Source organism: Chiloscyllium plagiosum, unplaced genomic scaffold (genome assembly GCF_037043375.1).
Source record: "Chiloscyllium plagiosum isolate Xiang-an unplaced genomic scaffold, Cpla_swu_hap1 HiC_scaffold_15, whole genome shotgun sequence".
Taxonomy (NCBI): domain Eukaryota; kingdom Metazoa; phylum Chordata; class Chondrichthyes; order Orectolobiformes; family Hemiscylliidae; genus Chiloscyllium; species Chiloscyllium plagiosum.
The window spans coordinates 35,847,399-35,991,577 of NW_028270153.1; the positions used below are offsets into that span (position 1 = coordinate 35,847,399).

The 144,179-nt window shown below is 39.7% G+C and overlaps 2 protein-coding genes across 2 annotated transcripts; both read left to right on the forward strand.

Moving 5' to 3' along the window:
* Nucleotides 1-2,530: 2,530 nt before the first annotated feature.
* On the forward strand, nt 2,531-54,125 carry prpf6 (PRP6 pre-mRNA processing factor 6 homolog (S. cerevisiae)). The gene is made up of 21 exons (XM_043710399.2): nt 2,531-2,700; nt 7,438-7,603; nt 10,313-10,431; nt 12,949-13,027; nt 13,398-13,574; nt 22,130-22,285; nt 22,485-22,579; nt 23,831-23,987; nt 24,784-24,946; nt 28,567-28,685; nt 28,841-29,059; nt 34,072-34,194; nt 35,070-35,191; nt 40,618-40,756; nt 42,790-42,909; nt 44,828-45,004; nt 45,237-45,370; nt 45,654-45,745; nt 49,711-49,825; nt 52,080-52,206; nt 53,498-54,125. The coding sequence occupies exons 1-21, from the start codon at nt 2,531-2,533 to the stop codon at nt 53,648-53,650; spliced, it is 2,922 nt and encodes a 973-aa protein (XP_043566334.2). The 3' UTR covers nt 53,651-54,125.
* A 9,020-nt stretch (nt 54,126-63,145) lies between these two features.
* Nucleotides 63,146-87,960, forward strand: LOC148147642 (uncharacterized). Its single transcript, XM_087994612.1, has 5 exons — nt 63,146-63,382; nt 72,923-73,065; nt 73,159-73,233; nt 82,306-82,458; nt 85,461-87,960. The coding sequence occupies exons 1-5, from the start codon at nt 63,373-63,375 to the stop codon at nt 85,641-85,643; spliced, it is 564 nt and encodes a 187-aa protein (XP_087850738.1). The 5' UTR covers nt 63,146-63,372; the 3' UTR covers nt 85,644-87,960.
* The last annotated feature ends 56,219 nt before the right edge of the window (nt 87,961-144,179 follow it).

The following is a 144,179-nucleotide window of genomic DNA, read 5'->3' on the forward strand; positions in this document are numbered from 1 at the left end:
GCCATCACAATGAGGGCAACACTAGGTATGATTTCCCCCCATCCCATCCAAAGTTTTGTACATGGAGTCTCAGCTGACCCTGTCTATCTTAGGCTTTCAGATGAAATGGAAGATGGATCGGGTGACTGGAACAGCGCAGTTTTGGGGGATGGGTCAGGACTGTGCTACGTATAACAGAGAGAGTGCCTTATACCTGATGACCAGGTTGTTGCCTGCAATGGAGAGGGACCAGTGCTCCCAAAGGACCAGTTTCTGCTTCACTTCTGCTGCACTCCTCCCATGATTTTGTGCATGCTCTGGCCCCTCCAAATCATATTCCCAGTGCCTTCAGATAAACTGTCTTGATGGTGAAGGGAATGAAGGATCAGTCGGCCCAGTTCCCAAAGAACATAGCGTCGCTCTTGCCTCGATTTATCTTGGCACCCAAGACCAATTTGAACTGGTTGCACATGCTCATCAGTCTGCACACTGACAGTAGATCTGAGTAGAAAACGGCAATGTCATTCATGTACATGGAGGTTTTGACTTGCTGACCTCCGCTGCCAGGAATAGTCACCCTCTCAGGCTCACATCCTTCCTGATCGACACAGTAAAGTGCTCTATACAATGTACAAACAAGACAGCAGAGAGTGAGCAGTTCTGCCTGACTCCAGATCTGATTGGGAAGCTTTTTGATTACCACCCATTGATTGAGACTGCACTAATTATGTTGGTGTAAAGCAGTCAGATCCAATCGCAGATTCCCACCCCAAAGCCCTTTTTGGAGAGAACCTCTGACCTGTTTGTGTGTGATATCCTGTCAAAGGCTTTCTCCTGGTCCATGCTGATGAGGTAGGTGTCCACCCCTCTTGTCCTGTACGTAAGTGATTGTATCCCTGAGGAGCACAAGACTCTCAGCGATTGTCCTGGTTTGACCGGGGTGGAGCAGACCTAACCCAGTTGGCAATGACCTTTGATGAGATTTTGTAATCCACATTTAACAGTGAGATTGGTCGTCAATTTCTGACGTCCTTCCTCTGCCCCTTTCACTTGTAGATGAGGGTGTTGATACCTTTCCTCATGGATTCACTCATGGAACGTGCTAGATGCATACTGTCATGCACCTGCAGCAGATCTTGGCTGATAAGTTCCAGAGAGCAGAATAAAAACTCAATTGATAAGCCATCACTTCCGGGAGTTTTATTCATTTATAAGTCTCAAGGGCCTTAGTCAGTTTGTCCAGACATAGCGGCTAGTTCAGCCTCTCCTGCGCGCTGTCATGTAAAACTTTCGGGACAAAGGACAGGAATGACTGGGAGACAGCACTATCAGTGGGCATCGTGTAATACTGTCTGGCATAGAAGGATTTGCTGATCCTCATGATGTTGGACTGATATGACATTACTGAGCCATCTTCTCCTTTCAGGCTGCTGAGCACAGAACTCTCCTTGGGTACTTCTGGAAGAAGAAACATGAGCACGTCTTGTCCTGCTGCATGGAGCAGACCCCAGACCAGAAGATTATCTTCCTGATTCCCATTTTTTTTTATTTATCTCAAAAATATACTTTGTTCACAGAAAGAAATTTTTGGTACATGTACAGTTGAAGCCATTCAAGTATATACGGTCTTTACTTTCAGAGTACAAATTGAGTTATTGCTGTTCACCATTCTCTCTGTTTACCATCAACATCTTGACATTTAGCTGAGGCATCAGTGTGGCCCTATTACTGTATGAACCCGTGTTATTCTTCAGCAGAAGGACATTACACAGTAATCTTTCCCTATCACATTTTGGTGGCAGCTGCCCCAATTTTGCTTATTTCAAAAATACACTTTATTCATAGAAAATAAATCTTTGGTACATTATCAGTTAATGAACCTGCTCAGATCTGTACTCTTTTTATTTACAGATGACAAATTAAGTCTTTGACGTCCACCATACTCTATAGTTACAGATGACCTCTTGGCCTGCAGCTAAGGTGATAGCAGGGCCCAACTACTGAATGGGGCACCCTTATTCTTCAGCAGAGGTACCCTACATGGTGGTCTTTCCCCATGGCTCACCAACAACTAACACTTTGGCTTTGGCAAAAGTGAGGACTGCAGATGCCGGAAAACAGAGTTTAGATTAGAGTGGTGCTGGAAAAGCACTGCAGGTCAGGGAGCATCTGAGGAGCAGGGGAAGCTGCCTGACCTGCTGTGCTTTTCTCGCACCACTCTGATCTAAACTTACTTTGACTTTGATGATCATTTTGTAAAATGATTGTTTTTCCTTTGGAGACAATCTATCCCAGTTACATCATGGTTATTGGTTTTGGCTGAAAAAAACTCAGATTAGAGACAAGAATTCCCCGCCAATATTTCAGGGGGTTGGTCATTGCAATCACCTGGTAGCTGTACCTGCTGTTCCGTTTCATATCCAATATCATAGAGCAGCTCAGATATGTTAATAAGATGCAAACTAGGAGCTCCGATATGTTAATGAGATAATCACGTGTCTCTGGCCGTCGCCTGCCGAAAAGGCTGCTGGAACAAACTCTTGGTTGCAAGATGGCGGCGGCGGCAGCAGGGACTGTGGTAGCATCTGGTGCTGGTGCAGCTGCTGCACCCAGTGGGGTGGGTTCGGGGGGCCCAACTCTCACCGGGACCCTCAACAAGAAGAAGAAGCCGTTCCTGGGCATGCCAGCGCCGCTCGGTTACGTGCCGGGTTTGGGTAGAGGGTGAGTTTAATTTCCCTGTTTCCTTCCTTTCAAGGCGCTTTCTGTAAGTAAACAGACCAACGCAATTCACCAAAGTGCATGATGTAAGAGGGGGGTTGAAACTGATGAACAGATCGCCTGAACTGTTCAGATAGGCCCTGAAAGATTACTTTAGAGTCGGGGAGACAATGAACTGTATTGTTTCTTAAAAATGCTAGCCTCATACTGCTATTTTATTCTTAAAAAACTTGACACATGCGAAGATGTCAGCTGCCATTGCACACCTGGGCAAGTAGTCTTCTTAAGGAACATGACACTGTAATCAAACATAACTTAGTCGTATCCTTTTTTTTCTTGCACTCGCAATTTGCAATAAGGAGCTGCAAGCAGTGTAGACACCAAGCAGTTAGAAAGTCGAACATATGGCATCTGTAATGAGGATCTGTTTCAAGTACCAAAGTCCTGATCCCCCAATAATGCCTGACAGATGTCGGGTGAATTTGTTTCAATATATTTTTCAACATGTCCTCAGGCCATGCACAAATACAAATGAATTTATCAAAAATATACAAGATAATGTTGACTAATTTATCTAGTCAGTGCACTATGTGGGTATTTAACATCGTAATCCAGAATTGCTGAATGTATCCTATCCAATTGTTTCCTGACCTGAGATCAGTCAACATGAATCTGGAGCGGAGGCGAGGAAGGAGGAGTAGGCCATTCAACTCCTTAAACTTGCTTTGACATTTGAAAAGACAATGGCTAATTTGATTGTTTCACTTCCACTCTGTTGCTTGCCATATAACTCTTGATTCCTTTGTTAATCAAATTGTATTTATCTCAGTTTTGAATGTTGTCAATGATCCAAATCCCACTTCCCTCTGGAAGATAATTCAACAAAATAATAGTTATCTGAGAGAAATGAAAGATCTCCATCTTAAATGGGCAACATCATATTTTAAACTGTGTCCCCTAGTTTTCGTCTTTACAACAAGAGCAACCATCCTCTCAGCATCCATCCTGACAATCCCCTCAGGGGTTTTTATGTTTCATAGGATATAGATATACACCTGTGAATGAGGGACAGGATTGTGCCTTATAACCCCTATAGCTTGCTTTGTCATAACAAAATAATGGTTGATTTGATTATGAACTCAACTCCATATTCTCATTTGTCGTAATAACCACAGACAGATTCTTACTCAAAAAGGAGTCAATCTCTGCCTTAAAAGTGGTCAATAATCCTGCCTCCATTGTTCTCAGGAAGAGTTCCAAAGGCTGTCAACCTGCTAAGAACATGACCTCCTAATCTCCACCGTAATGAGAGACCCTTTAGGTTTAAACTATGTCCCAAGTTCTAGTCTCTCCTAAAAGGGTGGACGCTGAAAGGATGTTTAACTTATCAGGTCCCCTCAGGATCTTGAATGTTAAAATAAGATCACCTCATTCTTCTAGCGTCCAGTGGGTATAGTCTCAATCTGTTCAACCTTTTCAAATAAGAAGAAATAGTTCATCCCCCATTCACACCCAAGTATCAGTTAAATAAGCTTTCTCTGAACACATGTACGTCCTTTCTTAAATTAGAACTGTGTACAGTACTTCAAATGTTGCCTCGTGAACACTTTGCAACTGCAACAAAATATTCTTACTTTTTGGATAAGATCGGTTCTAATTCTTCATAAGCCTCAATGTGTACTTGCCTAATCTTTCCTCATAACATTGTCCCTTTATCCCAGAATCAACTAGTTGGACTTTTTCTACGGTGCTATTAATGCAAGTGTATTGTTTCTTAAATAATAAGGCTGAAACTGTATGCAATACTCTAAATGTAGCCTCATCAATTCTTGTATAACATTCACAACCCCCCCCTTTTTATAATTCATCTCTTTACAATAAACAAAACCATTTCATTTGCCTGACTAATCTTTTGATTTACCTACATTTTAACCTTTTGTAATTCATGTACTGAGGTACTAAGAGTCAGACTCTTCTGTACTGCAGGGTTCTATATATATCTCCTTCATTTATATAATATGCTGCTTTTCCACTCTTCTTTCCAGATAGACAAGTTCACATTTTTTCACCTAAACTGTATCTGCCAAATCGATGCCTACTCATTTAACCTATCTATATGTCCCTTTTCAGACTTCTTGCGTACTTTTCATAATTTACTGTACTCCCTATGTTTGTGTGATCAATAATTTTTAATAAACATGCATTGGTCTCTCCATCTAAGTCATCGATGTAATTGTTCAGTGCAGCCATAATTTCTTTACTTTCCATTATTAATTTTTCCAGACTCTCTCAAATACTTGTAGAAAGTCAAACCATCTTTTTTTAAATATTTCTAGCTGGCTTTTTTCTTATTCTCTAGGTTCCCTAAACCTTAATCTTTTTGTCATTCTCTGCTAATCTTCATAATCTGAACAATTTTAAGATTATGGCTCATGTTAATTTTTTTTCCTTCAGTTTGGCACCATTTTCTCATGAATCCAACAATGTGGAAACAGGCCATTTGGCTATTGAGTCCACAGTGCCCCTCCAAAGCGCATCCCACCCAGACCCATCTCTCAACCCTGTGACCCCGCATTTCCCATTGCTACTCCATCTAGCCTACATATCCCTAGATACAATGGGCAATTTAGCATGCCCAAAATACCTGACCTGCACATCTGTGGACTGTGGAGGAAACCAGAGAAAACATACACAAACACGGGGAGAATGTGTAAACTCCACACAGACAATCACCTGAGGCTGGCATCAAACCCGGGTCCTTGATGATGTGAGGCAGCAGTGTTAACCACTGAGCCACCATGCTGCCCTGTTAGCCACAAATATGTTCTTTTTTTAAGAGTCTTTCTTATGAATATATCTTTACTGAGTGTTATGAGTATTCTTTAAATATCTTCCACTGCACCTCTAATGAGTTCCCTCTTAACCTGATTATCCAGATGGCTTTAGCGAGCTCCATCTCTGTTGTCTTTATTTAAATTTAAAGTAGTAGACTTGGACACAGTCTCTCTTCCTCCAACTGAATATGACATTCTGTAATGCTGTGATCACTACTACTTGGATGCTTCTTTGCTGTAAGGTCATTAATTAATCCTTCCTCATTGCACACTGAGATCCAGAGTAGTCTGCTGTCTGGCTGGCTGTAGAATGTGCTACTCTCAGAAACTGCCCCAAAGCACACTGTGAACTAATCTTCCAATCTACCTTTAATCTAGTTAGCCAAATTTGTTAAACTATTTAGTTTAAAGCCCTCTAAACTGACCTAGTATATAAGTTGCCAGAGCACTAGACCCAAGTCAATTCAAGTGAAAGCATCTCCAATTTTTGTACCCCAATATCTGAAACTAATTTCTCTGATAGTAATCTTTGAGCCACATATTCAACTCCCTAATTTGACTTCCCTACACCAATTTGCTTCTGTTCTTTTGTTATTCTGGTTTTTAAATTTAGCCTTTAGCTGCTCATACTCCCTGTGCAGAACCGCTCTGTCCTTGTACCTATGTGGACCATATCAATTGGTTTTTGCCTGTCCCATGATAGGTTACCTTCCACTGGGGCAGATGTCCCAAACCCTGGCACCGGACAGGTATTGCAGTCTTTCGGATTCTCATTCCCGGTTACGGGGAACTATGTCGGCCTCCCTGTCTGTGCTGTCCCATACTACCACGATGTTTATACTTAATCTCATCATTTGAATGGCTGCCATGCATCATGATGCCATCACCAGTTTGTTATGCCTTCAAACAAAATGCAAGAACCTTGAGCCTGTTGAAGAATTGCAACAGCTGACGTTTCAACATGTATTTGTACCCTTCTTTCCTGTACCACGGATCAACGTGGAACTACAAGGTCTGAATACTTCCTGAAATAAAATGTCTACGTGATGTTACTTCTTTCTGAGGCATGATAGTATCTGAAGCTCAGACTTTGCCAAAGTTTCTTGACTACAGATTTTTTTATCACACTGGTGTCCACAAGCTTCCACATTGTGCAGCTGCAGTACATCACGGGCCTTGGCACCTTTATAACATTTTAATTGTACCAAATATGTTTTAATGTCTCTGGTCTTGCCTATGCTAAAGCTGTGCTTTCATCTGGCTTAGCTCTATCTGAAGTTTAGCTGTCTTTAGGACGCATAAGCTCCAAAGTGTATCGTCTGGCCACATGTCACTTGGAGTTTTATTGCAGCAACACTGTTGCAAGATACTTGTTCCACAACTCTCCAGCAGTCTCAATATGGCAAATCGTATAGAAAAGCAAAATTGAATTAAAACAGTTTTGTGACCAAAGGTTTTGACAGTGGCACGTTAAAAGAAGAGTGCATCTCATGCAAAGATTTTTAATAGCCTGGAAGTAAATATGACCCTAAATAGCATTGAGTTGTGTGGATTTCATGAGTTTGATAACCAGTTTTGTTTAAACGTATGTGCATTAAGAGACTTCTCAAGATTGTAGTCTGGGAGGGTATACTAGCAAAGGATCAATTAAAAAGCGTGCAGTATTTAATAATGAAAATACAGATATTTGATTTTTAAAAATATATTGTACAGAAAATGTGCCAAGTTGAAATAAAATTACAAGTAAAGCACCTCTCCTAACAGATAAAGCATTACTTGTGTTACAAAAAAAGAAATTGCATGATTTAAGAAACAGAGTCCATGTTGACCACTCAAGACAAAGTCATTGATGAACTGTCTATTTGTTTGTGACCTACTTGTTCATTGAAATCTTGTTCTTGTTCAGTGCCACTGGTTTCACAACACGTTCTGATATTGGTCCTGCTCGAGATGCCAACGACCCAGTTGATGACCGCCATGCTCCCCCAGGAAAAAGGACTGTTGGTGATCAAATGAAAAAAAATCAGGCAGATGATGATGACGAAGATTTGAATGACACTAACTATGATGAGGTAATAAACAGTGTATTTGTAATAAAGAATATTAAGATGAAGTTAAAAATATCATGTTTGCTTCAGAAGATGCAGGAAAATTAGAAGTTACAAAAATAACATATTTTTGATGTGGTAAGCCAATTGGAAGTGTTTGTTTTTGTTTCATTCCGTAGCGTGCTTTTCTTTACTTTGCTACCATTTGTGTAGGATGACTTCTAAAGTTTTGACTTTATATGCTTTAAAGTTTTTCAAATATTATTGTCACCTGAACTCAGTATTCAAGCATACTCAATGTTCCAGAAAATAGATGAAAAGGAGTTGGGCGAGTATATCTAAAAAAATTAGTGAAGTGGTGAGTTGTGATATAGGTCCAGTAGCTCATGATGTGAAATCAGTTTGGGTGGAAATAGGGATAACAAGGGAAAGAAGTTGCACTATCCAAAGGCCCCTGAAGAATTGCCTCGCTGGAGAGTCAAATATAAATTAAGAAATAATGGGTGTGTAAGAAGGACACAACAGTTGTTATGGTTAATTTTAATTTGGATATGGACTGGACAAATCAAATGAGCAAGGCAAACATGAAAGACAAATTTGTACAGTGTACAGCCTACGTGGGAACTGGCTATATGAGCTCTAGTAATGTGAAGTGAAGTAGGAGTAATAAAACAAAATCTTGGTGTGGGTGATGAGCGGGTAGCAATTGCAATATGGTAGAAGTTTCAAGTCCAGTTTGAAGGCAAATAACTCAAGTATCCAACTAGTGTTCTCAAATTAAGTAAGGACAGTTAGAGACATATGAAAAAATATTTATCTGAAATGGCCAGGAAAATAGATTACGGGGAGGGTCGGTGGTCAAGCTGTGGTATACTTTTCATTACAATCAGGCAAAATTCATCCTTGTCCGAGAAAAGAACTCTGACAAGAATCAATTACTTGTGGTTAACAAAGGTATTAAGGAATATATCAGTAGGATCGATTGCAGGAAATCAAACCTGGTATTTTCAGAGTCATCACAAAAATTAAAGATTTTGAACAGTATGCAGAATACCCCAATTTCAGATCCAAGTTGACAGAAAGCATTGGACCAGTTTTCTATACTTAATAAGAATGGCTATTTGTTACAAATAAACATATTATAGCTATAGACAAACAATTCTAAACCATTGGTATGCAACTCTTCCTAGTGAAAATTCAAGACCGTTTATAAACTCCTCCCCGCTGTACACACACATCAGGACAGGCATTCAAGTCAATGTGTGCTATGGGTGGTGAGCAAAACTTCAGAGGCAGTCCACTGGTGCCACTCTTCCTGGATAACCAAAAAATCCTCTTACTGATCAGATTGCTGCTTCTCAATCTCATTTTCCAGATACTTTCGCTTGTTTGCAAGAAGCACCGGCAATCTGGTTCACGTTTATAAAGGTCTTTGACTTATGGATTAAAAGTCACAGTTTACTGCAACAAGAAAGGAGAAATAAACTGGCTACCCTCAGGCTTGAAATGTTTATTTTTACTGCAGAACAAAAACAGCTCCTTCTCCGCTAGAGGTCCAGTGGTTTCTACTAAAACATTCACAAACCCAAGCTGTTCAGCTACCGGGAGTCAATCACAAAGTTGGTGGTAGTCAAAAAGCCTTTATCATTGCTAGCTACTCATTGTTCTGCAGACCAATTAGCTACTTGTTTCCAGTTAAAGAACCATTTGAATGCACTCTTTAGTCTGAACTTGTCTGTTGGACTTGCCTTACGCTACTGTTTGAGCAAGCAGCCATGTAAACAGTATTTACAATCCAAGGATGTGCAGGTCAGGTGAATTGGCCATGCTAAATTGTCCATGGTGTTAGATGCATTAGTCAGGGGTAAATATAGGGCCGAGGAATGGGTCTGGGTGGGTTACTCTTCAGAGGGTTGGTATGGATTAATTGGGCCAAATGGCCTATTTCCATACTGTAGAGAATCTAATCTACAATTGTTTTCAGGTTATTTGCTTTTGAAAAGTGCAGTAATCGTTTGACAACAGTTATTTTCCTATTTTAGTCCACATTTAAAACTGCATAAACATAAGACAGTTATTACACCAATCCAAAACTGAGGAATTAAGAGAATTGGGATTTTTTTATAAACCAGCAGAAAAGGAATTCCTTCTCCCAGAGGATAGTGCATTTCTGGAATTATCTGTCCTCCACAACACTCTGGGCTAGATCACTGAACGTGTTTAAAATGGATGTAGATAGGTTTCTGTAATATCAAGGAGTTGAGGTTCATGAGGAAGTGGTATGAAAGAGAAGTTGAGGTCTGGGGTAGATTAACAATCATCTTAAAGAATGGTGGGGCAGGCTTGAGGGGCTGAATGGCCTATTCCTGCTCCTATTTATAATGTTTTTCTGTTCCAAATTCCATAATATTTTATCTTCATACTACATCTGAAGCATTACCCTTATCTAAAATTATTTTCAAAGTATTCAGTAAGGTTATTCAAACCCAACTTCCTTTTTTTTTGGAATCCGTAATGATATTTTAATGTTTTCTCAATAGTTTTCAGTTACATATTTGAGTGAAAATTCAGTTCCGTTTGCCATCAAGATTGATATACTTAGGTGGAAGCATTGTACATTCAGCATTCTTCCTTACCAACCCAATAAATCACAAAACTGTAAATCTTATCTCATTGTCTGATGGTTTTCACTTGATGTATTGGAGATATTAAATAAATTATTTTCTTTTTAAGTTTAATGGATATGCTGGAAGTTTGTTCTCAAGTGGCCCATATGAAAAAGATGATGAAGAAGCTGATGCAATCTATGCTGCATTGGACAAGCGAATGGATGAAAGAAGGAAAGACAGAAGGTATGAAAATTTTATATAATTTACAGCAGCAACAGGCAATTTGACCCAACTAGTCCAAGCTGTACTTGGACCCTCTCCCCTTTTTTCTCTCAAGTTGATTTGCATGCCCCTCTAAATCTGTCATTCTTACACAAATTCCTCTCAAGTATGTCTATACTATGCACTCTCTGTGGGGAATGAGTTCTGCAATCTTACCTCTCTGGATAAAGAAATTTATTTGGAATTTCCTATTTGCATTTTTGGTGACTTCCAATATTTATGATTTAGTAGGTAACCCTTTTTTTAAAGTGAAGAAATCCAGCCTGTTCATTATCTCCAATACGTATAACCTTGCAGTTCTGACTTCATCCTTTGCGATCGTTTGCACCCTCTGAAATGTCTATGCATCCCAGCAACTAGAACTGAAAATGGTATTTCGATTCAAATTTTTAGCCCGAATTATCGATTTTTCTGTTTGACATCTTTAGCAATAAGCTCTCCACGTAGGTTGCCTTCATTATTATCTAATTAGCCTGCCTTACTATTTTTTAGCGATTGTATATGTGCTCCTCCAAATTACTTTGCTCCCATGCCTCATTTAGATGCTAATTTTCCAAATAATGTTGTCTTTCTTGGCAAAATGTAATGCTTCATGTTTTTGAAATTAATGTGTCCATTCTGTAATTTTAGTAATGTATTCATTAACGTTGTTGCAGCTTCCCTAGTTATTGACTTTACCTCCTCCCTGCTTCATCATGACACTAAACAGGGAAGACACAGATAATTATTAATCGAAATCCATAATGAATGGATAATTTAATAAATTATTTTATTCTTGAATGCAGAAATTTGATACATTGAAACTCATGAGAATACTGTAGCTGAAATGTGAACAACATTTCAAGGCATTGTCAAATATTTACCACTGATTTGTAAAAGATAAAATTTTGTGTACGGTGCAAAGCAAATTTTGTTTTGTGCAAAATATTGGATCAATATTACCTGCAGCTTTTTAATTGCATTTCCTTCCAACAATCAAAGATCTTGTGCTGCGCATTTAGATGCAAGGTATAACACTCTTCATTTAAGCATACAAAACAATTGTATCCACAAGATGGGACAGCACAGTGGCTCAGTGGTTAGCACTTCTGCCTGACGGCGCCAGGGACTCAGGTTCGATTCCAGCCTTAGGCGACTGTGCAAACTCCACACAGACATTCTCCCAATGTCTGCCTGGGTTTCCTCCGGGTGCTCCAGTTTCCTCCCACAATCCAAAGATGTACAGGTCAGGTCAATTGGCCATTCTAAATTGCCCATGGTGTCAGGTGCATTACTCAGAGGGAAATGGGTCTGGGTGGGTTACTGTTTGGATGGTTGTGTGGACTTGTTGGGCCGAAGGGCCTGTTTCCACACTAGGGAATCTAATCTAATCAAGATACTGGACTATAGGTTGCTGCAGTGCTTGCATATCTGTTGTTTAGATTTGTTTCTGCACCACACAGTTCAAAATTAGTTTTTTTCACTCTGAATGTTGTTGGAAGTGTGAACTAACAATGTCTGGGGAACACCAATAGAAACCATAGTGAACATCAGATCCAATAATGTTACCTCTTAACCAGTGAGAATTAAATATTGAGAAATATGCAGTGGAGGAATTAAGAATATACTAGAGTGGATAAATTTCATGTCATCTTGGGTACTGAAAGATAAATTGGATAGTAAGATTGGATTGAGGGAGAGAAGAAGAGATTTTAAAAAGGCAAGGTTTCTCAAAAAAAAATTCTCCCAAGATTTCGGTGCATGTAAGAATGAGAATCTATATTTTCTGGTATTCAGGACCAGAGTTTGAATGTTGCTCACTAATAGCTGTCATGTCACTAAAATGCACTAATGCTACCAGTTATTAAGCTTCCTGTGCTGAGCTTAGGGGTCAATTAATGTGCACAGTAGTAGTGACCTACCTTTGGCCCATAATGTTGTCTATCCCCACAAAAGGTGACAGTTGTAGAAAAAGTTACACAGAAATAGTAATGAGCCTGGAATTGACTGTTAATTCAATTAATGCTTAATATAATTTCCTCAAGGGGAGATGTCTGAATGTTGGTACCAATGGAATAGGTACCAAATTAGTAGCTAAAGATCAGTTCTATATACCAGCCTGCTTGAGCATTGTCACATATTAGTTAATGTAAATATCCTTATTCTTGTGTTTATTAGCAAATGTTGCTAAGTAAGTAACTAGTTGAAAGAATTTATTAAAATGTTGGTTCCTGTAGAATTGCCCCTCGACATATGTCCTTTCAGTGGAAGCTGTATGGTAATTTGAGAAGTCTTTAGACCATTTAATTGCAGCAACTTCTTGTCTACATTAGTTAAATGCATGAATTTTTCAAATTAAGTTTGATTTAAAAGGTTACGTTTTGAATTAATTTTCTTTCTACTATATTTCTTGTAGTTAATGGAAATTTGTTCAAGAAGGTAAGTATTTTGTATGGAGTATGTTCATTTTGAATTTACAATCATCTCCTCACTGAACAGGGAACAACGGGAAAAAGAAGAAATTGAAAAGTACCGTATGGAACGTCCAAAAATCCAGCAACAGTTTTCTGATCTGAAGGTAAGTCGTCTTGTCTTTCAACAGAAACTAAGGCTTTTCTTTTCCCCTTTTACCCAGTTTATCGACTTCTCTGTGCAATGCAACATTCCAGTTAAGAGATTGAGTTTGATTGCAAGAGAGTGGTGCAGTAATGTCTTAGTTAGACCTGCTCCCTTATTTTTGTGGACAAGATAGTTTGCCTCAACTTGAGGAGACAGCTGAAATTGGGTGTCCAAGTGAGCTAGAGCGTCCACAGGTGTTCTCTCTGGTGTGAATGTGTTAGGGGTCTAATGCACTTCTTATGGATTGATTAATTTATAAGTAAATTATGTTGCAATTTTAGGAATATTTTGAAGTTTATGTAACACATTTTGAAAAAAATTCTCTTCAGAGAAAACTTTCAGAAGTTACAGAAGAAGAATGGTTAAGTATCCCTGAAGTTGGAGATGCTCGTAACAAACGTCAACGAAATCCTCGCTATGAGAAACTGACGCCTGTACCAGATAGTTTCTTTGCCAAACATTTACAAACTGGAGAACAACACACATCTGTAGATCCCAGACAGACGGTCAGTATACCTGTGTATGTAACTGCTGTAATATAATGTGTGTGATTTATATATATTCTGTTATTTAGTTTGTGTTTGGATTTTCCTTAGTGGTTTGTGGGTTTTGGACTCTGTGTGATGGAGTGTGTTAATGAATAACTTGCAAGTGTTTCTATAGTCACGGTGATTTCTTAAAAAAAATATGAGACAGAGTTCCTAGTATACAATGCAGTTTGTTTTTATTGAAGAGTTTTTATGGCAAGTAAAGTCAATAGTTGTACAATAGACTTCAACTTTAGAAGATCAGAGATTCTGTTTTGATTAGGGAAATATACAAAGCTTGGAATAAAGTTTGTAGATTTTAGTTTGGTGGGTTTTGCAGAAATCCAGGCTGTTGCTGTACGTTGGAAATAATCTTTCCTGCAAAAGGAACAGTTTAAAATAAAGCAGATTAACTTGGTGTAAGCAGTTTCATTTTGAAGTTCCAGCCCAGAAGTGTTTGGTTAAAATTCTCGAGTTATTTGAAGCTGAAAAAGTCTTGGGTTCAGTTGTATCAAGGTTCCTCAAAGATGCTATCAGATTTTCAAGGCTAGGAATTGAAGCCCTGTTTAAGAAATTAAGCTCTATAGATGTGAAAGAGAAGAAATTCTGAGAGTATTGTAAAATAATGATTCTGAGAGTAATGGCATTTCACCTCATTAAAACCAAAATAGAAACAAACTGATCTATTGATTGAGATTTCAGTTGGGGAACTGATTTGGCCAGTAATAGTATCAGCTGGGATCAGAACAGTATCACAATAAAATGTAGGTACATGTGACTACAATAAATCAAATCAAGACGAATTAGGATATTCAGAGCTCAATGATCTTAAGAAAATAACTAAATGTATTAGTTAATGTTGTGACAGCATTACTGATTTTGTGTATCTTCTTGTTCTGAAAAATCTAATCACGGAGAAGTGGAGATGAATCATGCTGTTCTACAGATGTTAGTTCAAATATGTGTCACATAAAAATACTGAATATGTTGGAAACATTTTTAATGTGTCTCACTAGTACATTGTTGGGAAACTGACGAGCAAAAAAATATGTATTTTGCATGAAAAATGTTGTTGGTTATTTCCTTGTATTTTCATTCATGGGATGTAGGAGTAGATGGCTGGACTAGCATTTATTGCCTATCCTTAATTGCCCTGGAGAAGGTGGTGGTGAGCTGCCGCCTTAAACTGTTAAAGTCTGTGGCCTTTAGGGGCACAACAATGATGGAAAGGAGGGATTTCCAAGACTTTGTCTAGTGACAGTGAATGGTGACATCGCTCCAAGTCAGAATGATGTGTGACTTGGAGAATTTGCATTTGTAAGCATTCCTGTTGCATCTCCTGTCTCTGTCCTTCTAGATAGTAGAGATTGCAGATTTGGAAGGTGCTCTCAATGGAAATTTGCTAAGTTACCACAGTGCATGTTGTGGATGGTTCGTCACTAACGCTGCATATGTGGTGAAGGGAGTGAATGTTGAAGGTGATGCCAGAGGAGTCAGCCAAGCAGACAGGTTATCCTAGATTGTGTCAAGTTTCATGTGGTGTTGGAGGTGTACTTATCCAGGCAAGTGGAGGACATTCCATCGCACTCTTGATGTCTACCTTGTAGATTGTTGATGGCATTGAGGAGATCGTAAATGAGTTACTCATTGCAGAATTCTTGGCCTCTGGCCAGCTCTTATGGGCACAGTATTTAAATATCTGGTCCATTTTAGTTTCTAAATAATGGTAATCTCAGGATTTTCACAGTTGGGGATTCAATGCTAGTAATACCATTGAAACTCCAAAGGACTACGGTTAGATTCCCATTGTTGGAAATGGTCAACTCCTGGCATTTGAACTTGAGGAATTATATAAAGTTCCGAGCATTATGCAGTCATCAGAGGACATTGTTAGATCTTATCATATGATGGAGAAAAGTCGTTGAAACCACTGAAGATTGTTGGGATCAGGATACCATCCTGAGGATATGATACCCTGGGACTGAGATGATGGCCCTAAAACAGCCATAGCCATTCTCCTTTGTGTTGTGCATGATGCTAGCCAGCATATAGGGTGTTCCCTATGATTCCCATTGACTCTAGTCTTGTTCCTGATTGTTGATGCCGTACTTGGTCAAATGCTGCCTTGGTGCAAGAGTCAGTGACTTTCTTCAGACCTCTGGATTTCAGCTCTTGTGAGGAGGCCAATGGCACTGACGGAACCCAAATTGAGCATCAGTGAGCAGGCTGTTGCTAAGTGTTGTCTGATAACAGTAAAAAAATCTAATATGTTATAACTAGTGGCTTGTTTGAGTAATGCTGTCATATGCAGTAGTTATTCTGATTAAGAATAGACCAATGTAGCAGCAGTTGACTAGATTGAATTTGTTCTGTTTTTTTGTGCACGTTTTATTCTTGGGCAATTTTTACATTGTCAAGTAGATGCCCATTGACTGGAACAGCTTGTCTTGGGACGCAGCTGGATCTGAAGTACGAGACTTTGGGATTATTGCTGTGAGGTTGACAGGGCCCATTGACTTTGTAGTATCCAGTCGTTCAAATGCTTTATAAATGATTTAGATGAGAATATAGAAGGCATTGTTAGTAAGCTGGCGGATGACACCAAAATTAGTGGTTTAGTGGACAGTGCAGAAGGTTATTTAAGAATACAAAGAAATCTTGATCGATTGGGTGAATGGACTGAGGAGTGGCAGATGGAGTTTAATTTGGATAAAAGCAAGGTATTGCATTTTGGTAAAACAAACAAGGGCAGGACTTGGGCAAGAGGTTGCAGGATGACCTTATGGAGGTTTTTAAAATCATGAGGGTTATAGATAAGGTGGATAGTAAGTATCTTTTCTCTATGGTGGGGATTTCAAATTTGGGGGGCAAATTTTTAAGGTGAGGAGAAAGATTTGAAAAGGACATGAGGGACAACTTTTTTACACAGACTGGTTTGCTGTGGAATGAACTTCCAAAGGAAATGGTGGGTACAGTTAACACCGTTTAAAAGACATAAATTAGAGAGGTTTGGCAGGATGTGGGCCAAGTATAGGCAAGTGGGCCTAGTTTAATTTGTGATTGTGGTCGGAATGGACTGGTTGAACCAAAGGATCTATTTCTGTGCTGTGTAACTATCAAAACTGTGAGTGGGGAAAATATTGTATTAAATGTCAAAATATATTTCAGCCTAATGGATTTTGTGAATGTGCATCCTTAACACAGCAGTCTGCTAGTGATTTTCTTTCTCTAATTTTGTTTTAACCACCAGGTGGCAGTGGAGGTTTTAGTTTTGACATTTGGCGGTTAGTTCTTTGTATTACATGTAATTGTCAAAGGAACTTCAGTGCATACTGCCGTTCAGAGCACTTCTTTTCAAACCTTGGAAACTCAGAAATAAACCTGCAGATACCTTCAAAAAATCTAATATGTTATAACTAGTGGCTTGTTTGAGTAATGTTGTCATATACAGTAGTTATTCTGATTAACCCTGATAATCTTTCAAAGTAACAAATGAAAATGGAAGTAGTAATTTGTAAATTTTGAGTGTAATACTTGAGATATTTGAATGTCTATCAGTCCAATTCAACAGGCAGTAGATAGCCCTCAGTTCAAGGTCAAGCAAGGCTTAAACACTTGCAAATGTCTGGAATTTGATTTACACTGAAGGAGTGCTGCAATTTCTTTCAAAAATGCAGTGCTTTGTGTGACATATTAAACCAAGATCCTGTTGGTCTGTTCTGGTTAATGCAATTGTCCAGTACATTGAGGTTCTTGAAACTTGTGTGGCTGAGAGCAAGGACTGAAGGAGGGATGTGCAAACTGACCAAAGCACCCCTGTGCAGGGAGCCATAAAAGTGGGTTACATGAAAGAATGCAGTTGTAGCGGGGAACAATATAGTTATTGGGTAAATATGATTTTCTGACCCTAGGTCCTGAAATCTCAGTGCCAACTTCTGCACTGGAGATAAATATGGGGTGGAAGGATGAAAATCAGGTGGTTGTGTGCATTGGTATCAATGACATACTGACAGAAGTTTGGCTAAGGGAGTCTTAACAGCTCGAGGCTAAATTGAAAAGCAAAACCGCAAGATGATGATCTCTGAATTACGACCTGAGTCTCAAGCGATTTGGCATGAGATAAATAAAATGAGAGTTAAATACATAGGAAGGGTTTAAAAGAATGTGGGCCAAACGCTGGCATATGGGACAAAGTCACATTGGACCGTCTGGTCAGTGCGGACGAGTCGGTCCGAAGGATTTGTTTCTGCGCTGTATGACTCTGACTATGGAGATTTCAAAAGTTAAAAAAGGGTAAAGTGGTAGTGCAAGGTAACAATGCAAATGCTGGTGACCAGTGTGTGACAAGAAAGGGGCAAAGCATACAAACAAAAATCTTAAAGCCACTTACTTAGGTATGTGGGCAGAGCTAGCTAAGTTTGATGGGTAAACCTGCTAAAAAGATGTGGGGCAAATAAACTGTGGGAAACATTTCAAGAAATATTTTGAAATGTTTGAAAAAAATTGTTTTCAAATAAAACTGATTGATAGATCCAACTGTGATTTACTAAAGACATTAACTGTGTAATGTTAAAAGATTAAATTGGAATATCTCTCTGGACTAATGTAATATTAAAGGGTTAAACTGCACTGACTGAATATTCTGGAAGTGGGTGGGGCTGATATTCATGCAGGAATGCGGACAACTCTCACTCCATGTAGACAGTCATTTGCTACTACTTCCCCTACTATTATCAAATTAAACTATTATTCAATTTCTTCCATTCAGAAATGCTTTCATAGCCATCCCCTGAAACTAGGTATGTCGCACCTGCATTGTCTTGGGGAATCACCGACTCTGGAAATTATTTGCATAACAATTCCCCAGGATTGGGCATTTAAATTTACATTATCTCTGAGGATGACCTCATGCTACCATTGTACCTGTGGTAACATGTGATTTGAGGGAGTGACTGGGGGCTGTCTTGAGTGGCATGTGACTAAGGGAGTGGCCAAAGTATCTGTGAGCATTATGAATTGACCTGTATAAAGGGAGTGCGTTTTCTTTGTTCAGGGCCTCACTTTGACCCAACTTCACATGCCTGTGAAGAGGGTCGAAGGGGTCACCTAGCTTGTACAAGCATTAATAATCTTTAACTGTTTACATAAATTGGTGTATGCGAATTGCATCTCATGTGAAACCTCGGGAAAAGAACCTAACAACTGTATTATTACATTGAGAAGGGTTATAACGTTGCAAACAATAGAAATATGCCTGATAATTGGAATGATTTAGAAACTAATGAAGAGTCAGCAAAAAGTTTAGTTAAAAACATGAAAAACCAGGAAATGAAGGTAATCTAGCCAGGAGTACAGAAATAGATTGCAAGAGCTTTATAATTATATTAAAATTACGACAGTAGTTAAAGTAAACATTGCCCCCATACAAGCAAAAACTAGGAGAAATTATCATGCAGGATAAGAAAGTGGCAATGATATTGAAAGGAGGTGAAATATTTCTTCATGGTAGAACACACTATTTGCATACCAAAAATAGATAAGCTTGGGGCTGATTAGAATGAGGAAATTAAGGTGACTAATGGCAGCAAAGTAGTAGTAATGGAGAAACTCCAAGGAATAAAATTTGACAGATCCAGGTTCTCATGGCATTCTTCCTCGGATTCTAAGGGATGTCTGAAGATTTAGTGGTTGTGCTGGCTATGATTTTCCAAAATTCCTGGATTTTGGGAGCAGTTCTAGCAAATTGAAAGTGAAGAAATGTGATAATGCTATTCAGTAAATGAGGGTATGAGAAGACTGGGAAAAATACTGTCATGAGCCATTGGGAGCAAGCTAGAATTGATTATTAACAAAGTCTACTAGCAGTGCATTTGGAAATGTGTAGTGTGATTAGAGTGAGGCAGCATGGGTTTAGAAAATAAAGACGTTGTTTGACAAATTTTAGTTCTTTTGAAGTTATGACTAGTTGGTTGGATAAAGGAAACAGATGTAGTTTACTTTAATTTATAAAATGATTTTGGCAAGGTGTCACACCAACGACTCATTGAGTTGGGGGCAATAAATTAGCAAGGATAGATTGATTAATGGACATGAAACAGAGGAAGGAAAAGTTACAGCTTTTCAAGTTTACACACTATGACTAGTGGCATATTGTAGAAATCTGCCCTGGAGGCTGAGCAGTTTACAATTTATATTAAAGACAGACTGAGATATCTAAGTTTGGTGACAACACAAAAGTAGGTTGGAATGCAACCATGAAGATTGTTATGGACCCCTTCAAAACAGCTCAAGGAAGTAGCCCAGACCCTAACTTTGCTAGTTGTTTTAAGCAGGTGTAAAGTGGATATTCCGGAAGTGATGCTATTGGCCCAACCAGTTAGTTTTAAACAAAACAAAATTTATTTGCAAGATTACTGAATGAAACGCAAACAAAAGAGAACAGAAATGAATAACATAACTATTTAAAAACCCAATCGACTCTATTGCAACGTAATGATGCTGTTCCAAATTCCTGCAACAATCCACATAGAGTCATAGAGATGTACAGCATGGAAACAGACCCTTCGGTCCAACCCGTCCATGCCGACCAGATACCCCAACCCAATCTAGTCCCATCTGCCAGCACCCGGCCCATATTCCTCCAAACCCTTCCTATTCATATACGCATCCAAATGCCTCTTAAATGTTGCAATTATACCAGCCTCCACCACATCTTCTGGCAGCTCATTCGATATACGTACCACCCTCTGCATGAAAATGTTGCCCCTTAGGTCTCTTTTATATCTTTCCCCTCTCACCCTAAACCTGTGCCCTCTAGTTCTAGACTCCCGACCCCAGGGAAAAGATTTTACCTATTTACCCGATCCATGACAAAAAGTAGAGGACCCAACACCGATCCTTGTGGCACTCCACTGGTCACATGCCTCCAGTCTGAAAAACAACCCTCCACCACCACCCTCTGTCTTCTACCTTTTGAGCCACATGAACCCCCTTTGGCAAAAAAGGGTTAAATCAAACACAGGGTCTTGCAGGAGAGAGAGATTCAGCATGGGACACCTTCCAAGTAGTTATTTCATTGACCAACAGCCTAAAAAAAAAACTGTTTGTTTGCTAAAACCAAACCAAACCAGAGAGAAACTGAGCAGGAAGAACTGGCCACTCCCCTTTTGTTTCACAAGTATTTGTTTAAAAATTTAAAAGCTTCAAGTCGGTAAACCCAGGCATTTCGGAATCGATGTGTTTCTGACCTCTCTGGAAGAATAACCAAAAACAACATTACCTTGTTAAAGGAGCAGTGCAAGATGACACACACAATCTGCAAAGAGACAGTTAGAATAAGTGGGCATCAAGGTGCTAGGCTAAGTATAAAAAAGCCAAAGTGAGATCATTTATTTTGATTGTAAGAATGGAAAAGCAAAATCTTTCTTAGAGATATGAAACATTTTTTTTCAGATTTGGATGACTTTTGCAAGGATCTCAAGTTAGCATGCAGAGCCAGTCAGTTTTGAAGGTGAATGCCAGTTGGTCTTTGTTGGAAGGGGATTATATAAATTTTTTTTTCAAAATTGCTGCAGAGGTACAGCACATTGGAGAGGCCACACTTGGAATACTATGTGCAGTTTGGGTTCCATGTTTAGGTAGGATATTCTTGCATTGAAAGCATTACAGTGAAAGATCACAAGATTAATCTGTGGGATGAAATAATTGCTCAGTGATGAGAGGCTGCGTAAATTGGGCCAATATTTTCTAAAGCATGGAAGAATGACCGGCAATCTCATTGAAATCTTCAAGATTCAGAAAAAAACTTGATGTAGTAGATGAAACATTGTTTCTGTTGGCTGGGAAATCCACAGCAAGGATGCACAGGTCTCTGTTAACAGCAGGATCATTTATGGTTTTGAAGAAATTTCTCCTTATCTGAGGATTTTGAAGTTTTTGAATATATTACCCCAAAGGTATTGTGAATGCTCCATCATTGAATGAATTTAAGGTTAAAATAAACATATTTTAGATGTCTTGGGAATTAAAAATCTGGGGAGCAGAATTTGAATTTGAATAGAAGATCATTTCGAATGGTGGAACTGGTTCAACATAACCTTATTTTGAAATTCTGTGTTCTCATCTCTTGCAATTATATGGGTAAACAGAATGAATCCTGATTGAGTAAAACAGAATATAAATCTGAGATTGTTCTTTAACTGAGTGAACAGGATGTGCCATGTTTGAAGAAAAAACTGAAAATAAGTTATCATGTACCTAACATTACTTTGTTTCCACTGATAGTCTTGTCAATGAGTTGCTTAAGTTTGAAGAGTTTTTAATAACTTACAGTTGGATATTTTTAATTTTCAAAATAAGTTTACTTCGAGTTGAATCTGATCTGAAATAAGACAAACCTAATTTTAGATTTTAATTTATTTAGTAGAAAAAGTAATTTTGGTGTAATTTGTAAAGAAAGTATTGGATTTCTTACTACGGTTACATATTGTTTGATATTTCAATGCAGAGTTTGATATGTGATGTTTTAATTGTAGCAATTTTCTGGTTTGACATCGCCTTATCCTGGTGGCTTGAATACACCATACCCAGGTGGAATGACACCCGGCCTTATGACACCAGGATCAGGAGAACTGGACATGAGAAAGATTGGTCAAGCCCGAAACACCTTGATGGATATGAGGCTGAGCCAAGTAGGTGAATTACAGTCTGGATAATGTACCAGACTAAAAGTGACTAAGTGTATGCAGTAAAACACAAGATGCTTTGTTTCCAATATTATTAAGAACTTAACTAGATTATTGAATAGAACTATAGAACCTAAAAAATACACTTTTTTATAAAAAAAAGTTGTCCTGGATAACGTAAGTGTAATTGTTTTCTTTATTTGAGGTGTCCGATTCTGTCAGTGGACAAACTGTTGTTGACCCTAAAGGCTATCTCACCGATTTGAACTCGATGATTCCAACTCACGGTGGAGATATTAAGTAAGTGGATATGAATCTAAATTCAAACAACTTCGAGTCAAAAGATCACATTTGTATCTGACTGCATATGTTATACACAAGTAGTTCAGATAATTAATCTAAATTATTCTACTTTTAAATTCACTAGCAGTGTTTTCTGTTTACCACTTGTGTACACACAGTAACCAACCATTACAATAACAAAAATCATATTTTACCTATTTTAATTTCCTACATTTGTGCAAGAAGAAAATCTCCAGTTCAGAAGGTAAACCTAAAATCACAGTAGCAAAGGTTTTAACTTTTTTTGTATTCGCATGCTGTTGAACATACAGCAGAAACATTGCAAATTATTTAATAGGATCTTTGGCCTGGAAGTGTTGAGACATTTACCATTGTGTTCTTGGGGACCTGAGGAAAGCACTGAGTCATACACAAGTGGTTCTTGATCAGGAAGTTTCAGCTTGATTCCCTGAGCCTCGCCAGAAATTTACCCAAGATTCCTCTGCTATTAACCATTGGATTAGCACCCGGCTTGATGCTGATTAACTGCTGTAGCTTTATGGAAAGGCCTAAAAATTTATTTAAAACTAAATCTGAATGATCCACGGTCTTATCCACCTTTGTCCATCATGAGAAATTCAATTGTGCAATCTATTGTGATGTGAGACCTGTTTTGATTTTTTTTACTCATTCTGTTCCTTCCTACTGTTAAGCAAGCACAGCAAAGTCTTATCTTGTTCTTGACAGTTGCTAGTGTTATTCTTTTTCTATTCCGTCCATTTGCATGTAAATAATATGTACAAGCTTAAGTCAAAATTAAATGCAAACAAGACTTAAGATATTTCTGTTAAAACTTTGTAGAAAGAAATTAGTAATATTAGCAACAGTGGTAATATCTCTCAAATATATCTCAGCTATATTTGCAGGTAAAGAATTTTAATAGTAAGAGCCGAAATGCCGCTTTAGCACTTGTTTTACAAAATAACAATTAGCATCATTATACTGTGAAGAGGTTAAGTAGGAAATTTGTGTCTGAATGAATGGAGCAGGTTTGACAAACTGACTTGCTTCGTCAAAATTGATCATGACTTTGATATTCTTGATTTTTTTTATTGCTACTTTTTTTTTTACAAACGAGTGACTACTACTAAAATACACCAACCAGAAGTGCAAATGTTTTCATGATTCCATTTTAAATGTGCTACTTCATCAGTAATATTTAAGAATTTGGAAAAAAGAAAAATGTTAAATTGTATATTCTTGTAACAGTGACATTAAAAAAGCCAGATTGCTGCTTAAGTCGGTACGTGAGACCAATCCTCATCACCCTCCAGCATGGATTGCATCTGCAAGGCTTGAGGAAGTAACCGGAAAACTGCAGGTGGCCAGGAACCTAATTATGAAAGGAACAGAGATGTGCCCAAAGGTATTCAGTATTTTCAGGTGCTTGATATTTGCCCTTGAATGTGCTTTTCACTTTGGTATTTCATTTGAAGAAGACTTGATTTGATTTCTTTATCAGATTGTATTTCAGGGTATGGTAGTATGTATTTCATTTTATAATATGTAATAAGTGTCATATATATATTTATTGATAGCTTTGTATTAGTTGCATTAAGAAGCTGCAGTATATTCCAGTAATTTCTATATATATCCATAACTTTTTATTTCTTGTAAGTAATTGCTTGGCAGCAGAAACTCAGCGAAAAATTCTGGTTCTGACTGTGTTTTCTGAGTAATTGATGTTGTGACATCAATTTGTTACAGTGACAAATGCCACAGACCCCCAGGTATTCAAGAATAGTTAGCATGAACAAATAGCTAATGGATATACAAATTATTTAGTTACGAGATTGGGGTAGTTTGGATGGCTTTTCAATAGAGGGCTGTGTTATAAAATGGAAAGAATTGTCTTTAACCAGTAATCTGTAGGAACCTGAAACAAAATATTTTTTACTAATCAGAAAATTTAAGTATTTAATAATATAAGTAGCATGAAGACGAATTGTCTTTTAACTCACTTTGAATAAGCATTATGAATTTATTTTATGATCACCATTCCATGAAATATTTGGCAACTCTTTCTGTGTTAAAGGTGTTTTATATATTTGTCAATGTTATAAGGGTGAACAGATACCTTAATGCAACATTATGGTTGGTTGGGAATTATGAAGTAAACAAAGTTGATTTTATTTCTGGTAAATTGTGTTGTATGTTTCTAGAGTGAAGATGTTTGGTTGGAAGCAGCCCGACTGCAGCCTGGTGACACAGCTAAAGCAGTAGTAGCAAATGCAGTCCGACATCTGCCACAATCTGTGCGTATATACATACGAGCAGCAGAATTGGAAACTGACATTAGAGCCAAGAAACGGGTTTTGAGAAAAGGTGAGTACCAGGTTTGCATTTAAACTGTTTGTCTTATGTATCTGAACTTATCAAAACTCCAACCTACTGAGTAGGTAGTACATTATTCACCATTGTATTACGTAACCAAATCTCAGGTAGAAAGTCTTCTTTCTTAGCAGCAAGGGTCCTGTGTAAAATAATCATCCAATTTCAATCGAGTTGTTATGGGTGCCATTCCCCAGCTATATTGTCAATTAATAGGCACTAAATTGCCAATATCAGTGATAGATCAAACTGATATCTGTTAAGAATTAAAAACAATTGCATTGCTGCAGGGACCAATGGAAAGTAAAATCAGCAGAGTATAGAATGGGTAACAAATGGATGATTGAAGCCTACTTTGCACCCCCTCCCAAAGTGAACCTGTACCAATGACTTCCAACCATGACGGGGTAATGCTACTGAGCCAGTAAACGAAAGGCTCGTATGCTGCAAAGATATGAGCTCGCTTCCCTCCAAGATTGGATTTAAATTCAATTAATTAATAAATCATGATGAAAATTAAGCTAGCTTCAGTTGCTGTGACCATCAAGATAGGTTTTCCTTTTTCTCATTTTTCCACTCCTCATGCCCCCATACATACTCTGCTCCCTAATCAGATCTGGTAGAAAGTGAGGACTTCAGATGCTGATGAAGGGCGTATGCCCGAAACATCGATTCTCCTGCTCCTGTGATGCTGCCTGACCTGCTGTGCTTTTTCAGCACCACACTCTCGTCCCTAATCAAATCTCTCATATATACATCACTAATTCCAAAATTCCCTGTTCCTTAATGAGCTCTATCACAAGCTGCTCTGAAAACACCATCTCGTAGATATTCCATGGATTCCTTTTCATGAAGTGCCCTACCAACCTGATTTTCCCATCCACCCGCATATTGAAGTCCACTATGATTATTGTAGTAGTGCCTTTTTTACATGCTTTTCTCTCTCTCATGATATATTTTCTTCCCCAGAACCTGACTACTACTAAGAGGCCTCCATATAACACTGTCTTTTTTTTCCTTTCAACTCTATCCATATAGATTCCACACCTTCCAAATCTATATCTTTTCTTGCCATCGATTTAACTTCATTTCCTAATAACAAGGCAACGCCACCCCCCTCTGTCCATCTGCCTGTGCTTTTGCTAGGACTCATATTCATGGATATTTAGTTCCCAGTCCTGATACCCTTGCAGCCATGTCTTTGATATCTACAACATTGTACTTGACAATTTCAATCTGTGCTACAAGCCCATTTACATTTTTCCATGTACTGCATGCCTTTAAGAACAATACCCTCAGTCCCCTTCTCATTGGTTTCCCCTGCTATGGGGATAGTTGTCACTGACTGGGTGATTGTATTTGCTCTACAAGGCATTGAGACTAAAGCATGAACTTCCGCTGCTTGTTATTTCAACTCTCTACCTCCTTCCGTGCTGATCTATCTTATTCGCTGCAATGACCCCTCCCACCCTTTCTATTCCAACCCTCTTCCTACCCTCCCCCCACTCAGTGCAGTCATGCATGCACCCACTCACTTTCACAGCCACACCTCTCTTACAAACTTGAATCTGTTTAAATATGCATGTAAAAGTTTAAGAAGGTGCATAGCGCATGTGCTGGTGTCAGCAAGTGCAGCCTAAGTGATCATGCTATCTCCTTGATAGATGCTGCTTGATGTAACGAATTCTTACCATTTTTCCTATTTCAGCAATGTTTAATTTTGCTTTTGACCATCAAGCTATTGTTATAAAAACTCATTTAGTTCACTGTTATCCTTTTAGGAATTTAAAACTACAATCTTTACTTGATCTTCTGTCCATGTTATTCCAGAGCAAAAGCAATGTGATTAATTCTTAACTGTCCTTTAAATTTGGTGCTGCAAGCATTGGTCACTTGCATTCCATTAGTGAATAAACAATGTCTAATTCTAATAGCATTTTACTTGTTCTCCTCTATCATCCATTTCATGTTACAAAACAGATCTGAAGGACAGGTAGTTAAGTACTTTACTGAGAAAGCCCAAGAAAGCATTTCATTTTAGCATGAAGAAACAAAAAAGAAACACTCAACTGATTTGGCTTTTCATTTTTGACCCTCCCTGAAATGTATGTCAATTTCTGGCACCATATCCTTCTTCACTGTCTGGCATTTAGCAGCGGTGTGTCCACTGAGCTGATTTGGACAAACATGTTTAGATAAAGTTCAGAAGAAATCTTGTAATGTTGGGAAGAATTGATTATTTATCATGTAGTTAAGAGCGTGGTGGATAACATGCATGCTGTATTTTGGAGGCATTCATTTGTTAGTTTTTACTTTAGGTCTTCCAATGTTTTAATTATTTCTTCAAGTTCAATTACTTCCATTGTCTCAAATTGAGGATGGTTGTTATTTCACTGGCCAATTACAATGGTGCATGATTTGTAACTTTATGGGGTGGATTTATGTGAAAGAAACTGAAGAACATTTCGGGTCTTCTTCAATTGCGAGAAGTGCAACCACACGTTTTTATATAGAAAATCTTTTGTTAGTCATGACTCTTTTGCAGTGAAAATTTTCACAGTACATTGAGGTTTTGAAATAAATGGAACATGCATAATGTATAAGTAGAAGCATGATTGAGAGTGAAACTAATGAAAATCAATCTCATGAGTTTTGTTTGTTTTGTAAACTTAAATTATGCAATGATTTGGTGATTCCTACTTCTGATGTATCTTAATTAAAGTTAATCATGGGAAGTCAACTTGCATTCTAGTAGTTCTGATAGTATTTAATAGCTGTATGCTATCTAGCATCAAAGATGCATTTAAAAATGTTTCAGAGACTTGAAGAAACATAAAAGAACAGTTTCAAAATTACTTTGTTTAATTTGGTTTTAACACGGACACATATGAAGCATTGCTTTTGACCTAAAGTGCAATTATGACCCATTGAAGCTGGTTCAAATTTGTTTTAACTGGTTTATATATTTTTCTAATTGTTTTCGCATAGAATCAATAGTTGGTTATACAATAGAACTAAACTCTGCATGAAAAATGATTTAACTGTAAATGTTTTTTTAAGCTATACAATAGTTTATTTGGTAACTTAACTTTTAAGCTCTGTTAATTCTGTCAACTTGCAATCACTGTTACTTGGTTGGTTTATGATGGTGAAACAAATAATAAATTTTTAAAATCCATTCTGGTTTCAGAAGCAGGATTTCAGGTTTCTAGATTATATTGCAAATGATCCAGTGTGACTTTGGCTGATTAAGAGTTTCAATGTAGGAAATTTGCAATCTGAGTTCATATCAAAAACCTGATGTTTATTTCTGTTAAAATCACTTAGTGTTCTGGGGATCTGGCAGTACAGTGAAATTTGAAGTAATCTACAAAATATATGTTACTTTGTTCTTGTGCGGTTTTTGTTATGTGGGAGCTTCTGGTATGTATTGAGCCGATATCATTCAAATCAACATGGCTTACATAAATGTAGTAAATATTCTAACCTTTGTTCTAAATTTCAAACTTGCAGTTTGCTAAGTGATCTGTACATTTCCAACACCGCTTTTTATCAGAACTATTTAATGTGCACGTATCATGTTGCTCAATAAAATGAAATGGTTTTGTTTTCAGCCCTGGAGCATGTGCCCAATTCAGTGCGTTTATGGAAAGCAGCAGTTGAACTTGAAGAACCTGAAGATGCACGTATTATGCTCAGTAGAGCTGTTGAGTGCTGCCCAACAAGTGTTGAAGTATGTATGAAGGAGTAAAAAGATCCTATTTTCTGAAAATTCATAATAACAATTCTTTATATTTTGTTTAGTGAGTCCTCAAACTAAGGAATAGTCTTTTCAAACAGATGTTTCAGAGTTGTGAACCTTAAATTTAAATTATTTTTCTGTTGTAGCTTTGGCTTGCTTTAGCAAGATTGGAGACCTATGAGAATGCACGAAAAGTGCTCAACAAAGCAAGAGAAAACATCCCAACAGATAGGCATATTTGGATTACTGCAGCAAAGCTAGAAGAAGCTAATGGGAATACCCAGATGGTTGAAAAAATTATTGACAGAGCTATTACTTCACTAAGAGCTAATGGAGTGGAAATTAATAGAGAACAATGGATTCAGGTAATTGAATGTTGGTGTGAGTATCAGTCAGAGCTTTTCAATTGAGTTGAGTCAAATGTTGAATTAAGTTAATTGACTCTGATATATTTGCAGTGTAATAGTCCTAAAGTAAAAGTTCATGATCTCCTACCATTATATATTTCTCAGCATAATCTGCTTAAAGCAAGTTGTGATCATAACATTTCAGGTGTTAGTAAGCAGAAAGTGTGATTTTGGTGATAGTACTTGACCATCTTAAATTCTATTAGCTTTGAAGATTGAATTAGTTCTCTCTCATACCTCAGTGTGAAGGTAACTTGAGTAACCTGCAAAACCTTTTCTCAAAAAGGGAAGCAAAGGGCATCAGCAGATTTCATGTTTTTTTAAATATTTGAGATCTTTCCTATTTAGTTTCTTTCAAAGTCCAGTGTATATTGAAACTCCCAGAATCTGATTGACCTTTTACCAAAATATGCTTGCATTACATTAGTTTTTACAATACCCATGAAAATATTCAATTTTGGGTTCGAAGAAAGAATCATAACAATTCTCCCTTTATTCTTACAAATTACAAATACTTGGTTATTATATCTCAAGGAACACCGTCCCTTTGCACGGCACATCATAAACTGCAACTGAATTGGTAATCTTGACTTTCCAAAAACACTGGAAAATCCCCAAACCAACCTCAATGTAAATGTATTTTTTTTAAGTGTAATTTTGCTCTCCTTATTGACTGGAGGCTTGAATATATATTCTATACATAAAATGATAAATATATGTTTTAACTTTACCTCTGAAATCCTTCAGTCACTATACCCTTACCACCTTGATTTAAGTTTTAATTTTTTGGATGCTTCGAGCTGACAGAAATGCTTTGTTTGCGATAGGATTGGGCAGATGTTGTGGAGAATATGCGATTAAAAGTATTTGTTTTGTTATAAACAAATTCTTCAAAGAAAGGAAGTAAAAAATTTTATTAGTGCCTTGTATCGTCCAAAATGTTTGATAGTAGACCAATATAGTAACCAAATTACACTCAATCGTTTTAGTTAGCTATTTAGAACCACATGATCTAAACAGGGTGCAATCAGCAGTGGGTGGAGGGTGGCAGTTTAGTAAGTGTGGGAGTTGGATGAAGTTGGGTTGGAGGTCTTTTTGTTTTTTTGCTGTCTTGTTTTCTTAATTACTTTCACAGATCAGTGTTGAAAGGAGCATACAAAGGCCCAAGAGCTGGGATATTATTGTGAGATTAAAAGAGAAGCACCAGGGATAAGCAAAAGGTAGTGAATAAGAAGATCAAAGTTGAGTAAAAAGGAGTATCTTTAAGTAATTTGAAAAGTTAGCAGTTAAGTTTCAGTTTGTCATTTCAGGTAAGGTCAGCCAGGGCGAATGTGTGACCTGTCACATGGGGGAAGTAATAGATCCTACCAGTGTTCTAGATGACCTTTCTGAAGTGCTCCCAACTTTAAAAGCTTGAGCTTTGTGTTTTGGAGATGGAGTAGTGGCTGCAAATATTGTGGCACATCTACAACCCTGAAAGTTACATGGATCGCAAGTTTAGGCGGGTGGTCACATCGCAATTCAAGGTACAGGAGGAAAGAGAGGAATGGGTGAAAGCCAGGCAGTTGAAGAGAATCAGACAGGTAATCTTGGGTCTGGGTCACAAATTGGTTTTCCATTTTGGAAGCTGATAAGGACTGCAGAAAGAGGCAGGCTCTGGCACCACAAGTAGCCTGATTATACAGGAGAGGAAGAAGAAAGCAGGAGCAATACTGAGAGGGGATTCATTGGTTAGAGGAGCAGGCAGACGTTTCTATGGCACAGCCATGATTGCAGGATGGTGTGTTGCCTCCCTGGTGCCAAGATACGTTGCTACCAATGATATCAGTAGAATGAGGCATCAAGAATTTAGGGACTGCAGGACTAAAGAGCAGGATTTTAAAGCTTATAAGGTCTGGATTACCCCTCGTGCCATGTTTTTGCGAGTAAAAAAAAAGGCAGATGAATGCATGGCTCAAGAGTTGACGCAGGAAAGGAGGGTTTTAGATTTCTGAATCACTAGGACTATTTCTGGGAAAGGTGAAATCTGCCCTCATGGGTGAATTTACTTGTGCTGTTGGGAGGAATTTAAACCAGCTAGCAAGGTTGGGGGGAGGGGTACGAAGAGTTGATAAAATAAAGACATGACATATGTTATTAAAAGAACCAAGGCAAAGGGATTTCAGCCATGTTGAGTTCAAGGGAGTAGGGCAAGGCTAATTGACCTCCATTTTAATGTTCAGAGTGTTACAGGTAAGGCAGATGAGTTAAGGATGTGGATTGACATGGAGTTGTGATGTTGTGGGTGGTGGGAATTTGGAACGTACTGCCTGGGAGGGTGGTTGAGACTGGAACTCTCATAACCTTTAAAAATTATGTGGATGTGCACTTGAAATGTGGACCAAAGTGCTGCAAAGTGGGACTAGTGCAGATTTTTTATAACTTTGCACTGACAAAAAAAGCTAATGGACTGAAGAGTATCTTTACTGTATGATTCAAAAAGAGGAAGTGTGCCATTTTAGTGAGAAGCACAAAGATGACTAATTTCTCTTGCCTGCTGAGACATTTTTTAGCTTGTATGTTAGAAACTGCCCTATGCACTAGTTGTACTTTTCTGAGTGTCATCTAACATCTTGTATACCTAGCAGATTGGACCTATATTGTAATTGAGGCTAGTAAGATTTTTTTAAAATGCTTATTAATAAAGCAATGTAAAACTTGTTGCTCCCTGGCAATTGCGTGCAGGATTGATTGTCATACTTTTAGATTTGGCTCACTGCTTCAGTTAATCAAAGGCACATTTCATGGTAAAATGTTTGCTTAGTGTCTGACTCACCAGTGAACTTCCTCCAGATGTTCTGACAGTCTTTGGATGTTTTGAGAATTTTTTTTTCATAACATGTCATTGGTTTATTTTCTGTATTCATTGGGTTTTTTTTTTAATTATATGTTTAGTTGTGTTGTGACCATGCAATTGTTTTGTAAATTTTATGATTTGATATTGACAAAGGCAAACAAATTTGTTACCAAACTTAGAATTGACAGCAAGTCAGTTATTATGAAATAATTTGTACCATCCAAATTTGTAAATAATCTGGCACAATTGTTTTGTAATACGTGCACTATTGTTGTGTTTTTTGTACAAGCTTTGGTCGAAATATGTGTAAATTAGTAACTGAGAAATTGCTGTAACTGATAATAGCAGAGCTTGTGTGAGAGTTATCTATTGATTGTTTTAACAGAACCATTAATCTGTTTGTAAGGAATGTGTTATTTTCCTCAGTTGCATATAGTGCTACAATTGTTGCCTTGCCAGTACCTTATACAGTTTCATCATTAGATGTCTGCTTTTGTACTCTATACCTCTGCCAATGAAGGAAACCATATGTCATCTTTACAACATTATCTACCTGTACGAGACCTTCAGGGAACTCTGCATGCCAAGGTCTTTCACTTCATTTATCTGCCTCTGTATATTCTTGTTTATTATATATTCCCTTTTACTGTTTGACCTCCCTAAATGCATTACCTCATACTTATCAGAGTTGAACTCCATTTGTCACTTACTTGCCCGTTTCACATCACTTTGGAGCTTACAGTTATCCGTTACACTATCCACTATACGGCCAATTTTTCTGTCATCTGTGGGTTTCCCAAATGTGCAAAATGTTCAAGTCTAAATCGTTCACTTACAAAACAAATAGCAGGGATCCCAAAACCAATCGCTATGGAACACCACTTGAAACAGCTTTCCATTCTCAAGGGTAGCCATTGACAATTACCCTTGGGATCATGGGTTTTTACTTATTGTCTAGTCTGCCATGTGGGACTTTGTCAAGTGCCTTACTGACGTCCATATAGACAACATAATCTGCACTTGTAAATCGTGACCTTCCTTGAACAAAGCCATGCTGACTATCCCTGACTAGTCTGTGCCTTTAAGTGACAATGTATCTGATCTCTCTCAATTGATTCTAACAATGTGCCCACCACTGAAGTAAGACTAACTGGCTTATAATTCTTTGGCATTTCCCCTTAAACTATGGTGCAGTCACTTGCACAACAATGGAATTGAAATTCATGAAATTCAGAGAATGTTGGGTCTCTCAAAAAGGCTTCATTTGAGGTATTGGGAGGACCCTTGCTTCATTGCTTATTGCAAGATCTAGACCAATATCTGTTTGTTGTATATTCTGCGGTACTTCGTACAGAAGTCCTGGTTGTATGCCGTAAATGATAAAATGATAATTTGAAAAGCTAGAAATGCATAACACAGATTTGCAATAGTTCCTTTGTTTACTTCCGTTACCTGAGTTCTTGATCAGAGTTTGTAGTTCCTGTTTTCCTCAATTGTTTATTGATCATTTCTGGAAGGGTTTGGTAAGTGGTCAATGAGCAATTACAACAAAACTTTAACGTAACCATTCGTGATTGTTTATAGAGGAACAATTCTGATTTGAAATATCCTACTTTTGGACATTATTCATTTTAGAGTCATTACAATTATTAAAGCATTTTCATCAGTATACTGGAATCCGATGGGTTTCCATTACATAGCATCAGGATGTATTTGTTGTTCATATTTTAATCTATGCTCTCTTCTGTATAGCACAAGGTTGCAGCAAGAAGATACTCTGGAAATTTCTACAGAATTAAAATGAATAAACAATTTCTGATACAATGTATACTTTGGACAAATCACGCTCTAATACTTAGGTTTTATTTTAAATCTGTCTTGGAAATCTTGGTGACTATGGGTGGATGTGAACTGCGACTTAATCTGAGGATCTTGTTGCACAAATAATATCCTAAATAACTATACAAATAAATTTCCGTATTGTTTGTTGAAATTCTATTTAATTACTTGAGTAAAAATTAACAACTGAAAGTTTTAAAGTTTGTTCATTCTACATCACTGGTTTGGTTTATCTGTAATATAGATCTTGCTTTAATTCTTTAATGTGGCTCACATAGTTTTGCTGCCTTTGCAGGATGCAGAAGAGTGTGATAGAGCAGGAAGTGTTGCCACCTGTCAGGCTATTATTCGTGCAGTTATTGGAATCGGTGTTGAAGAAGAAGATCGAAAGCATGCATGGATGGAGGATGCAGAAAGTGTAAGTGAGGAGAATGTTTTTATTAAAAACCATACTCTAATTTTAACAAGTTCGAGTATCTCCACTTGATATTAAGGTTGCATTTAACCAAGTATGGTATCAGAGGCCTTAGCAAACGTCAGTGGAAATCAGAAGAAAGCTCTCCAAAGAGTGGAGTCATACTTTCACAAATTTTGTTGTACATCTCAGCCGATAACATCCCTCTAGGAATTCTTCAGGATAGAATCCTAGGCCAAGCCATCTACAACTGCTTCATCAATGACTTTCCCTCCAATCTAAGAAGTGGGTATGCTCATTGTGAAGTGCTAAATACTATTCCTGATAATTAAGCAGCTTGTTAAAAGCAGTCAGACCTGGAAAGTACTTAGCCTTGAGCTAATAAATGATAAGTCACTTGGTTGATGCTTCAGAACAATGCTGAGAGAGTGCTGCAGTGTCGATTTTGCATGCAATGTTAAACTAAGGCTAAAGGCTTTCTAAGGTTGGCTTTGAGATCCAAGATCATTATCTGATTGCTGTTTCTGGGAATTTGTTTAATGTCAATTTTTGTTTATTACTGTAGCAATGACTGCATTTCAAAAAAGCACTTCACAGGGTGTAGCTGTTTGGAACTTGTTGAAATTTTGAAAGCTACTCTATGAATGGCAGACATCTTTATAATTCCATTGGAACACATGAAATAAACTCAGTAGCAAACATACTGTCATTTGTAATTTACTTTTTGACAAAATTATTCCTGTACAATTGTATGTTAGTTCAGTTTAGTAAGTTTGAATCCAAAACTTTTGTAAATTTGTACAGTGCTTATTTATTGCTTTTTATAATTTGTAAGATCATTTTAATTTTTTCATGTTTGTTTCTGTCTTATTATTTAGTGTATTTCCCATGGAGCACTTGAATGTTCAAGAGCAATTTATGCACATGCCCTCCAGGTTTTCCCAAGCAAAAAAAGTGTGTGGTTGAGAGCTGCGTACTTTGAAAAAAATTATGGCACCAGGTACTATTACAATATTTCTATTTCACTGGTATAACTGTGCTTGGCAGAGGTGATTGAAAATAATTGTCTTGTGTTCATCTGAGAACCTCCTTCTGTTTGGCTAACTTCTATTATGCGTAGTCTAGATCTGATAACTAGTCATATAAAAACAAGTTGCTATCACATTTAAATCATGATCATAGTCTGTATGACTACATTTAAAAACCATCAAATTCGACAATATCTTGCAATTATCCTGGTCAGAGACATTATGGCACACCTCTAAATTGGGAGAGACTTGAACGTAAACGCCCCAGTTTGGAGGTTTGCATGCTACTACTATAAGGTCCTTCCCTTAAGTTAGAATCTTAAGGTTTTTTTTCACATGCATTTAAATGTTAAAGTGCAGTTTCCTATTGTGAGAGATCTCATGATTACGTGAGGTGATGGCGTAATTTCATACCTGAGATTTCGGAGAAGATTTTAGCTCAGGTTGTAAGTTTGCTTGCTGAGCTGGTGGCTTTGTTCTCCGGCATTTCAGCATGCTGGGTAACATCATCAGTGAGCCTCTGGTGAAGCATTGATGTTCTGTCCCGCTTGTTATTTGTGTGTCTTGGTCTGTTGTGGTTGGTGATATCATTTCCGGTCTGTTTCTGAGAGGTGGGTAAATGGGGTCCACATCTATATGTTAATGGAGTTCCAGTTTGAATGCCAGGCCTCCAGGAATTTCCATGCATGTCTTTGGTTTGGCCTGACCCAGGATGGATGTATTGTCCCAGTCAAACTGGTGTCTCTCTTCATCTGTGTGTATGGATACCAGTGATAGTTGGTCATGTCTTTAGGTGGCTAGATTCCTGCCCACCTGTCCAACATAATGTTTGTTGCAATCCTCACAGGCTATTTTGTATATGACATTCATTCTTCTGGCTGTGGATACGGGGCTCTTCAGATTCATCAGGAGCTGTTTCAGTGTGGTGATAGGTTTGTGCACCACCATGATGTCTAAGAGCCAAAGTAGTTTGGGCGTCATCTCTGAAATGTCTTTGTATATAAAGTGGCTAAAGTCTCAGAACATGGTGTGTCTTATGTTTAGGTCTGTTGAGCAGGAATTGGCGGACTGTGCTTATCGGATAACCGTTGTTCTTGAACACATTGTATAGGTGTTTTTCCTCAGCTTGTCATAGTTCCTGGAAACCGCAGTGTTTTGTGGCCCATTTAAATAATGTCCTGATGCAGCTCCGTTTGTGGTGTTTGGGTGGTTGCTTCTGTAGTTGAGCATCTGGTCTGAGAGAAAGTGAGGACTGCAGGTGCTGGAGATCAGAGTTGAAAAGTGTGGAGCTGGAAAAACAGCCGGTCAAGAGGCATCCGAGGAGCAGGAGACTAAGCCCTTCATCTGATCAGTGTGTGTGGCGTTCCTGTAAATGCTAGTCTGCAGCTCTCCATTGGCTTTTCGTTCTACTGTGATGTCTCTGAAGGGGAGCTGTTATTATTCTCTTCCTCTTTGGTGAACTTTATAGCAGTAAGGGAAGGGTGGAGAAGAGCAGAGCAATAGTAATTGGGGACTCGATAGTTCAGGGCACAGATAGGCAGTTTTGTGGGGGTGAGAGAGACTCACGTTTGGTATGTTGCCTCCCAGGTGCAAGGGTACGTGATGTCTCTGATTGTGTTTTCCGGGTCCTTAAGGGGGAGGGGGAGCAGCCCGAAGTCGTGGTCCACATTGGCACCAATGACATAGGTAGGAGGAGGGCTGAGGATGTTAGGCAGGCTTTCAGGGAGCTAGGTTGGAAGCTCAGAGTTAGAACGAACAGAGTTGTTGTCTCTGGTTTGTTACCCGTGCCACGTGATAGAGAGTTGAGGAATAGGGAGAGAGAACAGTTAAATGCGTGGCTACAGGAATGGTGCAGGAGGGAGGGATTCCGGTATTTGGATAACTGGAGTTCTTTCTGGGGAAGGTGGGACCTCTATAAACAGGATGGTCTACACCTGAACCTGAGGGGCACCAGTATCCTTGGCAGGAGATTTGCTAGTGCTCTTTTGGTGGGGGGGGGGTTTAAACTAACTCTGCAGGGGCATGGGAACCTAGACTGTAGCTTTAGGGTGCAGGACCTGGAGTGGAGGGAGATTAGGAACATGGCATCAATCTCAAAGGAGGGTGCCTGTAAACAGGAAAGTGGCTTGAAGTGTGTATACTTCAGTGCAAGAAGTATACGAAATAAGGTAGGTGAACTTGCAGCGTGGGTTGGTACCTGGGACTTCAATGTTGTGGCTATTAAGGAGACATGGGTAGAACAGGGACAGGATTGGCTGTTGCAGGTTCCAGGGTTTAAATGTTTTAGTAGGGTCAGAGGTGGGGGTAAAAGAGGGGGAGGTGTGGCATTGCTTGTCAAAGATCGTATTACAGCGGTGGAAAGGACGATGGATGAAGACTCGCCATCTCAGGTAGTTGGGGCTGAGGTTAGGAATAGGAAAGGTGAGGTCACCCTATTAGGAGTTTTTTACAGGCCTCCTAATAGTCCTAGAAACGTAGAAGAAAGGATTGCGAGGATGATTCAGGAGAAGAGTGAAAGTAATAGGATGGTTGTTATGGGGTCTTTAACTTTCCTGATATTGATTAGGAAAGCTATAGCTCTAGTTCGTTAGATGGGTCGGTGTTTGTCCAATGTGTGCAGGAGGTTTCCTGACACAATATATAGATAGGCCAACAAGAGGTGAGGCCATACTGGATTTGGTTCTGGGTAATGAACCAGGCCAGGTGTTAGAATTAGAGGTAGGTGAGCACTTTGGGGACAGTGACCACAATTCGGTGACTTTTACTCTAGTGATGGAGAGGGATAAGTGTGCACTGCAGGGCAAGAGTTATAGCTGGGGGCAGGGAAATTATGATGCGGGGAGGCATGACTTAGGATGCGTGGCTTGGAAAAGTAGGCTTCAAGGCAAGGGCGTAATTGATATGTGGAGCTTGTTCAAGGAGCAACTATTGAGTGTCCTTGATAAGTGTGTACCTGTCAGGCAGGGAGGAAAGGGTCGTGTGAGGGAGCCGTGGTTTAATAAGGAATTGGAATCCCTTGTTAAATGGAAGAGGGCGGCCGATGTAAAGATGAGGCGTGAAGGTTCAATTGGGGCGATTGAGAGTTATAAGGTAGCCAGGAAGGACCTGAAGAGAGAGCTAAGAGCAGCCAGGAGGGGACATGAAAGGTCCTTAGTTGGTAGGATTAGGGAAAACCCTAAGGCTTTCTATAGGTATGTCAGGAATAAAAGAATGACTAGGGTAGGAATAGGTCCAGTCAAGGATAGTAGTGGGAAGTTGCGTGTGGAGGCTGAAGAGATTGGGGAGACACTGAATGAATACTTTTCGTCAGTATTCACTCAGGAACAGGACATTGTTGACGATGTTAATACTGAGTCACATTTAAGTAGAATGAATGGCTTTGAGGTATGTAGGGAAGAGGTTTGGAAATTCTGGAAAGGGTGAAAATAGATAAGTCCCCTGGGCCTGATGGCATTTATCCTAGGATTCTCTGGCAAGCAAGGGAGGAGATTGCAGAGCCATTGGCCTTGATTTTTATGTCCTCGTTGTCTACAGGAGTAGTGCCAGAAGACTGGAGGCTAGCAAATGTGGTTCCCTTGTTCAAGAAGGGGAGTAGGGATAACCCTAGTAACTATAGGCCGGTGAGTCTCACTTCTGTTGTGGACAAAGTCTTAGAGAGAATTGTAAGGGATAGGATTTATGAACATCTGGATAGGAATAATGTGATCAAGGATAGTCAGCATGGTTTTGTGAAGGGCAGGTCGTGCCTCACAAACCTTATTAAATTCTTTGAGAAGGTGACTAAGGAGGTGGACAAGGGGAAAGCGGTAGATGTGGTGTATATGGATTTTAGTAAGGCATTTGATAAGGTTCCCCATGGTAGGCTACTTCAAAAAATACGGAGGTATGGCATTGAGGGTGAGTTGGAGGTTTGGATTAGGAATTGGCTGGCTGGAAGAAGACAGAAGGTAGTAGTTGATGGTAAAGGTTCATCTTGGAGTGCCGTTACTAGCGGTGTTCCGCAAGGATCTGTTTTGGGACCATTGCTGTTTGTCATTTTTATAAATGACCTGGAGGAGGGGCTAGAAGGTTGGGTGAGCAAGTTTGCGGATGATATGAAAGTCGGAGGAGTTGTTGACAGTGAGGAAGGATGTGGCAGGTTACAGCGGGATATAGATAAGCTGCAGAACTGGGCAGAAAGGTGGCAAATGGAGTTCAATGTAGCTAAATGTGAGGTGATTCACTTTGATAAGAGTAACAAACAGATGGGGTACTGGGCTAATGGTCGGATACTTGGTAGTGTGGATGAGCAGAGGGATCTTGGTGTCCATGTACACAGATCTTTGAAAGTTGCCACCCAGGTAAATAGTGCGGTGAAGAAGGCATATGGTGTACTGGCTTTTATTGGTAGAGGAATTGAGTTCCGGAGTCCTGAGGTCATGTTGCAGTTGTATAAGACTCTGCTGTGGCCGCATCTGGAGTATTGTGTGCAGTTTTGATCCCCATACTATAGGAAGGATGTGGAGGCACTGGAACGGGTGCAGAGGAGGTTTACCAGGATGTTACCTGGTATGGTAGGAAGATCGTATGAGGAAAGGCTGAGGCACTTGGGGTTGTTTTCATTGGAGAAAAGAAGGTTTAGGGGTGACTTGATAGAGGTGTACAAGATGATTAGGGGTTTAGATAGGGTTGACCATGAGAACCTTTTTCCACGTATGGAGTCAGCTATTACGAGGGGGCATAGCTTTAAATTAAGGGGTGGTAGGTATAGGACAGATGTTAGGGGTAGGTTCTTTACTCAGCGAGTCTTGAGTTCATGGAATGCCCTGCCAGTAGTAGTGGTGGACTCTCCCTCTTTATGGGCATTTAAGCAGGCATTGGATAGGCATATGGAGGATAGTGGGCTAGTGTAGGTTAGGTGGGTTTGGATCGGCGCAAAATCGAGGGCCAAAGGCCTGTACTGCGCTGTATTCTTCTATGTTCTATGATATTGTTTATGTGCTTGTGGTTTCTTCTAGCTTGTGGTTTGTTGTGTTTCGTGATGACAAAGGTGTTATCCACATAGCAGACCCAAAGCTTGGGCTGGATTGTGGGAAAGGCTGTTTGTTCTAACCTCTGCTTCTGCTATAAGTCCTAGTATTGGTGATCCCATAGGTGTCCCATTGATTTGTTTGTAGATCTTGTCGTTGAAGATGAAGTGGGTTGCGAGGCACAGGTCTAGTAGTTTGAGGATGCTTAAATAATTTTATGCCATTTTTACAATTTCTGGTAAGCCTCATTACATGTGAACCTGTAATGAATGACTGACCATAATTAATTATATTTATATCTAGTTTAAAAATGATGGATGATTTTCCCGGATTAACCATGAAAATAATGTCTAATCGTACTTAAATGAAATGATCCTATCTTATTTCAGAGAATCTTTGGAAGCCCTTTTGCAGAGAGCTGTGGCTCACTGCCCAAAAGCAGAAGTTCTTTGGCTAATGGGAGCTAAGTCTAAATGGTTAGCTGGAGATGTGCCTGCAGCTAGAAGTATTCTTGCACTTGCTTTTCAGGTCTGTATGAACAACATTATCCTGTTTGATAAGAGTTTTAGAAAGTGCTTTGAATTGCCTCTTGATATATTGTTTTCACAATGATGATCAAAAAAGTAAAATGCTATGGATCCTATAAATCTTGCATCAAAACTACAAGTCCTGGGAGCTGCAGCAGTTCAGAAAGCATCTTGAGAGCCAAACAGCTGCTTTTCTTATTGACAACTTTGCATCAAAGGTTGATTTGGTAATTTGGTTTTAATAACCTTTTAAAACTGTATTATACTTTACCTCCTATTTTCTCCCTTTCACATCCCTCTACTACTCTGTCATAACTTTTAGTTTGAAGATAAAGATAAGATAGACCAGAAGTCCCTGACTGCTACCAGGGTGGGAATTGGATCTATCTTTTCTTATAGTAGACATCCCTTGAGAACATATTAGAAATTGTGTAAATTCATAAAAAACAAGTTCTACTTAGAAAGATTTTTTTTGATTCAGATTAGGACTCCCTTTGAATAAAAGTTTAGTTTTAAAACACAAAATTATTAATTGCCTAATTCAGTATATATTTTAAATTCAGTATAACAACAACAAAAATAGTGCTATGCCAGGTTGGATCACTTAACAACACTTCTCTCAGAGTAAAACTAAACAGGAACAAACTGCATTTCAGGCAGGTGCACATATTTTAGTTGTCATACCAGTGCATTATCTGAGATGTTATCTTCCAGCTTAGATATTAAAGCTGAGGGTCCATCTGTCCGTCCTTGTGATTCAGCAGGATATAAAACATTCAAAAAGTGGCGGTGCGTTCAGGTGCTCTGGCCAAAATCTCTCCCCCAGTTTTCTTGTGATTGGCAATTGCTCGCTAATGACTGCCTTTATGACCCCAACAGCTCAGATCTAAACTTGCTGTCCTGCCACATTGTACCCTACTATTCACAACTCAATGAAACAAATAGGAGGTGGGGCTTAAGCAAATACCTCTACCGTCAATGGTAGGAGAACCTGGCACATGAGCATTTGCAACCATCTTTAAATGAATCCATTTTGGCCCCCTTCAGTGATGCCCAGCATCACAGATTCAGTATTGGATCAATTCACTTCACTCCAATGATATCATAAAGTAGCTGAAGACCTGAATATTGCAGAGGTGATAGACCCTGACAATATTCTGTTACAAGTACTGAAGACTGGTGCTTCAGAACTAGCTGTGTTCTGAGCCAAGCTGTTCCAGCACAGTTACAACACTGGCATCTACCCAATAATGTGGAAAACTGGTCATGTTACAACCTTTGCATTAAAAAATAGGGCAGATCCACTCCATTAAATTACTGCCCTATTCAGTTACTCTTAATGGATTACCATTACCATAAATTGATCTGGATCTGGACTAGTGATAAATATACTTTGGCCAAAAGAGCAAATCAAAGGCTAGAAATTCTGCACTAAGTAAATCGCAGACTATCTCACCAGTGCTTCCTAAACACTTGGAAGGTGATGTGTTAGAAGTGTAATGGAATACTCTACACTTGTCTGTATGCAGCTGCAAAAATACTGGGGCTCAACACTATCCAATATAAAGCAGTTTGTTTGATTTGCGGACTATTCACCACCTTCAACATTCAATCCATACACCAGTGACAGAGGTAGCAAAGTCTACCATCTACAAGACGCACCAAGCATCTGTGAACCCTATAATGTAGAAGGAAATGGACATAAGGTGCATGGGAGCACCACCACCTGCCAGTTCCCCTCCAAGTCACATACTGTCCTGACTTGAAACTGTGTCACAATTCCTTCACTGACATTGGATCAAAGTTCTGGAACTCCCTTCGTAACAGCATTGTGAATGTTCTTCCACTGCAAGGAGTGCAGTGGTTCAAGAAGACAGCTCATCACTTTCTCAGGACACACAAGGATCGGCAATAATGGCTGATGTAGCCAGCGAAGCCACATCGCTTGATTGAACAAGGTGAAATATTGGTGATATAGTTCTTTAATTTCAACAAATATATTTTGGGTTGATTGTATTTTTTATTTTGTAACAGGCTAACCCAAACAGTGAAGAAATTTGGTTGGCTGCAGTTAAGCTGGAGTCTGAGAACAATGAATATGAAAGAGCACGAAGACTGCTGGCTAAAGCTAGAAGCAGTGCTCCCACTGCAAGAGTAAGTAAATACAGAGCATTTCACATTTAAACTTAAAATAATCAGTACTCCTTTGGTTGGATGTATCAGTAATAATCGCACAACCTACTGAGTTTTGAGAAGATTTGTAGCACAGGTTGAGGTTCTGGATGTAGGTTCGCTCGCTGAAAATTAACCTTCCAGCTCAGCGAGTAAACCTATGTCCTTTCCACAATCTACTTTGTTGCTTTAAAGGAATATGTTGTGTTATATATTTTAAATAATATTATGTGACTAACATATATTTTTCCAAGCTATGGATGAATTGAAAATATTTCTAGTCTCTACATTACCAATAGTTAGGATAATAATAAATTTAATCCCCCACTATCAACATCCTTGGGATTACAATTGACCAGAAACTCAGCTGGATTTGCCACATAAAGACAGGTCAGAAGCAAGGAATACTGTGGCGAGTAATTCACTTCCTGACTCCCCAAAGCCTGTCAACCATCTGCAAGGCACAAATCAGGAGTGTGATGGATTACTGTCCACTTGTCTGAATGTATGCAGCTCCAATAACGCTCAAGAAGCTTGACACTATAACAGGACAAAGCAGCTGCTTGATTAGCACCACATCGACAAGCATCCAATCTCTCCAACAGTGACCATATTACATACCGCTGCTACTTTCTACAGGATGCACTACAGAAATTTACCAAAGTTCCTTAGACTGCACCTTCCAAACCCGCAACCAGTTTGATCTAGAAGGACAAGTGCAGCAGATACACGAGAATGCCGCCACTGTCAGTCCTGACTTAGTAATATAACTGTTACTTCACTGTTGCTGAGTCAAAATCCTGGAATTCCTTCCCTGATAGTATTGTATCAAAAAGCACACAACACCTGGTTATAGTCCAAAAGGTTTATTTGGAAGTAATAGCTTTTGAAGTGCTGCTCCTTCATCGGGTAGCTGTGGAACAGAATCATATTTGTCTTTGCTGATTACATACACTCACACCCACGCATACACACGCTGTCTCGTGTACATACACACATACGCCCCCCAACACCCTCACCGACACACAGTCACACTCACGCACATACTGTACCAAGCACGCACACATACACACACCGGTCTATGGGGTGAATTTGTATTTGCAGATCCATTCTATTTTGCTCAGAAAGCTCATAATCTGCAGGTAGTCAATCCATATAACATTTTATAAATTCCTACTTTAAAAATAGAACCAGTCTGACTCAAGATCAGGAGACAGACAGACTCTAACCTCACACCTTTAATGCATAGTCCGAGCAGAGATGTCACCTTTTTAATAAAACCTAAAGTTATCTCAAGAATGTGACTTAAAAGAAGTTCTGGGATTTACATATTAATGAACCAAAATCTGCAATCCATTCTGAAAGGTGAAAGACTTAACAGTAATCTAAGTTCGTTTAATATATCGTTTCAGTTGCATGACCCTGTAATCTTTTGCTATAAATTATGTGTCATATGATCCTGCTCCACAGCTACCTGATGAAGGAGCAGCGCTCCAAAAGCAAGTGCTTCCAAATAAACCTGTTGGACTATAACCTGGTGTTGTGTGACATTTAACTCTGTCCACCCGAGTTCAATCCCAGCACCTCCAAGTCAAAAATAATGAAGTTGAATCAAATGAGTAAGACATTGGGTCTTTGCTTACTTCCACAGTTTGCACCTGAGAATAAATAGCTCTCATTTTAGATACACAAACTTGCTGCTCAGTTACTAAAATTTTCCGAATTTACTTGAACAGTAAGAAAACATAAAAATTCTCATTCCAGTATATTTCATTGTGAGAAAGTAAAAAGTGACACAGAAAAATTGAAAATCTGCACTTTATATTTCAGATATTTAATTTTCTTTCCTGTCCCACTCCAGACAAAGTAATGGTTATCGATCTTTCTCTGCTTTTTGTAGGTATTCATGAAATCTGTGAAATTGGAATGGGTGTTGGGAGACATTCCTCGAGCTCGAGAGTTGTGTGATGAAGCACTAAAACATTATGAAGACTTCCCAAAACTGTGGATGATGAAGGGTCAGATTGAAGACCAAGTCGAAAATACAGAGAAAGCCCGTGAATCTTACAATCAGGGGGTGTGTAAGTTTGGTAACCATTAAATGTACAATGACTTAATAAATTGGGTATTTAAAGAAAATTTACCTGCATAAAGAGATACAATTTACCTTTTTGTTAAAAATTCTGAAATGATGCATAAATCATCTCTCCTTTAATTATAAATTATTTTAATAACTACTGTTTGAATGTGATGCTGCTGTTATATATTTTCATTAAATTTTTTTTGTATTGTATATTTTTTCTGAACAGTTAAAGAAATGTCCACATTCCAGTCCACTGTGGTTGCTTCTATCCAGACTTGAAGAGAAAGCTGGTAATCTTACAAGGGCAAGGGCTATCTTAGAAAAGGCAAGGCTGAAAAATCCACAAAATCCGGAATTATGGTAGGAAGTAAAGCAGTACAAAGCTTTAATTAGCAACATACAGCTCTATAATTAACAAGTGCCCGTGCAATGTGTAACCATTTTGTAAAATTGAAATGACGCCCCAAGTCTATAGAAGTTGCTCACTTTTTGAAATTCTAGTTAAGAGCTAGGAAAAGATTTCCATGGCCATCAACTGTATTTAGCTCCATTAGTTTCATTTACTTAAGAGTAGTTTTGGAATTTTTGATATTTAATACACTGAGTAACTTGCTTCTGGAAAAATATTTCTGTTGTTTCTCAGGTTGGAATCTGTAAGATTAGAGTACAGGGCTGGTTTGAAAAATATTTCAAATACTTTAATGGCAAAGGCTCTTCAAGAATGCTCCAATTCTGGTAAGTTCATTTCATGTACTTCCAAAGGAAAGCAACAAGGTGCCTGGTGCTTCCGTTTACTAACTGCAGCCTTCTTTCAAATTGGTTATCTTTTTGATGTTTGAGTATGTTTTCTTTTTTGGAGTACTTAATTCATTCATTTATAAACATTAGAGACCAATACTTGATACCAGTTTGCCACTCAAATTATTGGCATTGCTGTTGAAATCAGAAGAAAATTATTGCACAGTTCCAAGAAAGGATACACTGATCACAATGCATTCAGTTCAGTGTAATACAGGTAACATGTCAACTTTGTGCTGGTGTTCATTTCCACAGTTGCTTCATGTAGTCATTGCTCAGTTCAGTGTTGGTTGGCTGTGTTCATCACCTGTGGGAGGGAGATCGAAAACTGTAACTTCCCAGCACTGCTTAAAAGTAATATATAGATTTTAAAATGAGGTGCACTTTGGTGGCCTGATCCTAGCCATTATAGGGCAAGTGACAACTTGGGAGAGAGTGGGTGCCAGAGTTTTCAGATGGTGCAATGGAGGCCTAAGTGGAGGAAGTAGAAAGGAGGATAGATTTCCTGAATCCACAAGAGGCAGTCCAGATTTGTGGAGAAAACAGTGCTACCAAATAACTGGAGATCAATGGCAAGAGTTGTGCCCAGAAGAATCGAATACAGTGCTGCAAGTACTGCAGTGATTTCATGTGAGTGGTGAACGTCAGTAGATGCATCTTTAAATGCCATATTCTATTGACTGCACCACTAGCCTCTGATATTGTCCAAGTGACCACAATCGCATTACTTGCCTATCAACCATCTCAATTGTAGCTCACATTGAACATTCATTTACTCCACCTCCCCTTATGTACTCAACACTCCTGCAAGCCTCTCATCCATATCTCAAACCTTGCATGCACTGCCAACTAATCAGCCATGACTGGTATGCTTTCATTGAATGGGGCACCTCTGTCACCTTTATGCGCAACAATCAATGGCAAGTTGCAAGGCAGTTCCAGTCTAGAAGGAGTCAAACACAAAACAAATCAGCAACAGTTCAGATTTCACGTCAGAACATTCTATATTCTGTCAAATAGCATTGTTTAAGTAAAGACATGTTTATTTATAATGTTAGCAGCATGAAGGTTCATGTTTTTAAGCAGAATAATTAAACTCTTTTAAAAAAGTATTCTTCATGAAATAAATTCAGTTTATAATTCAGCCTGTTATTTGTGTGATAGTGCTGGCTTCCCTGTCTGGTAATTTTGTCCGCTTTGCTTGTCATTAAGTAGTATGGCTGGTTACACCTAGGTGCATTTTAGAATGGTTTTCTTTCTTTTCCTCTGGGAAATTGGTTTACTTTTGCTGCGTGTAATTGAATACTAGTGAAGCAACGTATTTATGGTAATCAATCAAGATCTCTGTCACAATCAAAACGTCCTATAGTTAACAACCCATTTGGAGTTTCTGAGGTGTCAGCCAATTCTCATTTAACTTGATGCTCAGGAAGCTTCAGAGAACCTGTCAATAAATGATTATTTAATTTTTTTAAGTTGTTGCCTTACGTTTCTCAGACTTAAAGCTAATTTTGACAGTAAGTTGTAATTTCAGTGATTATTTTAGTGTAATGATGAATTAATTTTCAGCATCAATTTATCAATGTTGGACCTGGATTCAAATCCTGCCAATAATATGCATTCAACTTGTCTTTTAATTAATTTTCAGCTGCAGTGCTGATAAATTCACTTACATTCTTTCAGCTATCAGTTGTTAATTGTCCTTCAAAGGTTTGAGATGAAGTTTTGAAAGTAAGGAGGTGGAACAAGCACAGCAAAAATATTGGGTATTCCTGTCAAATTTGCCCATCTAAAACAAATTGTTTTCTTTTATTTGTGACAATAATTTGTGCCTTGTGTTAGCAGCATGTAGTTTGTGCCTTTTGAGTTGCCTGAAGTAAATTCACAATGGAATTGTATTTTGGGGATAATAATTAAAAACATAAACATCTGAACAAGAAATTAAAAGGCAAGGGAAAGATCAAGAATGAGTTTGATAGGGTGGCTGTACCAAGAAGCGAATAGAGGTATGAAGGGCCAAACAGCTTTCAGCGCTGTATCATGCTTTAATTCCGATTAGATGCATAATAGAAAAAGGTGATTTGCTCTTTGACAATATCTCATACAACATAACAGGCAATGATGTCATAGTGATTCAGCATTTAAACTTTGCACTCAGCAGTACTTTAACACTGCAGATCTAGCACTCAAGCTTACCCATAGACCCTTTGTTGAAACTTGCTCTAACATGGAGCTAAAGTGTAGTAGTGCCCTCCTCAGGAAATATGGGATCTATGTGAACACAAGAAATAACAGCAGCAGGAGGCTGTTTAGCCCTTCAAACTTGATCTACTTAGCAATAAAATGATGGATCAGCCATGATTTTGTTATGTGCTTTCATTCTCTTAATTTCTAAATCTATGCCTTGAACATGTTCAACAACTGATCAAGGAACTGTCTGTCACCTTAACTTAAAGAATTATTATAGAGTCATAGAAACATACAGCAAGGAAACAGACCCTTTGGTTCAACTTGTCCATGCCGACCAAATCTCCCAACGCAATCTAGTCCCACCTGCCAGCTCCCGGCCCATATCCCTCCAAACCCTTCCTGTTCATTTACCCATCCAGATGCCTATTAAATGTTGCAATTGTACTAGCTTCTACTACTTCCTCAAGCAGCTCATTCCATAACGTATCACCCTCTGTATGAAAAAGTTGCCCCTTAGATCTCTTTTATATCTTTCCCCTCTCACCCTAAACCTATGCCCTCCAGTTCTGGGCTCCCCAACTCCAGGGAAAATACTTTGTCTATTTATCCTATCCATGCCCCTCATAATTTTGTAAACCTCCATAAAGTCACCCCATACCCTCCGATGCTCCAGGAAAAACAGCCCCAACCTGTTCAGCCTCTCACTCTGTAGCTCAAATCCTCCAATCCTGGCAATATCCTTGTAAATCTTTTCTGAACCCTTTCAAGTTTCACAACATCTTTCTGATATTTATTGATCAATCCAGAATTCGAAGTTGGAATTGTCAGATCGCCCACACGTTAAACAACCCAATCATTTTTTTTGCAATGGAAATAAAGATAAAAGTTCTGCCAAGTATTTTAACATCAACATGGTTTAAAATAAGGATTAAATGATTTATTGCTTTAGTAAGATTGCTGTTGTGAAGTAATGGCTGAATCAATCATATTTAGACGGTGTTGAGAACATCAAGGACATCCTAAATCACATTCCAAGTGCTTGAATACTAGTGAATAATAGAACAGGAGATGGACCTATGATGTCACATAACTGTTACAGCACAGAAGGCGGCCATTCAACTCATGTCAGCATAGGTTCTATTACTTGGTGCCAAATTCCTGCCTTTTCTCCTTTATCCCTTCACATCATTTCTATCCAAGCAATTGTAAAATACCCTGTTGAATGCTTCAATTGAACCTGCCAATTCCACATTTCCAGACAGTACATTCCATACCCTAACCAATTGCTATGTGAATTTTTTTTTTCTCTCACATTACCCTTGCTACTTTTACACATCACTAAATCAACTTTTTTTTTTCTTTTATGAGTTGGAATAGGTTCTTATTATCTGTTCTGTCTAGCCTGCTCATGATTTTAAAAACGCCTACTGAATCTCCTTGCAACCTCTCCTGTCGATGGAGAACAAGCACAACTTCTTCAAGTCTGTCTTCATAAATGAAGTTTCTCATTCCTGGAACCATTTTTGTAAATTGTTTCTGTACTTTCTCCAATGCATTCATGTCTTTCCTATAATGTGCCCACAATTGTACAAACTTTTTCAACTAAGGCCTAATGAGTGTCATGTACACAAAGAATGAATACATTTTCTTTGTATTCATTATAAAAGATTTGCATTGTTCCAGTGAATGTTTTGGAAATGTTTTATTTATAGGTATTCTTTGGGCTGAAGCTGTTTTCCTAGAAGCAAGACCACAAAGAAAGACCAAGAGTGTAGATGCTCTGAAGAAATGCGAGCATGATCCTCATGTCCTCCTCGCGGTAGCAAAGTAAGTTGCTACATCCAGTCTTTTGCTTAAATGTAGTAATGATATGCAGAAACATTGTATTGTCATAACATTGCAGCAAAGCAAACTAATTCACTTCAGTACTGCTTCATGTATAAACAGCCTAAATCTAAAGCAGTACTGAAATTGCGCATGGTTTCTGGAGCAGGAACATTAAGTCCATTTCACTGTGGAATCAAATAGGCTCGGGCTGTTTTCCTTAGACCCTCGGAGGCTGAGAGGTAACCTCATAGAGGTTTACAAAATCATGAGGTGTATGGATAGGGTAAATAAACAAGGTCTTTTCCCTGGGGTGGGGGAGTCCAGAATGAGAGGGCATAGGTTTAGGGTGAGAGCGGAAAAATTTTGAAGTGACCTGAGGGCCACCTTTTGTCACACAAATGGTATGTATATGAAATGAGCTGCCAGGGGAAGTGGTGGAGGCTGATACAATTACGGATTTAAAAGGCATCTGGATGGGTACACGAATAGGAAGAGTTTAGAGGGATATGGGCCAAGTACTGGCAAATGGGACTAGATTAATTTAGGATATCTGTTTGCCATGGGCGAGTTGGATTGAAAGGTCTGTTTCTGTGCCATACATCTGTATGACTCTGTCTGTAATTCTGTATTTAGACCAGCATTCCCTCTAATTTGTGAAGTCACTGAGCATGCAAGCCTACATTCCCTCGTTTTTCATTTCTTTAGTGCAGACCTCCACAGTCTGTGCATCAGCAACTTGCAAAACTGGAAATCAATATATCAGGAAGGGTTGGCATGCCAATAAGTCTGATGTGAACCCTCTGAGCAACTGCATGGCCGCACGTTTTAATTATAGCGTTGGTGCTGATGGATTGACATCCAGTTCCAGCTGCTGCAGGTAGAACGTGGAGGTCTGTACAGTGGAAAAACGAAGGAGGGTCCGAAATTTTCACACTGTAAAATTTGTACAGTCTCCAAATGTGCAGTTCAAATCTACCCAGGATTAGTAGGGTGCAAAGAGCAAAATTAGTTCAACATTTAATGCATTTAACAAAATATTTCCTGTTTAAAACATGTCAGTTCTAGTGTGAATGCAAGCTACTAAAGAGAAAGATTGAAATAGTTTAATGATAAATTTATGCTACTATTTAAGTATTATGTTTAGATTGTCTATTATAGTTACATTATACTTTTGGTATAATTCCTTATTTTTAAAAAATAACATTTTAATAATTAAAGAGGAATAAGAACAAAGAGTCATAGAGATGTACAGAATGGAAATAGACCCTTTGGTCCAACTCGTCCGTGCCGACCAGATATCCTAAACTAATCCATTCCCATATCCCTCTTAAATCCTTCCTATTCATGTACCCATCCGGATGCCTTTTAAATGTTGTAATTGAACCAGTCTCCTCCAATTCCTCTGGCAGCTCATTCCATATATGCACCACCTTTTGCGTGAAAAAGTTGCCCTTAGGTCCCTTTTAAATCTTTCTCTACCCAGTCTAAACTTATGCCCTCTGGTTCTGGACTCCCTCCAACCCGTTGAAAAATCCTTGTCTATTTACCCTATCCAAGCCCTTCATGATTTTATAAACCTGTAAGGTCATCCCTCAGTCTTCAAAGCTGCAGAGAAAACAGCCCCAGCCTATTCAGCCTTCCTATAGCTTGAACCTTCAAACCTTGGCAATATCCTTAAAAATCTTTTCTGAACCCTTTTAAGTTCCACATGTAGTGTCAAAAATATTAATTCTCAGATCATTTGATTCTATTAAATTGCATTAATCCCTGCGTTGGAGTATTTTCAAAATGAATAGCAGTGTTCCTTGACGTTTGTGATTTGTTTTGTTCTTCTAAGTCAGGTTAACTATTTCCGGTTTATAGCTACAAAATGTTAGAGGAGAAAGTGAGGTCTGCAGATGCTGGAGATCAGAGCTGGAAATGTGTTGCTGGAAAAGCGCAGCAGGTCAGGCAGCATCCAGGGAACAGGAGAATCGACGTTTCGGGCATAAGCCCTTCTTCAGGAAGCCCTTCCTGAAGAAGGGCTTATGCCCGAAACGTCGATTCTCCTGTTCCCTGGATGCTGCCTGACCTGCTGCGCTTTTCCAGCAACACATTTCCAGCTACAAAATGTTACCCTATTGCGTGTATACATTCAATAAAAAGTTATTAATTTCCTGCCTATTGTCGGAAAATGAGATAACTAGAAAGGCCAAGTCATCTCTTTATAGCAACAGTATTTTGTTTTTCAAATTGCATTTCTTTTGTATTTCAGACTGTTCTGGAGTGAACGTAAAATAACCAAGGCTAGAGAGTGGTTCCACAGAACTGTCAAAATTGATCCTGATCTTGGAGATGCTTGGGCTCTGTTCTACAAATTTGAGCTACAGCATGGCACTGAGGTAACCAAATGTTCTCTAAATAAAGACCTAGGTTTATATTTCAGTGTCATTTTTGAGAGCCTGGTTTTGGTTCTTATTTGTGATTTTATTCCCAATTTGGAGCTGCCAAATGTCAGGATATATTGCTGTATGCCAGATGAAAATGTAACTCCATCTGCTGGAATTAGTTACTTCCAGCATTTTGGTCTGAAGCAGGTCTATTACATGAATGGTGGAAGTAAATTAATGGGAGATGAGAATATTGCTAAGTTGGTTTGTTGTTCATTTTCAAACTTTTGGCTCCGCATTACCATAGAAAAGAGATTTATCATCCATAGGAAATATGGCAAACCTGCATTCATACAAAACTATGGCTTACCCAAATGAAAATAGTTTATTGAATATACCTTCTATGCATGTGCAGCACTTGGACATGTTGGTAAGTGGTTGATGTTACCATAGATAGTGTATATATTGTGCATATTGGGTAGGATAACCAGATAAGTGCTCCGATAGCCCATTACCTAGCCAGAATGGTTTTGAAACTTCTACCATTAAGTACAGGTTGTAAAAAGAGAGCGGGTTAATCTGATTAATAGCAAAATGATTGATCCTCAGGTGCTGAAAAGGTGTAGATTAATTTTGTATTGCAGATGAATAAGAGTGCTTATAATTCAAGGAATGGATTACCAAAATTAAAAAGCTAGTGTAAGATATCCAGTGAGTTATTAGTATTCATTAACCACATAAATGTTCAATAATGAATAAACAAATAAGCGTGAGCGAAAAATCTTCAAACTTAAGAGGAGGTTTTACAATGCCTCTGGTTGTTTGCATCAATATTTTGTTAATTTTATTTAACAATAATATAATTTTGGACCAAGTATGGCTTTTCTAGATTTAAAAAGTTAATATTTAGTATAAAGTTTTAAAGCAACTTTATTACACTGTAAGCTAAACATTTACCTTTAAACATAACAGTAAAACAAATGGATGTTATTTTTACTAATCTGTAATTTTAAATATATACTCTATCCTGATTCTGTACAAAAAAAGTATTAAAACACATTTTTGAATTATAAGATGAAGGTGCTCAATCTGCTAGCAAATCTTTGTTAAATATAGGATAACTAGGTCATTGCTAGGTCAGAACTGTTCAATAATTCAGAAATGGACTGAACAATTTACAGTTTCTGCATATGGCTTTACTTGAATCTTCACAGTGAACAGCATTGAATATTAGGTTTACATAGATTTTTTTTAAAAAATTAATCAAAGCTTCAAATTCATTTTAATTTATCCTCCCATATAGGAACAGCATGAGGATGTGAAAAGGCGGTGTGAAAATGCAGAGCCAAGACATGGAGAATTATGGTGCGAAGTGTCAAAAGACATTAAGAACTGGCAAAGAAAAATTGGAGAGATTCTTATGCTTGTAGCTGCTCAAATAAAAAATACGTTTTGAAATTTTGTTTGAAGATATTGTATCTAAAGATTTGCTTTTTTTATTAGAATAGCTTAATCCTTCATTGCAGAAATCTGTTATCTCCTCTGTCTTCCTTTCCCCATGTATTTTTGTTACATGTAATTTATGCAACTTCTAAAATTTTTTGCTGGGAAACTATTTGTTATTGTGTACAATACTATTTTAAAATAAATAGTGTCATCATAGTTTTAAGCAGTGGATAATATATTTTTTAAAAACTGAAGATGCTAGATGTAGTATAGTAACTGTTAACTGCTGGAGGGTGGAAATATTAAATAAGTAGATTCTGTGGGTACAGGAAACTTGCATAAATGGCTGGAGAAAAATCACATGTGAAATACGATTTGTTGTTCAAGTAAGTTGTTTTATTTACCATGTTAAATCTACAAGAACTTTTAAGTCTGTTCAGTCTGAATACTCTTTAATACAGTTCAAATTAAAAATGGTGTTCTGAGTTATGGGCTTTGTCTCAATTATGCTATCCTAAATGAGTAAAATTGTTTTGAATTTAAGGATAGCATTGTATGTTCCTTTTTATAATTTCCATTTCCATATGCAATTACGTTCCTAAAATCATACAGTGGCTAGTTTTGTCAGTGTGTGGTTGCAGAACCATTTGAAATGAAGACTGAATCAAATGGCCCACTTGCAATACTGAATGCTATTTCCATACATAGGCACTGCATGCATATTTGCTCTAAAATTAGCAAATTGGAGTAATAATTTGAAAGTTATGCAGCAATGTCATGTGTTTGCTATGAAAACCGCTATGTCTAGGACTGGCAGAAAATTTAAAATGCCAGCTTTAGAATGAGTTGCTTCATTTGCTCAAATGAAGGCTTAACAGTCTCCGGTTCCTCCCACAGTCCAAAGATGTGTAATATGTTCTATGTTAGGTGGATTGGCCATATAAAATTACCCCATGGTGTCCAAGGATGTGTAGGCTAGGCAGGTTAGCCATGGTAAATGCAGGGATGGAGTAGGGGACTGGGTCTGAATGGACTCTGGGCCTGCCTTTCTGCACTGTAGGGATTCCATGATTCTATAATGGAAGTGAAGGAAACAACAGTTTTAACGGTAGGCAAGACACACCAATCTAAAAGGCATATGGGCTAAACAATTAAATCCATTATTTCCTTCAAAGATCAATCAACAGGGGAAAAAAAATGTCAAACCTGAAGTATGAAGCTAAAAATCACAACACCAGGTTATAGTCCAACAGGTTTAATTGGAAGCACACTAAGTTTCGGAGCGTCGCTCCTTCAGGTGATAGTGGAGGGCTCAATCATCTTATACAGAATTTATAGCAAAAATTTACAGTGTGATATAACTGAAATTATACGTTGAAAAATTGATAAGTCTTTCATCTGTTTGAATACCATGATAGTTTCACTTCTTTCATGTGTAAATCACAAAACCTTTTTTTAAAAGTTGCATCCTCAGGTTAGCTGTTAACAATGGTGATAGCTAGACAATATGTTGAAGGTGTTAGCCCCCTGTCTTCTCTGTCTATGCCATGATTAGATTGATTCTAATCTAAAAAGTGAGATAACGGAGTTTTACATGAATGCATGCAGGCTTTGAGCAAAGTACAATGTAACCCTGTAAGTACAAATTCACCCCACAAAATGTGTGAGCGCATGTGGATCTTTGTCTGTCGGGGTACGGTGCCCAACTCAACGACCGCCAGTTCTGACATGCCACAGCAAGGAACCGTAATGACCTCCTCAGGAGACAGACATGAGCTGCAACCGACAGGGTACCAACACTGGCATCTCCAAATACTGAAGTATGAAAGTCGTGTGTGTACTTTTTGCTACCACTTCCTGTAAATATATTAAATTGTGCTAGATTGAGGTATCATGCTGTGTTTACCTGTTTTTTTCCTGCATACTTGTATACAAGGATAATTTGCTGGGAATTTGGATGAGGGTAGAAGAGGCTCACGGTTTACTTCCTTTATGAGAATTGAAAACGAAACAGTGAAGCTGAATAAATTAGTCAAATGAGCTCCAAAAAGTGAATGATTGGATTTTGATAATGGAAAAGCAAAAAGGGGGGAGGGGGTAATAATTTTTATTTTAAAATTGCTAATAATGATTTACTACTCCTAAGAATACAATGCAGTAATTCAAAGTATCTTTTGGGCAGCACCATTTCAGGAACAAATCTTGCTTCTATTACTGGGCAATTTACATGGGGATGTCATTAAAATTTGTCAGTTTAGCAGCATCTGGGGTATTGTTGCAAATATTTCAATATTTGGGCAAATTCTTTAACATTAGAGACACTTATTGTCGAACATGATCTGCAATAGAACTATCATTCCAACAATCTTAAGTGTGGGGAAATTATAGGAATGCTGCAGCAATCATTGCTTCAGGCAATTACAATAAGCTTTCATGAGCAATGAAGTAATGACAAGCAACAAACTCTTGAGAAATAAAAACAGTGCTAAGTCAAGCAGCGCTTGGAAATAAACAGTAGACATTTGACCTTTTAATTAGAACAGAAGAAAAAAAAATGCAGAGACAGGAAAAGGGGGCAAGGAGAAAGGAACAAAAGGGAAACTGATGAACAGGCACAATTAAGTAACAATATCCTATGGTAATTGGACAAGATGCAAAAGATGAGTGTAGAAATGTATATAGAACAGTCTTATCCTTCAGAAAGCTCAGGAGCATTCTCTCCTAGGTGTAGTGTGAATTGGTACGAACAAAGGTCATTGTTAATAAATTGCATTGCAGAGTTCTCCCCTGTGTATGTCAGTATTTAAATCAGCCAGCACCTTTGCATAACAAGCCTGTGGCTCTTCTCTCCACACTCCCCTCTCTTCTCTCCCCACCCACCTCTCTTTCTCTCCTCACCCACAGACGCAGTGGAGTAATTAACTACTCATGTCTTTCTTTGAGTTGTCCAGCTATAGTAAAGTCCTATCTATACTTGATTGGTGATTGATGCACATATTGTAACCTTGAGTCAGAAACTTGGATATAATTGATGTTTTTGAGTTGAAGAATAATCTGTAGTGATGATTTGCAATTTAAAGGGAATATGTCCTGAAGCAAGCCATAGCTATGATTACAGGTGTGAAATGTAGACTGAGAACAGTATTCTAATGAAGTTGCCTTAATTAGATAAGCTTAGCATGAGTGACTTTTTGTCAGTTATATGGTTGCTATGTTGGTTACAGGGATTGTATACTAGAAAGTCAATATTAACAATTATTTCTATTTCATATGCCATTGTTTAGGATAGTGCTTGGGCTAAGGTATGAAATTAATAATAAAGTATTTGAGAGTTCAAGGTGACAATGGCAATTGTGTAATACTTCTGGGGTAGTACCCAAAAAAACCCCATGAAAGCTATTACTTATCGCATTAAAAATTCTTAATTAATTTACTATGGTTAAGGAAAGTCAACCTGCCACCTTGTCATGACTATTCTGTATGTGCTAAATTCTGCAGTACATGGTAGACTCAAATCAAAAACAGAACCATATAAGACACAAAGTTCCAAAACAGCTGGCTGGAACTGCATTGTCTGGCATACTGTGTAAGAGTGAAGAGAAAACATCCTTTATCCATGCCTGTAACAGGGGATAGATGCATTGTACATGAATATTAATAAGTTTAACACCTGCTTGAGGCTGCTGATGGTTGCTTTGAGACAAATTATTGCTTCATGGGCTGCATTTGGAAACGAAAATAGGTAACTTCCCTAAGTAAAAGTACATGCAAAGTTCCAGTTGCTGCCATATCCACCGAGCAAATCTGACCCATCCCAGACATTGCAGCTCTCTGGCTCCATATTACTCCAGGCACCCAGCCCTCCATTTTTCTCTGGGAATTGCTCCGCAGAGCAATGGCTTGGAGAGGGTGGACGTTAGGAAATTGTTTCCGTTAGGCGAGGAGACTAGGACCCGTGGACACAGCCTTAGAATTAGAGGGGCTAAATTCAGAACAGAAATGCGGAGACATTTCTTCAGCCAGAGAGTGGTGGGCCTGTGGAATTCATTGCCGCAGAGTGCAGTGGAGGCTGGGACGCTAAATGTCTTCAAGGCAGAGATTGATAAATTCTTGATGTCACAAGGAATTAAGGGCTACGGGGAGAATGCGGGTAAGTGGAGTTGAAATGCCCATCAGCCATGATTAAATGGCGAAGTGGACTCGATGGGCCGAATGGCCTTACTTCCACTCCTATGTCTTATGGCTCCTGAGAGCCCTTGCTGGCCCTGACTTTTGCATTGATGATCTAGGCCCAGTGTGCTTTAACAGTGATATCATATGGATTCTTCACTACTGGTTTCAAACACTGAATTTCTATTGACCCACTAACGACTCCAGAATTCTCTTAAAACACAAGACTGTGGAATCAAAAACAGAAATTGCAAGAGAAACTCAGCAAGTCTGGAAGCATCTGAAAAGAAAGTGGAGTTATCTTCAGAAACTGAACATCAGTCACAAAAGATGTGTTTAGATAACTATGATGTTCATTAGGATTGCTAGACGCTGAACATGACTAAAGTATCTAAAGATGATTAAATCTGTATAAATCCAATATATAAGGGGTGATAGCTAACTCTGATATCAGATCATTTGGAAATCACTAGATTCAATTCACCCTGCTGTAACTGATGTAGAATGTAATTCGTATATATTTTAGACCTTTCCTGGTGGTCTAGTGGTTAGCATTTGGCGCTCTCACTGCCGCGGCCTGGGTTAGTTTCCTAGCTAGGGAATCGGAGTTAGGGCAGCATGGTGGCTCAGTGGTTAGTACTGTTGCCTCACAGTGCCATGGACCAGGTTTGATTCCACCCTCAGGCGACTGTGTGGAGTTTGCACATTCTCCCTCTGCATGGGTTTCCTCTGGGTGCTCCGGTTTCCTCCCACAGTCTAAAGATATGCAGATTAGGTAAATTGGCCATGCTAAATCACCCATAATGTCCAAGAATGTGCAGGGTAGATGGGTTAGCAGGGTTACAGGTATAGGGTAGGGAGTTGGGTCTGGGAGAGATGCGTGAGAGTCAGAGTAGACCTGATTGGCTGAACGGCCTGCTTATCCACTGTCGGGATTCTAAGAAAATATTGTATAATAACGTTTTTAAGTTTGAATGTTTGAATTAATGACATGGATTTTTCTGTATCTGTAGAATTTGATTATTACCTAGTAAATATTTCCATAGCCATGGTGATTTGTTTTTAAACAACTTGATAATGAGGTAACTTTCAGAACAAATTGCTTTTTTGTGTACATTAGGAGAGTTTCCAACTAAGCAAGGTAAATATGCGTGCGTCGGGGGTTATGCTGGAAAGTTCTGGACTTCTTTTTTAAGCTCATGAAAATAGCCAGAGCCTGAAATAAAGAATTTTTATTTAGTTTCAGATTGGGGCAGTTCTGCATAAATCCTTGGCTGTAGACATATAAAGCAAGATAGATGACCTTAAAGTAAGGGGTTTTGTATTAGTTTCAGACTAAAAGTGTTTGAAAAAGACCCTGACGAGATTATTTGAGGCTGAGAACATTTTAATTCAGGTGTATGAAAGATACCAGAAAAAACGATCAAATTTCCCAGACTGAGAATTAAAGTTACACAGTTAAATCCATTGGAATGTTAGTGGATACAATTTTTTCTCTGGTGTCAGTTTTGTACAAGGATATTTTTGGGATCTGTAAAGAAGTGCTTTGAGAATTAATGGAATTCTGTTTTACTTTGTCTTTCAAAATGTTTAAACTTGTGTAAATAGTTTGGGTTTATTCAATTCTATTTTTGTTTCCTGTGTGAAATAACAGCTACTTTATTGTTAAAACCAAACTGGCAACATCTCAGGAAGAGAACACCTAGTTAGAAACGAAACAAAACTATGATCTCTCAAGCCAGATTTCAGATTGCACTCTGACTTGTCCAGGAAGTATATCAGCTGGGATCAGAATATAACTCTTAAACCACAATATTGAAAAGAAGCTGCAGTAAAACATGACTATTTGCATTATGGCTCCTGGACAAATCATTACTTTTTCAGAACCCTTAAAAAATTAACTTACCTATGCAGCTTACATGTGTAGAATACTGTTAGTAGTTAATATGAATAGTGCTGGAATATGGATATTGTTACACTGCAGAAAACATTTCCAATGGGTTCTCAGTCTACCATTAGTTTGTACAATCACCAGCAGTGACTCCACAGCTTGGGATTGAGATTGGAATATTATTGCCATGGGAGAAGACAGCTGGTGTTAGCAAATGATTTCAGAAACCTTGTGTAGAATCAGTAATCCGTATCTCTGTGTAAGTGAACCAGGCTCCTTTGTGGCATTAAAGCACTTGCATTAAGTGATGTTCCACCTGAACTCATGATATACATTAGAGAGCAAGTCACTACAGGAGTATCATGGCTATCATAAGCAAATAGGAATTGTGTTTCATTATTGTCTGTTAGGTTGTGAAATAACAGCCCTTGTAAAATCCAGCATTCCCACCCCCTACCCCACCCCGCAGCTCTTTGGTCTGGGAATTGAATGATAGCTTTTTGTGAGCAAGTCTGCAGTTCTTTTAAAATCAAGTAAGCTAATTCTTCATTGGTTCTTTGAAGTACACTTCCAACACCTCACATTATTACCATGTATAATTATGTAAGATTGGCAATGTAACGTAAAACAATTGTGAAAATGTGTATGGAGCTCATGTGTTTGCAACTGAATCAAAGCAATAGCTCCACACAAGATTATAGCTGTGTATTCATTCTGAAATTTGCCATCCAGTCTGAGTGAGATTCTCATCCTATTCAGCACTATTATTTGCATAACTTGCTCCAATTGATTTGTGCTACAGGTGACAAACCTTTGTCATTTTTTCATGCAAAACAATATATTGCTATGCCATTACTTTTCCACTGCTGGTGCAAACATACAGCTTGAGCATATTCCAAATGCATGACAACTGACATCTAGAAGGATAAGGGCAACTCACATATGAGAGTATCACTGCCCTCAAATTGTCCACCATGCAATTCATCATCCCGACTTGGAAATGCATTACTTTTCTTTCAGTATCAATTGCAAGGTCAAAATCCTGGAATTCCCTCATGAACAGCATTGCGATGTACTGGTGGCTAATGGACAACAACGGTTCATGAAGTCAGCTCATCACAACCACCTTCTCAATTCGGACTGGGCAATAAATGCTGGAACAGCCAGCATGCTCATATGCCATGAATTAATAAATACATCAATTGTACAGCAAATTTGCAATATCTGCCCTTAGTCATTCAAAATGTTAATTGTTCCACATTGTTGTTTTTACCACCAATTTAAGAGGAATTTGACAGTATAAAAGCAGTTAAACTTGGAAGGTTTGGCTTTTGTTAATTCCGCTTTGATCATTTTGAATGGCAAGAATATTTTTTCCAAAGTTGCATAGAAGCAGTGTCTTTTTGGAAAACATAGGACATTATAGTATGGATAGAGTGTTGGCTTGGAGTTATCCAAATATGTCACTCCACTGTTCCATTTCTAAAGTTCTATTTACAAAGTCTCAAGGATTTTGTTATCCAATTCCCTTTTGAGATTTTGTATTGAGTCTGCTTCCCCTCCCTCTCAGGCAGTGCATTTTTTTATCACAACCTGCTTCGTGAAAACAGGCATCCTCTAGTTCTTTTAGAAATCACACAACAGCAATGTTCCCTGGTTATGGACTCTTGCACTACTAGAAACAGTTTCTCCCTTTCTATTCTTTTAAAAAAAAAGGTTCATGATCATGAAGAACTCAATAAATTATCTGTTAAACCTCCTCTGATCCAAGGTGGTCAATCACCCCAGTTCAAGATTTTCTGTGTAGCTGTAGTTTCTGACCCCGGTACTATACTGTTCAATCTATTCTGCACCTATCATTCTTGATGCACCCCAAATTTAGCCTATCAGATTTTGTCATATTTATAATTCTATCTTTCCCAGTCCTCTCTGCACCTAGTTTCAACATTTTTATTACACATGTTGATGCCCAACTCTCTGCCAGATTAGTTTAACCTCTCCACTATAGCAGTTATTGATCTGCCTCTAAGGTTATAAATCTCCAATCTGTTTAACAGTAACCCATCCATCCATCTATCTATGACAGAGCTGGTCCCAAAGTCCCAGGAATCTGAAGCATTCCCTCCTGCATCTTATTGCTACCCATAGCCTAAAACTATCTTGTTCTAGTTCTTTTCACATATAGCACTGAGACTGATCAAGAGATACCTTTCTTTTCAATGTTCTACTTCTTAAATTAAATGGGATTAAGGAACAAATTATTGTCCCTGAATTCCAATCAAATAGGTTTTTTTTCCTTGATCATTCGATTATATCATCTCGCTCCTGTGGTAAAATAGATTGGCAGTATTGATCAAAAACTATCACTTCAATTTACACAGGTGGGTGGCACAGTGGTTAGCACTGCTGCCTCACAGCGCCAGAGACCTGGGTTCATTTCCCACCTCAGGCGACTGACTGTGTGGAGTTTGCACATTCTCCCAGTGTCTGCGTGGGTTTCCTCCGGGTGCCCCGGTTTCCTCCCACAGTCCAAAAATGTGCAGGTGAGGTGAATTGGCCATGCTAAATTGCCTGTAGTGTTAGGTGAAGGGGTAAGTGTAGGGGAATGGGTCTGGGTGGGTTGCACTTCGGCGGGTCGGTGTGGACTTGTTGGGCCGAAGTGCCTGTTTCCACACTGTAAGTAATCTAATCTAATCCCCCACTTTTGCTGAATAGCAAGTTGCTGGGAATATGAAGTTTCCAATTTTTACCTTTTCTGAGTCCAAGTCTCTGTTATTACCAGTACAGCTATAATAAAAAAAATGAGCTTTAAATAGTAGGCTTTGTCTTTGTGTGCAGGTATTCCAAGTGTCACAATCCCACACATTAGTATCAGGTTTTCAGATGGCTTCAACTTAATATCAAAACCAATGAAGCTGGTTTAAATTGGCCATCTGAGCCATAAGTGATTTGCACACATTACTTGTAAAATCTGTGATCCTTGCCATACTCAAGCTAATTTTAGCTTTTCAATGGATAAATTGCTCCTTAGGTTTTAATCATTTTATAAAATAATTCAAATATAATTTATTGTTAGATACAACTTTCCTCAAACATCATTGTAAAAGATGCAGAGCATCTTCATTTGGATGCTTAACTGTCATTTTTGCAAGTTTGATCTAACCTTGTTATTTTCAGTTCTTAGAATTTTTAAAATCATGGCGTTTGTGTTGCTTAGTTAATGGACAAAATATCAAGCCTATTAGCACACGCAGTGTTTAATATTCCAGCGATTGTAGTGCAGATAAACTATTCCAAATGCTTGCCAAGGAATTGTTGAAGAATCTGATACCAAGTTTTTTTTGTTTGACGAAAGTGAAAGTCTGGCAACTGGTCACGGAAGTTTGTTGAAGTTAATTAAGCTTGAGCTGAATGAAATCGAGGGTAAGCAGAGAATTCTGTCTCTCTGGTCATGGCATTCAATGCGTAACAGCGATCAAGGCTGGTTCAACATGAAGTTAACTAATGAGGATTAATCACTGTATAAATGATCTGCACAATTGCATGCTTGTTTGGGGGAAAAAGGGACATGGAGGTGTGGAAGTGAAACTTCTGCATCAGAGAAGCTTGACAATGATCAGTAATTACTTCTTGACCATCGATTTACAGTATTGTGGATTATTCAGTATACCATGCTAAATGGTAAGCAAAGAAAGTTGACTTTCTGCCTAATTTTACTTTTAGAAGTTGAGTTCCTGCTTTGGAAAGATGTAATTCGCTTGTATATGTATTCTTAATTGATCATTGGATCTGTGAGCTACTGTATGTCTCAACCAATGCATTACAATTTTAGGTTTGCATTTGCACTAGAATTAATGTAAATCACGTTAGTTTTGGGAAAGAAAGAGAGATCTTTCCAGTTAAAAAGCTGAACTAAGAAGGCACGCTGCCAACAACTACTAGCACAGCAACATAAAATTAAAGGCAGATGATATTGACTTCTGATCGTGAGCCTCAACCTTCGTTTATTCAAGATTTTGTTTTATCTAATCTCTAAAGCTGCCTTCAAAGAACATCGGTGGAAATCTCCCTTTCAAAAGGGAGTAATTCCATCCTGACATCTCTAAAGATACAGTTGCATTTTGGGGTCCAGACATTCTGCTAATTTTGTACTGCTGCAAATCAGCATTTAAAATTTACTGGTGTACACATAACGGTTACCCATTAACTTTTGCTTAAGTGCACATGTGCATTACATTTTCCTGGCAGTCAGAATTTGATTTCGAACCAATAAAATAAAAGGTGTTGAAATATATTTATTTCGACAATCTTAGAACAGTTGCTGAACAAATTCAGTTCCAACTAGGGATTCCAACAATGCATATGTATGTATACAGTCAGACTGCAACATGCATGTAAAAGTGCATGTTACCACCACAACTTGGACTCCCTGAATGATCTGCAACACACCACAACACATGCACATCTGCAACTGCAGTGCTGTATTCCCTTTCTAGCATATCAACCTGACTATAAAGCATGTTGCTCGTCACTGTTTTCCAAATATAACTTGAAAATGTTAACTTGGTGTACAATACGAATTTTATTTACCAGAATACAATTATATGGAAAGCTTCTGTAATAATTCAGCAAAGTGTTAGAGCTTTTGTGATGACACCTCATAGGTTTAATTAATATTGAGTTCTTAATTTTGAGGGCATATTGCAAACTAAGTTATGTGGTTAACTACTGCCTCAAGTTTTATAAGAATTGGAGATCATTCCAGTCATCTGAATATAATATCTAACAGAATTTGTTGAACTAACATTTATTTCTTCTTTCTGGCCATAAATTGAAAAATTGGCCATCATCTTACCAAATAAATACTTGAGAAAGTTACAGAAAAAAAGTATGTCCAAGAAGAAATTACCTTGTGATGTGAATCAAAGAAACATCCAGTCCAAATGAAGCCCTTTGGCCCATTAAGAGCTGAAAATGTGTTGCTGGAAAAGGGCAGCAGGTATGGCAGCATCAAAGGAACAGGAGAATCGACATTTCGGGCATAAGCCCTTCTTCAGGCTGATGCCCGAAACGTTGATTCTCCTGTTCCTTTAATGCTGCCTGACCTGCTGCGCTTTTCCAGCAACACATTTTTAAGCTCTGATCTCCAGCATCTGCAGTCCTCACTTTCTCCCTTTGGCCCATTAAGTCTATACCACCAAAACTATGCTAAAAAAACACTTGTGCCACTTTCCCGTTTAAGCCAGTGCCTCAAATGTTATTACACGTCAAGTGCACATCCAAGTACTTTTTTTGAAAGGGTTGAAGTTACCTGTCTCCATTATCCTCCAGGTAATACATTCCAGGCTCTCACCACCCTCCGGGTGAAAAAGACCTTTCCTCAAATTTCATTTAAACCTCCTGCCTTCTAGCTTAAAAGTGTGCACCCCTGTTACTAATCCTTCAACTAAGGGGAACAGCTGCTTTTCATCCATCCTATTGAATGTCCCTCATATTCTCATACACCATTAACACTTGACCTTCTCTGTTCCAAAGGAAACTACCTGAGCTTGTCAATTCTGCCTTCATAGCTAATGTACTTCATGTCAGACATTGTGAATTTCCTCTGCACTCCCTCCAGCATAATCCCATCATTTCTTCCATAGTAACCAGAACCGCATTCAGTCCTTCAGCTCTGGCCTAACCAAAAATTCAGTATAGCTCCAATATAACCTCCCTGCTCTTATAATCTGTGCCTTGATTGATAAAGACAAGTGTTCCATATGTCTTTTTAACTACCCTATTAACCTGTTCTGCCTGTCAGAGATTTGTGGACAAGCACCCCACAGTCCATCTGTTTTTATGAGCTTCCTGGTGTCTTACCATTCATTGAGTACCCTCTTGCCTTGTTACTTCTTCCAAAGTACATCATCTCACACTGATCAGTTTCATCTGCCACTAAACTGCCCATCTGACCAATCCATCTATACAGCACCCTCCTGTAACCTAAGATCTTCTTCCTCACTGTCAATCATCTGGCCAATCCTTGTGTCAGAATTAAGAGTTAATTAAAACACATGAGAACCTGCTTGGAATATCGGAGACAGACAGTCAGGTGCAGAGAATGGACTCAGATTGGTCTATTAACTGTACTGCAGTCTCAGCTTTTCAATACATGTTACTATTTCACCAAGTCAGTAATGTTGCATAAAGTTTATAACATAATTTAAGTTGGGAAGCCCAGTACACTGTATAGATGGGAGCAGCAAGTTATAAAGAGGCATAGACAGAAAAGGTATGCAGGGTAAGTTAAGTTTGCAGAGGCCATTCAATTTATGCCCTAGGGTGACTATTCAAACAGTTTCCTAACCATGAGAGAATAGGAGCTGTGGAGAAGCAAAGGGACCACATATAAAGATAAATTTTAAAATGCCCAGGTATAAAGACAAATCAAAAATCATGGAGTGATGGCCTTTATCTCAAAGAGGATGAAACACAAAGTGGGGAACAGGAAGCCTGGGTGTCAACTGGAATACTGTATTTAGTTTTGGACATATCAGCTTCAGGGAGTATAGATGCACCAGAATTGTACCAGGGCTCATCAAGTTAAATTATGAGGATGCATAAATTTGGCTTGCACTTCTTTTTTGAATCTGGAATGCTGATATAATAGAAGTTTTTAAAACGATAAAATGGGTTAAAAGGTAGTTGAGGGTAAATCACTTCTATTGTTGAGAACATCTGGATCAAGGGGAGCATACTTTTAAATTAGAACCCTTTTTCTGCAGAAAGGGTAGCAAAAATCTGGAACACTTTGTCCCAAAAGACTTTCAAAGTCGGGTTAAGTAAAATTTCCAAGACTGACATTGAAAGATATTTGTTAGGTAAGTGTATCAAAGGATATGTATCATTGGTGAGTAAACAGAGTTGAGGGATAAAACAGCCATGACCAGATGAATGGCAGAACAGGCTTAAAAAGGATGAGTTGTCTATTATCCTATGTACTAAAGCAAATATGTTATTTTATGGAAATATTTCCCAATACTCAAAACCACCCTTTAACACATGGGATTTGGTGCATTAATTGTTTCATGCCATGCCCTTTTGAGTTGTTTGTATTTATATTGTACCCTGAATGCTGTTTAACAGTATGTACTGCATGACACAAAAAAATGCAACTTGTTTTGATTTTTTTAAAAATTTGGCAGCAATATAAACATAATCCAAGTTGTTTTTGTAAATACTGTCCAATAACTCAGTCTTATACAGGGAAATTGGGTTTATCTAAATAACTTATTTCTTTATCTAGACACAGAGAAACCACTAAATTAGAGCAACAAAACAATTCAACAAAATAGTTAACAGGAACAGTTAGCATGGTTATGAAATGATAAATAGCCTTGATCCAAATGTAGTCTGTTGGAATAAGTTCAAAGCAAATACAATCCACTGCACAGATGTCTTTCACTCTGCACAATTAGCAAGAGGTGCAGCTGTCAACAAATACATTTATGGGAACTTAGATAAATTACTTAATTTCACAAAGCTTTGGATAATACAGTTTATTAAAAACTAGTCAAGCATGATTAGCATTATTTAATTATTTGTTATTAGTGTGAACAAAAATGAAATATTACAACTCATATCGTGAGAGTATTAATTTCTATTAGTGCCTAACATGGGCCTTACTTTGGCACTTGCATGCATTCGCTGTATTTTTATTAAATACTTCCTGATTGTTCTGAGGCTTTAGAAACTAGTTTTACATGTTTCTATCTTTAGAAAATCTCACCAGCATCATGGCTTAGCCTGTACCCAAGCAGCTTAATTTTAACCTTGATCAGTGACAACATAGCATGGCAGTGAGCTCCTTACATCTGGCTTCTCCAGGAAAAGTGTTGACCCATTATAGATATGATGGCCAGAATATTGATATAATTGGATTCATTGTCCTGAGGTTAACTCTTCAGATGATGAACCCCTTAAAATTCTATGGTCAATCTGTTCAACGACAATGGAAAAAATTTATTTTTCATTCTTCAGATCCATGTCTGTATAACAGAATATGGCACTGTCTGCTTTATGAATCCATTTCATCAAAAGCACTTAAGTATGAACCTGAATCATTTGATAATTGTTTCAATTTTACACATTCATGTTGATGGAAAATTCCTAGCAAGTATTCCATTATTTTCCAATTTTTCATGAAATGGAAGCACTGTGACATTTAATCTTTTTTGTCTTTTAAACTTCTGGAATAAGAGCATTACACAGACATAAATCCCTTTTAAGTCTATGGTTACTATAAAACTTGATAGGAGACTACACATTCTTTGAACTCACTCCAGCTCCCTGAATTTGTGACTACATGCTTGTACTTTATCTTGCATGTGAAGACTGGATTATTTGATATGCATGATGAAATTGTCAACAAATGTGATGTATCAATTGCTCCTAGCTCAGGAAGCAAGGATAATAGTCTCCTGCTCAGATCACAGGTCTGTGAGATTTTTGCTAAGGTTTTTTAAAAATTTGTTCATGGGACATGAACATAATTGGCTACGCCAGCATTTCTGGCCCATTCACAATGTCCTGGGAGATGGTGATTGTAAACTGCCTCTTTGAACAGTTTCAGACCATGTGGTGCTGTGCTGTTAGTAAAGAGGTTCCACAATTTTGACTTAATTATATTGAAGGCAAGTGATGCACAGCGGAACTTACAGGTCGTGGAATTTCATGCACCCCTGCCCTTGTTCTTTTAAGTGATACAGATCAAAGGTTTGGAAGCTGTTGTCTCAGGACTGTTGGTAGGTTGCCTCAGTCCATTTTATAAATGATGCACACTGCTATTATTATTATGTATCAGTGTTGAATGAAAGTGAATGAAGAAAGTCATGAATGAAGCGACAATCAAGTAGCTTGTTTTGTTCTGGATGATAGAACTATTTGAACATTGTTGGAACTGCATTCATTGGACAAGTGGAAGGTATTCCATTGTACTCTTGACCTGTGCCTTGTAGATGATGGATGGACTTTGGAGACTGAGGAAGTGAGTTATTCACTGATTAGATTACTTACAGTGTGGAAACAGGCCCTCCAGCCCAACAAGTCCACACCGACCCATTCCCCTACATTACTCCTGACTAATGCACCTAACACTATGGGCAATTTAACATGGCCAATTCACCTAACCTGCACATCTTTGGACTGTGGGAGGAAACCGGAGCACCCGGAGGAAACCCACGCAGACATGGGGAGAATTTGCAAACTCCACACAGACAGTTGCCCGAGGTGGGAATTGAACCCGGGTCCCTGGCGCTGTGAGGCAGCAGTGCTAACCACTGAGCCACTGTGCTGCCCCGGGCACACTTCAACAGAAAATCAGATTTCAAATGCCAAACCAGGCCCCAGATATGACTGAGGTACCCACAAAATGCTTCAACACCACAATTCTGGCAGTCCGAATGTCATCCAAATGTACACATGCATATCAAAGAAATGAACAATCAAAAACTGAAATACAACCTTTAGAAGATGATCAAGCCTTGCAGATTGCCAACCACACTCACTACGTCGACTGTATAAGACACAGAAGTTTTTATAACCATCAAAATCATTAGTCCACACCCAGCAGGTTGACGTACCATGAAAATCAAAACTAATACAGAAGCTACTGACAACGTATTGCTGCTGCGCATCCTAAAAGACATGTACTCCAACAAATCCATGGCACAATCTACAAAAGACTACTTCACTGTGTACAACAAATCATCAATTCTGAGCAGTGTTACAATCACCCTAAGTGCTGGTATGTAAACAAATATAAATGATACACACTGCTATTACTGTGTATCAGTGCGGAATGGCAGTGAATGAAGGTGGTGGTGAATGGAATGGCAATCAAGCAGCAAGTTTTGTTCTAGATGTTATCAAGCTATTTGAGTATGATTGGAGATGCATACATTTGATAAATGAATTGGAGAATATTCCACTGTACCTTTGACCTGTGCCTTGTGAACTGACTCTGTGGACTCAGGAATTGAATTACTCACTGCACAATACCAAATTTGCTGCATGCTCTTGTACCCACAGTATTAATATGGCTGATCCAGTTCAATATCTAGTCAACGATAATCCCAGAATTGTGGAGAAAACAGCTAGAGCAATGCCTTTGAATGCAAAGAGGAAATAGTTTATTTATCTCTCGTTAGATTTGATCATTGCTGGGTAATTGCAAGGCTCACTGAAAGATGTTCTGGATCAGTGGTGCTGCAAGAGCACAGCAATTCAGGCGGCATCCGACGAGCAGCAAAATCGACGTTTCGGGCAAAAGCCTCCTGATGAAGGGCTTTTGCCCGAAACGTCGATTTTGCTGCTCGTCGGATGCTGCCTGAATTGCTGTGCTCTTCCAGCACCACTGATCCAGAATCTGGTTTCCAGCATCTGCAGTCATTGTTTTTACCTCACTGAAAGATGTATTGAAGTCTTGAAATCTTCTACCTGGTAGATACCAATGGCTGAACAGTATCAGGACTACAAGTATGTACAGACCTCACACTGTAACTTTCAATAGATCCAGATCACGTTCACTGTGGTGAGAATGAAAGAGCTACATGAATTCCCTCTTCAAAGTAGATCAAAATGAAACAGATACACCACTCGTGAGCAAATAGAGAACCATCACAACTGTGTATGGGAAATAGAACACTTGTGCATGGGAAATAGAGCACAAATCAGAATTCCTGTCACCAATACCTGGATATCCGCAATGGTTTCTAAGATATGCAGTCAGTCAAGTTGTATTAATTTGTACTGACCATGGTATTGTATTGAAAAGGAACAGAAACCAACTCAGACCTAAGTATGACACAGCAATCATGCATACATAATATAAGGAAGAAAACTGTAACAACAATGATTCTGCAATGATGCTGAGTGACAACAACCAGTGGCAAGATAACAAAGTTGTCAACTAAGAGCAACTGAGAATAACATGTACATGGATATACAATTACAAGGTCAGGATGAGTTGTCATGCCTCCAAACATTAGATAAAAGTTTGAATTATGAATCTTGTTAACTCTAAACTGTGCGACCTTTGGACAGTCTGCACACACAGAGGCAAGTTTTCAGCTGTAGGTATCAAATACATCCAACACATGCCAACACTGTTCTCAGCATTGATCTTGGGTTTTGGTCGTCACTGTTGTGCGCAGGCCTTGGAGGTCTGCACAGAAGAAAAAGTTAGAGGGAATGTAAAATTATCATGGAAGATCATCAACATATCTCTCCGTGAGAGTCATTGATAAAGTAACTGGTGATGCTTAATCCTAAGACACTATCCGGAACACTCCAACACTAATATCCTGAGACTGAAATGATTGACCTCCAACATCTACAATAATTTTCCTCTGCGGTAGGTACTTCAAAATAGTGCAACATTCCAACTCCAACAAATAAACTTTGGAAAGCTGAGCTGAGGTGACTGAGTAGGACTAAATGTAACAAGCAATCTGCTCAGCTGTTCAGATGCCATTAAAGGGAACCTTGGCACACAAATATCCAAGCAATGATTCAGTAATTGCCAGTCAAATACACCCTATTGTACTAACATTAAGTGGGTTGAAAACCAATCCAAGCAGTCAAAAGTTATTTGAATAATTTAACATATCCAGTAATCTCTCAAGGGTAACCATTTATAGGAATACATTGCTGCTCATCAAGTCCAACTGCTTTCATGTAACCACCAGCAGAATAGGAAAATTGGCTGTATAAAAATGAGTGTTTAACTGGAAATAAGGTCAATTTCTTATGTTTTCTTCCTTTTGTCTTCTTCCTTAACTAAGTTGCACTGTGAGAAAGCTAAGGACATATGGTTTGTGCTAAATAAATTACAAATAGTTTGCTGAACTTTCAGGATACCATAACTTTCTAACTTCTTCAGGTTTTTAAGCACCACTTTTTCAACATAACTGCATTTAAAAAAAAAACACAATGTTTGCTAAACTGTGTGAGAATGTGTTATTTATAGTGTTACTGGACAAATGCTTTAAACATACATGCAACATTCCCCTGTCTGTTATTTAGTAGAGCCATTAGATTAGTGGTCTTTGTCAAAATAATGGAGAATGAAATTTCATTTGAGCCTTTTAATCTGAATAATATCACTGGCATTTATTTTTACTTTGGTGCAGTTTTCTTTCTATGGGAACAGGTATCTTGACCTTTTAACACATGAACAAAATAAGGCTCTGCAATCTAATTCAAATTAAGGGTAGGAGGCCTTGACCAAGAAATGAAGCAGATACCTGAAGTAAATATACTTCAATTCTTTAAGAGTATTTTAGAGAAGACTCATGAGGCTGATCCCTGGAACTACCTTATGAGCAGGTTGGGCCTATACTCATTGAAGTTCAGAAGAATGAATGTGAAATACATAAGGTTCTGAGGGGCCTGAAAAGATGTTTGCTCAGATGATGTTTTCTATGAGTCTTCCATTAAAGATAGAAATGAGGAGGAATTTCTCCTCTCAGAGGATGGTAAATGTTTGGAATTCTCTTCTTCAGGCAGCAATGGAGATGGATCATTGACTATACTCAAAGTGACAGTGGATATGCTTTTCATTTTTGGGAATCAAGGGTTTTCAGGAGAGTACAGGGAGGGTGTGGAGAGATGAGGCGTGGGGATTGGCCCAGTGGGTAGCAAAGTGAACCAATGTCTATAATCAGACAATGTTGGATCTTGTCAAATGGTGGAGCAGGTTGAAGGGACTGATTGGCTTCCTGCTGCTCCTATTTCTTATGATTAGTATACCAAGAAGTTGCTTTGAAAAGGTAAATTATTTAACTAGTTTACTCCTTTCAACTCTCATCTTACTCATTGCAAAGATAATATTCAAAGTTGAAATTTATGGTGGTTAATCTACTTTAATTTGCATTATTCAGTCTCTATATTTGCAACAAAGTAAAACAAAACAAGCACTACTTCTCCAAGAGCATGTAAGCTTTTGCCAGATTGGAATTGGATAAATATTTGATAAAGAAGAATGTAAAGGTTTACTGGAAAACAACAGGGGCTCAGAAGTGGAATAAATAACTTCAATTGAAAAGTTAGTACATTACAGGTTTCACATGCTCCTGTACTGCCATGTATATATGTGCATTCTTAATAATAATGTGCTGTCTTGAAATAGCATTAACTGGTGCAAGAATGACAATTTCTTGTTGTGTTACTTTTCTCTAGTTTGTCCCAGGCTTGTGACCAGTGTTTTCCTGCTGCTGATGCTGATGTCTTCAGTCACATGCAAGTGCAAAGGGAAGAAGTGCAAGATTGGTGTCATCCTAGAGAATTATAAAGCAGTCATGTTTGATGAATTAAGAAGCTTAGTATGTACATGAAAGCTTTTGGATTTTATGAGCATTATGAAATACTAAAATTAAATAACCAGATTTACACTAACCCCATCATTTTATTTGCAGAAAAATATCACAGGGATTTCTGAAAACAATGAAATGCTGAAACACCCAAAAATGTTTAGTTGTCGATCTAATAAGGTACAATTAATATCCATCTTCTATTACATTAAATGATCCATTTCAATCATTCTTGTAAGTACTGCAATATATAAGAATGGAACATTTTAAAAATAAATATGGTCATAATTTGTATTAGGATATTTAATCAATGTATGTTTCAAATTCCTAATGCATCTACTTGGATTTCTATGGTACTGTTTTTGTAAAAGAATTTCTCAGACTGGAATTATTGTTTAAGAGTTTGGATTTCAGAGTGCTCTTGAAGGCAGAGAAACATCTAATAAGACAAAATAATTCAGTGAAAGATTTCCAAGGCCATGTCTGAGGCTATTCAAAAATGAGTGGTATTCTTCAGACCTTATGAGCGAAAAGAATTTCCCAAATAAGTGAGACAGCATTTGAATTAAAGATGAGGTTTTGAATAATACTGCAAAACAGTAAAGATGATGTCGGACTTAATGTGGGACAGAGGTTGAACCACACGGTGTTGGACTAGTTGAAGTCTGTGGAAGTTGAAGCGGGGGATTAGGGATCAAAGCAATTTAGTAGTTATCTAATTAACGGCAAAATTAAGAGTTATGGTGCAAAAGTGGTGAAGTACAGTGCCATCAAGAAATATCACAGAGGTATAAGAACATAAGAAATAGCAGCAGAAGCAGTCCATTTGACCCTTCAGGCCTGCCCTGCCTTGCAACAAATCATGGCTGATCCACACCAGGCCTCAACTGCTCTTCCATTCCAAAACATCTTGGACCTCATCTCCCTGATGTTTCAAAAATATACCTTATCTTTAAATGCTTACAGAGATCCAGCCTCTCCAATTTTTTGGGGTAGAAAATACGCACAGAAGAAATATATTTACATTTTAGTTTTAGTTCAGTGTCCCCTTATTTGGCAACTATGTCCCCGAGTTCAAGATTCCCCTCGAGAGAGGAAACATTTTCTCAACATCTACCCTGTCAAACATAATTTTCTGGGGATCTGGGTTTGAATCCCACCGGGGCTGATTGTGGAACTTGAATTCAATAAAAAAATGTCTAATGATGACCATGAAACCATTGTTGATTGTTAGGGGAAAAAAGACATTTGGTTTACTAATGTACTTTAGGGAAAGAAAAGCCATGCTTATCTGGTTTGGCCTTCATGTGACTGCAGACCCACAGCAATGTTCAATGTGATTAACTCTTAACTGCCCTCTGGGCAATCAGGGAGTGGCAATGAATGCTGGTCTAGCCAGTGACGTCCACATCCTGTAAATGTGTAAAGCCCCTTCACGTTCTTGGATGTTTCAGTCAGATCACTGCTTAATTTTCTGAACTCTAATGAATAAAGGCTAAATCTAATTAGCTGTTCTTGATAAGTAAACCCTTTCATCCCAGAAATCAGCCTAATGAATCTTTTTTGAACCATCTCCAAGGCCAGTGCATACTTTCTTAAATATAGGGTCTAAAACTGTGCACAGTATTCCAGGTGCGATCTCATCAACACCCTCTACAGTTGTAACAAGACTTCCCTTTTTGCCCCGAATAATAGATACCAAAGTCTCATTTGCCTTTTGTTTAACTTGCTGTACCTGTATGCTAACCTTTTGTATTCCATACACAACAACACCAGATCCCTCTACAAAACAGTTTTTGGTGTTATTTTCCATTTAAAGAATAGTTTATCTTTTGATCTTTCCTACTTTATATTTTCCTAATTTCAATTCCATCTATCAAGTTTTTGGCCACTTGCTCAACCTATTTATATCCTCTTGCAGGTTCTTCATGTCCTCATCACAACATGACCTCATCCCTCTTTTTGCATCGTCAACAAATTTAGCTGCATTACAAGGTGTCTCTTCATCCAAGTCATTAATACAGATAGTCAATAACTGAGGTCGCAAGATTAATCCTTATAGTCCTCCACTGATTATGTTTTCCAACATGCAAAAGATCCATTAATGCTGTCTTGTGGTCACCTGTTTGTTAACCAATCCTCAATCCATGCTAATTCATTATCGCCAATACCGTGAGATCCAGTCTTGAGCTATAACCTTGGCACCGTATTGAATTATTTCTTGAAACTTAAACACGTTTTCTAGTTCCCCTTTATCAATTCTACTGATTATATCCTCAAAGAACTCTATCAAACTTGTCAAACACAACTTCCCTTTCATAAAATTATATTAATTCTGTTTGATTGTTCAAAGCGTTTCTTAATATCCTAATATTTCTTCCTCGATAGTGGATTCTTAGCATTCTCCCTCTGAAAATGTACTTTGTCTCTCACCCTCCTTGAACAGGGGAATCAGATTAGCAATTTTAAAATCCACATGAACCCTCCCGGATTCAATGAGTTTTGGAATATTTTGACCAATATCTCCACTAATTTTTATAAAAGATTAGATTAGATTACTTTCAGTGTGGAAACAGGCCCTTCGGCCCAACAAGTCCACACTGACCCGCCGAAGCACAACCCACTCAGACCCATTCCCCTACATTTACCCCTTCACCTAACACCATGGGCAATTTAGCATGGCCAATCCACCTAACCTGCACATTTTTGGATTGTGGAAGGAAACCGGAGCACCTGGAGGAAACCCACGCAGACACGGGGAGAATGTGCAAACTCCACGCAGAGAGTCGCCTGAGGCGGGAATTGAACCCAGGTCTCTGGCGCTGTGAGGCCATTTCCTTTAAAACCCTTGGATGCAGGACATCATATCTTGGTGACTTGACTGCCTTTAGTTCATGTGTTTATCAACTACTTTGTCTCTCATAATAGCAATTATTACAAGATATTTCCTCCCATTAGCTCCTTGCTAACATTTTTCTTTGAGATACGTATAGTATCCCCCAAACATGAAGCCAGATGCAAAACATTGGTTTAATTCATCTGCCATTACTCCCTGCTAATGTTATTAATTCCCAGTGTGTTGTCCAAGATCCCACACTTACTTTAGCAACACACTTTCTTTTTATATTTCCATAGAAGCTCTCACTGTTTATTTTTTATATTTCTTGTCAATTTATTTTCGTAAGATATCTGAGGCCCAACCATCTTTAGCTACTTCATCAATGCCTTCCCTCCATCATAAGGTCAGAAGTGAGGATGTTCACCAATAATTGCACAGCGTTCAGAAGCATTCATGGCTCATCAGACACTGAAGCAATTTCAAATGCAATAAGATCTGGACAATATCTCAGCTTAGACTGAAAAACGTAGAATAATATTTGCATCACACAAATGCTAGGCAATGACCATCTCCAATAACAGAGAATTTCATCATTGTTCTTTCTCTTTCAAGACACCATGATCACTGAATCCACAAATCAACAACCCTAGGGGTTACCATTTGATCAAAACCTGAAATGAACTAGTCTTACAAATACAGTGACTACATGAGCATTTCAGATGCTAGGAATCTTGCAGCAGGTAACTCACCTCCTGATTTCTCAAAGCCTCTCCACCATAAATAAAGCATACATTAGGAAGGAATACTCCCCACTTACTCGGATGAGTGCAGGTCCAACAATTCTCAAGAAGCTTGACACCATCCAGGGGAAAGCATCCTGTCTGATTGGCATCATATCCACCACCATCCACTCACTCCACTCAGTAGCAGCACTGTGAACTATCTACAAGATGAACTGCAGAAATTCACCAAGATTCTTTAGGCAGTACCTTCCAAACCCACAGAAGAACAAGAGCGGCAGATACATGGGAACATTACCATTTACAAGGTAATATCCAAGCCACTCACCATCCTGACATGGAAATATATGGCCATTCTTTCAGTGTTGCTGGGTCAAAATGCTGGTTTTGTGGCATTATGAGTCTGCCTACAGCACATCAACTTGCAGCAGTTCTAGAAGGCAGCTTAATTTTCCAAGGGCATATAGGAACAGGCAATAAATGCTGCCCCAGCTATGAATGAATAAATAAAATGTTTACCTCTTTATTGGCTTTTAAGTCATCCACTGCTGAGCCCGAGAAAAATTCCAACCCTTTGGCCTACCAGTAGTTTTTAATCTCTTTGTATGCCTTAGTTTTGTTTATTAAATAATCCCTTTGGCCACCTTTGTTAATCCATCTCATTGAGTCCATCTTTTTGATGAGAATAAATTTTGCTGAGTGTTTTGAAAAAATTGCCCATATGCCTGCCACTGATCTTCATCTTAATTTATTTCCATACCTTACATTAGAAAACTTCTGTTTCATACCTCTGAAACTGCCCTTATTTAAGTTGAGAACACTGATTTGAAGCCCAAGTTACTCTCCTTTAAACTTATTCATTCATGGGATGACAGCATCGCTGGCCAGGCCAGTGTTTATTGCTCATCCTTAATTGGCCAGAGAGCAGTTAAAAGTCAACTACATTGCTGTGGATCTGGAGTCACATGTACGCCAGACCAGATAGGGACAGCAGTTTCTGTCCCTGAAGGACATTAGTGAACTTGATGGGTTTTTGCAACAATCAACAATTAATACATGGTTACCATTAGACTCTTAATTCCAGATTTTTATTGAATTTTAAATTCCACCATCTGCTGTGGCAAGATTTGAACCCGGGACCCCAGAACATTACCTGAGTCTTTGGATTAACAGTCCAGTAATAATACTATTAGATCCTCACCTCTGCCTATGAGATCTCTGTTAAACCTGACATAATTATGTATTACTAGATCTAAAGTAGCTTTTCGCTGGATAACAATTTAAATAAAACAAAGAACTACAGATGCTGGAAATCTGAAACAGAAATAGAAATTGCTGGAACTCAGCAGGTCCAGCAGTATCTGTGGAGAGAAAGCAGAAACAATGTTTTGAGACCAGTGACCCTTCTTTAGATTGGATAGTAGCTAGAAAAAGGTGGCATATATGCTGAAAGCCGGGACTAAAGGAGTAAGGGGAAAGGTGGAGCCCAGAGACAGAAACAATGACAGTTAGAGAGACAAAAGAATGGATGATAGTATTCCTGAGAGGAAGAAAAGCTGACAATGGGAATTATAAATAGGATTGACTGTGCTGAAAGCAGTCCATGTCAGGACTGTGAGGATGGGTAAAAGACATCGCAAAAGGTGTTCGGGTTCTAAAATTATTGAGGTCTATATTGGGACGAGAAAGTCCACAGCGGAAAATGAGATGCTGTTTATCCAGCTTGTGCTGAGCCTCACAGCAGACTGAAGACAGAGATGTTGACTAAGGAATATGGTGGTACAGTTGGTTCTGCTATAACGCATGTTTTTTCAATGCAAATTGACTTTAACACGATTTAAGAATTTAGACCATTATTAATAGAATGCGAACTTTCCTTACCTATATTGGCTATAATGTGATTCCAGCCCCATTAGTTTGAATGGCGTGGCTATTGCACAATTTTCTTATAATGCGAGATTGCATGAGAACGGAACTATCGCGTCATATCGGAACCAACTGTACATTGAAGTGGCAGGCAACTGGAAACATAGGATCATTTTTGCAGAGGAGTATTCTGCAAAGGAGTTACCCAGCCTGCTTTTCAGTCTCTCCAATCCTTGTGAGCAACAAATACAATAGACTAGATGAAGTGAAGTGCGGGTAAATCACTACTTCACTTGGAAGGTGTGTCGGGGGCCTTGGATAGTGAGAAGGGAGGAAGTAAATGGGCAAGTGTTCCACCTCCTCCAATTGCATAGGAAGATTGCATGAGGGGATATGAGGTGGTTTTGGGAATGGAGAAGGAATGAATCAGGAGGGAATGGTCTTTCACTCTGCAGATGTTGCCAGATCTGCTGAGTTTCTCCAGCAATATCTTCTCCTGGGTAGGTTATGCAACATGTTGTTCTGAGAAATAATCCCTGACACACTACACAAATCCCTCTTTCATAAAAGTACCCATGACAATGATAGTGCTTTTCTGATGCACCTCTATTATTTCCTGATTTATGCTTTATCCTACAGTGAGGCAAATCTTCAGGGACCCTACAGATGATTCCCACCTGTGATTTCTTCTATTTTCTATTCCCTGTTTTCACCTGATTCTACACCACAATTTATTGTATCTTTATCATTATTCACCACTGCACTGGTACCTTAATTATATATAAAGATATCCCATCTCCTTTTCTTTTATGCTTTCTCTTCTGAAGGTCAAATATCCTTGAATATTGAGTTCATAGTCTTGGCCACTCTGCTGCCATGTCCCTATAATAGCCCTGAAGTCATACTAATGTGTTTCTATTTGAGCTGTCAACTCATCAATCTTGTTAAAAGCACAGCATGTATTGAGTTAAGGAGCCTTAAGCTTTGATTGTTTACCATTATTACCTAGGTTAGAGTGGTGCTGGAAAAGCACAGCAGGCCAGGCAGCATCCAAGGAGCAAGAAAACCGACGTTTCGGGCAAAAGCCCTTCATCAGGAATAATTTCTCCACACCGGAGACTCCCTGCCTTCATTCCTGATGAAGGGCCCTGGCCTGAAACGTTGATTTTCCTGCTCCTCGGATGCTGCCTGGCCTGCTGTCCTTTCCCAGCACCACTCGAATCTGGACCATGATCTCCAGCATCTGAAATCCTCACTTTTACCATTATTTCCTAGTCTGGTTCTACCTTCTGCTGCAATGTTCTGCATATATTTTCTACCCCTTACCATCACATCTTGAATATCACTTGCTTCTTTACCATCTGCACCTCTACTCTCTCAACTCAATTTATTTTTTAACTTTCCTTCTATTTAACCCTCACCTCCATTAATTAGAGTAGAGCCCTATCCACAACTCTATTTATGTAGTTAGCCTGGAACACTGGCCACAACATGATTCCAATGAATCCCATCCCATGTAACAGATCTCTTGTTCTCCAGTACTAATGCCAGTTCCAAATGATTTGGAACCCATTTCTTCCACATTAGTCTTTGAGTCACATACGTGCCTCTTTCATTTTATTCATCCTGTGCTAGTTTGTATTTGACTCAGGTAGTAATCTGAAGATTCTGTCTTCAGGTGCTGTCTTTGCAATGGAATGAGGAGATCAAGGTGAAGAAAACTTGTGAGCTTCTGTATCACTAAACAAGGAATTGACAGAGAATGTGAGGAGTTTGGTGGAGGAATGACATTACTGATGAACTAAATTCAATCATTTCAGCAGTTGATAGTCCATTGAAGCATTCAATCCCTTAAGAACTCAATATCAAATAGATGTATGGATCGATCATTAAGGGGCTCCATGGTTATGATCTTAGCTGACAGATGCCCCAAAGCAACATATACTAGGAGCAGCATTATTTGCTTTAAGGCAAGACTTCTATCCCTATCTCAGGAAGAAGTTTCACCAGAGAGAGATGTTGACCATTTAGTTCACAACACTACACCAGAGCCAATCAGAAGCAGTGATCACTGCTGGGACTGCAAGCAGTTCCTCCACACTGAGGAGGATTCGTAGGTCTGGGTTTAGGGACTCATTGAAGATGGTGAGATCAGTGAAGGAGCTGGGGTGTTGGAGGGGCTGAGTTAAAGTGTCTAGGTGGAGGTTAACAGGAGGATCATTTTGGTGGGCTGCCTCCAGTGCAATACCAGCCTGCAGAACAAAGTTGCTGGGTCTCCAACACAGTGTGGGCCTAAAATCTGGCTAACAATTGGCTTTGCAGAGGCTTCAATTGATCCATCAATAGGCAAGCAACCCAATGCCTCCCACATGTGCACATAAAATTTCAGACTGGTCATGGATGGGTGAGTAGGCAGTGGGAAAGCCAGCCACTGGATTTAGCATGCTCCTTGCTGACAGCAGAACGTATAATCCATCCCTTAGCAACAGGCCTAGATTTAATGGCTGCCATTGGCTTACAGACAGATTTGATTGTATACTTGAGGTGTTGCTGAGCAATAGCAAGCAGAACAACATAGGTCAGACAGAGTAGAAATTGTTATTCGAAGCAGTTGTGATATTTACTGAGAAGGATTGGAAGGTGTTTTAGTTTGGAAACACAGAGTCCATGTTTTCCCACATCCTAGGGAGCTTTAACCACTACGTGCAATTTGTTTTCATATAGTTTGCTACTGGAAACCAGCTTATTTGAGAGACTTAGCTCCCTGTCCAGCAGAGAATATTTTGTGGGAAACTCAGACACAAGAGATTTAAAAAAGACATGGGGAGCATTTTTTTAAATCACAGAGGGTGGTTTGCATTTGGAATGAATATTCTGAGGAAGTGGTGGAAGCAGGCAGAGTTACTATGTTTAAAAGACACTTTCATTACTATATGAATAGGAAAGATTTGGAGGGATATGCACCATGAGCTGGCAGTTGGGACTAGTTTAGTTAGTGATTATATTTGGCCTGTGCTGGATGGACTGAAGCATCTGTTTCCCTCCTGTATGACTCTTCTGTAAGAGCAGATTAAAAAGAAACCTGTGTTAGCATTAGCATGGAGGAGCAGACACTTTGGACAATTGGCTAGAAGGGCCTGATCTTGGAGCAGTGAGCTACTGACCTCTGATTTCCGAACCTAATTCCAATCCTGACATCTGACCCCAAAGCTGTCTGATCCCCAATTTTGAATGGGGGAGGTGGGACAAAGATTAGATTCTGCATACAGTCACATCCCAGATTGAGATGGGAGCTTGGTCTTTGGAATGGGAATGGGTTCATATGGTGATTCCAGTGATAGGGAAGAAGGTAGAAGTTGGTGGGACAGTTATAGTGGATGCATTGCTACTGGCCCACAAGCTACAAGAGCAATTATTATTTACCTGAACCTGTTGTAGCCTCTCTTAAGCTGAATGTTTCATGAGGCTGGATGAGTGTGGTTGACCAAGGTTAAAGCTGCAAGTCAGCCAATTCAAATATGACCCTCATTATAATATTGAGATAGCTAACACAGCTTCATAATTCATAATTCAGTGGGCAGGGCTGTGATTTGAGTTTTATTTAATCTTAACATCTTACCTGATTCTAATTCCATCCATTCTTTGTAATAAGACAGGAGAGTAGCTGTGAGATTCTGTGTCTGGGAGTTGGGCAAATAAAGGAAAGATATTAGAGGTCAACGGAAAGTTTAGTGGTGTGAAAGCTGGCTTGCACTGAAACCAAACCCACATGTTAAACTAAGAATATTTTCTACATTTGTATTTTAGGAGCAAAAGATACTTCGTTCAATTTATTGTATGACTGTTTTCCTAAAAGGTGAAGTTAACTGCACTGCAACTAATGACATAGATTCAGCCTTGTGCAAAATTAATAACCAAATGGAATCTGTAATAAAATGCCATTGTAACAAAGTGTACCAGGTTGGTAATCACTCTCTATCTCTATTAATATGTAGAACATTTTGTGACTGCATATACCTCCAGTGGTTATCACATTTACCTACCATGACATTTTCATGTTGTGAGTGTTTCCATCGTGTCTGCCAATCACATTTAAACCATGTTTATCTGAATTTATCAGATTTTCTAACAGTCCTCCCTGCTCTCATCTCCAGGATCGCTGGTATTGTGTTCCATGCAACTACCTGAGGCCTACTTAATACTATAAGTACCAACTCACCAAACCTCCTTCAATGGCATGTAGCAAAATTACAATCTAGATGGACAAGGGCAGCAGACATTGGGACAACACCATGTATCAATTCCCCTTCAAGTCATACACCATCTATATTCAAAACCATCTCATCATTTCTTTATTGTTGCTGGACCATAATCCTGGAACTCCATTCTAGCACTCTCAGTGTACCAGATTAACTGCTGTGGTTTGAGAAGGCAGCTAATCACCACCTTGTCAAAGATAATTAAGGGTGGGCAACAATACAAACCTAATTAGCGATACCCATATCCTATAAACAAATAAAAATCATTTGTAAAAATCAGTCAGTCCAAAAGGGAAAAAAACAATAAAATCAGTGAATAGGATATCCTAGTCTAGACTCATCTTTCAACAGAAAACCAATATATTCATTGTAACTATTTCTGTTGTTTTTTTGTGGTTTGTTTTTCCTGAGAGGACACGTATAGATTTTCATCCAGGCTATTTTGAGCCTGACCTATATTTATTAAGGACAAGCTTCATAGCTTCATTGAGAAGCAACTTTGATATCAAGGCAGTTATCTTATCAAAGTCAGACCTCAGGTCAACGCAGAGGAGATTCCATCATGTCAAACCGGTGTAATGACTGTGTAGCAAGGGAAACATAGTTCTTCCTAGCTCTAGAGCATGAGTAACAACAAAGGAAAACGTCATAAAGACATACCTTTTTTAGGTGGAAAGCCAGATAAATTGAGGTGGAAAGCCAGATACTTGCTCCACCAAAGTAGTTTTGTCAAGGATCTCATTGGTAGGTACTTACTTATAAAATTGCCACCTCCCATCCCTTGCAATCATTACCCATCAGTTATTTTATGAAGCAGCCTGGATATCTAAAAAAGACCCTGATAGATATAGCAGATTTGCACTTTATGACAGCATTTGGTCCATTATAATTATATTATGTTATATTATATTATAATTGAAATAGTATAAGTAGGTTGTGCTTGAATATGAAATGTAAAGTTCATAAATCCTGTACTTGTCTTTTATTCTGTATACATTGAAGACAAATCTCTTAACTGTTAACTGTTGTCACAGAGTACTGATTGACTGAGCTGAATAATTGGCATAGCCGTAAAACATAGCAGCATAAGTAGGCCATTCAGCCCATCACATTGCCCTGCCATTCAATGAGATCATGGTGGATCTGATAATCCTTTCCCCCATAATTCTTGATTACCCAACTGATTAAAATTCTCAGACAAGACCACTGGGTTAGTTTCATTCTTTCTTTTAACACAGTCAATTTATTTTACCTACTCTAAATCACTGCTCTATGATAGAATCCCTACAGTGGAAATAGGCCATTTGGCGCAACAAGTCCACAGTGACCCTCCGAAGTGTATCCCACCAAGACATATTCCCCTTCCCTATCACTTTACATTTTCCCTTACTAATGCACCTAACCTACACATTCCTGAACACTATGGACAATTTAGCACAGCTAATTCACCTAACCTGCACATCTTTGGACTGTGGGAGGAAAACGAAGCACCTGGAGAAACTCACACAGACACGGGGAGAATGCACAAACTCCACACAGTCGCCTGAGGCTGGAATCAAACCCGGGTCCCTGGCGCTGAGAGGCAGCAATGTTAACCCCTGAGCCACCATGCCACTCTAGTTTGCAATTAGCATAACCTATCTAAATTGTGTTTTTAGCTATTTTGGATATACAGCACAAAAATGGTCACAGTTCAACAGTAATTGAAACATTGCTTCCATTTTCTGGGTATGTAAATGGTGTAGTTCATCTAATATGTTACATGTAGCACTCATTGCTAGATTCATCAGACTTACACATGTCAACAAGAAGTGGGCCTTTTTCAAATGCTTGTTTAAATTAGGTTCTCTAGGAGCTAGGAAATTCAAGTGTGCTTTCCTAATTCTAAATTTACTGCAATCAGTCCCTCACATTGACGCTACACTAACCTCTCTCCCGAGATTACTTGAGGATAGTTTTTGGTAAGGATTCTGGAAATTATATTTTGATGTTGGCATTCTTCTGAAATAGAGAGGAAATCCAAAAATGGGCCTGGATGAAAATTTAATCTTGTGTTTGTTATTTAACTGGAGGCTTTATTGTTGTGGAGAATAGAGATTGCAGTACTATATGTTTTAGGTACTTGAATAAGTGCATGGTTGTCATAGAGACAGCCATACATGTTTTATTTTGCACCTGGCTATGATAATTCTGAACCAGAAGGGCTAATGTCAAAGCAAAAAGATCCACTATTCACCACTAAAAGATAAAAGGTAAAGTCACCATAGTTTTCTTACTGGATCATAGGGCTGCTCTCTCAGAGAGAGCATCACCATGCCTCAGGACTGGGGAGAGGTTGAGAAGGAGATTCCTTCATGGTAACCTCAACTAGCATAGGAATTGAACTTATGGTGCCAGCATCTCCTTGCCATCTAGCCAACTGAGCTAACTGCCCCCCACTATTGCAATCCCATACTGTGAACATACATAAATTCACCAAAACATAGAGCCACAATGTAAGGACAGTAGATTTTTCTAGCTGAGTAGAATACATGAGTGTTCTCATCAATCTCAATTAATCCAAAAATGGCAATGAAGGTAATGCCTAGACATAAAATTCAAAATTTATATGACTATGATATGTTCATCTAGCATAAACATAATTCCAACTATATCCATACAAATTTTGAATGAATTAATTGTTATCTTCCCTTTATCTTTTAGCAGTTGAATAGAAGCACAAGGTGTAGTACTCATCAATCTAGCCACAAGAAAAGAGGCAAGAAACACAGAAAAGTAAAAACAAAGAAAGGAAACAAAGAACAACTGAGAATAATCTCAAATTTATATTTGTGTTGGGAAAAATTATTTGTTGGACCCTGTCAGAGTTGTGCAAGGACAGGCTGAAAATAAGCTAATAATTCTTCTTTTGGCTCAAAACGGGCCAACATTTAACAATGTTGCTTTCCTAGCTGTTTATGATCTGCCTACTTTCACTCCACATTAAATAACTTTTCAAATGTGATATTTCCTGTTGTGAAATATTGTTTAAAGATTTGTCTTTGTCACTGTGGTTTTTGTAATTTATGTACAATGTCTTAGTATGGAGGAAATCGAGAAACTCAAAAGTCCAGAATTTGCTGGAGTAGGACATTTGGTTGCCTTGCCTCATTTTGCCCTCATCTTTCAGTTCTAAAATATGTAAAATGCAAATTGCTGTGGTTGCCAGCTGGCAAAGACATGGTGAGGCCAATGGAGCAACTATGACCTTGGTGACTAATGGGACCAACAGTATATCATTGGTAAATCAGATATAAGGATTAATTTTAAAAAAAGTGACAGAGAAGGAAATAAGGTGATATAGTGCCAAGATAAATACAAATTGCAAAGTAAAGCGATGTTAAGAAAGATATGTTTGGGGAAAAAAGTTAAAGGGCAAGAAGGGAAAGTGAAAAAAAAATTTTTTAGAAGCTTTGATATAAAATGTATAAATCTCTACCCATTACAGAAATGAGAATCCACAGTTTCAATTGTTCCTTTACTGGCTGAAGAGATTGAGTGGCATTGCAGGAACATAAAACACTCCTTAAAAAAGATTCTTATACTGTTAAGTTCCAGCTACAAATTTCCAAGTTGAGTTTAATTAATAATTAATGTACAGATACAGCAGCTTCTTGAAGATGACAGAAGATTGATGTTGACATCCTGTTTTATGAGGCTTTTCACAGCCCAATTTGTAGATTATCTCTTCTCACAACAAATTGCAGGACAAGAGACACACAAACTTTCCATTATATTCCTAAGAATTCTAGTCTAATATATTATGTGATTCTACAGAAATAATGCTTCATTGCTGATGATTTTATAATAAGCATTAATATATTATAAATCAAATTCATAAGTGATATTTCTTAATAATATCTTTAGAAAGTCCATTGAGGATGTAAGTCTGTTTCATTTAAAGTTATTGTATAATAACCTCAAATAGGAAATATTGCAGCTAATTAAAAAAAATTCAACTCAATGGTGGCATTGTACTTCAGGCAGCTGAACATTGGACTCCGAGACAGAAGGTCACATTTCTTGATACTTAACCTCACTGCTTCATTTTAGTGAGCAAAAGCAATTCTCAATGGAGGTGCTAACTGAAACATTTAATAGTAGGAATTAAATCTAATTGTATATAACTTTGTATTTAAATTACTTCTCAAAATAGGAAGTCATGGAATTTCACAATTCATTGATGTTTATGATGGAGCAATACCAACCCCATCTCTACAACCATCCTACCTTCTTAACAGATGGTGTTGGTAGACTTTCATTCAAGCATCTAAGAAGAAATTGCAGAAGTTAATAATGTGAACCAAAAGATTGAAGTGTATACTTTGGTCAAATTAATTCCTAAATTAGCTTTTCTTGACATACAAGCATTGTATTAAGAGGTTGTTGCATAATATGTATTGGATTTCTGCTGTATTTTAGAAGCCCATATATGCAGTGTTTTAATTTGTATTATGTTAGTTTAATGGACCCATATGCTAATTCAACTTCTATCGGTTTATACTTCTGTGTCCTTGCAGTAGATAGATTTCTTTTCATATGTGATTGTTTTAAATTTCAGACACCTCAGTGTAATTGATAGTGATAACATTACCTGCCATGTTATAAATTATTTTTTTTAAATTTTGTCTCTTAAAACTAGTTTTTTGAGACCAGCAACAGAGTAACAGTGTTTATGCAGCAACATGTAATTCTATGTACTTCTCGCCTGAAATTCCTGTAAAATAAGAACCTACAGGTAAATTTGAGCATGCTTTTGTAACCTAAATGTGGAATTATCTAAATGACTCCGTTTAGTTTGCAGCAGCTCCTGAACAACCACCATATCTAGCTGAAGATATATTCATGCTATTTAAATTCCTTCGCAATTCAACAAGCTGATAATAATGTGGCTGTGATTTGTTTTTGTACTATTTCCATACTTTCAGAGAACATCTGTAGAGAAAGGGATAAAGTTACAATTTGCTTGGAGGATTTTTACTGATGAGAACATCTTCCCACAAATTAATTTGTGAACTTTAATTTATGTGCATCTTGCTGATTCCATTCTAAAACGCAAACTGGTAACCAGTTAAACTTAGAAATGAAAGTTGGTTTTAATGGATGATGGGAGAAAGTGAGGACTGCAGATGCTGGAGATCAGAGCTGAAAATGTGTTGCTGGAAAAGCGCAGCAGGTCAGGCAGCATCCAAGGAGCAGGAGAATCTACGTTTCGGGCATGAGCCCTTCTTCAGGAGAAGAAGCCCTTCTTCCTGAAGAAGGGCTCATGCCCGAAACGTCGATTCTCCTGCTCCTTGGATGCTGCCTGACCTGCTGCGCTTTTCCAGCAACACATTTTCAGCTTTAATGAATGATGAGCTCAGTTTATATTTTTTGCTTGTTATTTTGGTAGAGGCTTTAGCTCATGTAAAATGTACCAAGGAAGTTGTCAGAACTGTATGATACAAGTGTGTTAATTATCTAAAATGGGAGCAACATCAGTAGTCATTTCTAACTTATGTTATTTTATATTCCTAAAACATATATTGAGTCTTTTGATACTTTTGGAATAATTTTGACAAACAGTAATTTTAAATACTGCAAAGATCTACCCAATTTTGTAGAACATCTGTTACAGATAAGTGATTTTTGACTTTCGCAAAGTTAGAAAAATAAGAATTTGACTCATGCAGTGGAACACTTCACAGTTGTCCCTTTCAGAAAAAAAACTTCATATGAATGTAAAAGGATTCTGATTTTCATTGATTCCAATATGAAGTCTTTCATAGTGTTTATAATCAGCAACATTCTATCCTATGCAAGCCATTGTTGAGAATTCACATCTTTTTGCAAATTACTAATTGTACAATTCATCTTTGGCACCGTCATGCAGTCAGCTGTCTGGAAAAAAGGAAAAGGTGTCTGTTGCCATGGAAACACAAGTTTTCAGTTAATGACCTACATATTTCTCCATTTTACTTGCTTTATTACATTTTTTTCCCTGATGCCAGTCATTTAGAGGAGACAGGAGACAAAAATGAAATGATTTAAATAACAAGATTAATAAGTGACTAAAAAGTGACATTTCGGTAAATTGGATGTAACTCTCTAAAAGGTAGTGTTGCTTGCTTTTTCTGGATTTTGTCTATTGCAACATGACATGAACAGCAAGATAGAGTTTGCAAGAACAAACTGTGAACATTTGGTACCTAGTGTAAAATTTGGAGTGCGTTCAGATTTTCACACTAATAATCTTTGGCCTATATACTGGAAAATGTTTAATGGCATGCGCAATATTTCAGCCAAAGCACATAATGAAAGACAGGCATGAATAAGGATGGAGTGTTTGTATAAAAAGTCAGAATAAACAACAACCCCTACACACTTGGATCATGCGTCATCCCTTTATTAATAAAACATGGTAATCTAATCAAATTAAACTTCTGGCAAAATAATTTTTACTGTTGATTTTCAAACATTTCTTTCATTTGCTTCTATTGCAAACATTTTGGATTTTATCTTTCAGAATATTTTTCAACTTTAGACTATACATGCCTATAGGTTGTTTCATTTATTTTATGAGAATCAATTGAATGGTTTGTGGAACCTGGCAAAAAGTAAAAATTCCAGTTGTCCTTGATCCAATGTTTTTTCTTAATATAACTCCAGCAAATCTTTTTCTTGTTTTACTAATTGAGGAAGGAATTGTTTGTCAGATTTGACATAAATCTAAATTGGCCAAAATGCTTTCACCATGACATGTAAACTATTAACATAAATGTTGTCATCTTGGTCAAAACATATGCCAAAACAGCCCAGGCAAGATTTTAAATTGATGAATATAATCTGGTTTGGCAAAGACTGGAGTTGTTACCGTATAGTGGAGGATGGTGGTATGAAGTAATGTTACATGAAACGTATGGATGTATCCATCCTTTTACTTACAATCTGACCATCCAAGTTTTGCATCTAATGTGTGCTTTTACATCTCAAGTGTCATACTTTGGTTGTTGAAACTCAGGTGTCAGACTCAATTGCCTTATGCTGAATAAGTATTAAAAGATCCAAGTATTAATAAAATATGCATTCTGCCTTTTTTTAATTCATAAGCTAAGCTAACAATAGGTTTTCTTTATTAATTGTACGTGCACCTGTTGATATCAGTTCACTTCCAGTAGTATGATAGTTTATGACACCCTAGTTGTTTGTTCTGGCTACTGAGTGATATTTTGAAAAGATATATCACCTGAAATGTTTTCAATCCATTTTGTCTTCACAATTTTGTTTTAGTTTACATATAAAGGTATTACAAAATATTTTTAAACTGCGTTATTTGCAATGACATAATTACCTAAATCCAATGTGTCTTTTAATATTTTAGTTTTTATGTGAATGTCCTTGTTTGTCTCAAAAACCTGACACCTGTTTGGATATTTTTAATATTAAACGATGAACTCACATCTACATATGCTGAACAAATGATATTTACAGAATATCTCAGTGCACAAACTATGCTTCGACATGTGAGTTAAAAAATAGAAAAAGGTACAGCTTTTCTGTTATATGTGTTCTAGAACCAACCACTACCAGCTAATGGTTGGGTTAGAATGTTTGCTATCAATCCCCCTTTCTACTCTTTTAAACAAAACTTCAAAATGTTGGACAGTCTCTGGTGGGGCACTGTTAATAAAAACAAAACCAAATTATCAATGGAAATTTACAGGATTGCAATGGAAACTTACCAAAATTAAATAAAAGCATGGTCATACAGGGTGACAATGCACTCCAGCCTTACAGTCCCTAAAGATCTCCACTGTGTCAGTGGATGCTGCAAACGCTCTCTCAATAGACACCTGAGTGTGGATGTAACAACAGAAGTGATTTCTGTACTGAGTCTAAGGACCTATTTGGCCAAAGTGATACAGGATCAACGACTAATGAATCTCAATAAGAGACACTTATTTTAACAGAATGTAGTTTATTGCATGATAACAATAGGCACAAGTTACATTGGTTAGTTAGATAGAATAACTAATAATATCCAGTGACAATAATGATACAGCTGTCTCCATTTGGATCTTGAGCTAGACACCTTTTTCCTACAAAAACTGTATGACATCATCAGATAGGGTGGAACTCAATGCAGTCTCCAAAGATAGCCCTTTCAGGATCATTACCTTCTATGACATCTCCCTCAAGCTTTTTGTTACATTCTTAACATTTGTACATTTGGATATATACATTTGTTTACATTTACCACTAGCTTGACTCTCTCTCTTTCTCTTCCCTGCTCCTTTCCCCCCACCTGCCAAGTCTCTGAACTCTGGAAGTTGCATGATCTTCCAGAATGTAGTCTCTCTGGACTTGGGAAATTGGTGGACCTTTGATCTGAAGACTGTTTATCTTGATTCTGATCTTGACCTTGATCAATCAATAAATCACCTCTCTGCAGGAGGAACTTTTATCTCTTCGATATCCTTCATGGAAGATGTACTTTCCTTCTAAGCTGATAGTTGATCCATCACTTTATCTGGAGGACACTTAAGCTCTGGAATTTCATTCACAAAATAACTCTTTCCTGGTAACTCAGATAGTTGGCCCATAACTTCATATAGGAGATCTTTAATCTAATGAATGCCCATTGTGGACGGTGGTGGCTCCATAAAAACAAAGCTTTTTATTTTGCAGCATCTTAGTTTTCAGAGTCAGGCAATTTCTTCTTAATTGGATCTTTGTGAATCATAAACATAGTTTGTCTTACGTGGAATTGTATGCAACTCATTTTTATTTTGTCCAGGCAAGTTTTCATTCTCAATTTGTCGATACTTGTATAAGTTCAAATATGTAAGTGGTTTACTTCAACTCAATGAGTAGGTAGGTGCTTTCATATCCTCCTCCATGGATGTCTTTATGGTGAACTAGAATTTTTTATATCCACAGTCATGTTCCTAGACAATTTCTATCTACGCAGTATTATCTCTGTTGCTGGTACTGATAATTCCTCTTCGAAGAATGAATGATAAAAATGTTCTTGAACTTGTGTTGCCTCATCATTTGATAACAGAGGATGTGCAGTAATTGGTGGAGAGGAGGAATGGAGCAGAGAAGGCTGTGGCTGAGTCACGGGTGGACATTGTACTCCTGTGGTCATGGCCTCTTGGTTTCAGGCCCTGGCCCCATGTCGCTGGGGAGATTAGAGCATCTTTATTTTCTCACTCCTAAATTTCTAGTAACAGCAGACACAGAACAGAGCAGAAAAGAGCACCCCCACCCAGAAAAAGAGACTAAAGCAACATTAAAAAGATCAATTTCTTCACTCTTCCCTGATTCTGCCTGTTGAAATTGAACTGTAATATTAATTGTTGGTATTAGAGTATTCATTGTGCTGTGATTTCCAATGTATGGCATCATAAATACGACCCACTTTGTATTTCAGGTAAGTTGCCTCAGTATAAATACTGCCCACTAAATCATCAATAATGCCTATTTTTAAATCCATCATTCAAATTTCAAAAATTTCCTGCACAGTACAGTATTTCTTTAATGTTTCAGCTAAGAGTGCACAGTGCTGCTTACATATGGTACAGAATTTCAAACCTGTATGTTGTTTTTGTGTGAAAAAGAAATGTTAGAAGGAACATAACTCTGGTTTTGAAATTGATTTCTATGAGAAGCTATGATACACTTAAAGGCATTTCGCTTAATGTCGTGACTTTTAGGAACACAACTGTCACTTTAAGTGAACACTTACTGTATTCCCTGGTCACAGGGTTAAGAACATTGCATGAACAGAGGCAGACTATTTTGGTAGGGTAGAGAGCGTAACAGAATTCATGATGTCTTTGCTTTATTATCTATAATATGTACTTTTGTATGATAGTTCGTTATCTATTTATAATTTGATAATGCATAGAAATAATATATTTCTAATTTAGTTTAAAATACTTGATTTTAATTAATTACTAATAATTAATATAATTACTGTTACATACTAAATTATTATAACAGTTGGATTACATTTACTTCTGTTAGTTTGATTACTGAGTGGTATATTTAGCCTATGTAATAAAAGTGTAAATTTTGACTTAATTAATTTACTTACCCATGGATGATAGTTATTTCTTTGCACTTGAGTTTTACAAATATTATTTTAGATAATTAGCTGCTTAATCTAAGGTGATTTAACATTAAAGATTTTTATTCTTTTATTAGATATGGATGATGCTCGTTGGGCTAGCGTTTGTGGTTGATTTCTAATTGCCCTTCGGAAAGTGGTGATGAGCCTCCTTTGAGGACCACTGTAATCTATCTGGTATCTGTGGCAGTATTCATACAACTGAATGACGAGCTAGGCCTTTTCAGAGAAATGTTCAGTCAACCACACTGCTGTGGGATTGGGGTCACATGTTGGCCAATCATGACAAGTGACAGATTTCCTTCCCTAAAGGATATTAGTAGATCAAGATGGGTTTTTGAAACAATCAATAAGAGACATATGGTCACCATTATGGAGATTAGTTATCAATTCCATACTTTTATTAGTTTGAATTTAAATTCCATCAGCTACCATGGTGGGATTTGAATCTATATCCTCAGAGAATTGGCCTACTCTCTGGACTATTAGCCCAGTGACATATAACATTTCCTAAATTATTGCAGCTTTTGCTTTCATTCCTTCATACTGCCACTGATTCCTTAGTTATTGCATTACTATTTTTTAGCTGTCTCAATGTTGTCACACATTCATTCAACTACACTGTTTTATTTCTTCCCACTGGGCTTTGTAATCACTTGGTAGAAGAGGACTTGGAAAATCCAACCAACTGTTGAGACTTCAAAATAAAAATAGAGGCATCTGACCCTTCAGCTAATATTTCTGATTCAGATTTGAGCAACCTGAGTATTCATATGCTTCCTTGCCCTACAAAATATCTTCCAGTCTATTGCTAGCCTGTTCCATATCACCATCAACTCTCTACAGCTCCCTCCCTAACACGAACTTAGGCTTTACTACATACATCAGCTGTAGTAAAATGGCAATCTAGTGCCCAAAGCTCATTAGTTAAATTTAAATGAAGACCAACCTTGAAAACATTTTGCATGTCCTGATTCTAGCCCAAATGGGTAAACATCATGGGCACACATCTGATGTTCTGCTCATTTTGCCTGAAGTTAAAAGACCCCTCACTGCGTTATTAAATACTATTAAAATAGATCACAAGTATGAACCGGACCTCCTGTGGAGCTGTGGTAGTATCCCTACCTCAGGGCCAAAAGGTTTGAGTTTACATCCCACCTACCACAGGAGTGTCTTATGATGTTTGAATAAATTGATTAGAAAGAATTTCTTAGATCACAGATATGAGCTATCTATAAAAACTATCAACATATTAAAATAAGAAATAATGTGCCTTTAAGAACGATGGGAAGATGATGGGAAAAGATTAAAAGACGAATTATAGAAGATGTAAGGAGCAATTTGATGAAGATGGAATCTTAATCCAGACTGTCTCGAAACTGAGAATTAAGCTCAAAATTAATTGACATTTTAAAGTTAGTGTTGAAGTCTCCTCCTAGTGGTGACAAGTAATACTTCCTGTCAGTGTCTGCGAACAGTACAACTATGGAGCAAAGTATCTAGAAAATGCACATAAAAATTAAAGTGGTTGAAGATGATGAAATACCTTGCATAGTACCAATGCATGTTATAATTACATATTATCTAAATACACAGAAATTGTTTAGTGAATACAAATCAAATAAACGGAATCATCGTTAATTTTCTTCTTTGTGCTTCTTTGTGCAATTCTGCAAGAATTCTGCAATAAACATAACCAACAAAACCTTGCCATCGCATTGATCAAAAAAATTACAGGTCACCCCTTTTAAGACAGAGGTGAGGAGATTTTCTTCTCTCAGAGGATTGTGTATGTCTTTGGAATGCTACCTCAAAAGGCAATAGAGGTTAGGTCATAGAGTCATAGAGATGTACAGCATGGAAACAAACTCTTCGTTGCCCAACCCAATCTATTCCCATTCAGATGCCTTTGAAATGTTGCAATTGTACTAGCCACAATCACTTTCTCTGGCAGCTCATTCCACACACGTATCGCCCTCTGCATGAAAACGTTGCCCCTTAGGTCTCCTTTATCTCTTTTCCCTCTCACCCTAAGCCTATATCCTCTAGTTCTGGACTCCCCAACCCCAAGGAAAAAAACTTTGTCTATTTATCCTATCCATGGCCCTCATGATTTTATAAACCTCTATAAGGTCACCCCTTAGCTTATAGAGTCATAGAGATCTACAGCATGGAAACAGACCCTTCGGTCCAACCCGTCCATGCTGACCAGATATCCCAACCCAATCTAGTCCCACCTGCCAGCACCCGGCCCATATCCCTCCAAACCCTTCCTATTCATATACCCATCCAAATGCCTCTTAAATGTTGCAATTGTACCAGCCTCCACCACTTCCTCTAGCAGCTCATTCTGTACATGTACCATCCTCTGTGTGAAAAAGTTGCCCCTTAGGTCTCTTTTATATCTTTCCCCTCTCACCCTAAACCTATGCCCTCTAGTTCTGGACTCCCCGACCCCAGGGAAAAGATTTTGCCTATTTACCCGATCCATGCCCCTCATAATTTTGTAAACCTCTATAAGGTCACCCCTTCAGCCTCCGATGCTCCAGGGAAAATAGCCCTAGCCTGTTCTCTCTATAGCCTAAATCCTCCAAGCCTGGCAACATCCTTTCAAATCTTTTCTGAACACTTTCAAGTTTCACAACATCTTTCCGATAGGAAGGAGACCAGAATTGCATGCAGTGGCCTAACCAATGTCCTGTACAGCCGCAACATGACCTCACAACTCCTGTACTCCATACTCTGTCCAATAAAGGAAAGCATACCAAACGCCTTCTTCACTATCCTATCTACCTGCGACTCCACTTTCAAGGAGCTATGAAGCTGCACTCCAAGGTCTCTTTGTTCAGCAACACTCCCTAGGACCTTACCATTAAGTGTATAAGTCCTGCTAAGATTTGCTTTCCCAAAATGCAGCACTTCGCATTTATCTGAATTAAACTTCATCTGCCACTTCTCAGCCCATTGGTCCATCTGGTCCAGATCCCGTTGTAATCTGAGGTAACCTTCTTCGCTGTCCACTACACCTCCAATTTTGGTGTCATCTGCAAACTTACTAACTGTACCTCTTATGCTCGCATCCAGATAATTTATGTAAATGACAAAAAGTAGAGAATCCAGTACCAATCCTTGTGGCACTCCACTGGTCACAGGCCTCCAGTCTGAAAAACAACCCTCCACCACCACCACCCTCTGTCTTCTCCCTTTAGTCAGTTCTGTATCCAAATGGCTAGTTCTCCCTGTATTTCATGAGATCTAACCTTGCTAATCAGTCTCCCATGGGAACCTTGTCGAATGCCTTACTGAAGTCCATATAGATCACATCTACTGCTCTGCCCTCATCAATCATCTTTGTTACTTTTTCAAAAAACTCAATCAAGTTTGTGAAACTTGATTTCCCACGCACAAAGCCAGGTTGACTATCCCTAATCAGCCCTTGCCTTTCCAAATACAAGTACATCCTGTCCCTCAGGATTCCCTCCAACAACTTGCCCACCACCGAGGTCAGGCTCACTGATCTATAGTTCCCTGGCTTGTCCTTACCACCCATCTTAAATGGTTCTGATGCTCCAGGGAAAACAGCCCCAGCCTATTCAACCTCTCCCTATAGCTCAAACCCTCCAATCCTGGCAACGTCCTTGTAAATCTTTTCTGAACCCTTTCAGGCTTCACAGCATCTTTACAATAGGAAGGAGACCAGAATTGCACGCAATATTCCGACAGTGGCTTAACCAATGTCCTGTACAGTCACAACATGACCTCCCAACTCCTGTACTCAATACTCTGACCAATAAAGGAAAGCATACTAAGCGCCTTCTTCACTATCCTATCTTCCTGTGACTCCACTTTCAAGGAGCTATGAACCTGCACTCCAAGGTCTCTTTGCTCAGCAACACTCCCTCGGACCTTACCATTAAGTGTATAAGTCCTGCTAAGATTTGGTTTCCCAAAATGCAGCACCTCGCATTTATCCAAATTAAGCTCCATTTGCCACTTCTCAGCCCATTGGCCCATCTGATCAAGATCCCGTTGTCATTAAATATTTTAAGACAGAGGTGAATAAATTCTTGTTAGGTTGGGGAATCAAGGATTTTTGGGGGATAAACAAAAATATATATTTTGGAACACAAACAGATTAGCCATGATCATATCAAATAGTGAAGCAGGCTTGAAGCACCAAATGGTCTAACATTTGTCATCTAATGATACAAGCAAAAGTAATCTAGTCCCCATTATGCCTTCCCTAGTGCCTGTCTTGTGGAGGTGATTGCCGGTCCTGTACAGTGCTACTCTAGTAGCTGTCACATGTCTGGTGAAAGGCTACATACATCACTAGGGAGGCTGCAGACGATCTTGCAGGATGCAGTCCAGCTTCAGATAGTCATCCCAGAATGCTGCCAGCTGGGTGTTATCTGGAAAGCAATTGTAAGGCAGTTGGTGCAGTGGCAATAGTGGAATCACAGAACAAAATCTTACAGGTCTCGACAGAAATAAAACAGTGCCTTCCTAGTTCCAGACTCACCCTCAAGAGGAAAGATACTTTCCACATTCACTTTGTCAAGGATCTTTAATCAAGTCACTCTTCATGCTTTTAAACTCCAGTGGAAACAAAGCCAAAAGGTCCAGGCTATCCCTACATGGCAACCCACTCATTCCAGGTGTCAATCGAGTAACATTGTCTGAATGGCCTTCAACTAATTTACATCTTCCTTAAATAAAAGCAAAATTACACAGAGCATTTGAGATATGTGCTCACCAATGTCATGTTAATTAAAGCATAACACCCTCACTTTTATGTTCAAATCTCTCATAATATCGGAGAGCATCCCATTAGACTTTTTTGATTATACGTGTACCTGCATACTTCTTGTGACTCATGCTTCCGAATACCTAAATCACTCCACACCTCATAATTCTACAGTCATTTTCCATTTAAGTAATACTCTGCTTTTTTATCCTTCCTGTCAAGTCACCAGATTTATATCCACTCACTCAGCCTATCTTATCTACATTTGTCTGCAACTTCCTTATGTCTTCTTCACAAAATACTTTCCTCCCTACCTTGGCTTCATCTATGAATTTAGCTACCATGTCTTCATTGCTCTAATCTGAGCCATTGAAGTAAATTGCAAAATATTGAGGCTCCTCACAGGTCCCTACAGTACTCTACTTGTCAGAACTGCCAATCAGATAAGGACCTAATTATACATACTCCTTGGTTCCTATCAGCCAGTGATGCTATGATATTGCCGCCGACACCATGTGCTTTTGTTTTCCACAATAATCTTTGATGTGTCATCTTAAGGGTCTTCTGGAAATCCAAATATGGCGTGTCCACAGGTTCCCCTTCATCCATGGTGCATGTTACTCCTTCAAAGAGTTCTAATAAATAGCAACAAATGGTTTCCTCTTTGATGAAACTATGCTGAGGCACAAGATAAAACACTGCTGACATTGGCACTAGGTCAGAAAGTCTAAATAAGAAATAGACAAGCAGGGCAAAGTTCTTCAGGAAACAAATTAACTCAACTCATTTAAAGGCTGTACCTTGAGGAGAAATAGGAAGGCATTGATCTCCCTCGAGCCTGGAAGTGACACCAAGAATAATTACTATTGCAACATACATAAACAAACTGCTGGAGAAACTCAGCAAATCTGAGCATCTGTGGAGAGAGCATGTAATGTTTCAGATCCAGTGATCCTTCTTCAGAACTGAACCAAACAAACTGAAGAAAGGTCACTGGATTGAAATCATTAACTTTGTTTTCTCTCCACTGATGCCACCAGACCTGTTACTCCAGCACGTTCAATTTTTGTGTGTTTCAGGTCTCCAACGTCTGCAGTTCTTTGTTTTACTTAATGATTGCGTGCAGATTTGGTCTTCTTATCTGAGGAAGGATGTTCTGGCTATGAAGGGAATGCAACAAAGTTTTACCAGACTGATTCCTGGGAAGACAGGAGTGATTTATGAAGACAGATCAGCTCAGTTAGCAATATACTCATTGGAGTTTAAAAGAATGAGTGGGGGAATTCACAGAAACCTATAGAATTCGAACAGGACTGGACAAAGGAAGAATGTTCCCGAAGACCAGGGGACCAGAACCATGGGTCAGTTTAAGAATATGTGGTAGGCTATTTAGAACTGAGATCTGAAGAAATGTCTTCACCCAGAGAGTATTCTGGATTAGTGATGCTGGAAGAGCACAGCAGTTCAGGCAGCATCCAAGGAGCTTCTGTTCAGTGTGGACTTTGTGGGCCAAATGACCAATTTACACATTGTAGGGATTCTAGGATTCTAAATCCCCTGCTAGGCATTCTGGCAAGCAGTATTACAGACCCTGATCAGGACAACATTATGGTCATTTTAATAAGGAAGCAGCACTAATAACCCCCACAATACTCTCCCTCCAGACTCACTCTCTGTTAATGCTAGCACTTTACTTCCTTTGGTTCTTTGACCAAAGTATGACTCCCAGTTTCTCCTCTTTCTCTCCATATATTATGCCTGATTTTACCTGCTTGCATCTCCTTTACTGGTATGCACATTCAACTCCTTTCATTTCAAGTTAGTTGCAACACTAAAAAAATTCTAAAAAAACAAATTATATAAAATTGCCTAGTTCTGAACAGTTTCTGAACCATTCCACTAAGGGGCACTATAGGCTTTATATAAAACATATGAGCTACTAAATCCCTTGTAATCAATTTGAACTTTGTTTTACTCAGTTCAGACTGTCTTGTAGAATTATCTCTGCATAGTTTCAAAGAAACTGGATGTTATGTCCCTCCTGTGTAAAAGTAGAAAAACAGTTCCCTTAATTAAAGCTTTATATCAAATGTTTGTGTGAGTTTCAAACTAAATATTCAATAAGCGTTAATAACTGAAGTTTTATTTGGCTTCAAAATTCAGATTGTAAATACAACATCAAAGTACTGTAATTGCAGTATGTGTTAAGTTCTTATATTTGTTGCTGGATGTTGCAAAATTAAGCCAATGCCATGAAACACATGACAATATAATTAATCCAAGATCATACCTGAATTATAATTATAATTTACATTTATGCAAATTGGTCTTGGACATGCAATATTGCACAGACAGAAATATAACTCAGGAACATACTCCCAGTTCATGAATGAAGTGGCCTTGGTTAAAAAATTGGAAAAAGTCACGTGATGGCCAGCGAGAAGCTGCTTGACATAGAAAGAAAAATAAATGTCTTTTTATAATCAAGCGTTGGATGGCATGACGACAACCTTACGAATGAGCTGTGAGAGGTTCAATCTGCATGCATTATTCTGCATTAATATCTCTCATTAGCTAATTTCACCTGACATTCTCCCACCCAGTGGATAGAAACTAGATGATGACAGTTCCCAAGACGAAAGTCAAAACCATTTCCTGGTGACCCCAACTTGTCTTTTGCTGATCCATTCTTCCAGCTGGGACAGCTGACACCAACATCTTACAGCACTCTCCATAAGCAGCAACAACATGCACTCTGTCCATGGACCTTTGCATCTGACATGTACTAGCCTCACCACATCATCTTGGCATGTCATCAAGCCACTTACTGTATGGTTCTGCATTGTAATGCTGCACTTTGTAGCACACTGGAACCTTTCAGTGGAATACTGTTGCATGGACAACCGCCCAGCTCACAGGTTTGACTATAGTGCACCTCAGGACTGCTTATTTGCTCACTTAGTTCTCTACTTTGATGCTCAGAGGATTCCTGCCATACCTTTCCTCCTTTAGCCACACGTTCAAAGCTCACAGTACGTCTGTGTTCCTTTGCTGCTTAGTGCAAACATAAAGCCAGGCAATTCAAGAAGTAATCATCAGTCAAGTGGGGTAGACATGTTGCAATACAACGCTGTGCTATATCAATCTCACATCTACATAATGCAAGAGCAATATATACGGCAAAAACATTGTATGGGCTTCAACAAACTGACCATACCTCAAAGTATAAAGGAAGTAATCCAAGACAAGTCAAAGGAGGCCACCATCAGACAAGGGGTCCTGTTACAGTAAGTCAACAGCATTGTTCAATCTCAGTCTAGGGCTTTTGACACAGTCAGTTGGCTGTTTGGTGTGGACATAGTGGTGGGTCCATTTTACTAAAGTTCAGGGGCCTGAAGGTCCAGTGCAACCAACAAAGCAGCCACAATAATTCAGTTGGGAGCTGCACATAGATCAGTCAGGTGTCTGGTCAGTCATCAGTAGGACATCCATCCAAGTCTGTCAGGAGAATGGGCCACAGTCAGTCCTTCAGCCAGTGAAATGAAAGTCAAGAGGGGGTAATCAGGTGACATTGCTGAGTTGGGGAAATTGGGGAACTCAACGCTGGTGGTTAAAGGCAGCAACCCGAGATGCAGAGGGAACATGGATGATGATGGGGGGGTTTTGAGATATTGAAAGGGAGACAACAGGGCATGAGAGGACTTGGAGTATTGTGGGGAGGAGTTATTGATGGTCATCACTTCCATGACCTATACAATGTTTTTGCCGTATATATTGCTCTTGCATTATGTAGATTATGGACCACAGGAGTGAATATGACTAAACTGTATGGCTGGGGTTCAGAGAACTCTCCTATTCCTGCTTCATTTTGAGGATAATGCCTTACAAGGATGGATACTGTGAGGCAAGGTTTACCCTCTGCAACCACAGCTGATGACTCCATTATGAATCCCCTGACTGAGGCCGGGTTTAGAGACAGTACAGCTCATTCTTTCACCCTTGCCATGGTGGAGCAGACAACAGGCCTCCTGAAGGTGAGGTTCTGTTGTTTGGTTCAGGTTTGGGGACTTTACAGTATAGTCCTGACAGAGTGTACCACATAATTCGAGTGCACCTTGCTCTGCACAACTGGAGCAGGCAAAGCAGGGATGTGATAGATGCTGAAGAGTTGGGAGAATGGGAGCTATCTTCTAAGGGAGGAGCTGAGGACATTGAGCAGGAGGAACATCACCTTCTGCATGACAAGAGTGCAGCAGCATTGAGTGCTACAAACCAGACAGGACCTATTTGACACCCAGTTCCAGTAGATGAGAGCTGTGTACAGAGATCATTCATTGACTGTGAATTTGTTGTTGCTCAAAGTTCCGCTTCTGTTTTGAGAGGCAAATTCAGCTTCTGTTAGTTTTTTTGTTCACCATAATGTCGCTGTATAGTAGTGAATGCTTTGAAGGTTTTCCAGCATGTGGTTGGCAATGCTATCTCACAGCACCAGGAATCCGGGTTCGATTCCAGCCTCAGTTGACTGTCTGTTTGGAGTTTGCACATTTTCTCTGTGTCTCCATGGGTTTCTGCCAAGTGTTCCAGTTTCCTCTCTCAGTCCAAATATGTGCAAGTTAGGTGAATCGGTCGTGAGAAATTGCTCCATGGTGTCCAGTGATAGGCCAGATAGGTAGATTAGCCATGGTAAATGTGGGTTTTGGGGATAAGGCGGGGGATGGGTCTAGGTGAGATGCTCTTCAATGAGTCAGTGCCGACTCAATGGGCTGAATGGTTACTTCTGCATTGCAGGGGTTTTATGATTAAGTGATGGTGGTCCAATATTAAATGATGATAAGATCCTGGGTGACACTGGGCATTGGGGGAAGGGTAGCACTGACTTAGACAGGCTTGTAAAATCGGATGGAATTTAGGACAGACAAGCTATGTGGCTCAGTGTTTAAACAGTGATGGGTGTACAAATGTGCATTTACATGTGCAACAAAGGGTCAACTGTACCAGTTGTGTGTCCTGAGAGACATTGGTTTGTGGTTGCTGTCCAACTAAGTGCACGATGAAGAACAACAATGGACTGCCAATGCTGACTGGTGGTGTGGCTGGTCTTAAAAGATGGTGCCAATGCCAGGGATGCCAGGATTCCAGACAGTAGTGACAATGTCTGCCTCTGGAAAGTGGGAGAAAAAGAAGAGTGGAACATTATAGTGGCAAGTTACATAGTTACTTGGACGAATTTAGGATGATAGCACAAGAAAACTCTAGGCATCACGGAGAGAAACTTTCCATGAAACTTGCTAAAATTGACATTTTGCCAATTTTTGTAAAGATTCAAATCTCAGGAGTATGTTTTGATGATCTATCAACAGACTATCTGACAGTTTGGCATTTATGTCTGGATACCATTTAATCACGGTTCAGGATGAAACTGAAATTCAAAACTTCCTGAAGTCTAACTTACTAGATGGGACTATTTAGACTAATTTTCCATGATTATAATCTTAGTGGATACATGACAGTGTTTGGAAGTAAAGATAAACTCTGAATATACTTACAGACACAAGTTAGGACAGACTGAGCACCATATATTTGGGTCAGCCTGCAACACATGGATCATAGTTGTTAGCAGTCTGTAAGAAAATGTAGAATAGTTAGCATTTGACAATCAATCCGTCAGCTATTTTCAAAGTGGTATCATTTCAATAGGTGGAGTCCTTACATTGTGTTGTATTGCAGCAGATTGAAGTGCATGTTTTGTTTGGATTGCACTCAAATGCAGGTATGATCAATTGCAGTATCATGAAGCAATAAGAAAGCTGAAATTATGAGAGTAATTAAAAGCAATTATAACAGTTTGGATTGTTTATTTGTGAGAAATATATTTATTATCTTTTTATTCTCTTTAAGTTATAACCTGTTTTGTAAAACAGCTAGTGTTATTTCCATGTCTATGCAATTCTGTCAGTATTCATAGATTGATAAAGTTGTCAGTATTTACAGGTTACCAAGGAGCTGCCCGGCAGTTATGGGAATTAACCAGGAGATATTTGCTTTTCTTTTAACAAACGTTCTCTGCAAAACTTCAATACCAGTGATTCAATAAATCTACTAGTAAACAAAAGCCCTGAGGAATTGAGCTTTCTTCCAATAAGTGAATTTTAACATTAAAGACAATTGACCAGATAAATATGCAATAATTCTCCATGATAATTTTAAATCTGTGCCTATTATAAATTTGCAGTTGATTAGATTAGATTCCCTACAGTGTGGAAACAGGCCCTTCAGCCCCACATGTCCACACCGACCCTTCGAAGAGTAACCCACCCACATCCATTTCCCTCTGATTGTTTTGGGATTCTGTTTTCTGTTAACATGTGCCTACCACCTGTCTGCTCAATTCTGGCTGTCATGATTGGCAAAGCTCCATCTCTCAGAATCTTCATCCCAGTTTTCCATCCAACCCAATTTAAGGTCATCAATAAATTTCAATATTGTTCTTTCAATTCCAAATCCTGGATCATTTTGTCATTTACATAAATAATTTGGATGCGAGCATTAGAGGTACAGTTAGTAAGTTTGCAGATGACACCAAAATTGGAGGTATAGTGGTCAGCGAAGAGGGTTCCCTCAGATTACAACAGGATCTGGAGCAGATGGGCCAATGGGCTGAGAAGTGGCAGATGGAGTTTAATTCAGATAAATGCGAAGTGCTGCATTTTGGGAAAGCAAATCTTAGCAGGACTTATACACTTAATGGTAAGGTCCTAGGGAGTGTTGCTGAACAAAGAGACCTTGGAGTGCAGCTTCATAGCTCCTTGAAAGTGGAGTCGCAGGTAGATAGGATAGTGAAGAAGGCGTTTGGTATGCTTTCCTTTATTGGACAGAGTGTTGAGTACAGGAGTTGTGAGGTCATGTTGCGGCTGTACAGGACATTGGTTAGGCCACTGTTGGAATATTGCGTGCAATTCTGGTCTCCTTCCTATCAAAAAGATGTTGTGAAACTTGAATGGGTTCAGAAAAGGTTTACATGGATGTTGCCTGAGTTGGAGGGTCTGAGCTACAGGGAAAGGCTGAACAGGCTGGGGCTGTTTTCCCTGGAGCGGAAGCTGAGGGGTTACCTTATAGAGGTTTACAAAATTATGAGGGGCATGGATAGGATAAATAGGCAAAGTCTTTTCCCTGGGGTTGGGGAGTCCAGAACTAGAGGGCAAAGGTTTAGGGTGAGAGGGGAAAGATATAAAAGAGACCTAAGGGGCAACTCTTTCACACAGAGGGTGGTATGTATATGGAATAAGCTGCTAGAGGATGTGGTGGAGGCTGGTACAATTGCAACATTTAAGAGGCATTTGGATGGGTATATGAATAGGAAGGGTTTGGAGGGATATGGGCCGGGTGCTGGGAAGTGGGACTAGATTGGGTTGGGATAACTGGTCGGCATGGACGGGTTGGACCGAAGGGTCTGTTTCCATGCTGTACATCTCTATGACTCTATGACTATTTAGTCACATGATAAATTTAAAGTGGTCCAACCTACATTCTTGTATAATAATAATTCTTAGAATGTTACACTCTACAATCCAATCATGTTTATATCTATGCAGCCATATTTCCCTTAATTCCTTTTGAAACTGCCTGTTCTGTACATGTTTCCCATGGGCTTGTATGGTACAGTAGCAATGCAGGTCAGTAAGTCTATAAAAAGAAAGCCAATTGCTGAGATTCATTTGAGAACAGAAACAACTGAAAACCAGAAAACTTACATTACGTTTCTGTAGAGCTTTGTTTTGGCACCAAATGGGTTCTGGACTCCATATTCTGTAAATGATATTTAATAAGGTGAAAAAAAGACTCCCAAGAATAATACCAGTGCTAGAAAACACACTTATGAGAAAAAAGCTAAACAGAACCAGAATATTGTGAGTATACATGTAGCACAGAGACTGCAGGAGGTCAAGATATCACCAGCAGTTTCTCAAGACCAATTAGAAATGTGTCACACCTCATGAATGAATAAAGAATGGAGTCAGTGAAGAATTAGGGAAGGCTATAATAGTTAGACACCTCCACCACTTCCTCTGGCAGCTCTTTCCATACATGCACCACCCTCTGGCCCTTAGGTCCCTTTTAAGTCATTCCTCTCTCACCTTAGACTTATGCTCTCTAGTTTTGGACTCCCCCACCCCAGGAAAAAGGCTTTGATTTTTCATGCTATCCATGTGGTCAGCCCTCTCCAATACTCCAGGCAAAACCACCCCAGACTATTCAGCCTTTCTCTATAGCTCAAGACTACCAACCCTGACAACATCATTGTAAATCTTTTCTGAACCCTTTCAAATTTTACAACATTTTTCAAATAGGAGAGAGATCAGAACTGCACACAATATTCCCTAAGTGGCTTAATCAGTGTCCTATACAGCTGTAACATGACCTCCTAACTCTTATATTCAATGCGCTGATCAAGCTTACCAAACACTTTCTTCAATATCTGGTCTACTTGGGACTCCACTTTCAAGGAACTATGAACCTGCACACTCCAAGCTCTTTTTGTTCAGCAACACTCCCTAGGACCATACCATTAAGTGTATAAGTTTACCTTTCCAAAATGAAGCACCTCACATTTATCTAAATTAAACTCCATCTGCCACTTCTTGGCCTATTGGCCCATCTGATCAAGATCCTGTTGTAATCTGAGGTAACCTTCTTTGCAGTCCACTATCCCTCTAATTTTGGTGTCATCTGCAAAGCTCCTAATCATACTTCCTATGTTCACATCCAAATCATTTATATAAATGACAAAAAGCAGTGAACCCAGCATTGATCCTTGGGGCACACCGTGGTTACATACCACTAGTCGCAATCCACCAACATCTGTCTTCTACCTTCAAGCCAGTTCATTATCCAAATGTTTGCTCTTCCTGTATGCTACGTGATCTAACCTTGCTGACCAATCTACCATGAGGAACCTTGTTAAACACCTTACTGAAATCCATATTGATCACATCCACAGCTCTGCCTTCATCAATCCTCTTCATTACTTCTTAAAAAAACTCAATCGGGATAGTGAGACATGACTTCCCATGTACAAAACCATGTTGACTAACCACAATCAGTCTTTGTCTTTCCAAATACATGTAGATCCTGTCCCTTAGAAATCCCTCCAACAACTTGTCCACCACTGATGTCAGGCTCAACGGTCTATAGTCCCCTAGCCTTTCCCTACCATCTTTCTTAAATAATGGCACCATGTTAGCTGTCTTCCAGCACCTCACCTGTGACTACCGATGATATAAATATCCACTTTTATGCATTTTAAGATGCTCGGCAACTCCTCCTCTGTAATATGGAATTTTTCTAGATGTCACTATCTACTTCCCCACATTCTATATCTTCCATGCCTTCACCACAGTAAACACTGGTGCAAAATATTTGTTTAGTATCTCTTCAATCTCAAGCAGATTCACAAGTAGGTGGCCTTGTTGATCTTTAAGGGGTCACATTCTCTCCCTTGTTACCTTTTGCTCTTAATGTATTTGTAGAATCCCTTTGGATTCTCCATAACCCTACTGCCAAAACTCTCTCCTGTCCCCTTGTTACCCTCCCGATTTCCCTCTTAAGGTGTAATCCTACTGCCTTTATACTCTTCTAGGGATTCATTCGATCCCTGCTGTCTATACCTGACATATGCTTCCTTCTTATTCTTGACCAAAATGTCAATTTCTCTAGTCATCCGGCATTCCCTACACCTACCAGCCTTTCCCTTCATCCTATCAGGAACATTCCGTCTCTGAACTCTCAATATCTGATTTTTGAAGGCTTCCCATTTTCCAGCTGTCTCTTTACCTGTAACCATTTGTCCTCAAACAACTTTTGAAAATTCTTGCCTAATATCATCAAAATTCACCTTCCTCCAATCTAGAATTTTAACTTTTAGATCCGGTCTATTCTTCCATCACTATCTTAAAACTAATAGAATTATGGTCACTGGTCCCAGAGTGCTCCCCCACTGACACCTCAGTCACCTGCCCTGCCTTATTTCCCAAGAGTAGGTCAAGTTTTGCACCTTCCCTAGTAGGTACAGCCACATATTGAATCAGAAAATGTAACTGTACTTACTTAACAAATTTCTCTCCATTTAAGCCCTTAGCACTACGCAGTCCCAGTCTATGTTTGGAAAGTTAAAATCCCCTACCAAAACCACCCTATTATTCTTTCAGATAACTGAGATCTCTTTACAAATTTGTTTCTCAAATTCCTGCTGATTATTGGGGCTGTCTATAGTACAATCCCAATAAGGTAATCAGTCCTTTCTTATTTCTCAGTCCTACCTAAATAACTTCCCTGGATATATTCCCAAGAATATCATCCCCAAGTACAACCGCAATATTATCCCTAATCAAAAATCCCACTCCCCCACCTCTCTAGCCACCCTTTCTATCCTTCCCTTAGCATCTCTACCCTGGAATATTAAGCTGCTAGTCCTGTCCATTCCTGAGCCACGTCTCTTTAATCACTATGATATCCCAGCCCCATGTTCCCAATTATGCTGAGTTCATCAGCCTTACCTGTCGGGCCTCTTGCATTGAAATAAATGCAGTTTAATTTGTCAGTCCTATCTCATTCTCTGCTTTGTTCCTGTCTGCTCTGACTGGTCATAGGAACTTTCTGCTGATTCCATACTTACAAGGCTCTACAAAGTGGCTCTTAATTTATTTTAAGTACAAGGTTACTAATAGGCACTTTTAAAGCTTGTAAATATTATAAATTGTTTAATTTAGTCAAAACTTACCTCCATACACCAGCAAAACTAGTAAATGGTTAAATATAGATTATTTAAAGTCATCTTTAATTAATTAAAATTGGGTTACTCAAAGATAGTTGGAGTAATTGGAACAAAGTTGACCAGGTGGATCTTGCTGAGTATGAGATCCCTGACTGGGGCTGTTAACCTGTGCCAATCAACAAGCCCTGGCTGACAAATATAAACAGGAGTCTCAGAGAGGCTCCTCACTCTAGGGACTGACTCTGAGCTAGCCGCTCAAAGTCTGTGTATGGAAAACTTGTAAATACAGGATGACTTGGTGATGGGATACCTGCCTCTGTGCAGTTATTTCAATGGTGATCTGCCATTCTGTTTTTTTTTCCCAAGGTACCATTTTCAGATGTATTAACAAAATTAAGACAGGCTCCAATTCTTAAATGTATCATGACATATGTGCACTTGGGGGTTGCTCAGAATTAAGGTAATACCTGCTCCTGGCAAGAATGACATGGTGAGGCTTTTGTGCAAAGCTACTACTCAGTGCTGGTGCTCTTTCTTCTGAACATAAGTGTGTGCCAGCCAGCAGTTACAGATTGATCAACCTGATTGGCCATGAAATGCCATCTTTACAGTGGCCATCAAATGGGAGGATTTTAATCTATAATCTGGAACCAGGGGTCACAGTTTAAAAATAATGGGTTTCCCATTTATGACAGAGATGAGAAAACTTTTTTTTCTGTCAGAGGGTTCTGAAATCCTGGAATTCCCTTCAAAATGCAGAATCTTTAAATATTTTCGGGGCAGGGATGAATAGATTCTTAATTACCATGGGGATGAAGGATTATTGGGGATATGCAGAAATTTAAAGTGGAGGTTAAAATCAGATCAGCCGTGATCTTGTTGAATGGCAGAGCAGACTTGAACAGCCAATTGGTCTGCTCTTGTTCTTGTTTGTATCCTTGTATGTAAATTGGAGATTCTGGTCCAAAGGTAGGGAAGCTATCACTGGGCCTCGAGATTTCCACATCGAAGTATATATTTAATATAACTTTTTTTTAAAAGAGACTTCCTAAAATATTGCCTGATTGTGCTGATAGGAGACAAATTTTATAAATGGCAATATTCAAGTGAATTTGAAAAGAAGCTGGGACAAGCATGTAAATTCTGAAAACAAGCACAACTTGTGCTTTGGATTAACGATTGCACCCAAAGCGGATACTTGTATAGCAACTAATCTAACAAAATATTTGTGTATCTATTAGCTTTGCTAAAAATCATCTTGTTTAGAACAACCTCAGTCCTGTGGTATTACTGACAATAATTAAACCAATCTCTTGCACAATGATCTAATATATTTAGGTAGATCTTGTTACTTGGTAATCTGGTATGTTTAGATAAAAAATAACAAGCTTGGTAGATATGAGGAGTGAGTTGTAGTTTAAAAAAGTAGAGTATCAGTTTATCACTGGTCTCAGTGAAAAAGTTGTCTCCTTGTTGCGGCTCCACATGTTGAAAAGTTTCCGTGATAAACAGATTAAAACACAGGAGCTGTTTTAACTCCTGTTGCTTGTAGCCATGTGAAGGTAAAAGATGTCAATCAGGCACCTAATTTATATTTGTTCATAATTATATTTTGGGACATAAATCTGTGATAAACCACAATTACTATCAGTCATTGTTCCCTTTACTGTGTATTTCAATTATTGGTGTTGATTTCACTCTTTAAAAAAAGGGTGATTCAAAGATTGGTACAATTAATAACTTACTTGTATGGTTACTTGTTATACACATTGTGTTGAAATTTATCTTTTGTGGCATTGCATTGGCTGCCTGTTATAGGTGCAACTTCCAATTCCATTAATGTCAATTGAACTGAATATATGGTGGGGCATTTAACATGCTGTCAATGGAATATTGCTCATTTTGTCCTTCTGTTTAAATTATGTCCTCGCTAAATAACATCTGTACCAAACAAGTTTCAAGGAATGATCAACAATAAAATGGAATGTAACCAACTCCCTTTGCTATCCAACAACATTACCATTGCTAAATACCCCAGTATCAACATCCTCACCAAGAATAAAACTGGACTGGACTATCTACATAAATTCTTTATATGGCAGATAAAGATTGAATTCTATGGCATCTTTACTCAACACTGGATATAGTGAAGCTTGTTCATAATCAACAAGGCACAAGTCATGGGAGTGATAGCATACTTTCCACTTGCATGGATAAGTGCACCTCCAATAACACTCAAGAAGCTCAATACAGCAGCTCACTTGACCAGCAATCCATCCACCACCTTAAACATTTACTTGCTCCACCACCAACACATAGTAGCAGAATGTGAACCAAGTAAAATAGTACTGCAACCAATTGTAAATGCAGACTCCTTCAACTGCAGCTCCTAAAGAGTAAATCTCAACCACTTAAAAGAACAACAGCAGCAGTGGATATATGGAATTCCCTACCTCGAAAGCTCCCTCCAAACTAAACCCCCATGCTGATTTGAAACTATATCGCTGTTCCATGACCATTGCTTTGTCAAAAACTTAGAAATCCCTGTCTAAGAGCATTACGATTGTTTCAACACCAAATAGACTGCAATGGTTTTCAAAATGCAGCTCATTATCACTTTTCAAAGGGAATTAGGAATGGGAAATAATTGCAGGCCTTTTGGTTATGCTCACATTTTCTGAAATGATAAAGACTAATTTAAAACCTTGCTCTAAATCTTGATTTGATTGTACATGCCCTTGCTTAGACAGCAGGAGAGCCATCTTTGATTACTTTGCTTTTGTTTGGGTAATTTAAAGTTATTATTTCATGATGTCTGACTAAGATGATTATTATTTAACAACATTTTTTCAACAGTTAAGATTTCCATTTTGTTACTCAATGTGAACATGGTGTTGGAAATTGGTTGCCTTAACAGAAACAGCCTATGCAAAGATTACAAGTGCTCCTGATAAAGTTGGAAATTACTCCCAGAATGTTTGAACGCAGACTGATTTTTAATCTTCAGGTACAAATTTTCAGTTTTCCAATCACATGTCACTATTTTGAGACCATTGTTTGAAATGGGATGTCATTCACATGAAACAATACAGTATCTGAACACAGTTGGTGGATATGTTTGGATATTATGGAGCAAGACTTTTAAATAAAACTTGTTGATTATGCTGCATTTCAAAGCTTTGATTGGGGAGCTAGACCTGCATGATTCACACCTGAAAAATAATGCAACAATGTTGTATACTGAATGCAACAATCTACGTAGTTTGCTAACAGAACTTACTTCTGGGAATGCATGATTGCAGACCCACTCCTTCCATTATTTTACAATTGCTCTAAATTACATCAAAGTGCTATATATTCACATATTATTCAAGTGGTGCATGCAAAACATGCACGAGTGTATTTGATTCAGAGATTAGAGGCACATGATGGGTAAGCTGTCTCTGTAACAGAGTGAGGAATGTTCTATGAAGAAGGCATAATGTTTTCATCTATTGACACCAATATTGGTAATTTCTGGATTAATATTCTTAGTCTGCACCTATTGGTGCTTTCACTATTTCACAAGTCACCCTGGGACTGACTTTTCAAAAGTCACCTTGAGACTGACTTTTCACCTGTCAGTAATTTTGTTGATGCTCCAATGACACCTGGAAATAGTAATGTTCCATAAACTAATTGTATGTGTTATTTAGAGAATCCCATCTTGGAACATGAAATTATGACCTTAAATATAGGCTCTTGTGAAAACAGAGCCGAAAATGTGTTGCTGGAACAGCGCAGCAGGTCAGGCAGCATCCAAGGAGCAGGAGAATCGACGTTTCGGGCATGAGCCCTTCTTCAGGAATGAGGAAAGTGTGTTCAGCAGGCTAAGATAAAAGATAGGGAGGAGGGACTTGGGGGAGGGGCATTGGAAATGCGATAGGTGGAAGGAGGTCAAGGTGAGGGGGATAGGCCGGAGTGGGGGTGGGGGCGGAGAGGTCAGGAAGAAGATTGCAGGTTAGGAAGGCGGTGCTGAGTTCAAGGGATTTGACTGAGACAAGGTAGGGGGAGGGGAAATGAGGAAACTGGAGAAATCTGAGTTCATCCCTTGTGGTTGGAGGGTTCCTAGGCGGAAGCTGATGCGTTCTTCCTCCAACCGTCATGTTGCTATGGTCTGGCGATGGAGGAGTCCAAGGACCTGCATGTCCTTGGTGGAGTGGGAGGGGGAGTTGAAGTGTTGAGCCACGGGGTGGTTGGGTTGGTTGGTCCGGTGTCCCAGAGGTGTTCTCTGAAACGTTCCGCAAGTAGGCGGCCTGTCTCCCCAATATAGAGGATACTGGCTATCAAATGGGGAACATGTTAAAAAAAAAAATCAAATAGCACTGAAGTTAAAAGTCCACATCGGGTGCAGCGGATGCAATAAATGATGTGTGTGGAGGTGAATTTGTGGCGGATATGGAAGGATCCCTTGTGGCCTTGGAGGGAAGTAAGGGGGGAGGTGTGGGCGCAAGTTTTGCATTTCTTGCGGTTGCAGGGGAAGGTGCTGGGAGTGGAGGTTGGGTTGGTGGGGGGTGTGGACCTCTTGTGAAAACAGCAATCACAAGGATATATTTAACTCTCACCACCCAAATCCAACAACTTACTCAGATAAAATAGGTTTCTTGGTCAGGATTGAAGCCAAAAAGGTAACATTTTCCAACAACCAGCTTCAAATCTGTTCAATTCTGGTTTAACCAGCAGTGAGGTGAGGGCTGGCAACCAACTCACTTTCAGGAAGTCTGTCAGCAATTGAAATCTTTTAATGAGGCTTCCCAGCTTTATTTTAACAAGGTTTCTATTAATAAATACTGTTGGCTGGATTTCCCTGCACTTTGAAAAGATACAAACAAGAGAAGGTGAGAAGGGCTAGGTTCATTAGGTAAATTCATTGACAGACCTTCTTCAGGGCAAGGAGACAGAGGAATTGTTCCACCAGGAAATCCACAAACACTTCCAGTGTAACCACACAACCATCAATGCCTACATACCCAAGCAATTCCTTCCCAAATCTCTCATGACAACAAATCCCATATCCTTGCTTCTTGTGAATTAAGACCCCACTACAATTACTGACCTTCCTTGACAACAGGCAACAATTGACTGAGTCCAAATGCAACACTGAGCCTGTGTGTTCCTTGACTGCAGTCATGTGTTGCACTTGTCTGTTTCTGTCAGACAGTCAAGCCTAACAATCAGACTGGTTATCAAATGGGGAACATGTTAAAAAAAAAAAATCAAATAGCACTGAAGTTAAAAGTCCATGATGTTGAGGGAACTCATATCCAGGTTTCCCAAACCGCAACCCAAAACTAACCATCAGTAAACTTTGGGCTCTGAGTGACTTTAAATATAATCATGATGAACATTTCAAATATTTGAGTCATTAATAGGTTAAGGATAATACATGCAGCGTTCATTCTCCAATATACATAGTTCAGAACCTGTCCTTAGCTAGAAAAATATCAAAAAGCATTGTACTCTTTACTGATTAGCTCCCTTACTTGTGTAGTGGAATGTATTGATCCAGATCTTATGATAATAATGATAGGAAAACTGTCAGAATACACAATGATTTGAACACAACAACAATTTCTGGAATCCATATTTGTGCAGAATTACGTAGATGTCTGGAGGCTACTGTCAGATTCTCCAGGAGTGTAATTTTTAGGTCCTTCCAAACCATGGAAAACAACTGAATTGATGACAGCTTCCACTCCAACACTATTATTCTCAGTGTAAAAATTTAATTCAGTTTTTAACATCTACAATTTTTTTCTCCTGTTAAACATTCTCAGCATACCTTCAAAGCTTATTTTATATGTATGGAATATAAAACATCTTAATGATCAAAACATTTTGATTGATTTTTAAATTTTATCTTTAGCTTAACTTCCATCTTCATCCAATCATAATCATATTTTGTGATCTGAAGATGTAAATTGAAAGTGAGCATGCTACGTACCTTTAATTCTTGGTTTGATGTGCGTGAATCGGTAAATGTAATGGGTCAGCGGCTATATGTACCATGTTGTTGGACACTAAGACTTCCTTTGAGTTGGTGACATATTTAAACTGTCATCAGGAAGGGAAAAAAAAACCATGACCAGAGATCACTAGACCCTTCTGCACCACTGACTGAAAAGCTCAAGAAAGAAATGACAATCTTGTGGAGGGATTGGAACTGATTTCATCATTCTTAAGCTAAGGAGGGAGAAAAATCAAACCTGATCCTCTATTGATATCTCCCTCCTTGAAAATGGAACATTTGAATGCTTGCTGAGATCTGGCTCTGAATTTGCAGTGATCTTCCTACAAAATGTGTTGCTATCATTCATTGCCCATGCCGACAAGGAGTAATTTAAATCAGCATGAGGTACAGCAGTGTTGCCATCACTTCTGGAGCTACTGAAGTACAATAGTAAGGTTCTGCCTCCAACATGCAATTATATTCAATTCTGAGTTGTGCAATCCATTCTATCTTGTCCCAACACTATCCCATTTCCTATTTCCATCTAGGAATGGTGGCAAACTTCCCTCACCCATATTTCAGGATGAGTGAGTCCGTTCGTTCAAGAAGAAAGACTTGCACTGAGGAAACTACTTTCACAGCCTCATCACACAGCACTTAACAATCAAAGGAGTGTAGTCATTGTTGCTATGGAGGAAACACAGCAACTTTATGACAACAAAGTAAAAAGTAAAACAATAATGTAATAGATACATGAACAGATAATTCATTTTTTAGCAACAAAAACAAAATTTCTGGAAAACCTCTGGCAGCACCTGCCGAGAGAAAGCAGAGTTAACATTTCTGGTCCTGTGACCCTTCTTCAGAACTGACTGTAGCTTGAAAAAGGTTAAAAATCACACAACATCAGGTTATAGTCCAACAGGTTTAATTGGAAGCACACTAGCTTTCAGAGCGACGCTTTTTCATCAGGTGATTGTGATGAAGGAGCGTCGCTCCGAAAGCTAGTGTGCTTCCAATTAAACCTGTTGGACTATAACCTGTTGTGTGATTTTTAACTTTGTACACCCCAGTCCAACACCGGCATCTCCGAATCTTGAAAAAGGTTGGTATATATGCTACAGATAGTGAGGGGTGAGGAGTAAATGATAGGTGGAGATGGAGTCCAGAGAGAGAACAACAAGTGAGCAGATAAAGGAATGGATAAAGGTCAGCCTTGGACAATCAATAGCTGCTTTTTGCTGCATGTCTTCCATCGTGCCCGTCTTAAATTAGTTTTCAGGTGTTGGTTGAGAGATAAATATTGCCAGGACATGAAGGAGAATTTTTCAACTCTTTTTTTTAAAATAATGCCTTGGAATCTTTTATGTCCTCCTTAAAAGGGCAGACTCTCAACTGAAAGATGACACTTTGACAGTGCAGTTCTCCTGCAGCACTGCAGTGGAGGATCTGTCTAAATCTTATGCTTGACTGCATTACAGTTGATAAGTTACATGTGCTCTTCAGGGAAAGTGAATGGAAAACTCGAGGACAGTGTAATACAATGGAATACGCAAATTATTAAGATGTAAATGATCATGTCAATCTAACACCAGCAGAGCAGGGCTGAACAGAACAGAACAGACAGAAGTAGAGATCAGGGAGGAACATGTAAAGAGAATGACCGAGACATTATAGAGGGCTGTATTCAGTAACCTGTAAATATACAGTTGCAAATACATGTAGAATATTAGAGAACTGAAGAGAGTGAGGGAGCCTTAGACTAGGATAAAGACAAACCAAGTGTGCTAAAGACCAAGAAAAGTGGTAAATTAGACACCTTATGCTGAGAGATACATTGAAGTATGTATTCCAGCACACTGGCAATAATGTTTGTTTAAAAGCTAACTTTAAACAGTGGAAGGACAGAGAATGATACATTTTTTTCCCAGGGAAGTAAGTTTTTATTGGTTGCAATTTAAGAGATAGATGTGAACTCTCTGACCAGTACACATGGATAAGCAGACAACTTGTTTCTTGTAAGAGTCAAGAGGTTAATATCCTGTTTGTAAGCTGCTAAACAATGATTACTGTAGCTTTGCTTGATAGAATGGGTCAAATTTCCAAATCACAGACAGCACCATCTTGTTGATAGGAAAATGTAGTTTTCCTGCATTTTAGTTTGTATTCACATTGCACAAATAAATACTTCATGAAAATCCACGGTGGAGTTACACAGCAACATGTAGGTATGCGCTCTATGATTTCTGCATATTTATATCTAGTTCTAAGATTAATGCTTTCAGTTCCTCCTTTTTAACACAGAACAGGGGGCATAGCTTTAAATTAAGGGGTGGTAGGTATGGACAGATGTTAGGGGTAGATTCTTTACTCAGCGAGTCGTGAGTTCATGGAATGCCCTGCCAGTAGCAGTGGTGGACTCTCCCTCTTTATGGGCATTTAAACGGGTATTGGATAGGCATATGGAGGATAGTGGGCTAGTGTAGGTTAGGTGGGCTTGGATCGGCGCAACATCGAGGGCCAAAGGGCCTGTACTGCGCTGTATTTTTCTATGTCCTATGTTCTAACATTTAAGTAAGCATACCTGCTGCTTTGCAGGAAAATAACCTTGATTTTGAAAAGCATTGCATTCAGGATAGATATCAACAACAATAACTTGCATTTATGTGGCACAATTACTGTAGTAAAAACATCTCAAAGCACTTCCTGGGAGCATCAGCAGCAAAACTGTGGGCTGAATTTTCCCAGCCCCTAACTGAGGTGAGTAATGGTGAGTCAGTTGGGAAAATATGACAAAACTGAAAAAAGTATTTTCTTGACAGTGAGAAATAAATTCCAATTTTGCAAGCAGGTTTTGATCAGTGAGACAAGAATCTCACAGAAGTGGCGAGAGGCTTATTTGCATGTCATTAGTACCTAATCACACCTATTGATATGCTGTTTCCTATTCTTCCACATGCTAAATAGAAACTAGTTGGGACACTTCCTGACATGAAAGTCAGAGCAAGTACCTGGTGGCTTCAATTTATCCTTGCTCCTCCAGGACTCCATCTTAAATAGCAGGACCCAATGTTTCAGGTAAGGTTGTATAGACTATGACTGCATACATCTAGATTAGCATTTGATATGCACCAATCTCAACCACATTCTCATTATATAGCCATGATCCACTCACTATACATTTCCCCACTTAATGCTGCACTTTGGAGCATACCGGTATTTTCGTTGTGCTGCCAGCAGCATTACAGTTTGTGCACAGGAAGTAGGAGAAAGTGAGGACTGCAGATGCTGGAGGGTAAGAGTCAAAACGTGTGGTGCTGGAAAAACACAGCAGGTCAGGCAGCATCTGAGGAGCAAAAGATGTTTTGGGCATAAGCCCTTCATCAGAAATGTGGAGGGAGAAGGGGCTGAGAGATAAATAGAGGGATGGGGGTGGGGCTGGGGTGGGGGTGGGGGGGGGGGGGGGGAGGGGGAGGGTAGGTAGCTGAGAAGCTGATAGGTGGATGCGAGTCAGGGATGATTGTGATAGGTTGGTGGGGAGGGTGGAGCGGACACGTGGGAAGGAAGATGGACAGTTATGATGGGTCAGGTGGGCGGTGCTGAGTTGGAGGGTTGGATCTGGGATGGGGTGGGGCGAGGGGAGAATGGAAACTTCCAAAGTTGATGTTGATGTCGATGCCATGTGGTTGAAGGATTCCAAGGCAGAAGATTAGGCATTCTTCCTCCAGTTGGGTAAAAACAATGACTGCAGATGCTGGAAACCAGATTCTGGATCAGTGGTGCTGGAAGAGCACAGCAATTCAGGCAGCATCCGAGGACAGGCAAAATTGACGTTTCGGGCAAAAGCCCTTCATCAGGAATAAAGGCAGAGAGCCTGAAGCGTGGAGAGATAAGCTAGAGGAGGGTGGGGGTGGGGATAGAGTAGCATAGAGTACAATAGGTCAGTGGGGGAGGAGATGAAGGTGATAGGTCAGGGAGGAGAGGGTGGAGTGGATAGGTGGAAAAGGAGCTGAGCAGGTCGGACAAGTCCGGACAAGTCAAGGGGACAGTGTTGAGCTGGAGGTTAGAAACTAGGATGAAGTGGGGGAAAGGGGAAATGAGGAAGCTGTTGAAGTCCACATTGATGCCCTGGGGTTGAAGTGTTCCGAGGCGGAAGATGAGGCGTTCTTCTTCCATGCGTCTGGTGGTGAGGGAGCGGCGGTGGAGGAGGCCCAGGACCTCCATATCCTCGGCAGAGTGGGAGGGGGAGTTGAAATGTTGAGCCACGGGGCGATTTGGTTGATTGGTGCGGGTGTCTCGGAGATGTTCCCTAAAGCGCTCTGCTAGGAGGCGCCCAGTCTCCCCAATGTAGAGAAGACCGCATCGGGAGCAATGGATACAATAAATGATATTAGTGGATTTGCAGGTAAAACTTTGATGGATGTGGAAGGCTCCTTTAGGGCCTTGGATGGAGGTGAGGGATGAGGTGTGGGCACAGGTTTTACAGTTCCTGTGGTGGCAGGGGAAAGTGCCAGGATGGGAAGGTGGGTCGTAGGGGGGCATGGACCTGTCCAGGTAGTCACGGAGGGAACGGTCTTTGCGGAAGGCGGAGAGGGGTGGGGAGGGAAATATATCCCTGGTGGTGGGGTCTGTTTGGAGGTGGCGGAAATGTCGGCGGATGATTTGGTTTATGCGAAGGTTGGTAGGGTGGAAGGTGAGCACCAGGGGCATTCTGTCCTTGTTGCGGTTGGAGGGGTTGGGTCTGAGGGCGGAGGTGCGGGATGTGGACGAGATGCATTGGAGGGCATCTTTAACCACGTGGGAAGGGAAATTGCGGTCTCTAAAGAAGGAGGCCATCTGGTGTGTTCTATGGTGGAACTGGTCCTCCTGGGAGCAGATACGGCGGAGGCGGAGGAATTGGGAATACGGGATGGCATTTTTGCAAGAGGTAGGGTGGGAAGAGGTGTAATCCAGGTAGCTGTGGGAGTTGGTGGGTTTGTAGAAAATGTCAGTGTCAAGTCAGTCGTCACTGATTGAGATGGAGAGGTCCAGGAAGGGGAGGGAGGTCTCAGAGATGGTCCAGGTAAATTTAAGGTCAGGGTGCAATGTGTTGGTGAAGTTGATGAATTGCTCAACCTCCTCGCGGGAGCACAAGGTGGCGCCAATGCAGTCATCAATGTAGCGGAGGAAGAGGTGGGGAGTTTTGCCGGTGTAATTACGGAAGATCAACTGCTCTACATAGCCAACAAAGAGACAGGCATAGCTGGGGCCCATACGTGTGCCAATGGCTACCCCTTTGGTCTGGAGGAACGTCTCCAGACGTTTCCAACAGTAACCCTCCACCGACACTCTCATTTGTTTGGCCGAACTGGTCCTCACCCTTAACAATTTCTCCTTTGAATCCTGCCACTTCCTCCAGACCAAAGGGGTAGCCATGGGGTTGGGGTGGCGCAGGGTGTGTGGACCTAATGACGGAGTCATGGAGGAATGGTCTCTGTGGACCGCAGATAGGGGTGGGGAGGGAAATATATCTCTGTTGGTGGGGTCTGTTTGGAGATGGCGGACATGGCAGTAGATAATGCGCTGTATATGGAGATTTGGGGTGGCAGGTGAGGATCGGGGTGTTCTATCCTTGTTGTGGTTTGAGGGATAGGGTTCAAGGGCAGAGGTGCAGGAAGTGGAGGGGATGTGCTGGAGGGCATTATTGATCATGTAGGAGGGGAAATTTCAGTCCTTGAAAAAGGAATCGACCACGACCTCACCTTCCATCAGCAAACCATCATCTCTCAGACCATCCACAACATCACCACCACAGGGGATCTCCCATCCACAGCCTCCAATCTCATAGTTACCCAACCTCGCACCGCCCAGTTCTACCTCTTACCCAAAATCCACAAACCTGACTGCCCAGTCAAACTATTGTCTCTGCCTGCTCCCGCCCCACCAAACTTATCTCCAAAGTCTTGACACCATTCTGTACCCTTTGGTCCAGGAATTCCCCACATCCTTTCGGGTTACCCTCCATCTCCTCCATGATTCCCCGTTCCCCCAACACCACATCTTCGCCATGGGCATCCAGTCCCTATACACGTCCATCCATCATGGGGAAGGCCTCCAAGCCCTCTGTTTCTTCCTGTCCTGCCAATCCAACCAGTACCGCTCTACCAACACACTCACTCGATTGGTGGAACTCATCCTCAGCCTCAACAACTCCTCCTTTAAATCCTCCCACTTCCTTCAGACCAAAGCAGCAGCCATGGGCACCCACATGGCCTCAGCTATGCCTACGTCTTCGTAGGATACATGGAAAAGTACATATTCTGCAGATACACTGGCACCATCCCCCTTCTCTTCATCTGCTACATTGCTGACTGATCGGCGCTATCTTGAGCTCCCACGAGGAGGTTGAACAATTCATCAACTTCACTAACACATTCCACCCTGCCCTTACATTCACATGGGCCATCTCGGACACCTCCCTCCCCTTCCTGGATCTCTCCATCTCCATCACTGGTTACTAACTCAACACATATCTATTTCAAACCCACCAACACTCAGCTACTTTTATTACACCTCCTCTCATCCCCGCCCCCCCCTGTAAAAACATGATCCCTTACTCCCAATTCTTCCGCCTCTGCTGTATCTGCTCCCAGGAGGAGCAATACCACTCTAGGAAATCCCAGGTGGCCTCCTATTTCAAGGACCACAATTTCCCCTCCCACATGGTCAAGAACACATCTCCTCCATTTCCCGCACCTTCGCCCTTGAACCTCCTTCCCTCCAACCACAAAAAGGATAGAACACCCTGGTCCTCACCTTTCACCTCACTAATCTCCAGATACAGTGCATTATCCTCCGCTATTTCAACACAGACAATCAGAGTCCACTACCAGGGATATATTTCGCTCCACACCTTTATCTGTGCTCCACAGAGACCATTCTCTCAGTGACTCCCACATTAGGTCCACAACCCCCACCAAACCACCATCCACACCCAGCACTTATCTTCCCACCAGAAGAGGTGTAAAACCTGCATCCACATCTCTCCCCTCACCTCTGTCCAAGGCCCCAAAGGATCTTTTCACATCCAGCAGAGATTTTTCTGCACATCCACCCACCTCAACTACTGTGTCTATTGCTCTCAATGTGGTCTCCTCTACATTGGGGTGGCAGGACGCCAACTTGGGAATCATTTCAGGGAACGGTTCTGGGACACATACATTAAACAACCCCACTACCCTGTGGCTGACCACTTCAACTCCCCCTCCCACTCCTTGACAAATATGCAAGTCCTGGGCCATCTCCACCGCCAAATCCAAGCCACCTGACAACTGGAGGAAGAATGCCTAATCTTCTGCCTTGAGATCCTTCAACCACATGGCATCGACATCAACTTCACTAGTTTCCAATGTCCCTTGCCCCCATCTCATCTCAGATCCAACCCTCAACTTGACATCGTTCTTTTGACCTATCCTACCTGTCCATCTTCCTTCCCCCTCAGCCCCCCCCAACTGACCTATCACAATTATCCACCACCTGCATCCACCTATCGCCTTTCCAGCTATTTTCCCCCAGCCCATCCACACTCCGCTGTTTATCTCTCAACCCCCATCCCTCTCCACATTCCTGATGAAGGGCATATGCCCGAAACGTCGATCTCCTGCTCCTCAGATGCTGCCTGACCTGCTGTGTTTTTCCAGCTCCACAGCTCCATACAGGAACAAGTGCCCACCACATGGATTGGACCATGGTGTACCTTAGAGCCCTTCTCTTGCTCTCTAAGCATTCTCTCACTTTGTGCATTATTTGGATGCTTGCAGCATCTTTGCCTCGAATTAGTTTTTGTGCTATGCCATCTCATTCAGAACTTACAGGATCAATTTTGTCTTCACAAACACAAAGCCAGGCAACTTGTCATAATTGTCAGCAATGATCAGCCAAAGGGATGGACAAGTTGCTGTACAGCATCGTGTTGCACCTCCAGCATGATAAACACACTGCACGTGTTTCAGTGAAATACTAAGGAGTAGTCCTTAATATCCTGGTCAGAAGCAATTTTGCCTATGTAATTGTTTATTACAGATTAATTTATAGTCATTTTTGAGAACACTGTGTGTTTAGAAGTCTTACAAGTGGGCCACAGCCACAAAGACAGTTCAAGATCTCATAGATTACACAAAGGCACAGAGTTGATTTTCTCTTACCTTGAACTATAAGCATTTGCTAGGTGTTCTTCAGCTCTCCCTCCAAAGTCTTCCACAGTCTACTATATGCAAAGCAATATACAAGTCATCTATGATCATCCATATCACATCTTAGGTGTCTGTACCAGGTACCCTGGGATCTGCCACGATGCTTATATCCTTAAGAATGCTAATGTTCCTACTTCTATTCAAAGTTTGGAGGCCTTTCAATGATGGTTACTAGGAGACAAAGACTACCCTATGAAACCATGGTTGATGACTTTGTCACACAATCTTCTGGCTGAGGTGCAGTATAGATGCAATACAGCCCATTCTTTGATCAGGGTCATAGAGGAGCAGATGATAAGCATCCTGAAGATGGAGTTCCGATACTTAGTTCAGTTTGGCAGGGGGGGCCTTACAGTTGACTCCATGAATATTGTGTTGCATGCTCTGCTCTGTCCAACTAGAGCAGGCAAAGAGGAAATATGACAGCTGAAGAGTTGGGAGAATGGTAGCAGTCTTCCGAGAAGAAAAATGAAGCTAAAAACAGCAGAAAATCATTTTCAGCACAATACAGCAGTGCAGCATAATGCACAACCAGCCAAATAGGACTTGATTGAGCTGATTCTGGACAGTTATTATTCATTGACTGAATTTGTTGTTTCTCAAAAGGCAAGCAGTTCCTATCTGTTCCCAAACCAAATCCAACTTTTTTGTTCTGTTGTGGAATAAAATTGAATGTTTACATCTGTTTGAAGGTTTTCCTATAGGTGATGCTCTGAAATTGAACAATGAAAAGATGATAGGCTATGCTAGGCATTAAAAAAAAAAGTAGCACTCTTTTCATCAGGGTTCTAAGAATGTATGGTGCTAAGAAAGGCGACCTGAGCAGCTTGATTCTTGTAGCTGCAGTTACAATCATAACATAAAGCTGTAATATATTTATGAATGTGAACTTGTATTTGTAATGAAATGTCACCCATGTCACCTTTGTGTCTCAGGTGCTTTTCATTTTGTTCTTCTCCCGCTATGTGCACTGTGAAGAGCGGCTCTTGGTGGGACCTTAAAAATGGTGGCCATTGATAGGATACCTCAAAGATCTCAGCATTAGCAAATACTTCTGCCTCTGCTGAGTATACAAGTGGGATGCCAAGGGTGCATTTATAATAAGGAAGCTATGGGAGAGAACAAATTTATTAGCCTAAGATCTGTTATGGAAAAATGTTAGAATCTAGGAAAGGATGTGATAACAGAGTCCTTAGAAAATAATGAAAGGAAAATCATTTTGACAAATGTTTTATTTTTGAGGATGTAACTAACAGAATAGATAAAGGGAAATTGGTGTGGTATATTTAGACTTTCAGAGGGCTTTTGACAAGGTCCGAGACATGTGATTAACAAACAACATTATAAAATGTGGGGGTAGAGGGAGGATATTGGCAAGGATTGAGAAGTATTTAAAGAAAAGAAAACAGACGGTAGAAATGGGTCCTTCTAGATTGAGAATTGGGACTTGTGGAGCACTGCAGGGATCAGTGCTTGAGGTCCAGCTGTTTACAAACAATAACAGTAGTTTAGATATTAGGAGTAAATGTGATATTTGCAAGTTGTGGATGGCACAAAATTAGGTGAGTATGTGAATTGTGAGATAGGTGCAAAGACACTTCAAAGGATTTGGGAAAGCTAAATGCATGTGCAAAAAATTGGCAGATGGAATACAATGTTGAGAAATTTGAGGTTATCCACTTCCATAGGAAAAACAGAAATATAGGTTCATCAGATTACTATGTTGAACTTCAAACAGACTTTGGTGTCCTTGTACATGAGTCAATGTAGTGAGCAATTAAGAACATTATTGAGATGTTAGCCTTTATTACAACAGGATTTGAGTACGAGAGTACAGGTGTCTAACTCTTGTGTAGAGCTGCAGTGAGACCATGCTTGGAATACTCTGTGCAGTAATCCTGGGATGGAGGAGTTATCCTAGGAGAAAAGATTGGACCAACATCTAGGATGTAGAAGAATTAGAGGTGATCACATTCAATTACACAAAATTCTTACAAGACTCAAAAGTATGGATTTAGGAGGGGTGGTTCCTCTCCTAGGAGGCCTAGAATCAAGGGAGACAGTCTCAGAATAAAGGACATGTAATTTTGGACTGAGAGGAGGAAGGATTTCTTTACTCAGCGGATGATGAATCTTTGGAGTTCTCTATTCCAGGTAACTTTAAAGTCTCAATCATTGAGCACCTTCAAGACTGCGATCAATAGTTTTCTACATATTAAAAGCATCAAGGGAAACTAGATGGTGCAGGAAAATAATGTTGAGGCAGAAGCTCAGTCATGATCTTATTGAATGGTGAAGCAGGCTCGAAGGGACTGCATAGTCCACTTCTGCTTCGATTTTGTATGTTCTCATGTTCTCAATCTTTAAAAAGTTCTAACCATTCAAACTATCGAACATATAGTCTCAAAAGTATAAATTAAGATTTGTTCCCTCTTTAAGACCCAACACATTGTAGAAGTCACACTTAAATATTGTGCAGTTGTGCCAAGTGTTGGGACAAAACCTTTCACTTTTTTGTCCATGTGTGGGTGTACAAAAATAATAGGGAGAAATTTGGGAATGCAGAAACAAGGCAAGGGGGAGGTGGCTTTTAGTGTCCACCTCCTTGTTCCCCATCCATACCACCAATCATCTTCAAAGTAGGTCAGATCAGGCCCCACCACCTGTTTGTTATTGTACGAGTAGGGAGCTGGTCAGTGTTTCTTTTCTCACCAGAAATTGAGTTAATGGTGGTGTCATGAAGAACCCATGAAGTGGTTATTAATTGACCAGTTAAAGATCACAATTGGTGGTAAAACTTAGTTCCTCTGCTGGCAGGAAAATTGCAGTGATCGCCCTGATGCCAATAGATCTGATGATTCTCCACTCTTGCCACATACATTGCCACGTTTGGGGAGGAGATGATGTTATCCTTAGGCAAAAGTGAGGACTGCAGATGCTGGAGATCAGAGTCAAGATTAGAGTGGTGCTGGGAAAGCACAGCAGGTCAGGCAGCATCTGAGGAGCAGGAAAATCGATGTTTTGGTCAAAATCCTTTCATCAGGAATGAGGCAGGGAGCCTCTGGGCTGGAGAAATAAATGGGGGATGGGTGGGGGGGTGGGGCTGGGGAGAAGGTAGCTAAGAGTGCAATAGGTTGATGGAGGTGGGGGTGAAGGTGATAGTTCAGAGAGGAGGGTGGAGCGGATAGGTGGGAAGGAAGATTGGTAGGTAGGACAGGTCATGAGGATGGTGCTGAGCTGGCAGGTTTGAACTGGGTAAGGTGTATGGGGGGGTGCAGGTGAGAAATGAGGAAACTGGTGAAGTCCACATTGATGCCCTGGGGTTGAAGTGTTCCAAAATGAGGCGTTCTGCCTCCAGGTGTCAGGCAGTGAGGGAGTGGCAGTGGAGGAGGCCCAGGACCTGCATGTCCTCGGCAGAGTGGGAGGAGGAGTTGAAATGTTCGGCCACAGGGTGGTGGGGTTGATTGGTGTGGGCGTCCCGGAGATGTTCCCTAAAAATCTCTGCCCAGCCCCACCCCCGTCCCATTTATATCTCCACAGCAGAGGCTCCCAGCCTATTCCTGATGAAGGGTTTTTGCCCGAAACGTCAATTTTCTTGCTCCTCAATGCTGCCTGACAAGATGTTGTCCTTAGTATATCTCTGAATTATATAAAAGATTAGGACAGAGATACTCAGTAACTTTTGATCTAAACCTAGAATGTAAAGCAGTGACTTGATTTCAGATTGCTAATAGTCAACAAGATTTTGGTAAAGATTAGTACTCAGTGTTTGCGGAAGTGATATCACTGGTGTATACATAGATCATTTTAAAAGGAGGGGCATTTTAGTTATTTTGCAGTCAGCTCTTACAGGCAGATAAATCAGTCTTCTATCCATCATCTCAGTAATCAACTTTATTGATACTAGATTAAATGATTTAGCATGTTTTGATAAATATTCAACAATGAGAATGTAAGAACACCAGGAAATAAACTAAGCTATTTAAAAAAAATTACTTTATGTAAGATGAAGTTCAAAAGTAGAAAAACAAAGATGATAAGACAAATCAGGGTAAAAATACAAATCTGAGACTTAATAGGTCACCTAATGCCTGCAAAATAGGGAAAGCCATCTTCTTTCTGAGCATCAACTCCATATACCTGATTATAGACCAGGGTTAACAACAGCACATTGAATATTCTATACAACATTATAATTGTCCTGCTTAAAAGATCTTCTGTAAAGAAATATTGCAAAAGTTTTCTATGAACATATGACAAACAGAAATGTTTAAACTTGATGAACTAAAATCAGGACATTTCTAGACTTGTACTAAATTGAACATTGATCACAAAAAATTAAACCAATAAGCAGAGTGACTAAGACCATATCTTGGAGCATAATATGCCTGCCACATTGATATGAAGAGCAAGACCATGATCACATTAAACATCGTGGACACAGACCATGATCCAGCTATTCATGACCTGGATGAAGGGTAAGAACAGTAGGGTGGCTAAGGAACATTTGGCTGAGGATTGCAGCCTCCAACAGCATTGCTGCAATTGTACAAGGCTTTGGTAAGACCACACCTGGAGGACCATGGGTACTTTTGCTCCCTATATTTAAGGAAGAGTAAATGTGCATTGAAGGTGGTAGTGTGAATATTCAGTATGTTGGATGGGAGGGTTGTGATAAGAAGCTGAGTAGATTGAGCCTATCCTCTTCAAAGTTAAGATGAATTCGAGGTTATCATCTGAAACTTGTGAAGGAGCTTGACAGGGCAAACATTGAGAGAATGGTTTCTATGGTTGGGCAATCTAGAAAACAGTGGCACACTCTCTCATGTTAAGGGGTCAATCATTTCCTACAGAGATGAGGAGGATTTTCTTTATTCAAAGAGCGATACATCTTTGGAATTCTCCTCTGGAAAAGATTGTGGATGCACTATCATTGAATATAACTAAAGCAGAGAAAGGCAGAATTTTGGTCTCTTAGGGAGTCACTGGATCTTGGGAATAGATGAGAAAGTGGAATTAAGGCTATGATTAGCCATGATCATAAGATCTTTTTCTCATTCCTTCACAGGATATGGACAACAGTGCCTAGGCCAGCATTTATTGTCCCTCCTTAATTGTCCAGAAGGTAGTTAATAGACAACTACATTGCTGTGGGTCTGGAGTCAGAGGTAGGCTCGACCAGGAAAGAAGAACGATTTTCTTCCCTTAAGGACATTAGTGAACCATGGTCATCGTTAGACTCTTAATTTGAGATTCTTAAAAATTGAATTCAAAGTCTATCATCAGCCATCGCGGATTTGAAGCTGGGTTCCCTAATCGTTACTGGGATCTATGGATTAACAGTCGAGCAATAATATCATTGGCAGTCCCTCGCAGATGTGGATGACTCTCTTCCATTCTCAGGGTGGGTCCATAGAAAGCTGAACAGACCAGCGCTACTATGGCAGGCTCTGTTACACTTGGGCAGAAGGTAGTTAGCGAAAATATCACTACGCCATTGATTCCCCTTTGGCGAAGAAGGATGGATAAATTGTCTGGTCTATTGCTCCAGATTCTGTGTCTTTTCTGTCAATAAGGCAGGGATACTGTCAACAATTGTGTTACAGATGGAGTGAGCTCGGATTTCCCTTTGCAATATCAGAGGGAGACCATATAGAGGAGACTTAATACAAGGAAATGTTTCACAAAGACCCTTCACTATTCTTTGGAAATCACACTGTACTCTAGTATATTGATGAACATACTAATATGCAGACATCCATCCAATGTCTCAGCTTCTTATATTCTGCACAGTGAATCCCTTATATTTCTTCTTTGACTCATTACAGAAGTAGAGTGCATGTAAGATGAAGAAAGAGGCATCACACTGTTTTGAGTGGTGTCTGGAGTGGTGGACCACCTTTTGCTGGTAATTCTGACACAAATGTAGGTGGAGGCTATCAGGAGAAATACAATTTTACCCTTACTGTACTAGCTGCCTACAGTATTCATAGGTCATCTACTTCTGCTGTGAGTGTCAGCTACTCAAAGTACAGTCTGCAACTTTGAATTACTGGGTGAGTCAAAATGGCTGTGCACATTCCAATCTCTGCTGCTGTAAAAATGAAAGGCGATGTGATAGAGAATTGAAATATTTTTGACTCTCAGTGGCAAAGCTTTAAAATAACAACATCTTGAAATAATATCCCTGAACATACAAGAATTGTAACTCTGCAACTCATGCTAAAGAAGGAGTGCAATAAGCTGTATGGCAGCCTAGACCTTACCAAGGAGCAGAAAAACCACATAGGAGAGACTTTGCATGCTTTGAAGAACTCCATATTAATGTTACTTCTGAATGTCATTTGTTCAACACCAGAGCTCAAGAGGAGAGTGAGACAATTGATCAGTGTGTGACTACACTGATACATCTCGCTGAATCCTTTGAATTTAGATAACAGAAACATGATCTTGTCAGAGATAGAATTGTCTCAGGCATAGGGATCCTTCCATGAGGATACATTTACTGAGTGAGGAGAAACTTACTTTCCAGAAAACTATTGATAAAAAAAGCAACTCCGAGTTTCAATTATTAGCTCGACAATATTGAAGGGGATACAAATGAAGCCTTGTATTATACAGAGGAGAAATTTAAGGCCAAATGACAAATAAAATTGGAAAAAGGAACAAAATATTTGCAGAAAAGCCAGCACAAAGATCAAGGTCAGAGAGAATGATGTCAATATTGTGGAGGATATCACAAAAAAAAGAAAGCATTTCCAGCATGGGGGAAGCAGTTCAAGATGCTGAATCACCTTGCAAACAAGTGCTTAGCTAGAAAGAAGCAAAACAAGTCAATAAAGATGGTTGCTGGAGAGGTATCAAACAAGCCACAAAACATGATGGTGATGTCAGATCTAAGCTTACGCGTTTGTGACTGTTAGAATGGCGACTGCTGAAAGAGAGCATTAAGATAATATGAAATGTCAGATGCACATCTGTACTTCTTCCCAAAATCATGAGCTTCACAGACCTATATAAAATCACTCAAGGGGACTCAGAAATGAAACTCTTGAAGGTAAAGTTGGGGCTGTCTGATAAAAGAAAATGCTCATCCCAGGAGGTAACATGAAGCTGAGAACATTGAAGATCCCTCTTGGAGGATGCCCCAGAATGATCAAAGTTAAGAAATTCAGTACCTTGGTCACCTTGACCGCCAAGTGCAACATGCATCACTAATAAGTTGTACCTTTTGCCTACAAATTCACCTCCAAAAGAGGCTGGTTACTGCCTGCTATATGATTAGCATCCTTTGGAAGTACTGCTAATCTAGAGGTCCAGGAAGTTAGTCCATTACATTCACACCATATGCAGAAGGTAGCTATTTCTTGCTTCTTGGTCAAACCGTCAGCATTATCCTGCTATTTCTAGCTGTTGTTCTTGCTGCAGTTGTTGCTCCTCCTCCAGGTTGTCTGTGGCTACTGAGTTGGGTGATTTTGTAGTTCTTCCTTAGTGGTCTATCAAACCCCATAATAAATGTTTGATAGAACATTTCCCTGTGGACCTCAAATACACAAAGCCCCATTGAGTTGATAGACTATGCTGCAGAAACTTTCAGCAGTTTCCTTCTCTCCAGCACCATCATAATGGTAGCCTCATTGAGCTGCTCTTTTATAGAACCAAGTACATATCAGTGTTCGCCCTCAATGACTTCCCACTGCTCATTCTCAAGGTATCCTTGAGGAATCTGCAACCTTTTAATAGCCAGGAACAAGTTCCACCATCTTGTCACAAGCTGCCAGACAGTAGACACTGTGGGATTGACACTTACACCAAGTTAATATTCCATTTATATTTTGAGTAAACCCCCATTTGCATTAAGTGCATAATTCAGTGCCTAAATTTCCACTATTAATATTAAAATGGGCAGAAACATTTTTAAATTTAGCATTTCAGAATCGGTCCTCCCACTAACCCTTTCTTGCCTAGTCAGTGGAAATGATAGAGATGTTAAAATTGGAACAAATTGTCTCAGAAATCGTATTGCAAATACTTGGACAAAAGTACCATTGGGAGCATATGTTTTAACATGACTTGCTGAGTGCATATAAATTGGATGCGCGTTACATTCAATGCAAAGTCAAGGGTATAAATAAGACAGACTCCTGAAGCATCTAATTGGAATACAACAACCCCAGAAAGTCTGACCAGCCACATTGCCTTTATTACCAGCAAAATAGAAATCAACAGAGAAGATGATGTGAGACCAAGTTTATCACTGAGCAACATTTTAGCATTAAGAAATTGTAAATTTGAAATTTAACATCCAGAAATACTTACAAGGGTGAATTTATGAATCCCACAGTTCCAAAGGAGAGCTGCACACCAAGGTGAATGCATTGTTGATTCCATGATCTTTCCTCTATATTAGCTTGGGTCACCATTTCAGCACACAACCAAATTAATTTACCCTGCAGTGATATATTAAAAGGCTCCAAATCTCAAATTTCAAAAGGGACTCTCCCAAACTCCCACCTTAACCTCAGTAGAAGATTGGCACCAATGGTCTTTTTGATCATATGCATCATCCTGCCGAGTTCCCCAATTTTTCACTGGAGAATCGTTATGTAAATCTCACTTGAAGTTCTTAGATACAGTGACATGCAGTATACTATTAGTTTATTGAATAAGATAAAATCACCATAGTCTTGCCAGACCATAGGGCTGCTCTCTCATGAGAGAGACAACTGGTGGGACTTTAACCCAAAGGTCTCTGGTCTCAGGCAAGGAGAGAGGTTGACTAGGAGAATACTTCATGATAGCTTCAACTAGTGTGAGAGTTGAAACCATGCTGTTGATTTACTGTATGTGTAAGGCAGACAGCCAACTGAGCTAAACCAATTCCCAGTTTAATCAATAAAGACATTCTGCCTCATAATAAAGGCTTAATTCAGGGTTCTTAATAATAATTGGAAATGAAATATAGTAAGAGAACTACAGTATTAGGTTAAAAATAAATTAATAAGTTTGCTTTCAAGGAATTGGAATTTAAAGGTATCTTTTAAATACTGTAAGTAGTTTATCTATGTTGCAATTAAACTATAACATTATAGTTTATGTTCAGACTAGAATTAGTCTGCAGGGTGGAGTTTGTAAACTGACATTGAACTGCAGAAAACCATTAAACACAAAATTGTACTCCATCAAAATACATTTTAGATTACTCTATTACTGTTAGTAGTAACCTGAACAACAATATGAGCATGTTAATGTGTGGAAAGCGGAGTGAAGGAAGAAATCATTCCCAGACCGATCTGTAGCAAAACATTGAGAATTACTGACAGGGGATCAAAAACAAATTATTTTGATCACACTCTTGCATGAAGAATGTTTTGCAGCACATGAAAATCTAATAAACAAAATAAGAAAAATTATAGATGAAATATATTTCAGAAGAGAAAGTAAATCTGAAGTATTCAGCAATACAGACTATGTCAAAAGGCAATATGAAACATTTCCTTCTCATTCACTTTTGTTTCAAAGTAATAAATAATGCTGCTTCCAAAGGAAAATTTTAACGTACATGTACTTTTGTACATTAATGTAGATAGTCTACTTATCTCACAATGTTTTCATGTGCTGGAGGTGTGGTTGAGAAACTTACGGATGATAGCTAATAGTGAAGAGCTTGGCTACCAATGGTTTCATTGAATGGGCAGAAAAATTAAAAATGGAATTCAATCCAGAGAAATGTGAAGCTATGCTCTTGGGGAGGGCAAACCATGTAAGGCAATACTCAATAAATAGGAGTGCATGGAGAAAGCTAGGGAAAGTTGAGAGTGGAGGGGCAAGTTCTGTTGAAGTATAAGATCATTTCAGTTGCTCTGAAACTGAATGAAATAAATGGAGTCATTAATGGTATAACCATAGAAATGTTACTGCACAGAAATAAGCTATTCAGCCCACTGTGTTTACTGAATAAACTAACCATCCATTCTAATCCCAGTTTCCAGTACCTGGTCCACAGTTTTTCATAAGACAGTACTGTAGGTGTGAATTGAGATTGGATTGCATGTCCACAGTTACCTGAATTTGGCAAGACATCTAGATAAGATGGTAAAGAAGGCATAATGGATGTTTTCTTTCATTGGTAAGATACTGAATATAGGGATGTAGTGCTGGAACTATATAAGACACTACATATTGGAAGGACATAGTTGCTCCAGAAGAGTAAGAGGAGATTTACAAGAATGTTGCCAGGGGCTTGCGAATTGCAGGTAGGAGAAAAAAAAATTGATGAGCTTGGACTATTTTCCTTGGAACAAAAGAGGGTGACTTAATTGGGGTTTACAAAACCATCATAGAATCCCTGGCACTATGGGGCAGCAGTGCTAACCACTGTACCTCCCAAAGCAATAAAGGGCTTGGATAAACTAGACAGAGAAAATCTAATTTGTCTAGTAGAGTGGTCAATTACCAGGTGCTTAGATGTAAGGTGATTGGTAGAAGGATTAGAGGAGACAAGAGGAAAACCCTCTCTCACCCAGAGGATGATGGGTGTCTGCAATTCACTGCCCAGGTTGTTGGCCGAGGCAGAACCACTCAGTTCATTTAAGTGGAACCTGAATTCACACCTGCAGCACTATATTTTGCAAAGCTATGGACTATGTGCGAGAAAGTGAGTTTAGAATGGATGGTTAGTTTATTCAGCTGATGCAAACACAACGGGCTGAATGGCTTCTTTTCATGCTGTAACACTTCTACAGTTCTGTCATTGATATCTCCATTGTCCATATCAGGCTACCTGAAATGCCCTTTTATCTCAATAGAACTTTTCTCTCCACTCTCAGTTGCACTTTCTGCCTTTCCCTAGCTTCTTATCTTTCTCTCTGCTGATCCCTCCCATTGCCATCCCCAACAGTTGCAACTCACAAGCAACTGTCATTGCCTTCCATCCCAACAATCTGCAGAGTTGTTAAATCATGTTCTATCATTTCTGGCACCTATAACAGTCACAGCACAGAGACATTTTCTCCTTCCATACTCTCTGTGCTTTGCAGCTCTTTTATGACAATCTTCTTCAATACTCTACTTTTGTTTAAAGTTAAAAATCACACAACACCAGGCTATAGTCCAAAAGGTTTATTTGGAAGTGCAAGCTTTTGGAGGCATTGCTCCTTCATAAGATAGCTAGTGCAGCAGAATCATAGAATTCATAGCAAAAGATCATAGTGTAATACAACTGACGTGATCAATTAAACAAACCTAGACTGCTGTTAAGTCTTTCATCTTTTAGATGGACACTACCCACCATGTATGTATCAGGTACTCATGTGACTCAGCCAATGCAGTCTATCTGATATGCTGCAGGCAAGGATACCCCGAGGAATGGTACATTGGTGAGACCAAGCAGACACTACGAAAATGGATGAATGGACACCACGCAAACATCGCCATTTGGCCTTGGATTTTCGGGTGACCATCCTCCAAGGTGGACTTCAGGATATGCAATAACGCCGAGTGGCCAGGCAGAGACTGATAGCCAAGTTCAGTACCCACGAAGATGGCCTCAACCGCGACCTTGAGTTCATATCACACTACAGGTGACCCCATTATACACTCTCACAGGCATACATATACACACATACACACAAACTCTTACATACTCACATTCACACAGATCCTCTCAATACACACGCTCTCTCTAAGGCACGCTCACGCACATGCACACACTCCGACCCATGCACAAACCTCTCACAGGCATATACACCATCACATTCACGCATCGTCATTTGTATAAATGATTTGGATATGAACATAGGAGGTATAGTTAGTAAGCTTGCAGATGACACCAAAATTGGAAGTGTAGTGGACAGTGAAGAAAGTTACCTCAGATTACAACAGGATCTTGATCAGATGGGCCAATGGAATGAGGAGAGGCAGATGGAGTTTAATTCAGATAAATGCAAGCTGCTGCATTTTGGGAAAGCAAATCTTAGCAGGACTTATACACTTAATGGTACGGTCTGAGGGAGTGTTGCTGAACATAGAGACCTCGGAGTGCAGGTTCATAGCTCCTTGAAAGTAGAGTCGCAGGTAGATAGTATAGCAAAGAAGGTGTTTAGTATGCTATCCTTTATTGGTCAGAGCATTGAGTATAGGAGTTGGGAGGTCATGTTGTGGCTGTACAGAATGTTGGTTAGGCCACTTGTGGAATATTGTGCGCAATTCTGGTGTCTGTCTTATCAGAAGGATGTTGTGCAACTTAAAAGGGTTCAGAAAAGATTACAAGGATGTTACCAGGGTTGGAGGATTTGAGCTATAGGGAGAGGCTGAATAGGCTGGGGCTGTTTTCCCTGGAGCATCGAAGGCTTAGGGCTGACCTCATAAAATTTAATAAAATCACGAGGGGCATGGATAGGATAAATAGATAAACTCTTTTCCCTGGAGTGGGGGAGTCCAGAACTAGAGGGCATTAGTTAGGGTGAAAGGGGAAAGATGTAAAAGGGACTTAAGGGGCAACTTTTTCATGCAGAGGGTGGTGTGTGTATGGAATGAGCTGCCAGAGGAGGCTGGTACAATTGCAACATAAAAAGACATCTGGATGGGTATGTGAATAGGAAGGGTTTAGACGGATATGGGCCAAATGCTGGCAAATGGGACTAGATTTGTTTGGGATATCTAGTCAGCATGGACCAATTGAACCGAAGGTCTGTTTCCGTGCTGTACATCTCTATGATTCTACGACTCAATGACACACGATCAATCTCTCTCCCTCTCTCCCCATCACATGCGCGCGCGCACACACACATGCATATAAGTCTATTAGGTGACTTTGCATTTGCAGAATTGTATTTGGAGATATATTCAATTTTGTTTAAAAAGCACAATCTGTAGGCAGTCAATATTTTTTATAATGGATGTTGCATTTTATAAATTCCTACTTTGGAAATAGAACCAGTCTGACTCAAGATTAGAACATAGGCAGACTCTAAACTCACACCTTTAATGTGTGAGGAATGCAACTTGAAAAAAGTTTTGGGATTTATGTATTAATGAATTGAAACCTGCAATCCATTCTAAAAGATGAAAGATTTAATAGCAATCTAGGTTCGTCCACTGTATCGCATCAGTTGTATGATACAATGATCGTTTGCTATAAATTCTTTGTCCAATGATCATACTCCACTAGCTACCTGATGAAGGAGCAGTGCTCCAAAAGCTTGTACTGCCAAATACACCTGTTGGACTATAATGCACAGTTGTGTGATTTTTAACTTTATCCATCCCAGTCCAACGCCGGCACCTCCATATCATAACTACTTTTGATTGTCATTAGTATAGAAAAGTAATGTGCAGTCACAGCAAATACAATGCTTCTGCCGGTCTCTAGTCCCGCGTTATCTGGGTTCCAAATGCTCTTTTCATTGACATGTATTTTAGTACTTTTACTATCCTGCGTTCTATGCTAACGGCACGGCCTTCTCCATACCGAAGAAACAAAAGGGTTGTTGGGTTACTACTTCATTGAACAGAATTGATCTATCATGGAATTCTTACAGTGTGAAAACAGGCCCTTCAACCCAACACTGACCCTTCAAAGTCCACATTGACCCTCCGAAGAGTAACCCACCCAGACCCATTCCCCTACCCTATTATCCTATAATTATCCCTGACTACTGCGACTAACCTATACATCTTTGGACTTCAGGCAGAAACCCCGAGCACCCGGAGGAAACCCACACAGACATGGGGAAAATGTGCAAACTCCACACATTTGCTAGAATCAAACACGGATCCCTGGCACTGTGAGGCAGCAGTGTTAACTACTGAGCCATCGTGCTGCCCCAATGATTTGAGGCACACAAATCATTTGTTCCAATGATTTGACCTCTCTTACATTATTCCAGTGAAGCTGAAAGCGAGTTTCAGGAATGTTAGGGTTGAAATTTAATTTTGGGAGAGATGCAAAGTGAAAGATGTCAGAGACTGCCTGTTATTACTGGTAATAATTTTTCTTTCCATTAAAGGTTTGTGCAGGCTTTGTGCGTCAAAGGCAGCCAATTTGATACTGCCCATTTTATGCCCCTCCCAAAGTTGAATTTTAACTTAATATTTCATCTATTATCTGGACTCTCTGCAAACCTCTGATTGGAGTGTTAACTTTAGACCTATTGCATATCTAGCACTTTCAGAGTATGCTTGCAGTTTAGAGTTGCACTGTTGATGTCTGGGAAAAGGATAAATTGGCATTTGGTTTGGCGACCCATTGATGAAACAAAGCAGAAAAATTATGTTAAACTTAAACCATATATTGGTTCGACAATAATTACTGCACTGTGCACAATTCTGTTCTCTATATTATTGAAAGAGTGTAGAGGGAATGAAGAAGATACAAAAGAGATTTACAAGAATAATATAAGAATTGATAGATTAAGACAATCAGGGAAAAACCGAACAGGCTGAAGCTCTTGAATTTCAAACGATCTGATTGGGGTTTTTAAGATTATAAAAGAATTTGATTGAGTAAACTTAGAAGAGATGTTTCCACATGTTGGAGAGACCAAAACTAGAGGAGAATAAACATGAGATAGTCACTACTAAATCTGAGAAGGAATTTAGGAGAAACTGTCTTTACCCGGGATGATTAGAATGTGGAACCTGCTATCACAAGGAGTAATTGAAGCAAAAGCAGATATTCATTTAAAGGGAAACTAGATAAACTCATGAGAGAGAAAGAAATAGAAGATTAGGTTGCTTTCTATTTGCAACATGAGTGGGCTGGACCAAATTTCTGATTGCTTCCTTTGAAGGACAAGCTATATCCAACAGTTTGTCTAAAATATGTACTTAGTTGTCACAGTATTGCTCTAAAGTTTATATATGCATAGTGTTCCTATAAAGCACACATTCACCCCATGAAATCCAATTTCTGACCTGGAACTCAAAATCATGCTAACAATAGGACATATTAGAATCATTGCCACAAATTTAAAATGGAATGCTTGTCAAAAGAAGAAATGTTCCAAAAACAACATTGATCACCAAAGCTTGTAATCTAAGTCACAACACACATTGCCACCCTTGGGTAATGTTGAAATTATTCAACACATTTGGTCAATGAATAAAAAGTAAAAAGCTATATATGCTGGAAATCTGAAGTGAAAACAAAAGATGCTTGAAATACACAGCAAGGCAGTCAACATCTATAAAAATTCAGGAGGTATTCCTATTTCGTGTGTGTACCCTTAGAATTGAAACTGAAATTATAACATCGGAGCATGGCTCGGAAAACATTAAGCGGTGGGTGGGGGCAGGGTGGAAAGTAGGGGTTGCAAGGCCAGAAGGAGAGAAAATCAATAACCTCAATAAATTATCCGATGTGCAAAGTGAATAAAAGGAGGCTGTAAAATTAAAATGGCATTCCGAAACAACAGTAGCAACAAAAGCTTCAGTTTTATGCCCCAGTCAGAAATTGATGGCCAAAGAAGGCATACTCATGAAGGACCAAACAGTTTGAGGATCAACTTGGAAATCTTTCCAGCATCTGCTAACGGCAGAGTGGGATAGATTCCTGGTCAGTCATGTGATGGAAAAAAGTGAGATTAGATACTATTGATATGTAAATGGTCGCAAATAGTTTTCAGTACTCACTTACAACATTCTTGTCTCACCATTCAAAAACCAAATTGCAAAATTCAACATCAAGAGTCTCATTTTTTTGATGTTGCCATATTATCCCAACTAGCAAAAGTGAGGACTGCAGATGCTGGAAACCAGAATCTAGATTAGAGTGGTGCTGGAAAAGCACAGCAGGTCAGGCAGCATCTGAGGAGCAGGAAAATCGACGTATTGGCCACAAGCCCTTCATCAGGATTATATCTAACTAACTTGCCTTTGTCAGAAGTTGGAAAACCTGAGCTTTCGTTTTCTCTGTTGATGCTCTCAGGAAGTGCTTCCAAGATGAACCTGCTCTGACTTTCATGTCAGGAATTGTTACCATCTAGTTTCTTTACTATAGCCATGGAGAGGGATAGGAACAGACAGTATGTGAAGGTATTTAATTAGGGGAGGGGAAATTATACTGCTAATAGAAAGGAGTTATGGAGTATAAACTGGAAACAATTGTTCTACAGGAAATTCCACCTTCTCTCAGAAGCACCTGATGAAGGAGCAGCACTTCAAAAGCTAGTGCTTCCAAATAAACCTGTTGGACTATGCGTGATTTTGAACTTCTCTACGAAGAGTTGTTTGATCCAATCATGCTGAGTTCAACCAAAGCACAGTTAATACGACTAACGTAATAGGAGGTACAAGCTCATTAGAAGTAGACACAGTACCAATGAGTTCAAAGAATGCACAGCACTCGCAGGTTAGAAGTGCACACAGTGCTCACTCCAGAGTTCAGAGATCAATCAATGAATGCACAGCACTCACATCAAGTTCAGAGAACATCAAATGCTCACACCATGGGCTCAGGGAATAAAAGAGGTGAGCTGATCCAGAACTTTAATGAGAATGTTCTAATTGAGGTGTGGATGGGCCATGGATAGGAGGTCTTGCGTACAGTGGTAGCAACCCTGGGTTTGAAGTTCTATATTCATGGCTGACCTCAGCACTTGGTAGCCATGGAAGGTGTATCATATTATGGTGCAAAAGATCAAGTGTCAAAATTTAAATCTGCTCAATACACGTATGACATGCTATGACATGGATAGTCTCCTGCTCAGTGAGAACCATGTGGTAACTGCAGGATAATAGCTTCCCCACTCTAAAATACTCCATGTGCCCCAAGAAAGTGTAATTTTGTTTCTGAGAGATTCACACACACAAGCTGAGAGGACTGTAAATGTTATCATTCAAGAAAGGAGAAAGGTAGTAACCTGGTAACCAATGGCCAAAATTTCTGTCATAAACAGTGGAAACATTGCAAGAAACCATTGCAAAGAAAATTATTAATTCTCACTGATTTAAATTGACATTCAGCACGAACTATTGAGGTAAAATAATGCTTGACCAACTGAGTTATTCAATAAAGTAATTGAGAGGGTTAATGCAATATATTAGATGTTTTAATGGACTTTCAAACGGCATTTGATATAAAGTACCTCATAACAGGCCTCTTCAGAAAATAGAAGCACATGGAATTAAAGGGATTATTGTGGTCTAATATAAAATCAACAGACATCTGTGTTAAATAGCTGCCGTTTTGATTGGAGAGAAGCAGTCTGGGTGCTCACAGGTCAGTATTTGACCAATGATTGCCTTGTAATATATTAAGTGACTAGACTTGGGTACACAGAGGACAAATTCAAAGTTCGCAGGTGAAACAAAACTGACCAACCTCATAAATAGCGAACTGGATAGCAAAAGATTTCAGGAACTGACATACCCAGGTGAAATGGGCAGGTATGTGTCTAGGGCATTTTATTCACATACCTGTAAAGTGATTCACTTTCAGAAAAACTACACACAGAGACAAGGTAATTTAAAAATACACTAGTTTGACCCTGGTTCAAGTTCAGAAGAAACTGAAGGTATAAATTCCAAAGAAAAACTTAAGATGGCAGGGCAAATCGATAAGGTGGTTATGAAAATACAATGAAACGTAGTTCTGATTAGGCACTAACTGGAGTATTGTGTCTAATTCTGCACTTCACTCAAAGGGTGGCAAAGCTCTGGAGAAGGTGCACAGGATTTTGGGATTTATGTGGTCAGCCTATCCTTTAGAGTTCTTCCAGCCCTGATAATGTTTTCTTCCTATGGAAAGCCCGGTACCTAGCAACTTCTATATGGCAGATTTAAAAATTTAGCAAATCTCTCTATTATAGGCCTTAAAAGAGCCATTGGTAAAGAAATTCAATACCGTAGTTAAATTAAGCATTATTGGCATAAGATTGCCTTCTAATCCTTGCATAGTTAGGTCTTTATTGGGAAAAAAATTGGTATATCCTCTTAATACCCTAAACCACCATTAGCATTGTATCTCTCTATCACTTGCAAGTAGCTGCAACACTTGCAATGAATTTAACTGTGAGCCAATATTCACTGTTATACTGACCCCTGGTTACCAGCATCCTGTGCTACTTGACTCTTTGTCAGCACTGCCACTTGCTGTTCTGGCTGTTGCTGTGACGAATCCTTACCCACCTTGCACGATTCCTCCTCATCTGCCTCAGAATTGGGAGAGGTGCAGAGTTGACTTAGCCCAGTATCATGCATGCCTGTGGTAAGCTGGAAAAAGTTGCATGGATTTGTCTGGTCAGCATTTCCTTCATCCTTGATCAACTTTTCCAATGGGAAGCCTTGTACCATCATTCGTTAAATCCTGGTGTCCACCCATTCCTCAATGGTGGAGCCCATTCTGAGGAGTTGTCTGCTTGTTCACATGGCCATGTGCACGGGGTGGGAGTATTGACTCCAGAACTGGAAGCCATGTCCATACAGCCTCCTTAATTCACTACCGAGCTTCATATAGCGTATTGCAGGATAGCAATCAGGTACATTTAACATTACTAAGCTAGATTTTGTGACAAAGACAATTGAGAGGTAAAATAATTACACAGAGGCAAGTACCCTAACACCAAGTTACCCTTTATTTACTTGTGCACAATACACTCACTGGCTTTGGCAAGCCAGCTCAGAATAAGTCACCTGAAGTGAGGAGATTCTCATCTGATTTTTATTTTAATTAAACAGTACAAAATACAATTGACAATAAACAGAAAGTAGCAGTTCACAAAAAACCCACTATATACAGGGGAAAGGGCAACAAAGCCAAACCCCAAACCCCACTGTTCAACCAGTTTTCAGGGAGATGAGGACAAACCACAAATCTCACTTCCATTCATCACAAATAAAACAGTAACAATCAACAGGCAAGTTAGTGCAATCAAATCAGCATAGAACACATACCCAATATAGCTATAAAAAAAGACACCTGACACCCATCTGCACCACATACTAGTCAGACTGTCCTTGGCCAGCCTTCCTGCAGGTGTCAGTCAGTCATTGGCCTTCCGGTCTCTGCCTGCCCCGTGTACTGACTGACACTCCTCAGGCCTGCTTTCCTCCAGGCTAGTCGTCAACCACTGACCGAACTACCCAAGGTCGCTTTCCTACGAGCTGGTTGTTGGCCTTCAGGTCTCTAGGTGCCCTGTGTACTGACTGACCCTCCCCAGGCCACTTTCCTCTGGCACGGACTTCTGCCACTGGCTCCCGGTCACCCCCTGTACTAACCAAACCACCCCCAACCTGCTTTCCTACAGTCAGTCTGCTGGCCTTCCAGCACCAGCCGCCCCACGTACTGACTGAACCTTTCTCCTGGCCAGCATTCCTGCAGACTGGTCATCAGCTATCCAGCTCCCTGTAGCGAGACTGAAAGGCCAATCCCCCGATTGGCCTTTGCACAGGCTGCCATCAACCGCCTGGCTCAGCCTCCCCACGTACTGACTGGCCTACCCTATACCGGCTTTCCTGTAAAGATGCTATCAGTTGCCTGGCTCCGCCCATCACATGTACTGACAGGCTCCTCCCACTTTCCTCCAGACCAATCATCAACCCTCTGGCCCCCAGCCAGCTCGTATATTGACTGCCTCTCCCTTGACCAGCTTTCCTATGAGCACGCTTTCAGCTGCCTAGCCCCAGCTACCCTGCATATGAACAGACCCCCACCCAGCCCGCTTTCCCCCAAGGCCGGTCATCGACCCTCCAGCTCCCAGCCACACCATGTACTGAGTAGCCCACTCTGGCCTGCACTGAAACACAATTAATTACAAAACCTACATACAGTAACAGAATTCACAAAATCCTCAATACAGTTTCCACTACAAAGGCAGAGTCCACAACCAAAAGCAGAGTCCACGGCCAAACTCCAGAATGTAGCAAATGCTAATCTTCAGCTCACACTCTGGTGTTCAGTCTCCATAGAGGCCTAGCCCTTCCAGGGAGAACCAGGCCCACTCTCAGGAGCACAGTACATTGTGAAGCTGCAGTTAACTCACATGGGTTTGGTCCAGACCTGAAGACAGAGTCCACACCCCACACACACAGGTGTTCGGTCTTCAGGGGCCTGGTCCATCCAGAGGACCAGGCCCACTCACAGGAACACAGTACATTGCAAAGTTAACTCACAGGTGTTTGGTCTACTCCAGGATGTGGAGTCCACTCCACGATGCAGCAATTGCTCACTTCCCAGCACTCACGTGTACACACACAGGTGTTCAGTCTTTACAGAGGCCTAGTCACCCACAAAGAGCCAGGCCTACCCATATAGGGCCAGCTCATCTGGAAAGATGTATTTTTGGATCTAGAAAGGGCTCAGTCCAAACTCCAAAAAAGTGAAAACACATTCAAAAGAAAGAAAACCAGAGTACAAGGGCTGAGCCCTGCCACTAAATCAGCATAGTCCTTTTCTCCAAGTAAAAGAGAAAACAGTTACGTACAGACTGCAACCAGCCATGAAACAACAGTTCCCTAACGAGAACTGAGTTACACCTGAAACCATTGACTGTGTGGATCAGCAGTTTAGAAATCAGTCCTCACTAAGAAAGGAATAGCAGTTAACAAATTGGCTATATAATTCAGCCAGTTAAGGGGAGGGGGGGAGGGGAGGGGAGGAGGAGGGGAGGGGAGGGGAGGAGGGGAGGGGGGGAGGAGGGGAGGGGAGGGGGGGAGGAGGGGAGGGGAGGGGAGGGGGGGAGGAGGGGAGGGGAGGGGAGGGGAGAGGGGGGGAGGAGGAGAGGGGGGAGGAGGAGGGAGGAGAGGGGGGAGGAGAGGGGGGAGGAGAGGGGAGGAGGAGAGGGGGGAGGAGGGGGGAGGGGAGGGGGGAGGAGGGGGGAGGGGAGGGGGGAGGAGGGGGGAGGGGAGGGGGGAGGAGAGGGGGGAGGAGGGGGGAGGGGAGGGGGGAGGAGGGGGGAGGGGAGGGGGGAGGAGGGGGGAGGGGAGGGGGGAGGAGGGGGGGGGAGGAGGGGGGAGGAGGAGGGGGGAGGAGGGGGGAGGAGGAGAGGGGGGAGGAGGAGGGGGGAGAGGAGGGGGGAGGGGAGGGGAGGGGGGGGGGGAGAGGAGGGGGAGGAGGGGAGGGGGGGAGGGGAGGGGAGGGGGGGAGGGGAGGGGGGGAGGGGAGGGGAGGGGGGGAGGAGGGGGGGAGGAGGAGGGGAGGGGGGGAGGAGGAGGGGAGGGGGGGAGGGGAGGGGAGGGGGGGAGGAGGAGGGGAGGGGGGGAGGAGGAGGGGAGGGGGGGAGGGGAGGGGAGGGGGGGGGGAGGAGGAGGGGAGGGGGGGAGGGGAGGAGGGGAGGAGGGGAGGGGAGGAGGGGAGGAGGGGAGGAGGGGAGGGGAGGAGGGGAGGGGAGGAGGGGAGGAGGGGAGGGGAGGAGGGGAGGGGAGGAGGGGAGGGGAGGGGAGGAGGAGGGGGGAGGAGGGGAGGGGAGGGGGGGAGGAGGGGGGAGGAGGGGGGAGGAGGAGGGGGGAGGAGGGGAGGGGAGGGGGGGAGGAGGGGAGGGGAGGGGGGGAGGAGGGGGGAGGAGGGGGGAGGAGGAGGGGGGAGGAGGA

What these genes read in the sequence shown, in the direction of transcription:
- LOC148147642 (XM_087994612.1), top strand. An exon ending in TTAGTTGTCGATCTAATAAG is followed by an intron (nt 73,234 to 82,305) that starts GTACAATTAATA and finishes TTTGTATTTTAG; the next exon opens with GAGCAAAAGATACTTCGTTC. An exon ending in ATTGTAACAAAGTGTACCAG is followed by an intron (nt 82,459 to 85,460) that starts GTTGGTAATCAC and finishes TTTATCTTTTAG; the next exon opens with CAGTTGAATAGAAGCACAAG.
- prpf6 (XM_043710399.2), top strand. Translation starts at nt 2,531, where the DNA reads ATGGCGGCGGCGGCAGCAGGGACTGTGGTAGCATCTGGTGCTGGTGCA. An exon ending in AACAGTTTTCTGATCTGAAG is followed by an intron (nt 13,028 to 13,397) that starts GTAAGTCGTCTT and finishes AATTCTCTTCAG; the next exon opens with AGAAAACTTTCAGAAGTTAC. An exon ending in AGCTACAGCATGGCACTGAG is followed by an intron (nt 52,207 to 53,497) that starts GTAACCAAATGT and finishes CCTCCCATATAG; the next exon opens with GAACAGCATGAGGATGTGAA.